Source organism: Urocampus carinirostris, chromosome 2 (assembly GCF_059441175.1).
Source record: "Urocampus carinirostris isolate Australia breed hairy pipefish chromosome 2, RoL_Ucar_1.0, whole genome shotgun sequence".
Classification (NCBI taxonomy): domain Eukaryota; kingdom Metazoa; phylum Chordata; class Actinopteri; order Syngnathiformes; family Syngnathidae; genus Urocampus; species Urocampus carinirostris.
In genome coordinates, this window is record NC_142350.1 from 67,394,805 (window position 1) to 67,538,983 (window position 144,179).

Consider the following 144,179-nt stretch of genomic DNA (forward strand, 5'->3'; position numbering starts at 1 on the left):
TTTTTTTAAACTCCGATCTAGTCTTTCTCAATTGCACTTTAATCTGAAACTTATTTATGAATATTGCTAATATAGTTGCGGTATTCTGTGTAATCTGTTTTGGTGTGAGCAATGTTGGGAATAATTGGATAAGATTATATACATAATGTATAATTAGTTTTTTCGGTAACAGGGTAATCTAACAAAGAAAAGATTCAGTCGATATTGTCACTGACGGTCAAAAGCGTTCTGTACGTTTTGTGCCCATTCACATACGTTTTGTGTGTTTTCTTACTTTTTTGTGCATCTTTAAGTATGTTTTGTCTGTTTTTGTATGTTTTTGTGCGTGTTTCCGTATGTTTTGTTTGTTTTTTCTTACGTTTTTGTGTGTTTCCCTCTGTTTTTGTGCGTGTTTACGTACGTTTTGTGTGTTTTCTTACATTCGTGTTCGTCTTTCCCTTCGTTTTGTGATTTTTCTTGCGTTTTTGTGTGTGTTTACTGTTTAGGTACGTTTTTGTGCATCTTTAAGTATGTTTTGTTTGTTTTCGTATGTTTTGTGTTTTTTCTTACGTTTTTGTGTGCGTTTCCCACTGTTTTTGTGCGTGTTTACATACGTTTTGTGTGTTTTCTTACATTCTTGTGCGTCTTTCCCTACGTTATGTGATTTTTTGTGCGTTTTTGTGTGTGTTTACGTACGTTTTGTGTGTGTTTAAGTATGTTTTGTTTGATTTCGTACGTTTTTGTGTGTGTTTCCCTGCTTTTTTTGTACGTTTTTACGTACGTTTTGTGTGTTTTCTTTCATTCTCGTGTGATTTTCCGTATGTTTTGTGTATTTTCTTACGTTTTTGTGTGTGTTTACGTACGTATTTGTGTGTGTTTCCCTGTGTTTTTGTGCGTGTTTCAATACGTCTTGTGTACTTTCCTATGTTTTGTGTGTGTTTACGTACGTTTTTGCGTGTTTTCTGACATTCTTGTGCGTGTTTTCATACGTTTTGTTCACATTGTATACGACAATTTTGGGGGGGAAAAAATGTAAATGTTTTGGTGTTTTTTTTTGTCAAACTCCGATCTAGTCTTTCTCAATTGGGCTCTAATCCGGAACTTCTCTGTCACTACAATTGATGTTTTTTTTTTTTTAAACTCCGATCTAGTCTTTCTCAATTGCACTTTAATCCGAAATGTATTTATAAATATTGTTAATATAGTTGCGGTATTCTATGTAATCTGTTTTGCTGTGAACAATGTTGGGAATAATTGAATAAGATTATATACATAATGTATAATTAGTTTTTTCGGTAACAGGGTAATCTAACAAAGAAAAGATTCAGTCGATATTGTTACTGACGATCAAAAGCGTTCTGTACGTTTTGTGCCCGTTCACATACGTTTTGTGTGTTTTCTTATGTTTTTGTGTGTGTTTACTGTTTAGGTACGTTTTTGTGCATCTCTAAGTATGTTTTCTTTGTTTTCGTATGTTTTTGTGCGTGTTTCCGTCTGTTTCTGTGCGTGTTTACGTACGTTTTGTGTGTTTTCTTACATTCTTGTTCGTCTTTCCCTTCGTTTTGTGATTTTTCTTGCGTTTTTGTGTGTGTTTACGTACGTTTTTGTGTGTGTTTACTGTTTAGGTACGTTTTTGTGCATCTTTAAGTATGTTTTGTTTGTTTTCGTACATTTGTGTGCGTGTTTCCCTGTGTTTTTGTGCATGTTTCTGTACGTTTTGTGTGTTTTTTTTCATTCTTGTGCGTGTTTCTGTATGTTTTATGTATTTTCTTACGTTTTTGTGTGTGTTTAAGTATGTTTTTCTTGTTTTCGTACATTTTTGTGCGTGTTTCCCTGCGTTTTTGTGCGTGTTTCCGGACGTTTTATGTATTTACTTATGTTTTTGTGTGTGTTTACAAAGGTTTTGTCTGTTTTCTTACATTCTTGTGCGTCTTTCCCTACGTTTTGTGATTTTTCCTGCGTTTCTGTGTCTGTTTACGTACGTTTTTGTGTGTGTTTAAGTATGTTTTGTTTGATTTTGTACGTTTTTGTGTGTGTTTCCCTGCTTTTTGTGCTTGTTTTCGTACATTTAGTGTTTATTCTTATGTTTTATGCGTGTGCTTCCCTGTGTTTTTGTGCGTGTTTACATACCTTATGTGTGTTTTTTTTCATTCTTGTGCGATTTTCCGTATGTTTTGTATATTTTCTTACGTTTTTGTGTGTGTTTCCGTATGTTTTTGTGTATGTTTAAGTATTTGTTGCTTGTTTTCGTATGTATTTGTGTGTGTTTCCCTGTGTTATTGTGCGTGTTTCGGTACGTTTTGTGTATTTTCCCATGTTTTTGTGTGTGTTTACGTACGTTTTTGTGTTTTCTGACATTCTTGTGCGTGTTTTCATACGTTTTGTTCACATTGTATACGACAATTTTGGGGGGAAAAATGGAAATGTTTTGGTGGTTCTAATCAGGAACTTCTCTGTCACTGTTGGAGACGTCATCGTCGATTGCTAATATTGTTGCGGTATTCCATGTCATCTGTTTTGCTGTGAACAATGTTGGTAATAATTGAATAAGATTATATACATAATGTATAATTAGTTTTTTCGGTAACAGGGTAATCTAACAAAGAAAAGATTCAGTCGATAGTGTTATTGACGGTCAAAAGCGTTATGTACGTTTTTGTGTGCGTTCACATACGTTTTGTGTGTTTCCTTACGTTTTTGTGTGTGTTTACTGTTTAGGTCCGTTTTTGTGCGTCTATAAGTATGTTTTGTTTGATTTTGTATGTTTTTGTGCGTGTTTCCGTATGTTTTGTGTTTTGTCTTAAGTTTTTGTGTGTGTTTCCCTGCGTTTTTGTGTGTTTTCTTACATTCTTGTGCGTCTTTCCCTACATTTTGTGATTTTTTTTTGCGTTTTTGTGTCTGTTTACATACGTTTTTGTGTGTGTTTGAGTATGTTTAGTTTTATTTTGTATGTTTTTGTGTGTGTTTCCCTGCTTTTGTGCGTGTTTTTGTACATTTCGTGTTTTTTCTTATGTTTTATGCGTGCGTTTCCCTGTGTTTTTGTGTGTGTTTACGTACGTTTTGTGTTTTTTTTTCATTCTTGTGCATGTTTTCGTATGTTTTGTGTGTTTTCTTAAAAAAAAATTAAAATAATATTGCTGAAATATTAGTTTGTATATTCATGCAGTTTTAATCACTTCAGATTTTTCAGTTTATATATTCTTGGTGGTTTGCTGTCCCGCCACAGTTGTAATGCCTTCTCAAGGTCAAATTGCGGCAACGGAATTTCCATAACTAATTTGTGGTTTTCATTGTCGTTGTGTCGATCCAATGTGCTTTTCTGAAAGTTCGTATTGCGAACTGATTTATGCAATCCAGTTTTTTTGTCACGCTGGGTGCACGCATCATGTAGCCTCCATTATCATCCTCCTCATAGCGTCACCAGGAATATAATTGAGTCCATTTTGGAAAAAAAGTCCTTTTCTTGCTTGGAGTATTCTTTTATTTATTATCTTTAGTCGAATCGTTGGCTTCAAAACACGTGTTTTCCTTGCCTTCGCCGTCTTCTGAAGAATTTCTCCGCCGTTTTCCCTTGCCGGAATTATTGCCGTTGTTACCACTTTCTGTATTATGTTTCGACTTATTACCGACACTGAAGAAATGACACATTTTTTGTTGATTTGCCCCTAATACCAACTGTTTTTTTGGAGGCATACTTTTCTTTCACTCGACAACCGCCAAAACAATGACGTCATCTCGAAGCAACGAGATCTCGTTTGCGAGACCAAAACAACAATGGCGGATCCGCCTGACAAAAAGTTTGGAGTGCGGTAAATCTTTGTTAAAAAAAAAAGTAATCGGGGAATAATGACAATTTTGGGTCAAAAAAGTTGCGTCCCGGGGACACACGTTGATTTGACACCATGCAAAAATGATGCGTCTAGGACGCAGGGCCGCGGGCAAACCAGAACACTGGTGTGGTGGCAGGATGTCGGACAAACTTAGCGCCAATCTAAGTAAAAGAAATACAAACGTCTCGACCTAACTCAGTTACTTTTTGGAACAAGTAGTGAGTAACTGTAACTAACTACTTTTTATAGTAACATTCTCAACACTAGCTGTGAGTAAATAAGTACAGCATTCTGTTTGTAAGCTTTATTATCGCTTAATAAGTGGAATTGGAACCGTTAATAAGGGGAGCAATTGGCTGAAGTTGACACATATGAGTCAACGTACTAATAAGGATGTTAGCCATGCGCTAAAAACATGCTAATGAACTGAAATACACTGTGGAGCACTCGAATACACATTAGCGGTTGCCTGCTAAGTCATTAACTGAAACACACATGCTAATGAAATTGTTTACTGGTAAACACGCTCATCTGAGTCATTAGCTAGCACACATGCTAATGTAGTTTTCACTTACTGTACTGGGAACACACCATTAGTTTATAAATAAGGTATACTGCCTAACTGGCTGATTTTTACCTGTTAGAGATTCAAATGACCTTTTAACTAATTTAAGGGACAATGTGCAATATTTTACTCCCAGATGTCGACGTATTTGTCAGGACCAGAACAGAAACAGGACCCACTTGCGTAACGTTTCTCACAAGTTTTATTAGAAGAAAGGGAGGGGGTTGCGCCTGCAATCCGGGGATTGATGGATGCGGGAAGCAGGTCGCTCTGAACGCGGAAGTGGGACTTCCGTGGCGAGCGATGGCGGTGTCGGGAACGGAAAAAAACAGGTGTGTAGCCGGGACAGGAGAGCAAAAAACGTGGTCGAGATCGGAAACAAGTCGAAAGCTAGGCGAGGAGAGTAGACGTGGTCGAGATCAAAACCGGATCGTTATTTGGGACGGGAGAACAGACGTGGTCGAGATCAAAACAGGTCGTAATTCGGGACGGGAGAGCAGACGTGGTCAAGATCAAAACAGGTCGTAGCGGGAGACCAACAAGAGCAAAAACACGGGATAGGCAACAAAGGGCTTGCCGTGTAAAAACAGATATTCACAGACGGACCGACAAAAAGGGACTGACAGGACAGTTTAAATACTGACAGGGAGCCAATCCGTCAACAAGCTGCAGCTGGCGCCACACGGGCGGAGCCAATTGCCCGCCATGGCAACCGTTACAGTATTGTGTAATACAACTGAAAACAAGTGCTACGACCACAAGGAAGTTTACAATCTATGGAGCTTTAAATCGTCCAAACTGCACCATTCTTATTCATATCTTTCTCCCCAGCCTTTTACAACGTTTTTGTTTTTCGGGGGTAGCTGTAGCAGCAAGTGTCAGGACCGGAACGGAGACAGGACCCACTTGCATTGGGTTTCTCACAAGTTTTATTGGAAGAAAGAGAAAGGGTTGCGGCCACGATCCGGGGATCACTGGACGAGGGAAGCAGGTCGCTCCGAACGTGGGATTGGATCTCCTGTGGCGAGCGATGGTGGTGTCAGGAACGGAAAAGGGTCAGTAGCCGCAACAGGCGAGCCAAAACGTGGTCGGGGTCGGAAGCGAGTCGTAAGCCAGGAAAGGAGAGTAGACGTGGTTGGGGACAAAAGAGGTCGAAAGCCAGGACAGGAGAGTCGACGTGGTCAAAAAAACGGAATTGGGTTCGAAAAAGGCTTGCCTAGTGTTAATTGAGGTTCGCAGACGGACTCACAACAGGGGACAGATAGGAGTGGGTTTAAATAGGGACAAGGAGCTAATCAGAGTCCTAGGAAGTTGGCGCCAAAGGAGCGGGCACAGGTGCATCACATCGGTAATCATGACAGCAGGAGGGGCAAGTCGACAGCATCATGCTAATGAACATTATCCTCGCGCAGTCAATGTACTATTAAGGATGTTAGCTGAAAACATGCTAATGAACTGAAATACACTGCTAAGACTCAAATACACATGAGGTGTTACCTGGCGTGTCGTTGACTGAAACACTTATGCTAATATACTTGTTTACCAGTAAATACACTCATGTTAGTCATTCGTTAGCACACGTGCTAATGTGGTTATCAATGATTGAAATGGTTCACACATGGACATCAGCTAATAGATTGCACACATGGAAATTAGCTTGTAAAGCAATTTGTAAATTTGCTAACACGCTAACACATTACCTTCATGGAAGTTTTTCAGCTATTGAAATGACAATTAGACCTGGAGCATACGTTAGAAACCAGAAATTTCACTTACAGTATTTGACAACTAACTGTCACGACCAGAACGGAGACAGGACCCAATTGCGTTGCGTTTCTCACAAGTTTTATTGGAAGAAAGAGAAAGGGCTGCGCCCGCGATCCGGTGTTCGCTGGACGCGGGGAGCAAGTCGCTCCGGTACTTGGGTTGTGCTCAGACTGAAAAAGCCTGTCAGGTCACATGCGGCCCGCGGCCTGTAGTTTTCCCACCGCTTTCCTACGTCAACTCAGGCCCGTTTGAGAGTTATTTACACCCTCGTGCAGCTCAAATACTAATATCATTTTTTTCTAAGGTGATCATCACCTAAAACTGGATAGATTGCCTGTGACGACAGACACGGCACTCGTGCAATTGCCGCGTGGCACGTGCACGCCGTTGCAAAGATCCCAGCAAAACACGACGCTCTTCTCTCCACACTTTTTAGCGCAGACAAAACAGACACTTCCCACACATGCACACGCAACACCAGCGCGTAAACATGTTCCAGTAAATAACCTGCCGTGACTCACCAAACACTCCCGCGCACAAACAAAAAACACAATCCTTTGTGAAAAAAAACACAAAAATACAGTTTTTCTCTCCAAAAAAGAAGTTATTTATGGTCCAGCCATGTAATATCTCAATTCATTACAGGATTTGGAGAACACATTTTTTGAATAAAATTACAAAATTTTGTACAGGCTTGGGGAGTAACGGAACACATGGAACGGCAAAAATGATGTTGGCAAGCTGTTTGGATTGATTTTCATTTTCTTTCTGTCGCATTTGATGTTTGTTTTCCCGGAGATCAAAGCCAGGAGAGAAAGCTTACCTCGTGTTGTGAGTCATAATTTTATTCATATTTAGTTTCTTTTGTCTTTTATTAGCATATTTGCTATTGGAGTCATCCAAAAGTCATTGAAAGTAATCAAGTTAAAGTAACCCTACCCAACCCTGGTCATGGGGAAGACGTTTTAAGTTGGGGGGGAGATTCCCAGACCAAGGGAATCACTTTGTATCCTGAAACGCCTTTGTAACGTGAGGCAATAGTTTCCTGTTCAGGTACTTTGTAACTTGAAACCTTCGTATGTTGAGCAGGGTTGGGTAGGGTTACTTTAACTGGATTACTTTCAATTACTTTTGGATTACTCCAATACCAAATATGCTAATAAAAGAAAAAAGAAACTAAATAGGAATAAAATGACTCCATTTTGTGCAGGCTTGGGGAGTAACGGAACATATGGAACGGCAAAAATGATGTCGGCAAGCTGTTTGGATTTATTTTAATTTTGTTTCTGTCGCATTTGATGTTCGTTTTGCCAGAGATCAAAGAGATCAAAGCCAGGAGAGAAAGCTCACCACGTGCTGTGAGTCATCATTTTATTCATATTTAGTTTCTTTTGTCTTTTATTAGCATATTTGCTATTGGAGTCATCCAAAAGTAATTGAAAGTAATCAAGTTAAAGTAACCCTACCCAACCCTGTTTATGTCACTACCAAAGTATAGACTTAATCTTTATCGTCATAGATAAGAATTTAAGAAACATTATTTACAACAAGATTTGACATGGCACTCCAGGATAGACATATAATAAAGACCTAAAAGACAAAAGAAAGTGTCAAGACCAGAACAGAGACAGGACCCACTTGCGTACGTTTTTCTCAGTTTTATTGGGAAGAAGGGAAAGGATTGCACACACGATCCGGAGGTCGCGGGGAGCAGGTCGCTCTGAACGCAGAAGTTGTGCCTCCGTGGCGCTCCCGTGGCGAGCGATGGCGGTATCGGGAGCGGAAAAAACAGGTCAGTAGCCGGGACAGGAGAGCCAAAAACGTGGTCGAGATTAGGAAATGGGTCGAAGCCAGGAAACAGACGGGAGCCTAAACAGGAGTGAGTCAAGGTCCAAAAGCTTGCCTAGCGTAAACTGAGGTTCACAGATGGACTTGTCAAAAAAAAAACACAAAAATACAGATTTTCTCTTCCAAAAAAGAAGTTATTTATGATCCTGCCAGCTAATATCTCAATTAATTACAGAGGGATGTCGGAAACCACATTTTTTCGACGGTTACCACTATGCATGTCAATACTGATATAGAGTATCGACTTAGTCTTTATTGCCATAGATAAGAATATAAGAAACAATTGTCAGGACCAGAACGGAAACAGGACCAACTCGCGTAACCTTACTCACAGTTCATTGGGAAGAAGGGAAAGGATTGTACACACGATCCATAGATCGCTAGTCGCGGGAAGCAGATTGCTCTGAACGCGGAAGTGGTATTTCCATGGCGAGCGATGGCAGTGTTGGTAACGGAAAAAAACGGGTCAGTAGCCGGGACAGGGGAGCAAAAACGTGATCGGGATCGGAAACAAGTCGAAAGCCAGGAGATTAGAGTAGACGTGGTCAAGATCAAAAACGGTTGTTATTCGGGACAGGAGAACAGACGTGGTCGAGATCAAAACAGGTCGTAATTTGGGGACGGGAGAGCAGACGTGGTCGAGATCAAACAGATCGTAGCGGGAGACGAATAGGAGCAAAAACACAGAATAGGTGAAAAAGGGCTTACCGACAAAAGGGGACTGACAGGACAGAGATTAAATACTGACAGGGAACCAATCTGTCAACAGGCTGCAGCTGGCGCCACACGGGCGGGGCCAATTGGGCGCCATGGCAACCATCACACACACGGGCGTGGCCAATTGGACGCCATGGACCCCGTGACAACATTATTCTCAGCAAGATTTGTCATGTCACTCCAGGATAGACTCATAATAAAGACCTAAAAGACAAAAGAAAGTGTCAAGACCAGAGCAGAGACAGAACCCACTTGCGTACGTTTTTCTCAGTTTTATTGGGAAGAAGGGAAAGGATTGCACACACGATCCGGTGATCGCTGCTCGCGGAGAGCAGGTCGCTCTGAACGCAGAAGTGGTACTTCCGTGGCGAGCGATGGCGGTATCGGGAACGGAAAAAACAGGTCGGTAGCCGGGACAGGAGAGCAAAAACGTGGTCGGAATCAGCAACGAGTCGAAAGCCAGGAGAAGAGAGTAGACGTAGTTAAGATCAAAAAACAGGTCAAAGCCGGGGAACAGACGGGAGCAAAAACAGGAGTGAGTCTGGGTCGAAAAAGCTTGCCGAGAGTAAACTGAGGTTCAGATTCAGATTCAGATTCAGATTCTGATCTACTTTATTGTCATTTTTGTACACGTGTATACAGAACGAAATGTCGATACATCTGACCCGCACAGTTTCCTTGAATGTACAGATATAAATATGTAGTATTGAGTTGGAGTATTGAAATGCTAAATAATATACTAAATAATTATAGCTATGCGTACTATACAGTAGTGCAAAGAGTGCAAGAGGAGCAGCTGAACAGATGTGCAAAATGTGCATTCAGGTACGAAGACGGACTGACAACAGGTGACAGGAAGAAGTGGGGTTTAAATAGTGACAGGGAGCCAATCAGAGTCCGAGGCAGTTGGCGCCAAAGCTAATCATGACGTAAAGACAAAAATATGAAAAAGCTTATAAATGAAGAACTTACATTTTGCAGTGACACATTTCAATTTTCTAACAACGGCTACATATTAAAAGCTTGCATTTTGTCTGGTACAAACAACTAAAAATCCATCAAGGTGTGAATAATTGAGTTGTTGACAGTGTGAGCATGGTGGCCAAAAAATAAACAGGCAGTTTATGCAAATGATGAGGCGCTTGCACAGTAGCTCCATGGATTACCCCATCTTGTGCAATCGACACTTTTCCCTAGCGCGAATGAGACACGTAAATACACAAGAGTATGCAAATTACGAGGAAGGACAATTAATATTGCTGACGAACTTGATACTTGTCATCTCTCATCAACTGTGAAACACACAAACTCACGTGCTTATGCACTAAGGTATTTTCAGAGTTTTGTTCCCCCGACAGACTGAGGGGATCATTTCTTCCTCATGCCATGAGGCTCTTTAACTCCACCCGGGGGAATAAAATCCCACATTAAACCCCACCCCCACATTTGCATATTACCCTATTTTTATTACATTGTGTATTTTCCGTAGCACTATTTAAATACTCTATATCAACACGTTACATTGGGTATTTTTGTACTATATATCTTTATTTTATTATTTTATTTTTCAACACAAGGATACTGCTGTAATTGGGAATTTCCCTATGGGGATGAATAAAGTATCTATCTATCTTTCTATGTATCTATCTTATACAAAAGTATAACGAAATTGGAGTGTCAATACCAGAACGGAGACAGGACCCACTTGCGATGCGTTTCCCACAAGTTTTATTCGAAGAAAGAGAAAGGGTTGTGCCCACGATCGACGGTGATTGGTGGACGCGGGAAGCAGATCTTCCATGCCGAGCGATGGCGGTGTTGGGAACGGAAAACAGGTCAGTAGCCGGGACAGAAGAGCAAAAAACGTGGTCAAGATCAAAAAATGGGTCGAAGCCGGGGAACAGATGGGAGCAAAAACAGATGGGAGTCAGGGTCAAAAAAAGGCTTGCCTAGTGTTAACTGAGGTTCGCAGACGGACTGACAACAGGGGACAGATAGGAGTGGGTTTAAAAAGGGGCAGGGAGCCAATCAGAGTCTGAGGCAGTTGGCGCCAAAGGAGCGGGCACAGGTGAATCATGACATGGAAGGCTTCTCCTTTCAGAGTAAGAAAGCGATTTAGAGAATGGCTGGCTAGCTGCATGCTAGAATCAGGGGTTCTTGGATTGAGCCAGGTGTTAATAAAAAAACTAGAGTCTCGGCTGTAGCTTTTTTCCACAAGTTAACTCAATTTTAGGTAATACCATATTATCAGGGTTGGGTTACTTTAACTTGATTACTTTCAATGACTTTTGGATGACTCCAATACCAAATATGCTAATAAAAGACAAAAGAAACTAAATAGGAATAAAATGACTCAATTTTGTGCAGGCTTGGGGAGTAACGGAATACACGGAACAGCAAAAATGATGTTGACAAGCTGTTTGGATTGATTTTCATTTTGTTTCTGTCGCATTTTATGTTAGTTTTGCCGGAGATCAAAGAGATCAAAGCCAGGAGAGAAAGCTTACCACGTGTTGTAAGTCATCATTTTATTCATATTTAGTTACTTTTGTCTTTTATTAGCATATTTGGTATTGGAGTCATCAAAAGTCATTGAAAGTAATGCAGTTAAAGTAACCCTACCCAACCCTGCATATTATATATGTGTAGCTATATATTTTTAATGCAACTCGACTTGAACGAGGAATAAGCTCATTTAAAACTAAAAAGTAGTTACATTCCTAAAGCCCTTTGAGGACAGCCATTACGCTAATGTAACCCTCAGTGAAGATGAGCTTGACACCCTTTAGCATGTCACGACTTCATTAAATGAACGGCGCTCATATTCCATTTTCTGATCATTCTTTTACGTTGATTCGTCTTTGTCACTTTATTTACGTTGCTTGTGTTCCGCCGCGTTAAGTGCTCTTCCTGTGTGCAGATTGAGTGAGTGGTCATTAGGAGTTTAAATGGGGCCCCTTGTCCGGGCGGCTTGCTGATTAGGCTGGGATGGGGCGGGGGGCTGCCGGGCACCTGCCACAATGGACCCCAGTCTCATCCATCAGCGCTGACCCCCCGGCCACCGCCGCAAAGACCCCACCCGCGCCTCTGTGGACACCATGCACACCCTCGGGCGGGGGGGGATCCTGGATGCTCCTTCAGCCACCTAAGAACTGACCAGTAAAAGCCCCCTTCCGATTCGAAGCACGCACTATCATCTTCAACGGTGTTTTTGACAGTAGCCCCCCCCCCCACTCTCTCAGTTGGTGCCAGGATTAGCAAAACCGGACTGTCCTTGTTTGGTGACCCCAACAAACGACCCAAATTGGGTTAAATGTTGCTTTTTTTTGTGTGTAGAAGCCAAACGGACAATGAAGTAAAAAATGTTTTTAAAGACTAGAACAGCTTTCTCCATCTTGCAAAAGATCACCCTATGCTGTCCCAGTCTGATGCTAAGATTATAATCCATGAGTTTCGTTACCTCCAATCTCAATAATGTATTAAATGAAATGAAATGATCTGCATTTCTATAGCGCTTTTCAAGTCAATGACTTCCCAAAGCGCTTTACAATGTGCTCCACATTTCCCAATAGCGGCCATGTAAGGCGCTAACCTGCTTATTGGGGGTATTAGGGGTTCAGTGTCTTACCCAAGGACACTTCGACATGTAACACGGACGAGCCGGGATTCGAACTGGGATCCCTTGATCCCAAGACGAGCGCTCTACCTCCTGAGCTACTGCCGCCCCGGTCTCCAATAAGTCTAGCAGCAAAATCCTGCAGATGGTATAAAACGCAGCAGCGAAGCTTTTAACTAAGACAAGAAAGTTTGATCACATTTTAGCTGACCCCCCCTTTCAGTTTAAGATCTGATTTTAAGGTTCTGTTAGTATCATACAAATCTATGCATGGTCTTGTCACCTCATATCGTTCAGGAACAGATGGCAGTGTCAGGGACGGAAAAACTGGTTAGTAGACGGGACAGAAGCGCAAAAACGTGGTCGGGATCAGAAACGGGTCGTAAGTCGGTACGGGAGAGTGGACGTCGTCGGGGACAAAAAGAGGTCGTGAGCTGGGACAGGAGAGCAGACGTGGTCAGGATCAAAACAGGTCGTAGCTGGAGACAGATGGGAGCAAAAACGGGACAGGTGGGAGTCAGGGTTGAAAAAGGCTTGCCTAGTATACACTGAGGTTCGCAGATGGACTGAGAGGGTTCAAATAGTGAACGGGAGCCAATCAAAACCCGCGGCACATCAGTACTCATGACAATATCTTTTAGATTTAATTCTACTTATGTTCCTGCTCAGAGCCATTGCTTGGAAACTGCTGGTCTACTAGAGATCCAAAGAGCCAAAAAGAAATCCAGAGGTTTGAGGCCTCGGTGCTGGTAAATGTTCTACCCTCTGAGATTTGATCTGCTACCTCAGTGGAAGTGTTTAAATCTAGGCTTAAAACACACTTATATTCAATAGTTTATAAAGGATGTTGACTTCAGGAAGCTGTCCATCGGACAGTCTGTTACTACCTCTATTTCATGTTGATGACGTCTGTGTATTATCTGTTGACATCCATTGCACCATGGTCATCACGGAAGTGGAATGACCTCATATGTGGCCCTTTCTCAAGGTTTCTTCATTTCCTCATGCTAAGGTTTTTGAAGATTATCTTGCTATCATGTAGCTTTTAGATCAGGGGATGGTGTAAAAGTAACCTGTAGTCCTTTGAGACTTCTTGTGATTAAGGGTTATACAAATGAACATGCCTTGACTTGACTATTAAAGGTCCAGGTGTAAACCAGTGGTGGGCATTTTACTGAAAAAAGTAATTTGTCACAGTTACTAGTTACTTCATTTAAAAAGTAAATCGTTTTTTTCTCCAAGCATGGTATATTGGAATTTTTTTTACAATTTAAAAAGACCAAAATCCAGCACTCTTTTACCGTGAATTCTGTGCACACGTTTGCCCCGTTGTGCCACATACATATAACCCGTTTAGAATAAAATAAAAGCTAAGGAGACTAAAAGTTGAATATTACCGCTTTTTCCACAGTTGAACTGCCACCAAAATCAATGGGAAATCGTCTTATTCTAACGGGGTGGAAAATTACTTCTGTGTCAAGGGACATTTGAACCAAATAGCAAGTATAAATATAAATCCAGAACATTTAATTGCATAATAAAATCAAGTTTAACTTGGGTTATAAAATTATCAAAGAAAAAAATACTTTATAATTGTATGGCCCACACGTCTTAAGAAAGTTGATTACATTGCACTACAGACACAATAATATTGATCAGGTGTGTCACGAAAATACAAAATAATATCTGAAATGCGTTTGATTTAGGGCTAAATGTTTGCAAACGCTTAAAGTGAATTATTGTTTTAAGTACTTTTTATAAGCATTTTAGTTAAGAGAAAAAAGAGAAAGATGCAGATGTGAAATGTTGCTCCAAACAGAAAGTCACCCATATAGTAGCTGTTTTTAATGAAATCTCTCATCTCATTAGCTGCACCGTTCATCCTCAGTAGGGTTGCGGGGGTGCTGGAGCCCATCCCAGCAATTGGACAGTGGGCAGGGGACACCCTGAACTGGTTGCCAGCCAATTGCAGGGCACACAGGGACAGACAACTCGCTCGCTCATTCACACCTAGGGGACAATTTGGACCGGCCAATCCACCTGAAATGCATGTACTTGGAATGTGGGAGGAAACCCACGCAAGCACGGGAGAACATACAAACTCCGCACAGTAAGTCCGGTAGCTGTATTTGAACCCACACAGGAGGTTCCCAAGACCTTAGAACTGTGCCGCGCACGCGCTAACCACTGCGCCGCAGTGTTGCCCTTATTAATGAAATCGAATTATATAATACCATCTTTTGTGCAGAATCTAGTTTCTGATACCGGAATAAAAATCATGCTTTCTTTTACAGTAATCCCTCGGCTATCGCGGTTAGTGGGATACCAAAACCACCCGCGAAAAGTGAAAATACGCGAAGTAGCGATGCATGAAAATATTGCTCCAAAAATTGTTTTTTTTTTTTTTACTTTTTTTGGTAAATTATTTTATTTTATTATTATCATTTTTCAGACCCGGTTAATGGGGGACCAAAACCACCCGCGAAAAGTGAAAATTCGCAAAGTAGCGACGCCCCTTCAAAAATGCTTTTTTTTTTTTATTATTATTATTTTATTTTATTATTTTTTTTTTTTAGACCCGCGAAGCTCTGAACCCGCGAACGTGGAACCGCAAAGTAGCGAGGTCCCAGTGTATTTCCTTTCTGTTTTATTGTACTACCTAAGAGTAGCCGTCAATCGCTTAACTCCTTATTGCTCATTGGCTGTTGAACCTGCCATATCCAATTAGCTCCAGGTGGGCGTTTCAATGAACACAGACTAGTTTCACTTGCTAATTTCATGTTTGCCAAATGTTGGTGAAAACGGTCTTCTAAAACCAAAATTATTTTTGGGGGTGTATCATTATGAAATGTGAGTATACATAATTCCTGCTTTATCTTTACTCTGCTCAAACGAAATGTTTATGCCGACATTATAGACGCTTGTCGCGATTAGCTAGTTAGCATGCTAACGCTAATTCGGTCATTCTTGTTGTCGTGGTTGAATTCGTATGTTAAATATTGAGGGTTTAAAATATGCTCTCCATTAAAGTAACGCTTTCAATATGCAGTGGACCATGGAATATTCATTTGGACCTATTTTTCCGAGTGGACTGAAGTTGCATTGAGCACCTGGAGCGGACATGTTTTGCCCAAAATGTCACCTCGACATCGGATGAAAAACTCGTGAGTACATTCCAACACAGTGCCATCTTTTGTCTTTAGTTTGAGACATCCTTTTAAAGTTTATATATAATTAATTTGGCATGTATCACAATAAATCCCCAATATAACCAGGTTGGTCAAACTTAACTAAAGGCTAGTGTTATCATGTCAAATAAATCACATTTATTTGTCTCATCTCTCATTAGCTGCACTGCTTATCCTCAGTAGGGTCGCGGGGGTGCTGGAGCCCATCCCAGCAATCATCGGGAGGTGGGCAGGGGACACCCTGAACTGGATGACAGCCAATCACAGGGCACACAGGGACAGACAACTCGCTCGCTCATTCACATCTAGGGACAATTTGGACCGGCCAATCCACCTGAAATGCATGTCTTTGGAATGTGGGAGGAAACCGGAGTGCCCGGAGGAAACCCACGCAAGCACGTGGAGAACATACAAACTCCGTACAGGAAGTTCGGTAGCTGGATTTGAACCCACACAGGAGGTTCCCAAGACCTTAGAACTGTGTCGCACACGTGCTAACCACTGCGCCGCCGTGCTGCCTGCTGCTGTTATCATGTCAAGTAAATCACATTTATTTGTATAGTCAAGTCATTTTAAGCCAAGTCATTTTTATTTGTATAGCCCTTAATCGCAGAGAGTCTCAAAGGGCTGCACAGGTTATTACAGAGACTATTTTTCAGACTACTATTACACCATCCCCTGATCTGAAAGCAACACGAGGGCAAGGAAAAACTCAAAAACCTCAACATGAGGAAAATGAAGAAACCATGAGAAGGGACCGCACATGTGGCATCCCCCTTTCAGGATTACCAGACAGCAAAGGATGTTGCAATCACAAATAATACAGAGATATTGTCCACGAAAAGTATAGGTTATTCATATGCTATAGAGTAGAAGTGTGTTTTAAGCTTAGATTGAAACATTTCCACTGAGGTTGCAGATCGGATCTCAGGGGGGAGAGCATTCCACAGCACCGGGGCCCGGATGGAGAACGCTCTCGAACCAGCGGAACACTTCTTGTCTCCTCGGATCCCCAAAAGACCGCCGCTCTCAGAACGAAGGCTTCAGACCGGAACATAGGGGGAAATCAGAGAACATAGGGAGAAATCAGATCTGAAAGATATGAGGGAGCAAGTCCATGTATGATTTTGTATAATACTAAGAGAACCTTGAAATCACATCTTAGGCTAACAGGGAGCCAATGCAGGTTAGCCCAAATCGGCGTGATGTGATCAGACTTTTTTGTCCTAGTTAAAAGCCTCGCTGCAGCATTTTGTATCAGCTGAAGACTCTTGATTTTGGACTTGGGGAGACCGGAGAGTAGTGCATTACAGTCATCGAGACGGGAGGTAACAAACGCGTGAATTATGATCTCCGCATCCGACTGAGACAGTATAGGACGAATTTTAGCAATGTTGCGAAGATGGAAGAAAGCGGTTCTAGTAATTTTCTTCACATGTGTTTGAAAGGACAGATCGGGGTCAAATATGACACCTACATTTTTAACTGAGTCACTCTGTGTGATTTGACATTTGTCAATGTTCACAGCAGTTTTGGAGAATAAGTCACGGCATTTAGATGGACCAATAACTAACATTGCGGTCTTTTCAGAGTAAAGACGCAAGAAATTGAGTTACATCCACTCTTTTATCTCAGTGAGACAGGCCTCCAAATTTCCACAATTTCAAAGATTCTCCAAGAACTGCTTGGGTGCCCTGATCTCATACCTACATGACGGTAAGTGGCAAAAAATCAACAACATGAAAATAAAAATATAAACCCTTATGAAGGGACCACACATGAGAGGTAATCCCTCCTCCAGGACAACCAGGCTACAATGGATGTTGAGTGGGCACCAGTAGAAAAAAATATAATCAACCATAAACATAGGCATTCATTTATAATTAAGCAAAAGTAGAAGACAACATTGACAGTTTCCAAAACGATCCAAGTGATGCATGCATCAGGTCCAGATTCAATATTATGTGTATCTGCCTGTCTTCTCAAATACTGTAAAATGCATCCCTCGGGCGTATCTTGGAGTGCAGGATGAAAAAAAACAAGCATGGAAGCTGTTTTATAATTCTTATGTAATTTTCTTGTTTTAATAGTAAACAATTAAAGTGTGATAGTCCCAGACAATGTAATGACTCAAAATTGGACCATCTGAGTCTGATTTTCCAATTCCTTCACAAAAAAAAACCCCAACCAAAATGAAGAACTTACCAAGCGATTACCCTTCCTTTCGGTACTTTGCTTCTTTTGTGGTTCAAGCAACGGTCCTCACCCTGGTCTCAACCCTACAGGTTCAGATCCACTATGACCTAGCGACCTGTAGGGCAAGCTGCCCCTTGGCGCCGCTTAGCAAGAGAAGAACAATAAAGAACCAAAACGCTTAGCATGACCGTCTCCTTGGGGACCTTTTACATCAAAAATGTTTTTAGAAAAGTCAGTTCTAGGAGGAGGACAATCTCATCTACTGTACACATTTTTCACGTAATAAGTAAAAGTTATTAGGTTTGCCCATGGAACTATCTTGCTTGCTTATTAGTTGGCTGCCTTGCTAGTTTTTGCATTCGTCTATTTTTTTAGCTGGTTCAAAATAAAATGGGGAGGATTTATATTGTTTTTTGAATATGGTTTCTGAAGGAGGACCAACATCACACAAACACTTTTAATGTTTTATGATGCTGTGAATAAATATTTAATTTGAACTAGGCCTGGGCGATAAAACGACAACGATAATTATCGTCCTGCTATGATAAATAATAAAAATGTTTGCTATGTCGATAATTTCAAGTATAATTACCACCCAACCACCAGAGCAAACGAGGGTGATAATGCAGTGAAATGTAAGTTCCAGACCAAAATTTAGGGGCTGTGGACCAGCCAATCATTTTGCAGATATAGCCGAAGAGCGGCCCACACATAGTCAAAGTGAAAGGACCACAAGATGGTCGAAATGATTAAGGGATAAAGAGACTAAGGATAACACTCAGCAGACCAACTCATCCATCAATCTTCTGCGTCGCTTATCGTCACTACGGTGCTGGAGCCCGAACCAGGCACCTTCAGTCACTGGGTATGGGACACCCTGAACCGGTTGCCAGCCAGTTGCAGGGCACACAGAGACGGACAATCCATACATCCAACAGAGCTTGTACAGTGCTATTTGTCAAAATTCTTCGACGATGTGTCTGGGGCACTTGTAATGTAGATCAGGGGTAGCCAGAACGATTGGTAGGGGGGAGGTTTGGTCATTTTCCTCAGCCAAAACCCAATTTGGAGAAATGTTTTCGATGGATAAAGGAATGCGGGCGGCCTCAGGATCAATTTAACGTGCAAAAGATTGATGGGAACCGGAACAAAGTCTTTGTTCTACAGTTAAGGTTTTAGTTGTGTTACATTGAAGTTTATGCTGCTGTTGGGTCACTTAGTTGCCAGTGAGAGAATATGGTACCGTGAGCTTCTGGCCATAGACTTTGTCTGATGTGACGTCGGTCACTTAGTAGTTGAAAATTGGCGTCTGCAGTGGATCCCAGTATTTAATGTTTAAAATGTATAAATTATATCAAATTTGTTTAAAATTGATAACTTTATGGTATGTGTTTGCACTAATTAGATAAATATCCACGTTAACCGATGCGGTCTACATTTACTGGCATGAAGTTTGTAACACTAGGACAGCAACTTTTAGGATGATAATTTCAGATTCAGATTCAGATTTACTTTATTGTCATTCGTGTACACGTGCATACAGAAAGAAATGTCGATACATCTGACCCGCAGAGTTTCTTTGAACGTCAGCCGGGATAGATAAGATTAACCATGTCTTCGTCAGAATTTTAGGGCAGCAGTTCATCATCTCGCGGTTCGATGCCACTTCCAGTTGTTAAATGGTCCAGTTTATTGTCCAGAGAGCGAACGTTGGAGAGGAAAATGGATGGGAGAGGCGTTTTGCAGGGTTTAGCCTTTAGCCTAGCTGTTAGCCCGGCCCGACAACCTTGCTTCCTCATCCGGCGGTCACGCCGCTGTCCTGCCACTCTGCTTCGCTGCTTTGTAGGCCGCTGGGTCTTGTTGACATAGCAGTCCGTGGCTAATAAACACTCCCGAGTGGTCGTAGCACCGAGCGCTTGATGTCTGGATGATCGCATATCCAGCAAAAAAAACTGCGATCGTATCTTAATCTGCAGTTCGAGCCGACTTTGTGCGCCGTCAAAACTGAGTCGAAGACTGGGTCTTATGGCCGACGTGTAAAAAAACTGTTGCGAGCCGATGCAGCCGAACAGGGGCGCCGCCATATATTTGTCATATGAATTGCAATTTTTTTTCCCCACTATCAAGCATCATGTCTCGTTCCAAACATGTCGTTGGCATCAAGTCGTGCGTTCCAGACAAAACACTCATGCGGGAAAAATCAATAGAAATCTAATCAGACCCCCTAAATCCTCACAACCCCAAGCTGTCAGCCACAAGCCAGATTAATAAATGCATTAATAACAATACGTACAAATTAAACACTCAATGACACAGTCGGGACAAAAGACAGTGGGGGGCCCTGTTTGGACTCGGGAGGAGCAACCTCAATAACTAGCAGAGTGGTCAGACCTTTGAATATATATTTATATATGTGTGTGTATGTGTGTCTGTAGAACAAAGAGTTCACAAAGGCATAGAATAACGCGCATGCATTGGCTAACTGTAACCCAGTGACCTGCTAGCCTTGAAAAGTGAAATGGATTTACTACTCTTTCACCTTTCTACCCTCGGATTGCTTCATTGTAGCCGCTTCGTCTTTATCGCAGCGCTTTGTGCGACTGCGCGTGTAGCCCATTACACAACAAGGTTAGCGGAGACTCTCCTTTCCCCAAGGCCGACTTGCGCTTATTTTTAGTGACACATACACCCACGTGAACAAGCGTGTACAACCACCCGCTTTGCAACAAAACTGTAGATAACGCTCAACAACATAGGAAAGAGCGCGTGAACGTGCATGAACTGAAGGGGGACGACTTGCGATGAAAAAGACATTCAACTTGTGCGTCCATTAATATACACTCACAAAGAACACACTTGCAACGGTTTATCTCCCAAGTAAAAAGCAGCTGATCAAAAAACATTATGACTTTGCCATTATTTTTCTCCAAATCAGGATTAGAAGAAAGAAAAAAAGTTCGCCAAAAGAAAATAATTGCAAACTGAGCGTGAGTCGGCCATTTTGGTTTGGAACCGTTTTGAGCAAATTTAAGGGCTTGTATTTTTATAAACTCAGACTTAGTATACGCATTTTTTTTCCATTTGGTTTTCTCTTTCTTGATCTTTCTGAATTTTATACTCTTGGGTGACTTATAAGTCGTGGTTCATTGTGCTAAAAAAAAAGTCTCTAACTGAACGGGGAGTTGGCCATTTTAAGTAGTTTCATCCAAATTTCAGGGTTTATAAGTCCCACTTCCAGCAATATGTTTTTCGTGATATCATTTAGGTTTTATTGTGTGTTTATTTTTCCCCATAGGTTGGATTATTTGTTGTCTTGGTCCAACTTATATGTACAGTGTATGTATGTATGTATGTGTATATACAGGGAGTGCAGAATTATTAGGCAAATGAGTATTTTGACCACATCATCCTCTTTATGCATGTTGTCTTACTCCAAGCTGTATAGGCTCGAAAGCCTACTACCAATTAAGCATATCAGGTGATGTGCATCTCTGTAATGAGAAGGGGTGTGGTCTAATGACATCAACACCCTATATCAGGTGTGCATAATTATTAGGCAACTTCCTTTCCTTTGGCAAAATGGGTCAGAGGAGGGACTTGACAGGCTCTGAAAAGTCAAAAATAGTGAGATATCTTGCAGAGGGATGCAGCACTCTTAAAATTGCCAAGCTTCTGAAGCGTGATCATCGAACAATCAAGCGTTACATTCAAAATAGTCAACAGGGTCGCAAGAAGCGTGTAGAAAAACCAAGGCGCAAAATAACTGCCCGTGAACTGAGAAAAGTCAAGCGTACAGCTGCCAAGATGCCACTTGCCACCAGTTTTGCCATATTTCAGAGCTGCAACATCACTGGAGTGCCCAAAAGCACAAGGTGTGCAATACTCAGAGACATGGCCAAGGTAAGAAAGGCTGAAAAACGACCACCACTGAACAAGACACACAAGCTGAAACGTCAAGACTGGGCCAAGAAAAATCTCAAGACGGATTTTTCTAAGGTTTTATGGACTGATGAAATGAGAGTGAGTCTTGATGGGCCAGATGGATGGGCCCGTGGCTGGATCGGTAAAGGGCAGAGAGCTCCAGTCCGCCTCAGACGCCAGCAAGGTGGAGGTGGGGTACTGGTATGGGCTGGTATCATCAAAGATGAGCTTGTGGGGCCTTTTCGGGTTGAGGATGGACTCAAGCTCAACTCCCAGTCCTACTGCCAGTTTCTGGAAGACACCTTCTTCAAGCAGTGGTACAGGAAGAAGTCCGCATCCTTCAAGAAAAACATGATTTTCATGCAGGACAACGCTCCATCACACGCATCCAAGTACTCCACAGCGTGGCTGGCAAGAAAGGGTCTAAAAGAAGAAAAACTAATGACATGGCCTCCTTGTTCACCTGATCTGAACCCCATAGAGAACCTGTGGTCCCTCATCAAATGTGAGATTTACAAGGAGTGAAAACAGTACACCTCTCTGAACAGTGTCTGGGAGGCTGTGGTTGCTGCTGCACGCAATGTTGATCGTGAACAGATCAAAGCACTGACAGAATCCATGGATGGCAGGCTTTTGAGTGTCCTTGCAAAGAAAGGTGGCTATATTGGTCACTGATTTGTTTTTGTTTTGTTTTTGAATGTCAGAAATGTATATTTGTGAATGTTGAGCTGTTATATTGGTTTCCCTGATGAAAATAAATAATTGAAATGGGTATACATTTGTTTTTTGTTAAGTTGCCTAATAATTATGCACAGTAATAGTCACCTGCACACACAGATATCCTCCTAAAATAGCTAAAACTAAAAAATCCCCACTCCAACTTCCAAAATATTCAGCTTTGATATTAATGAGACTTTTGGGTTCATTAAGAACATGGTTGTTGTTCAATAATAAAATTAATCCTCAAAAATACAACTTGCCTAATAATTCTGCACTCCCTGTATATATATATATATATATATATATATATATATATATATATATATATATATATATATATATATATAATATGACCATTCAAAAACTATCCGAGACTAATGAACAGCAAACATATACAAGTAGTCCAAAACATCCGAGTTAACATTCAAACAAGTATCAAACCTGATGCGGCCATGGCAATGACCCGACAACCTCTGCTTTCAGAACCAGTCAATACAAGTAGCCTAAATAATGAGGTGCAGACGTGGACACTGATGATCAGGCACAGTTGGGCGCTATCCAGCCTCTCCCCCTTGGCTGGTGCCCTCTTGGGGGTAAATGGGGTGCCAGATCCTGACACCAGGTATTGTAAAACCAAATGCAACCAAATCATGTTTGCCTTTAGTAGCCAATTGAGATTTGAGAAAGAAAAACTACAATTGATGAAAAATTGCAAATAAATTATAATTCTTACCATTACATATTTATTTTGTGAATGTCCTAAAGGAGCTGTACGGAATCAGGAACATTTTTGCTCGCGGCCGCCCTCTCTGGCTTGTCTCTTCTTTGCGGCCTCTGTCGAGTGGGTTCATGACGCTCATGAAAAAGCACGTGCATATTAACAGGCTCCAGACTGATGGAAAATTAAAACAAAAACAGGAATGTTGTACGTGTATTCAAGAGCACAAAAATTATGAGTAATTTGTATTGCAACAAATGCAACGTGTAGAACGGATTGCCCAACTAAACGTTCCATGATCTGGTAGATTAGATAAAAGCTAAAATAAATTTGGGATAATTGTAGATCTGTTCAGGTAGCTAGCAGGATTGATACCAAGTTACAATTCCAGTTGGAATTAAGCACCGGCATTTAATGGGCATCTCCTCTCGAAAATATAAAATACTTCCAATTTTTTATTATTTTTATTTTATAAAATCACATTATTTTTTTCGTCATTTTATCCCTGTGCCGTTGATGCGTGCACCAATAGTAATAATGCACGTGTAACTAGTGCTAGCATATGTCTTGTTTTCGGTAGTTCACGTTCACGTATCCCTTAACCAGCAGGGTCGTAGGGGCATCACTTCCTGTGGTGTGTCTTCAGCAAGTACAGCCTGGTGGTGCCCATTCCTCTCCAGGCTGTAGTGCTTATAACAATTAACTATCAGCTTGGTGTGGTACTTTATGTTCTAGTGCGTAATGTTTTAAAATACCTTGCCTCTCATTAAATGGACTGAAAATTTTGAATCATCATTATACACTAACGAGTAGAAACCTCCTCCTCCCTAATGCGTTTCGCACAAATCAGTTTTGCTCAAAGTAAGATAATAGCAGGGAGTCGTGGTGAAAAGCATAAGGGCTCTTTGAACTCAGTTGGGCATTGTTATAGAAAAAAAGTATCTAAATTTCAACAATTTAAGGATACCTCAAACAATGCCCCCAATTCTAAAATATTATTTCATAAGGGGGTGTTTTTTTAAAATTTAGATGGTCCCCGAATTGCCTTTGATCTGAGACCCAACAAAAATAAGAAATTACTGAATCTGGTAAATTTTGCCCGTCTTTGACCAAAATAATCCTCCAACAGGAGGCAGGAGGTTAACACTAAGTATTTTTTTGTGTTTATTGTTTAAAAAAAAAATATATATTTGCTACTGTAGGGTTTCTTAAGGACTGCCACCCCTGTTGTCACCTGTACAACCACTTCTTCACTCGTGAACCAAACTAGCTTAGACATCCGCACTTATCCAAACCTGATTTTTTTTTTTTCACCGTCCGGATTCAGACCGGTTGGTTAAGTCCACTTCTGAGTATGACAATGCATTTGTGATGATACAAAAAACAAAAGCAAAATTCCTTTAATAAAACTCAATGTCAACAAACATTTTTAGTGATGTCATCAAATGTATTGTGTTTATTCATATCGTCCTTCACGTGTGCCTTGGTTGGGCAGGGATGGGCAGCAGTCACAAGTGCGGTGGCTAAGATGCTGGTAACACACACAAACTGTGTGTACATTTACTGGTTAAAAATAAAATAGAAATTGTCTTTATTGTCATTGATATCTTTGTATGCAACGAGATTAGACATGGCACTCCCGGTTAAAACGTGCAGACATTAAATCCATAACATCATCAGCCTTTTACCATCTCAAAAACATTGCCAGAATCAAAGGTTTACTTTCTAAACAGACTTAGAGAAACTTATCCATGCATTCATCTCTAGCAGGTTAGACTACTGTAACGGCCTTCTGACTGGACTTTCTAAACGAGCTGTAAGACAGCTGCAAAACATCCAGAACGCTGCTGCTCGGGTCCTGACTAGAACCAGGAAGTACGACCATATTAGTCCTGTGCTCAAGTCTTTGCACTGGCTTCCTGTCGCTCAGAGAATAGACTTTAAAACAGCTCTGCTGGTGTATAAGTCTCTTCATGGTCTAGCACCAAAGTACATCTGTGATATGTTGGTCCCATATGAACCATCTCGGACCCTGAGAACCTCAGGGACAGGCCTTCTGCTGGTGCTCAGAGCCGGGACTAAACGGGATGAAGCTGCGTTTCAGTTTTATGCAGCTGAACTCAATAGCAATAGTCTTCCTGATGACGTCAGACAGGCGTCTACTCTGACAATGTTTAAGTCCAGGCTGAAAACAGCTCTGTTCAACTGTGCATACAACCGAAAGGGTTCTATCTGCACTCTTCACTTTTACCTTATTTTAATTCATTGATTTTATTATGTTTTATCTGTGGTTTTAATGCATTTTAAAAACCACATTTTAAATTTTCAATGTCTTTTATTGTGTGTTATTAACCTGTCTGCCATTCCTGTAAAGCACTTTGAATTGCCTTTTGTATGAATTGTGCTATACAAATAAACTTGCCTTGCCTTAAAGGAGAAAAAAAGATAAGGCTATCAGGATACGTAGGCAAAACAATATAATAATAATTACAATGTAGTGCTTAAAAAAACTCGCCTAAGTTATGGAAATAATGCAATGAAAAGGAATTGTTCAGCGTGCTTTGGCGCGTGCCGGCTGCAACAGGAAGAACATTGGCTTCTGTTCGATTCTTTTGGCGGCCTGCCAAGTAACACACACACACATGCATGCACACTCACGCGACCATTCACAGTTTAGCGCTGTGCAGGGATAAGGACTTCCCTCAATCCGTCTGGGTGGTTTTCGCATGTGCATGGTCAGAGAGAGTGGGCAGTGAGGAGGTAAAGTTTAAGTAGTCTACAATCCGACAGGAGAGAGTAAACACTGATAAATGCCAGATGTGTGTTTGTGTGTGTATTTGTTTCCTTCTTAGGCTCGTTTTCAAGTTTTTTACTGCCGTTGACATGTACGCAATAATCTGATTGGAAACAGAATATTGGATTTCTGAAGAAATCCGAATGAGTCGTTTACATGTCTGGCGACAAATGAATACACCGTAAACATGGCATTTGCGAGTATTCCGATCACAAAGTCAAAGCTTGAGCGGTGTCATTACGCAAATGGACGTATTTTCCGCATTTAACTTTCAGCATAAATAAAGGAAGAGTTCATTCATGTCACTCACCAAAATTGGCAAAGTACCGTGCTTGTTTCTTCTGCTTTCCAAAGGAGCTCCATTCTGTGTCTCGTGTGTTTACAAGATGTGCTAGTACGGGTTATCCAAACTCTTTCATTGAATTTATTTATTGAGACTGAGATCTTTAGAGGATTCCTGCTCTCTATACAGTATATAGATAGCTACACCTGTGGCATTTTCGCCATAAAATGGAAATCTACTGGAAAAACAAAAACATGAGGATTTTTTTTAACAAGCAAACAGTTTGCATGTATCATTGGTCTCTGTACTACAAGTCCAAGAATGTATTGGGGCATAAAATTATCCCACATGAGGGAAAACTGTACTTGCGCACAAGTATAACTCAAATTTGTATACATGCACAAACAATGTATCCATTATCTGCACCGCTTATCCTCAGTAGGTTCGCGGGGGTGCAAGGGTCCATCCCAGTCATCTCCAGGCAGTGGGCAGGAGATGGCATCCTGAACTGGTTGCCAGCCAGTCGCAGGGCACACAGAGACGGACCTCTCACTCGCTTAGTCACAATTTGGACTGCCCAATTAACTTGACATGAATGTTAATTTTGGAATGTGAAAGGAAACTGGAGTGCCCGGAGGAAACCCACGCAAGCACGAGAGGAACATTCAAACTATGTACAGAAAAGACTGGTACCTGGATTCAAACCCATGACTCTGCTGCAGACGCAATAACTTCTTAGCTGCTATACACGCATGAGTACATGTAAAATAGACTCACCAATGCAATCAAGATACTCATGGTCTGACTACGACCCTATTCGGATTATTCTGCGCCTTTGCATGGCTTTACGTTTCGAAATACTGGCAATATTGGGTTTCTAATTGGATTGTTTCCTGTAAATTTACCCACGGTGGGGACCAGTAGTCTTTCTTAAGACATGTTTGTGTCTTGATGTGACACCTTATTTTTAGGGTTAAGACTTGTTCTTAGTTGAATTTTAATACGGATTGTGATTTTGGTTGTAATTAGGCAATCAATTCCAACTTTTAAAGTGGACGCAGCGGCTCGCAGCTCTTCAGCTAATTTTCTATTTATTACTGTTCTGTTGTCATTTTTGCTTTCCTTTCTGGACACATGCGTGGCCAATAATACCTATAATCGGGGGGAACTTATACAATTGGGTCTGCGTCTAAATTTCGACTTTGGGCACTTTTTATACCACCTTTGATATTCCACAAGAGATACAAAGCGATGCAGGATCTCCGTGGGTGGCCAACCCACTTACGAAGCGACTGAGACGGCGTAGGGATCGTAAACAAAAGCGGGGCTGTCGATCGGGCAAGTGTGCTAAGCTAAGGGAGCTACATCGGCGAAACGGCAGAGAAGGACACGAAGATGATGGCATTGTGCCTAATTCCACCAATATTTCTTCATCGATCTTGCCTGTCAACCGACGTCTAAGACCCTCTTCCCCCTGAGATCCGATCTGCAACCTCAGTTGAAATGTTTAAATCTAAGCTTAAAACACACTTCTACTCCATAGCATATGAATAACCTGTATTTTTGTTGACAATATCTGTGTATTACTTGTTATTGCAACATCCGTTGCAGCCTGGTCATCCTGGAAGGGGGATTATCACACGTGCACTCCCTTCTCAAGGTTTCTTCATTTTCCTCATGTTAAGGTTTTGAGTTTTTCCTTGCCCTCATGTAGGTTTTAGATCAGGGGATGGTGTAATAATAGTCTGTGGTTTGTATTCTATTTATGATTAAGGGATATACAAATAAAAATGACTTGACTTTACTGGAATGTCTCTCTTAGAATCGAAAAACAAAACTGCACACACACACACACTCTCCCCGGCACTAAAACACTTCCGATCCCCCCCCCCGAAACTTTTCCATCACATCCATCGTCCCACACAAACTTCCACCACTTTGATGAGGTGTATGTAAGTGTGTGTGTGCGGGGGGGGACCCTGATCTGTTTTGCGTAAAGATCAGACGAGGGGGCTCGTGGGCAAAACGGAAGTGGGAGCCACACAGCTTGAAGAAGGGAGGTTGAAAGAGGGAAAAGGAAGACCATCAAATGTAAAAAATGGCTTCGGATGAAGACACTATGTGAAAGTTGCTTATTGCTCAATTCGGGGTGTTTTGATGCTTTTATCCAAAGGCGTTTGATATCATTGATATGAACATGAAGTAAACAAAAAATTTGCAATAACTCACTGGTTGATTGTCTGGCGGTGACCGACGCTGGGGGCCCGTCGCCATGGCAACCGGCCTGGTGACACATCCGCCGTCTGGCCTGTGGTTTCCTCTCAAGTGGTCAACATGGATGCCCCCCCACTCGCAGTCCAAACACTTGCAGACACACGCACACAATCTAGTTCTTGAAGTCAATCCCACGTACAGAAATACACAAACGTATTCTCTCGCACACATTCCCACACGCACTTTCCCTGTGAAGAAAAGAACCCGAGACACAATGGCTGTCTCTAAAACACACGAAGGCCTTGTACCTGTCACACTTGCATGCACGGTTGCACATACAGTTGTACACATCTTCTTTTCTTTCTCTTTCTCTTTTCCTTTTTCAGTTGACTGGATTAGGACACTTGGAAATGTCAAGCTCAGTCACTTTCTTTTGCTCTCCCTCCTTTTTTTCTCTTCCTCACCTTCTTTCTGGCTGTTTTTCCCACCGGCAGGCTGACGAGAAGTGTCGGTATCAAGCTAAGTCAATTATATTTTCTTTTATTTGTTTCCTTTTTTTTGTATTACTGTGTTTTTTTTTTCTCCCTCTTTCTCTGTTCCTCTAACTTTTTTTCTGTTTCTTTCTGTCCCTCTCTCATTTTTTATATCTGTCTCTTTCTCTCTGTATCTGTCTCTCTTTCTCACTTTTTTTTCTTCCTGTTTTTTATTTTTCTCTTCCTCATCCCCTCTTTCTCCTGGTTCTCTTTCTTTTGTTGTCTTTTTCTCATTCTCTTCTTATCATTCTCAGGCACCTTGCATGGCTGACTCCCTATGGGTGTGTGCATGTATGTGTGAATGGTTAAGTGTGAAGCACATTGTAAAGCGATTTGGGAGGTCTTCATTGACTTGAAAAGCGCTATATAAATGCAGACCATTTACCATTTTACTTGTTCTTTCTTTAAACCCCTGCCGTTAATACCACTTTTCTTTTTCGCCTTCTTAATTTTCGGTTGTCTCTCACTTTCTTTCTCTGGTTCACTTTCTCTTCCTACTCTTTTTCCCCAGTTTTCTTCCCCTCTCTCTCGCTCTCTCTTTTTCTCCCTCTCTTTTCCCCCCTCTAATTCTCTCCTCATTCTCCACTTTCTTACCTTTCTACCTATCATTTCTCTCTCTCCCCATTTCCTTCTTATTTTCCCATTGTTTTGTTTACCCTTCTCATTCTCCATTTTCTCATTCTCCAGCTTTCTCACTCTCTCTTGCCTTTCCTTCAGTCTTCTCTCTTACTCTTCTCTTATAGTCTTCTCTCTTTCCCTCTGATTTCATTATCTTCCCTCTCTGTCCCTTTTTTTAAACTGTTTTCTGCCTCTCTTTCCTTTTCTGTATTTGTCTTTCTCTTCCTTTATTCTGACACTGTATCTCTTTTACTCCTCTATCTCTCTCACTCCATGACAGGCTGAAGTGGTAGTATTGAGCACACATAAACACTAACATACACACACACTGTAAGAGATAATCGATTTAAACTCAGACAGGATGAACACACGCAGCTCAAGATCAACCTGAATCTTTTTCATTCACTCTCCTCACTTGAACACACATGCACAAGCGCAAACGGAATCGCATGCAGACAGCTGCTCGCAACATGCCAAGGCAATCCGTGCAGCACTTCCTCTGCACGTTTTATTCATTTAGGCTTCACTCATGCCGACAGAGCACTTTCACTTCACACGCGCTTGCACACCCAGAGACGCTTGCACACTTGTGCAGGAAAACGCGCGCTAAAGGACACACACCCTTACGAGCCTGCACACTTGGGATCGGTTGACACTTTGTAAATATTTACAGGAAGTGGACGGGTCCACGGTGCGGCCTGTCGTCATGGGAGACGGATCGTCTCTGGACCCCACCCCGAAAACACACATTAAGACCCCCGGACACGGGCACGCGCCCACCTCCGGTCTTTTCGATGCAACACCAGGTTAGATGGATCAATCATGAACACACACGCTCATACATATTGGACAAGGTGCTGATGTTGTGGCCCTCTGGATGACCCTTCACCTCACCCCTGAGATGCTCCGGCCAATCCCGGGGTCATCAAAGCGAATACACACTCGCACCCACAAATTTGAAAGCAAATATATACACAATGATACACTAAACATACAACGGTACATTGTTAAATGTACACTTTTACATGTGCACACACTCAAACACACACTCACATTAACTTGTACATACTCTTCCCTTACTGCTTCATCATGTTGACCTCACTTCAACCTCCAGTGTCAGCTCTCACCTCAGGCTATACCTCCTTCTTCCCCTTCCTCCTCCTCCCTCTCTTTATCTACTCTTTTATTAGTATATGACTTCGTTTTCCTATGTATTTGTTTTGATTTCCATCTGATTCAAGACAAAATGCTCTTCATGTCAATGTGCACACTGGCAGTTGAGAACGAGGCACACAAAAGCAAGTGTTTGAACGCATTTTATTGTGTTGCAGATTCATGAGTACTAATACCAGACCTCATATCAAGGTACCGGTATCGTTAACCCTCTTTTATGATCTGTAACAAATTACTAGAAAATATGATTTTTTTTTCATTAAGCTTTCATTCAAAAAGCAAAAAATGAGTCATTTATTTAAAATTATGTGTAACTTTTTTTGTGAAAATATATATTGTCCGCAAGTATTTATATTTAAATATGAGAAATGTTATCAATTATCTATTTTCAGTGATTACATGGGTCTAAGATTAAGCAATTTTGGATCAACTTTCTCCGACTTTCTTTGTGTTTTGGCTCAAACAACCCAATTCTGTTTTGGTACCAATCCATATGATATGATTTTGTGGAGGTTTGAAAGAAAAAAAATTCAAGATTTTCTTAAAGTTGCCCAATTATTTTAACATAATTCAGGTTTTTGTAATGAGACAACAATTGTAAGGGTTTTAGACAAAAATCATTTTTTTTAATAGAATAAAAAAGAGGGCTCTCAAAAAATACATCAAAACGTCTAAGTGTAAAAATCTATTTATAAAAAAACAAAAAAACATTGTGTTGTTTTTCAGTTGTTCCAAAAGACGATCAGTTTTTTTTGGTTCAAAACAAACTGTTATTTTTTTAAACCTTTCAAAACAAAATTATAATTTTTTGTGGAACTAAAAACAAGTTTATGTAATTTTATAATTTTCTAAATTTTTTGCAAGGTTTCTGTAATGTGAAGTAACCCAATGGATTGCTTCTGCTTTTTACCTCCATTCATTGTCTGCTCCGCTTATCTTCGCTAGGGTCCCGGGGGTGCTGGAGCCCATCCCAGCTATCACTAACCCTAAACTGGTTGCTGTTTTGTACAGAACAATTTCATATTGAAACCAACTGTTTCTAAAGTGGGGCGGCACGGGCGATAAGTGATTAGCGCGTCCGAGGCACAGTTCTGAGGTCATGGGATCAAATCCAGCTACAAGCCTTTCCGTGCAGCGTTTGCATGTTCTCCCCATGCTTGCGTGGGTTTCCTCTTAAGACAAATTGTCCCTTGGTGTGAATGAGCGAGCAAGTGAGTTGTTTGTCTCCGTGTGCCCTGCGACTGTCTGGCAACCGATTCAGGGTGTCCCCTGCCCACTGGGATGAGCTCCCGCTACACTACTGAGGATAAGCGGTGCAGAAAATGGATGGATGGATGTTTCTAGAGTGAGTTAAGTACACTAATTGTACAATTTTAAGAAAGGTTGTATCAACTATTGCTCAGATGTCAAATATCTAGTTAAAAGCATTTGAGAAATGTATAACCGCTTACAAATTCTTTGAATTTTCAATGGTATGACTTTGGTGCCAGGGTTTTTTTGACTTTGTCGTTTCCAAAAAATGCAAACGAGGCAGAAGAGCGCCACCTTACATTATAAAACCTGAAGCCAACTAAAAAAATAGCTTTCAATAATTGTCTTTCTAATGTTGCTTTGATACCAAAGGTTAAAACTTCAAAGGCTCGGCCCTCCGCCCAGCACCGGCCCGGCAGTCCGACCTGTTTGATGGCGTCGCCGAGGAGCCTGATGTCATTTTTTTACAAGCGTGTCACTGCATTCTTTGGCGCTGTCGAACGGGTGTAACGCACCTTTAATTAAAGGGCACAAGAGGCCTTTCGATGTGCTCTTATGAGTCGGCTGCCGGGGCGTCAGAATGTTCGCTTCTCCAGACAAAAACACAAATACAGAGACCCTTCGCTACTTCGCGTTTCGGTTGTTGCTGGTACACCTCTTAGCGAATTTTTGAAGTAATTGTTTTTGTCTTTTTGGTCATTAATATCGTTGTATCGTGCACTGTGTTCAGATGGGACAGATTTGTAAGGTGCGTGTGACTGTGGGTGTGTGCGGCAGTGATAAGCTGGTGTATGGTATCATGTCAAACGGCGGGCGGGCGTTCCCTTCGTATATGAGGATAGTCAGAAGTTCGCAATGAAATGGTGATCACCAGCGGGTGCTGCGTGGATTATTATTGGGTTGCAGAAGCGCCTCTTATGGCGTCGGGGAGGAGGGGAGCGCAGTGCTGCTAGTCCGGCCTACTCCTAACGGCTAGGCTAACTACTCTCCGAAGCCACCCCTGTGGACCCTATATCTTGCCAACGCCATTTCCATTAGCAATGAAATAGATGGGTTTATGCTGCTGAATCAGCCAATTGTGGCACGCCTAAAATGAACTGTTTATACAAATATGTCAGGAAAATAAATCCCTAATAATAAATCATATTTAAAAGAATAAATTGACTATAATAATCACAAATATGTAATCAATTTATAACATTTACGTGTGTAACTACACATAAGAGATATAATAAAATGTCTATATAGAATAACATTATTAATAAGTTAAACGATCATCTTTCAAATTAATTGTTTTTATATTCTGGCAGAATAAACATCTACTTTTTAAAAATTGTTATGGTGAAATATATTTTAATAAATTGTCAAAATTGCAGAATAAGATGCACATTGACAAAATTGAAATTAACTCAGGGAAAGTATATATAAAACTAAAATCACATTTTCAAGTTATTTTTTGTTCTACTGTGCAAACATTTTAAATATTTGCATTTGTCATTCGCCTAAAAATGTATACATATTTAAATAACATATAAATGATCGCCTTTATTGAACAGTCGTATAGGGATTTTTCCAATTAAAAATATTTTATTCTGCTCGCAATATGAAGACTTCACAATTCTATTTATTATTGTTAAATGTTCTAAAAAAAAATTGCTTTGAATTATTATTGTATTAAAGTTTTTGGGGTCATTCAAAACAAATAGTAAAACATGAAACATTACAGCAAAAAAGTTTGTGTAAATCTGAAATGCAAATTATTTATAAACGTATATAAAAAAAAATCTGGATCTTCACATAGATTCTGTGTCAATGAAAAACAACAATTTCATTTGCATATAACCTATCTTCGCGCTCACCTCAGGATAATCTAGATATTTGGAGTTTTCTTCCTGAACTCATCAATCATGGTTAAGCTGTGGCAAGATGAAGGGGTGAAAGGGTGACCTGCCTCCAAAACACTGTTTTATGCTGATATCCTATAGATTTTTTGATTCTATCCATTGCTTTTACATCACTTTTAATTTTTATCTAAAATATTTATTTCTGGCATGTTTTATTTGACTCCCGTAGTGTTATAATTTTGTTGCAATTCAACATTTGAAGGCCTCATAATAAACACCATCCTCGTTCCCCAACAAGCCAAGTCAGCACATGGAACTCCCCCCCATATGGCGTCGAAGTCAATGCGTAACCACATTTGAGCTTATCAAACACTTCCGTCAACAGCGGTAGCTCACACACACAAACTACTTCCCCTCTCGCTTCCTCTTCCTCCTGGCTTGTCATCAGCAGCATCAGAGAACTCCCCCACATCCCCTGGCACTCCCCCCAATACCCACAGTCACATCCCCGCATTTCCACAACGGCAGTCAATCTCTTATCTGAACTCTAACCTGCGATGGGCTCGGATAGCAACCGGGGGTTGCAAATCTAGCAAATCACTTAGCGGGAAACAAACGCCTCGGGCGACTACTTGCAGGATTAGCACATGCAACTCTTTCCTTTCAACAAGCTGAAGCACGCATTTAAAAAGTGACATTTAATGCCGAAATGCGGACGATTTGGTAAGAAAAAAAAGACAATCTCAACAACCCATGGAACCCAACAGGAACTCGGCCTCATTATCAGTATTAGTTAATACATTCACGAATTCTGTGGTGACCCTTTGGTTGGATAGAAATGGTTCAATTGAAGACGTACCCTTAATTAAAACCTAACTTCATACTTTGTACCACAGTGGTCACTAACACCTAATAAGCACAAGGACCGATTCGGAAAAGAGCTTACCAGTGACGGGTCATTGCGATTTTCTAAGAAATATGATGAAATATTATTGACGTGTTCAGTCTTTGAATCCCTGATCAATTCAAGTCTATAATTTGTGTTTGTAAATTGTATAATCTGTATATGTAATATATATAATAATATACAATCATATATATAATCATTCTGTGCTAAAATTAAGATTGGGCCGAAATAATCAGCCCGAGCCCAACCAATTAACTTAATTTTAGGTACCAAGCCCAAGGCAAACCCTAATTTTCATACTGTATTTGTGCGGACTCGGGAGCAGGAGGGGTGACTGTTAGCCGACTATGTTATCACCAGGCTGTAATTATTAAAAGTTAAGTCAACTACTAAAAAAAAAATATTCGTTAGTAAGGAATGAAATTGACTACAGAATTTGCAATGACCCGTCACTATTTTCAGAACCTGTCCGCAAGCTGTCCTGAGAGCCTACCTGGGTACCCGCGGGTGGTTACACTGGTGACTCCTGCTTTAGGGGTTCACTGAGCCTATTTTAACCCTACTTCTAACAATCACAACATGGTAAAAACATAATAACAATCACAGTATGGTAATAACATAGGTTATTTCAGAAATCCATATCAAGCTGGTAGCAAATCTCACGAATCAATAACAAAAAAGTAACTTATCAAGTCAAGTTATGTTTATTTGTATAGCCACAAAACCACAGAGTCTCAGAGGGCTGCACAGATCAAAGACTATTGCAAACTACAGACTATTATGACACCGTCCCCTGATCTAAAACCTACACGAGGGCAAATAATGCAGAGATATTGTCAACATGAAATATAGGTTATTCAGATGCTATAGAATAGAAGTGTGTTTCAAGCTTAAATGTTGGTGGTGTATTTAAAACAGATGGACAAGTATCTATTTTTGATAAGAAAAGGTTATTTGGGTGAAGCATTGTGTCAAACTTTTGAAATAGAAATTTTACTTCTTAAAAAGCAACAATAATATTGAATACACGTCTTCCAATCTGCAGACAATTGGGCAAAAAATAATCTTGAGACCCAATCATGAAACTAAAAAGGAAGTCATCCATTTTGTCCTTGCACAGCAGCTTCTTTTTATGGTAGTCACATTGGTGTTCTTAATAATAACAAAACAAAAAAAGGAAATCCTAAGATACATAATGCTGAAGAATACATTTCATACAATATATACAATAAATAGTAATATACGATGCATGAAAAATCTGCTTGGAATTAGATACTGTTGGAAGTTTTGGAAGCAACATTGCCATAAAGAAAATACCAGGGACCATTTTTATACGTCCACATGAAATTTAGGGAACTTGTCCATTAGTAATCCACGTTTCACAGATCCTTCAACTGCCTGGGTTGTCCGGTTACCACTTCCTGTGGTGTGTAGAACCGGGCAGCCCCAATATCTCTCAAGGTCGTTTTTTTGGGTAAGGGTTTGCTCGCCCACAGATAGCACTGATTTTCATGGTTACCTGTGGCAGGGCAAGCCCCCTAAACTGACTGAAATACAGTACTTTCTTTATCTGGTTGCCGATGTTGCTGCTAGCTCCATCGTCAAAAACGACTGCAGAACAACAGGACGTGCCGACTGGCCAACTGACTGCATTTTTATTTCATAAAGCAAGCTCAAAATCCCTCATCCTGGAAAAACTCGTAAAAGTTTTGGTAGACTAGATCATATTTTGGGAGCGTTGCCTTTATGTGCTATGAGAGTTTTCACGATGCACAGAAAAAAAATGGAGGACCCTTGCTTGAAACTGAGCAGAAAGTTGGCAACTTTGGTTCTAAACAGCCAATTCCGGCACTGCCATGTTTAAGAATTTTATTTTGTATAGTAACTAAATTATAAGGTGTGTTAAAATGTGAGTCTTTTTTCCTAGGTCATTGTATGTATTTGTCAATAAGTGTTGAGCAATCCGGGTTAAAGGCTGTGACGGGGTGTGTGTTCATACCAGGTTAATTACAGGCTCAGTGCATGGTCAAGACAAATTACAGAAGATCACACACATACACGTTAGGGCCACAAGAAATGTGTCTCCAAAGTCCACCTTTAAGAGATAAGTGCAGCAAACGCACACAGGAAAGATCCCACAAAAATTTTGCTGGTTAATATTTAGTTGGTCATGTGATCTCAAACAAGATTGATGGGTTTCAACCTAGGTGAAAATAGTGTTGACACACGCGCATACACGTACAAAGACACACTGTTAATAACTCGCTTTGAGACACAAGCAGTCAATCACTGACGCGACAAACACACTTTATGATGTTGGGACAAGGTGAGATCTGTTTGCGTACGCACCAACACTTATGCATGCACACACACTTTCTGAAACAGAAAGTATGAAGGCCAAGGGCTTGTGGCGTGCTACACCTTCATAAAATATGTCAGCAGGTCACTCACAAACACGCCGACAAATACAAGCATACACATGTAACTCAACTACACAACAAGTGAATCTGTGACTATGTTTACATACAGGGAATAGTCTGATTATGGTCAGAGATCTGATTTTTTTGAGGTATTCAAATACATTTTTTATACGCCTAGAAAAAAATAAAATAAAACCCTGTATCCGATTACAAGCGAGAAGACAGAGAGGTTTCGTTAAGTAAATAGTTTTGGCATTTTAATTAGACTGAGAGCTGGACGGAATTCATAGCCTATCAGAAAGTAAGGCCGGTGGCTGCTGTATAGGCCAGCCATCTTTGTATCATGTCTGCTATTGGTTGTTAGTGTGTGTAAAAGGGGAAGTGTGAAGCACATTTGTAAAGCGCTTTGGGAGGTCTTCATTGACCTTAAAAGTGCTATATAAATGCAAAAAAATGCAGAATGTGATCCACACGCGTGTACAGTGGTACCTCTACTTCTGAACTCATTTCATTCTGGGAGTAGCTTTGTAACCTGAAACATTTGCAAGTACAGTGGAACTTCGGTTTTCGAACGCCTCTCAGTTCGGACAAATCGGTGTTCGACCAAAAATTTCGAGAAATTCTTGCTTCGCTGTTCGGTCAAAAATATCGGAATTCGAACGCCGGTACGCTAGGGTGCGATGCTGAGCGGCGTACGGGTGTTTTAGCCCCTAATTATGCCTCCGAAGAAGGTCTGTGCAAGCAGGACAGGTGAAAAAAGACAAGTTGTTCGTACAACTATTGCCTTTAAGAAAGACATAATAGCTAAATATGAAAGAGGTGTACGAATTTCCGATCTTGCTAGTGAATACAGCATGGCTAAATCTACTATCAGTACGATAGTAAAGAATAAGGAGGCTGTGAAATCGAGTGATGCGGCTAAGGAAGTTAGCGCTATAAGCCAGCAACTGCCGCAAGTTTTGGAAGAGGTTGAAAAACTTTTGATGATTTTTCTCTCCCCACCGTCCACCACAAAGGTAAGAAATCCTATGCATAATCCTTTATTTTTTAATTTTTACACGTTCATGTTAGCTTAATCTTTCGTACGAAAGATTACGCTAACGCGAACGTACGATTAGCCTGGGTTAGCTTACGTTAAAAATTCATGGTAAACATTTAGGGTGTTGGAACGGATTAAAACGATTTACATTATTTTTAATGGGAAAAATGATTTCGGTGATTGAACAAATCGGTTTTCGAACAGGGTTCTGGAACGGATTATGGTCGAGAACAGAGGTTCCACCGTATCGTGATTTGTGTCAAAAATGGTTCGATGATGTGTCTGGGACACTTGTAACGTTGATCAACGATTGGTAGGGGTGAGGTACGTTCCCATTACCTCAGCCAAAAAACTAGTTTGGAGAAGTGTTTGAAATGATCAAAGGCATGTGGGCGTCCTCACGATAAACAATGTGCAGAAAATTCATGGAAACTGGCAAGTTATTTGTTACAGTAATTGTTTTATTTTTATTAAACTTAAGTTTACACTGCTTTTGCTTCGGCTAGTCGTCACTGAAGGAATATCCTACCACTAGCCTCTTGATATCACGTTAATTTGGTATATTACCATGAAATAGAAACCTGGACACGCCTTAAACAAATCCGGGATGGGTTTGTTCTGTCATATCTTATGAGCTTGTAAAGTTATCTGCAAAGACAGCCCAAAATAAAACTTTCCTTCTGTTATAACATTAGATTTGCTAAGAAATAAGAGCGAGGTGACATATTTAAACTCAATAAGGTCTGTTAGAAGGGAAAAGAATAAAGTGTACATACCCTGGTTTACATTTGCAGTAAGAGTCAAAGCTAACACATTGAATCTATTTCTATGTGGAGTTTGGTAGGTACGGAGCTTATGACTTCCTCATATATGGCCTACATTTTTCTTCCACTCTTAACAGGTTAGCGTCTTTGGACACCTTGATGCTATAAATATACAGTGGAACTCCGATTTTATGACCGAACAGCGAAGCAAGAATTTCTCGAAATTTTTGGTCGAACACCGATTTGTCCGAACTGAGAGGCGTTCGAAAACCATGGTTCCACTGTAACTCTATATAATAATTGGGACCCTTTTCTACTGACCTTTGGGATTGTCATAAATTATTTGGCTATAGTATCAGGAATGGTGACCAAAAAGTCGCTCCCTGTTGTTGGTTCAGCCGCCATATTTGCTCTGGTTGTGATTCTTGGATACCGTAACTATGGTGGGCGCGGCTTGGCGATCTCTGTCGAATCTATGAATTAGGAACTTATCGACTCACAGCCGCAATCTTCTGGCTCGTGTCATCAATGCAGCCTCTATCAGCTCATTCATGATGCGTGTGTAAGTACGAGCATTTGTTAGATGCGCTCGAATAAATAATTTTTTTCATTTTTTTCGGGGTTTGGGTTGGCGTTTCAACTGTACCGGAAGTAGGCCTTTTCTTACTATCATCATTTTTATGCTACAGTAACAAAAAGAACAGCACAGTGAAGAGCATTACGTCTCTGTAGTCCGTTTCCAACAAGATTATTCACTGCATGTAAACACACCCAGTGTGTGTCTTTGTTATTGTTTGGTCACTGTGTGTGGGTTGTGTTTTTGTCCGAGGGGCAAACAGCTGATGGGCCAAATTGATTTCTAATTGCCGAACACACAGATTGCGCGGGAACACCACCCACCCACTAGTGCAGGTAAAACACACACACACACGTGCACGCACATAATGGAAATAACAGGAGACACGAAGTCTGGCTCGGTATTTAAAGCCGACGTGTTTGTCTTTCTGTTTCACTCGTCTTTATTGCTCTGCTTGTTTATCTGCAAAAGGAGTGGACCACCATGGGCATTCCCTTTTTCGTTTAGTTGCAGGTACTATTGTAAGGTTGTTGTTTTTTTCCACCATACGGACTTTTTGAGCACTACTTGATGTCACACTAAGGAGCCCATAAAACATGTTTACTGGTTGACATCTACAACTTCAGAAATGTTTTCTAAAAAGGAACGGTAGGATCACTTTTTTGTTGTGATGTCAAACGTAGGAAATTGATTTAGAGACAAAAACACAAATCCTGGTAACATACATACCCATAACGGGGTTCCAGCGGCTCCTCAAAGTCTTAAAAGGCATTGTTCTTACAATGAGGCCTTAATTGACATTAAAATGTCTTAAATCCAATTTTCGAAAGTCTTCATAATATAAACACATTAATAAGGTTCATATGGCCATTCACCCATCCATTATCTGCACCGCTTATCCTCAGTAGGGTCGCGAGGGTAGTGGGAAGGGGACACCCTGAACTGGTTGCCAGCCAGTCGTAGGGCACACGGGGACAGACAATTCGCTCACTCATTCACACCCAGGGACAATTTGAACCGGCCAATTAACCTGACATGCATATTTTTAGAATGTGGGAGGAAATCGGAGTGCCCGGAGGAAACCCACGCAAGCATGGGGAGAACATGCAAACTCCACACAGGAGGTTCGATCTCCTGACCTCAGAACAGTGCCGCCCACGCACTAACCACTGCGCGCCGTGCTGCCCAGGTTCATATGTGTTTGGACAAAAAAAAAAAAAAAATCAGTAACAATTGTCTTTTTTTAATATTTCACCAATTTACTTTTTTCACAACATCTTGTGACCACAATAACTAAACTATCGAAACGGTGATGCGGTTTCAGTCGGGCTACTGAGAGCAAACACTTGTCTTATGTCTACCCATGATGCACATAGACATTTCGGACAGGGACGTTTCCTTTGGACCGTAGGAAAGTGTCAATTTAATGCCACGGCTAAAATCTATGCCAGGAAATGTGCACAAGGCATGATCTTATTGTGTGCAAAAAATATTGGTCTTTTATTTGATTACAAATGGCATAAAAAAAAAAATAAGTCTTGCCCTAAGATGTAGGAACCCTGACAGACTAGGCAGGACTACAGCTGGCTAATCTAGATATAAAAAATGAAATAGAATAATTGATGGATTTGTGTTCCGAGTGAGAGTGACAAAAGAGGTGTGAGCTTTTTATTGACACCTCTCACACACATGGAGAATGCAGAGAAGGGTGTGTGTGCGTGCTTGCCTATATGTGTTTGCGCATATATATATATATAAACACTGCACATGAACATGTGTGTTTTTGTTGCCGCTCGTGTCCCGGCCCTGACCTTGCGGTACCGTGTTGTACATATGAATGCTTTCATGCTTCTTTGTATCTCTGTGTGTGTGGTTCAGTGCGTGCGTTTGAAATCCAAGGCGTTTGAGCTATCCCAAGCGGCCGGTCATCAGCGAGTTCACCTGTTGCGCGGCATGAAGCCCAAAGCAAGCAGGGTGGCAGCTGAAGGGGTCAAAGTGCATCCCACAATGTGCCTGTGTGTGTGCCGGTGTTTGCGCACGAGGGTGTTTGTGTCATCTATTGTTATTTTTTCCTCCTCTTTTGAGACTTAAAACCTGGATTGGGTAACTAACCTTTTTATAGGTGCTTCACACACCCACTCAGGCATGCTCACATGAGAGTGCACACATGCGTTGTTGTGGTACATAGCAGTGAAAGCTGCTGCTGTCCATCCTTAACAAGCCCTTCCCCCTTTCTCTTGATCAGCCACAGTGTAGATCGCCTTTCATACTCACACATGCCAGCAAGCAGAGGTCAGATCGTGCCTAAAAAACCCAGCCCAACGCGACCCAGGCCGCGAGTATATAAGCCCGAAACTGCCAGAACCTGATCGATTCACTTGATTTGAGGGAAGGAGTCTAAAGTAAACCCGAAGCTTTTTTATTAATTTTTGTAATGCTTTTTTTGAACAAACATATATAAATTACCATTCAAAAATCTATGTGCACTCAAACTCTACAAGAATACATTATAACTCGAAGCTTTACTTCAGCAGCGTGCAAACTGGGTCCAAAGCTGAGGTACGCAGCTTTGGGTTTACTTTGAGCGAGTCCCTCAAATGTGAAATGAAATGAAATGATCTGCATTTCTATAGCGCTTTTCAAGTCAATGACTTCCCAAAGCGCTTTACAATGTGCTCCACATTTCCCAATAGCGGCCTTGCAGCCATGTAAGGCGCTAACCTGCTTATTGGGGGTATTAGGGGTTCAGTGTCTTACCCAAGGACACTTCAACATGTAACACGGACGAGCCGGGATTCGAACTGGGATCACTTGATCCCAAGACGAGCGCTCTACCTCCTGAGCTACTGCCGCCCCCTTTATTGCTTATTATAATACATCCACACAAATGATTTGATTTGATTTTGTACTAGAAATAGACCATAGGTGTCTTGTGGGTCTAAATAAAGTTATTGTCATAAGATGAAATGTAATGCATTTTTGTAAATCATCTATATCCCTTGTGGTCTAGAGGTTAGGATTTGGTCCTTTCATGGCCGTGGCCCAGGGAGTGTGCACTTCGAAGTGCAGCGCAAAAATGTACACATAGGCGCCAAAGTGCAGCAAAATGAAACTGAACGAAATGGCACCGAAAAGAAAATCATATACTGCAGATTACAAGATACAAATAGTGATATATGTATGTAGAGGTGGATAGAGGAAGCGTCGCATCATTTACTGTGACACGGAGAATTCAAATATCTTTGGATTTCGTGATTTCGAGTTAAACTAATATTTTGGTAAGCATGTTCTTTATGATAAACGTATCTGAATAATACAACTTTCGTGCAGAAGTGCGCATTTTGGTGCCGAACTGCAGCACTGAAGTGTGTTACTCAAGTACTGTTACTTCAGAAAAATATTGCTAAAGTAAAAGTAAAACGCAGTCATCTTAATCATAACACGAGTAAAAGTAAGTGCATGCTGTGCAGGGAGTAAAAAAAAAACGGCGAGAGAAGCCTGGCTCAGCCTGAGTCAATGATTTATATTTTAAACAATACCTCTTCTTCCAAGATAGCATGCACACATGCGTGTTTATCAATCAATCAAACTCAATAAGACGGTCAATCATCCAAAATCAAAGTCAGTCAAAATAATCAATCTATACCTGTCTTTCAGTCCATCCACACACTCATTTAGCCGTCCATCCATCCACGCGTCCTTCTATTCTTCCATTCGTCTTTGCATCTTCACAACAATCTATCCGTTAGTCTGTATGTTTATACATGTGTCCGTCCATCCATCCCCACATCCTTTCACTTGACCATCTTTCTGTCTATCCACATGTCCGTCCCTCCAGCCACACTTCTGTCCATCAAAACATCCATCCATCTAGGCATCACTGCAGCCCTGCATCCTGGTGTCTATCAGTCCGTCCATCCACGCAACGTTCGGTATAACGAGTCTCTCCTTCCATCTATTTGTCCAACCACAAGCTCATTCTTCCATTCAAGTGTCTTTACATCCTCATGTCCATCATCCAGCAGTTCGCATGTCATTCTATCCAAGTGTCCATCCATCCTTTCATCTATCCTTGCTGCAATCCATCTATTACTGCATCTTCGTGTTTATCGGTCTGTCCAATTTCTGTTGATTGACGCGTCTATCTGCCTGTCCATCCACATGCCCAATTCTGAGCACATTATTGTCTGTCCATCCAACCAAGCGTCAATCCATCTATGTAATGGGCGGCAGTGGCTCAGGAGGTAGAGCGCTCGTCTTGGGATCAAGAGATCGCAGTTCGAATCCCGGCTCTTCCGTGTTACATGTTGAAGTGTCCTTGGGTGAGACACTAAACCCCTAATGCCCCCAATAAGCAGGTTAGCGCCGTACATGGCTGCATGGCCGCTATTGGGAAATGTGAAGCGCTTTGGGAAGTCTTGACTTGAAAAGCGCTATATAAATGCAGATCATTTCATTTCATTTCATCCATCCATTCATCAGTCTATCCTACCAGGCATCAGTTCTTCCCTTGGTTCCAATTGTCCGTCCATCCATTCATGCATCCCATCGATAAGTCCATTTCATAGTTTTATTATAATTTTTTCCTTAATTTATCTTATCTTTGGTCTTCCTAACTACACAAATGGCAAATTCCGGCCGGTGTATGTGTGGGGAGAGGGGGTGCTGTATGAGGGGGGGTGTTCAACCCCTGCCTGGGCCTCTATTCTTGTCCTCTGGAAGGGTTCAAAGGTGAGAGCATTTACAAGCCACAACTGAATACACAAGTCAAGGTGAGGCAAACTGGTGTGAGGGTAAAAAGACCTGCATGGGTGGCTGTGTGAGACTTTGTGTCATTTTTCAATTTCATAATTCATATCCTAAATGTTATACATCAGTTTGTAGGATGATGATCATGTTAATTTAACGAAGGTTGTCCGAGTACCGTTTGAGCAAGCTGTGAAAGCACACCCCCTCACACGCACTCGTGCATACTTTTGTAACAGGCTCATCCTCGCCACGCTCCAGATCGATTCCCTGGACAGCTGCTGTTCAAACAGGTGTTTGAGTGTGTCTGTTTGTGTGTGATGTCAATTTTGTCAACATATAAGAGTGTGCGTGTGCTTGTAGCATTCTTGTCTATTTGTGAGTCCCATATGAGATCTGACCCAACCCATAAGACAACTGAATAAATTGTACACGTATGCTTTTTTTTGTCGGCGAAAATCGGTGCTTTTGCATGGATATGTGTCTGTGCTTCTCAGTTTACATTTGAGAATATTAATTCTATTAAAATTGTAAAACATTTCAATAGGGATGGCAGCACTATTCATTTCATTTATAAAAATGATTATTATGAGCTAATCCCAAGTTAATTTGAGCTTTTTCAATGTCAAGTCATGTTTCTTTGTATAGCCATTAATCACAAAGAGTCTCAAAGGGCTGCACAGACCACAAAATATTGCAAACCACAGACTATTATGACACCATCCCCTGATCTCAAACCTACATGAGGGCAAGGAAAAACTCAACCTCAATTCTAGTCAAGTCACGTTTATTTGTATGGCCCTTAATCACAAAGTGTCTTAAAGGGCTGCAAAGACCACAGATTATTTCAAACCACAGGCTATTATGACACCATCCCCTGATCTCAAACCTACATGAGGGCAAGGAAAAACTCAACCTCAATTCTAGTCAAGTCACGTTCATTTGTATGGCCCTTAATCACAAAGTGTCTTAAAGGGCTGCACAGACCACAAATTATTGCAAACCACAGACTATTATGACACCATCCCCTGATCTCAAACCTACATGAGGGCAAGGAAAAACTCAAAAACCTCAACGTGAGGAAAATGAAGAAACCTTGAGAAGGGACCGCACATGAGGTCATCCCCCTTCCAGGATGACCTGGCCAAAATGGATCATGCAATTATAAATAATACACATATATTGTCAATGTAATATATAGGTTATTCATATCCTATAGAGTAGAAGTGTGTTTTAAGCCGAGGTTTAAACATTTCCACTGAGGTTGCAGATCCAATATCAGGGGGAAGAGCATTCCACAGCACCGGGGCCCGAATGGAGAACGCTTCCGAACCTGCAGATCTCTTCTTGGCTCTTGGGATCACAAGTAGACCAGCATTTTCAGCGCGAAGGCTCCGGACCGGGACATAGGGGGAAATTAAATCTGAAAGATATGAAGGAGCAAGTCCATGCATATTATACAATTTATCGAAGGGGCAAAATATACTAATTTGCTTTAATTTTGAGCGTTTTGAAACCAATTTGATGACATTGTTTATTTTTAAACAAATATCAAATTAAATATAAAATGTACAAGTCGACAAGTATATTAAGAAAAATTGGACTGGTCTTTTTTTCCCCGTGTGTCGGATTCCAGAATCAATCAATTAGGCCTTGGCGATATGTCAAATTGTTAGCACAATAAAACATTTAGCGGGCGATCTTGATAATTATTGTGATATTTATCACATCTATTTTTTTTTTCTTTTCACCTTTTAAATCTAATTTTTACCCGTGGGTGCAAGTCGACCAAATCGAATGCTGCTTTGACCTATCTTTAATGTCAGAACAAAAACACATGTTGACATTTTCAAAAATATGAGGAACATTAATTAAGTGAATACCTTCTCAGAAGGGGGAAATGGCTGCAGGCAACGCTTTGCTCGCTGGCTTACTCTTGGTAAAAAGTTTCCATGGGGCTTGTGTTTGTTAAACGTCCACTAGCACTCCTTTTGGGCTGAATTGTTTTTTTATTCAGTGTATTCTCGCAGGAGATACCTTTTTAAATGGTAGGAGAGGTATGTGCATATCGCTGCTTTGTTTTTTTAACAGACTCTAAGTAGCCAAAATCTCCAAACAAATGAAGATGAGGGGCTCTCATCTGTCGACTTTCAACATGTTTTGAGTGGGTATGCTGGGAGTCCTTCGTTTATCTCTCATTTTGACCGTGTTGTGGACCTTTTTCTTTTTCACTGTGAGAGCTGCCCTCCCGTTATTCCTGCAAAATGATTGGCTTGTTCTCGTCAACGTCTTCATCTCTTGAATGTTATTCGGGAACTTGTGGCATTAGCGCCCCCATTTTCTCCGGTTGTCGGGTGGTAATTACAGTTATAATTTATCAACTTTTATCGAACTTTTTTATTATTTATCATGGCAAAAATTTTTTGACGATAATTATTGTTATTATTTTAGTTTAGGTCAGGAGCTTTGGGGCCACAGTGTCTGGCTGGTTAAAAACCTTTTTTTTCATTTCACTTAAACTAATATACAGTAACATGTAAAATTCAATTATGATCACATTTTAATTAAAATATTTTTCTAAATGCTTTTTATTTCAAAGGTTATTTATATCAATAAGATGTTTGTTTTACAGCTGTTTCTATCAATTAAATGTTCCTTTTTTTAAATTGAATTATGGCACTCCAGGGTGTCCATAATAACATACTCTCACTGTAATACACCGGAGCCTCCACAGACTCTGCTGCTAGGCCGCAAGTAACACTGGATGAGCGAAAGAGGAGTAGGGAGGGGTAAAGAGTGGTGCTAGGAATCAAAGGGACTGAACCATTTTAGGCAGTGGAGTATTTTGAACACTGCATTGTTCACGTTTTGTTTTTTTTGAAGCTTTTTTTCTAGCGTTTTCAATTATATTGACGCTTATCCTCTTCTTCAAGGATAAAAATAGTTTTCTAAATGCTATAATTTTGGGGATTGGTTGGGTTGAATTAGGGCTTGTTACCTCCACGGTAGAGGAACGCTGATTAGGAAACAAAAGGCCCATTTCACAATGTTAAAACACAAGACCAGGCACCAGCGCACCCTTCCAAGCCCCCGGGCCCAAAAGGAAGTTTTTGGGCGGACAGTCGATGTTATCTTAAACGCCTCATCGTGGGAAAAAGCAAAAACTCGAGTCCGTCTGGGACGACAACACAGGAAGGATGGCGTCAGTGGCCGTTTCCATGGCAACCACGCCCACCCGTGAACTTTTCAACCTTTTGGGGTTCGCCCGGACAGGCCCGGTCCGCCGCGGCCCACCCGCTTCTCCCGCGGGCGCCGCATGTGGTCCGGCCCGAGAAAGTGGAGGACGTAAAAGCGCACTTCAAACGCGCGCCGGCTTTCAGCGAATGACAAAACATTTCCTCGCCGGCAAAAAGCCGCTGATGGATGGAGCGTCCCGGAGGTTTATACGGACGCTGATTTTGGACTGTTTGGACTGCGGCCTCTTGTTAACGTCCTCCCTGTTACAAACACTCTGACATGTGATTTATCGAAAAGAGCCATCGGAGGAAACGCTGCGGGATAAATCACATGCAACCTTCAGAGTGTAAGTCCTTCCAAAACGAAGAAAGTGTGGCTGAGTGATGTAGATTTTTTTTTTCCTCCCTTTTTTCTTGTTCTCTTAAACGTGTCATCCATCCAGGCGCGGCATGAATAGCTCGGCGGTCTAAAATATCAAGATGCGTCTAGAAAAGGAAATTACCGTAAATTCCGGACTATAGAGCGCACCTGATTATAAGCCGCACCCACCTCATTTTAGGAGGATAACCGCTTTTGTACTTATAAGCCGCACCTGTATATAAGCCGCATGCGCCCACATTAAAACATGTAACACAATCACGAAATTAACCCATACACGACTTTGAGTCCCGCAATTGTAACTGAATATGAAGTACATAGTCCAAGAACAACAGCGGGCAAATTGATTGTAAAATGATACCGGTACTTAAGATATGACGCAGACCTGCAGAGTCCGGGTCCCGTTGAAAATAATCCAAGGAAACAAAATGTATATTTCCAGAGGTAAGGGTGGGCAAAATATATATCCACTATTGTCCGCTGCGTCCACAAACACGTCTCACCTTTACTCCACTTCCCGTCAGCCCCTGTTGTATTCACCCCTTCTTTTTGAATCGCCCGTGGAAAACATATCAGAATAAGTCCCTAAGTTCCCCAGTTTGGGAAAGGGACTTTGTCATATAGACGTCGTCCTACGCTCCTTTATTCAAAAGCATGCTAGCAACACACTCGCATAAATTCCACTGGTCTAAATCTTACCTTTTGTACTCTAGCGCCGCTGGCGGCTGTTAGAAAAAGTAAATAAATTGGCCGCATCACTGAACAAGCCGCAGGGTTGAACATTTGGGAAAAAAGTAGCGGCTTATAGTCCGGAATTTACGGTAACCAAAGAATAGCCAACTAGCTAGCAAGGTAACTACTATTCCTACCATGACAACCAATACATACCGTATTAATTTATGTTTAAGGCGCACCCCTTATTTTTCATCGGTATAACATTTTGTTTTCTCTGCTTAAACTAAACATTGTGAGTGAAAATGTTGTGGAATACGCGCAGCAATGATAGAAATCATTTGTTGACAAGATAAACTACAAACACAAGTTCAACATACAAGTTCAGGGTGTCCCCTGCCCACTGCCAGGAGATGGCTGGGATGGGCTCGAGCCCCCCCGCGACCCTAATAAGGATAAGCGGTACAGCTAATGAGATGAGATGAGAGAAATTACAATGTATTTTTTTTATGTCCTTCAAAGTCTCAGTTATTATCAGATACACCCAAAAGTCTTTTATCTCGTCGGTCTTTTTTGTGGATATGTACATTTTTCAGGATGTCTTTCTGTTTATTCCATTCTCCAACATTTGTCTCCGGAAACAGTGAATAAAAAGAGTGGGATCATAAGATAAAATCAAATGCCTTCTTTTATGTCGTCTATATCAGTGTTTTTCAACCTTTTTTGAGCGAGGGCATGTTTTTTACATTGGAAATTTTTTGCGGCACACCACTAACCAAAAATGTTATAAAATGACACTGAACAGTCTGTCTAATTACAATAGAATTTATAATGCCCCCAATTTTTACAGCACAGACACGTGTTAATGACAGAAAATGATTTCTAAATGTTTTATAAAATTTTTAATCTCAAAAAGTGAAATTGGATCATTTCTCACAACACATTTGACGATTAGTGTGTGACTAGTGTGTCGCGGCACAGTGGTTGAAAATGACTGGTCTATATAACTAGTGGGCTAGTGGTTAGTGTTTGGCGGTCTGACCTCCGTGACCCGGGTTCGATTCTTGTTGCATCTAATGTCATGCGATTGTGATCAGCAATATTTTTGTACACATACGGTAATTTACTCCTGTAAAACTTGTGAATAACGCTCACACAAACATAAAGTTCTTCTTTGGGTTATGAAAAAAGGACGTTATACATGAATAAATATGGTAATTAACTCTAAGAATTATTTTTTCTATTGCGTTTTATTGTCCTAACTGCAATTAACAATCTAAATGTAAAATTCAATGAAAAGGTTTTAAGTAGCAAATTAGGAGTTGGCCTGAAAAGATTTTAGACCATTGGGCAGCTGTATGCTAAAGCCGAAAGTGCGGTACTTATCAATGGTACAATTGGAGACTGGTTTCAAACCACAGTGGTAGACAAGGCTGCGTTCTCTTTCGAACTTTATTCAACATCTTACTCAAGAGGATCATGACCAAAGCATCAAACTAACATGAATGTACGGTCAGCTTTGGTGGACACGTCATCACTAATACCCAATTTGCTGATGACATTGCCGTACTGGTAGGAGAAGAACAAGAACTCAGAGATCTAGTAAATCGCCTGGATAAAACATCCATCCAGTATGGGATGGAAATCAGCATAGAAAATACAAAATTATTGACCAATAACCTCAAAGTATCACTACAAACATCACCATCAACCACCAAGAGTTTGAATCAGTCACCAAATTTAAATGTCTTGGAGCTGTCATCAGAATAAGGGTCAGAACCAGAAATCATGGCCAGGAGAGCTTAACCCACAGCCGCACTTGCCAGACCTAAACCCATCTGGAGGGACAAGAGTATAGATATGTACTCCTGAACAGAGCTGTATTAGAAAATCTGGGCCATGTAGTTTTGATGCAACAGGAAGCTACCTAGCCCATGTGACAATTTAATGGCATGCAACACCATCAGAGAGGGCATTGGACCCTTCTGTTGTCAACTGTGCGCAGATGAAAACTGCAGTGGTATTGTTGCGTCACAAGATCATCAGGACTGTCCAAGATACTTCTCCAAAGGGCCAGGAGGAAAGGAAGACCGAAATAATAGAACTGCGTCTGCAACATAAAGGAATGGAGCCACTTAGCCATGGACCAAAAGCAGGCCAGAAACCATCAACAGTGGAGAAAGCTGTCCAGAGTTGCGTCCTCAGTGGTGCCCGGCGACCCCTGTGGTTAAGGGATCCGTGAAATTTGAACTATATTGAACTCGAGTTGGTACAGCTATTGTGGGAAATACAATTAGCAGCAAAATTGCTTAGAATCATGTCAGGCTCATGGATTGTAAATATTTACTTGGAGTGCTAAAAAAATGTATTTATTTTATAATTAATGTACAGTGGAACCTCGGTTCTCGACCATAATCCGTTCCAGAACCCTGTTCGAAAACCGATTTGTTCGATCACCGAAATCGTTTTTCCCATTAAAAATAATGTAAATCATTTTAATCCGTTCCAACACCCTGAATGTTTACCTTAAATGTTGAACGTAAACATAAAGCTAACCCAGGCTAATTGTACGTCCGCGTTATCGTAATCTTCCGTACGAAAGATTACGCTGACACGAACGTGTAAAGATAAAAAAATCAGGTCGTTTACATGTCATTTAGCACCCGGGTCTCCACAACAAGTGGTGAGCGGTTCATTGGAAAGAGGGCTCCGTTCCAACACCCTGAAAGTTGGGCTCCGTTCCAACACCCTGAATGGTTACCTTGAATGTTCAACGTAAACATTCAGATTCAGATTCAGATCTACTTTATTGTAAAAATGAAAAAAAAGGATAAAGAAAAGAACTATGAATATGATTTCTTACCTTTGTGGTGGTCAGCAGAAGGCGCAGGTGGACAGTGGGGTATTCCCTAGCAAGATCAGATACTCTCACACCTCCTACACCCGTATGCCACTAAGCATCGCACCCTAGCGTACTCACTCACCGGCGTTCGAACTCCGATTTTTTTGACCGAACAGCGAAGCAAGAATTTCTCGAAATTTTTGGTCGAACTCCAATTTGTTCGAAAACTGAGGTTCCACTGTATTATAAGGCACCTTATGATAAACACTAAGTGCAGCCCTAGTGGATTATTACTGATTTTTTTCATCGGAATTCTCAATATTTTGAGATCTTCTTTTGTTTGGAGTATTTGAAAAATGAATATCTAGGAATATTTTCAATCTGAATTTTTTTTTAGAAAACGTGATTTGGCCTGACAACTCCCAAACCCTGGCTCCGGTTGCTTCCTAGTAAGTTGAGTGTGAGACCCTGTAAGATAATCTTTCTTTGAGGTTTTTCTAGAATCTTTGCTTACGTGACAGCGTGTGAAAAGGTTAACAGAAGCAGGTCTGCTGGGACCCCCGTTAGCTGCTTAACTAGGTGGGGGAAGCGGCGTTTAGGTGATGATGCTTTGTGCACGCAGGTGTTTGTTTGTGTGTGCGGCTTTGCGATCTAGAGCTAGTGGTTGACCTTGTAGGCTGTCAAGTATTAGCAGGTTAATATCATTCGTAAGGTTGAGAAGAGCGACCTCAGTCACCCTGCAAACTGTCCAATGAACCGGATGACCCTGCTGGACCCTCGCCCCTAGCTTGCCAGATTACAGGAGTGGGCGGACCCCAGGAGAACTTTGAACCTTTAGGAAATTGTTTCTTGTGCTGGCCAATATGTTCGAGGCATCTTTAGAGTTGGTTTTACTGAAAAATGCTGGCGAAATATACGTTTGTCTCATAGTCTAGGTACCAGCGAAAATTTGTGCGCTGTAAAAAAACAAAAACTATTTGTGTGTGCAGGATGTGTATTTGTATGTGACATATAGGTGACAAAATAGCTGAACCATTTCTGGTGAAAATTTACACATATGTACTTTAAAACCTCCGCAAGTGTCTTTAACTTGGTTTCGCGTCGAGGCACCCCGAATGAATACTAACACAATCGATAAACATCTGCTTGCGCGTGGTCTATAACGTCCACTGGCGGCCATATTGGCTGAACACTCCAAGCAGCGTTGCCGGATGATTTTGCTTGTCTTTATAAACCATTTCTTATAGTTAAATTGATGCCTAGAATTAAGAAAATAACTGTATTACAGGTGCAGCACATTTTTCTCAATCTAAGATTTATTTTCTACTCAAACGAAAAAATTGGACCGATTTTCTACACCGTATAAGTTCCCCTACTTCATTTATTAGAATTAAAAAAAAAAAATGTTTTAAGAATGGGGATGGTGTAATTGTAACCTGTGCAGTCCTTTGAGACACTATGTGATAAAGTGCTTGACAAATACAGGTGAGTTGATTTTAATAGTAACATAAATTATAAAGAGGGCAGCACGGCGGTGCAGTGGTTAGCGCTTGTGCGGCACAGTTCATGTCATGGGAACCTGTTGTGGGTTCAAATCCAGCTCCAGACTTCCTGTGCGGAGTTTGTATGTTCTCCCCGTGCTTGCGTGGGTTTCCTCCGGGCACTCCGGTTTCCTCCCACATTCCAAAAACATGCATTTCAGGTGAATTGGCCGGTCCAAATTGTCCCTAGGTGTGAATGAGCGAGTGAGTTGTCTGTCCCCGTGTGCCCTGCGATTGGCTGGCAACCAGTTCAGGGTGTCCCCTGCCCACTGCCCGGAGATGGCTGGGATGGGCTCCAGCCCCCCCGCGACCCCAATGAGGAAAAGCGGTACGGCTAATGAGATGAGATGAGATGAGATAAATTATAAAGCTTCAGCAAAATGAGAACTATAAAAATCTTTACAAATCCTTTCCACATCTACTGTTACCAGATAATTTCCGAGTTTAAAATAGGATATACTGCCTACTCTATTTTTTCTTGAAATATTAGTTAAGAAAATTATAAAGAAAAACTTGAGATATCAATAATTTTCATGTTTTAAAATTATTTTATTTTAAATTATCTCTATCTGTCTCTATCTCTCTATCTATCTCATATCCCTCAAGAGAGGTGAATTAAGAACCACTATATCTCCCCTTTCCATTCTTTTCCATGAGAAACTTGAAATAATTACAAATGTTTTCGTGTTTCATTTTCAGATCATTTTCCCCATCTTAAGTAGGACAATTCTTACAATATTTTTGAAAATGTTCTTCGAAAATGAAAAATAATTGAAAGGATCAGGATTATCAAAAGCAGAAGTAAATGGAAGGAGACCAAGAGGAAGGCCGCGATTGACGTGGGTGGATGGTGTTATGAGTGCATGTAGTGGAAGCTAGAGCTCTTGTTGGTGATAGGAATGAGTGGAGATGTGTTGTAAAAGGATAGTGGGATGTTTGGACGCGTTCTAAGGGATGGGCAGTACACCTGTATGATGCGGCAGGGGTAAACCAGCGAAATCTGTCGGGCCCTGCTGTTGAACATAAGAGTGTGTTGTGACATGGCCGCTTTCCCGTGTCCCGTTTCATCTCGAGGGACGAAAGCATGACCAACTTAGGTGCCGAGGTGCTTAACTTGCTTGAGCGGTTAGGCATTTGGAACGGCCATGTTCTATTTTTTTTGTGTTTTTTGCTACTTTTTCCTTTCTTCTTTCTTTGTTTTTGTAAATGTGTTTGTCTTGCTGTCGGTCACCCCTGTTGAGGGATATGACCAAGATAGATAGATAGATGGATAGATAGAAAGGATTATCAGATAGCAGAAAATATTATTTTAGGAACTATTTTGCTTGTTTTGTATTTTGATTTAGATAAAGAAACCTGATTCCTTTCACATCTCAATGTTTGCATTATTTGCCAATTGAAAATCATAACAGCGATGTGTTTGATTAATTTGAGAGAGTTCTTGTGGAGTGGCTTTCAATTTTGTGGGCTATGCTTCAGAAAATCTACAGAAATCTACTGAAAAAACATAAACAGGAGAGCTCATTTTTAAATATAAATGCATGAATCTTAGAAGGTTACCGGGTGATACTCTAGTTTACTAAATAAAGACGAGTATTGGGAGATTTGGTTGGAGGTGGGGGGTTTGTGAAAGCTCAAAGGGGATCAGGGGATGAACTTCGTGAACCCACTGTGACCTAGGCCCGTCCTCCCAAAGTAAAGGAAAAGACCAGTGACTCTTTATAGATGTTATTTATTTTTAGCTTCATATTTATAAAAAGCAGTGAGATATCGCCGAGTCGTCATTTCGGTATCGGGTTTTGTGGCACGCGTGGCTTTCTAGTGCTGATGGAGTCGCTTCCTGTCACTAAAGGTCCTCGCAAAAGCAACACGCCGTGTCTTAGTGTACTTGTGTGTACGTGTGCGAGTCCGGCAAGTTTAATCAGAGAAGGCCTTGTCCGGATAAATTTGTGGCCCCCGGCCTCCTAATTCATCCTGGGCCCTGCTGCCGGCCTTGGGCCACTAATGAAACCTGCCAAGGTTAACCAGAGCCACACACATATCCACACAAACACACATAAGCACTCTTTCCCTGTTGCTAAATTATAAAGCCCAGTTACCCAACATCATGCTCACTCTTTGATGGATTGCTGCACATGTGTGTGTTGCTCAAGGACAAGAATTTAGTATTGGGAATCTGACCATTGGCATCGTGTTAAAATGCCCTGTTACTAACCTCCAAGTTACAATATCCTCATTTTTACCAACGTTTTGTGCTGTTAGTATTTTCCCTAAGCATTCTGTGTGCTAGAAATGACATCTTGTTTAAAAAAAAAAAAAGAAGGAAGGAATTTTCCTCATCCATCGTTTCATTACCTGCACCCCTTATCCTCAGTAGGGTCGCGGGGGTGTTGGAGCCCATCCCAGCTGTCCTCGGGCAATTGGCAGGGGACACCCTGAACTGGTTATTTTTTTTCTCACTTGAAACTGTGTTTTAAAAAAAATATATACTGTTATTATTCATTCATTCATTCATTATCTGCACCGCTTATCCTCAGTAGGGTCGCGGGGGTGCTGGAGCCCATCCCAGCCGTCTTTGGGCAGTGGGCAGGGGACACCCTGAACTGGTTGCCAGCCAGTCGCAGGGCGCACAGAACAGACAACTCACTCGCTCATTCACACCTAGGGACAATTTGGACCGGCCAATTAACCTGACATGCATGTTTTTGGGATGTGGGATGAAACCGGAGTGCCCGGAGGAAACCCACGCAAGCATGGGGAGAACATGCAAACTCCACACAGGAAGGTTCGATCTCATGACCTCAGAACTGTGCCGCACACGCGCGAAAACTGCACCGCCGTGCTGCCCATACTGGTATTATTTTTATAAATTGATAAAATAAACATTTTGGCTGCTCGCCCTTTGTTGTACAATTGTTGCACCTACCTGCGACACAACGCCTAGGCATGCTCCACAAAAGCTACCAAAACTTAACTATCTATCACTAACCTATTCGACAAATGAACACATAAACCAATATTCCAACTGACTTGTTAGGGTGCTGGTGTTCTTCACATGATGTCATAGCTAGGGAAGTCAAAAATGAGTCAGACGGTCTTTAAAATGCATTAGCTCGGAAAATAATTCGAATATACAGCTGAAATATATATAAATATTATGCAAAAGGATGCACTTTTTCTCCAATTTTTCTCGTTTTATAATTTCAATATTCATTAAAATGTCAGCAAAAGAACTTTCAGTTTCCTTAGCTAAATATTCTCTCAGTTGGGATGCTTGTATGCTAGTTTATTGTCAACGGGACACGAAATTAATCCTTATCCACCTGCAAAATAGTCCAAAAAGCTATAAGAAGAGCTTAAAATTCTCCTCAGAAATTTATTTTCGTTTTTTTTATATACTCTTTTTCAAAAGTAAAAGAGCAAGACAGCATAACAGAATGGAAGAAAATTAAGATCTATGTGTAAGCTAGAAATTACATTCATCTCATCTCATTAGCTGTACCGCTTATACTTATTAGGGTCGCGGGGGGGCTGGAGCCCAGCCCAGCCATCTCCGGGCAGTGGGCAGGGGACACCCTGAACTGGTTGCCGGGCACACGGGGACAGACAACTCACTCGCTCAGTCACACCTAGGAGCAATTTGGACCGGCCAATTCACCTGAAATGCATGTCTTTGGAATGGGGGAGGAAACCGGAGTGCCCGGAGGAAACCCACGCAAGCACGGGGAGAACATACAAACTCCGCACAGTAAGGCCGGTAGCTGGATTTGAACCCTGCAGGAAGTTCCCACGACCACAGAACTGTGCCGCACACGCGCTAACCACTGCGCCGCCGTGCTGCCAGAAATTACATTTTGTGTGTTAAAATATATAAATTATAGAAATATTATATATATATATATATATATATATATATATATATACATATAATGTTTTAGTTTAAACAGTTGGATAATGTAACACACAAAATAAATATATAGGGTTGCCATGGCGCCCAATTGGCCCCGCCCGTGTGGCGCCAGCTGTGGCTCATTGACAGATTGGCTTTTTGTCTATTTTAGCTCAGTGCTCTCACTCTTCGTTTGTTAGTCCGTCAACGAACCTCTGCCCCGCAAGACGTGGGTTTTGATTCGGTCCTGTTTCCTGTTGGCATTTCCTGTCCGGTATTGTTCCTTTTTATTTTTGTCCTGATTAATATCGCTTTCCAGTTTACGTTTTCCGTCCAGTTTGTCCTGTTTTATTTCGATATCCTGTTTCATTATCAATCCTGTCTGTCCCGTCCTGTCCGGTATCGACCCCATCTATCCGATATCTACTCGGGCAATTGGTATCTCTGGCTTCCTATCATTTCACGCCAGACTGCTGCCTAAACGTGCATGATTCCCCATTTCCCGTAAAATAAAAGGCTTGTGTGAGAAACATCACGCGTTTGGGTCCTGATCCTGTTCCGGTTCTTGACAAGGGTTCCTGGCTCCCCCTGAAGATAATTTAACTCATTTAAGTATATATTTTTCTTACTTTAAACAGTTTTTTAATGATTAAAGAGAAACACAAACACAATAGAAACACTAATATAAGTTTTATTATTTACTATATATGTTGCTGTACCGAGCTAGCTAAACAACTTGAAATGTAAACTATTGAGTTGCTGAAGCTAAACGTTCACTCAGTTCATATTTTTTTTTTCTTTCTCAAAAAAACATCTGTGGGATATTAGAATGAATTGAAATTCTCCTCAAATGTTTTTTTTTTTTAATTTGTTTTGAATTAGCATGCCTTTTTTTCTAAAGAAGGGACCAACAAATCGTAGAAATGGTCAAGATCTATGTAACAACTCGAGAAAAAACACATTCCTTGCTCCCCCAGGAGATCATTTCACATTTTATTCTAAAATTTAAGAAAAACAGACCCAAAAATAATCACAAGTATTTGCTTTTTTCGTACAAATTGTCCAATAAAGAGGACCAATAAATGATTCTGAAACATTAATTCCGTATTTTTTTTTTCTTTTTTTTTTTTTCAATTAGCAGGATTTAAAAAAATCTGCACTTCAGTACTCTTTTTTTTTTTCCAAAGGATAGTGGAAAGGAAGAGAGAAAGTCAAGATCTATGCGAGACCTCGAAATGAAGGCATCAAGGACCGGTCAGATTTCCCAAAGGGGTCTTGAAGGCAACACACACACACAGTTCTCAAAGTAGACTTGATTAGCAACTGCCACTAATCAGTTTGAATGTTTTTCGGTGTGATTTAACGCTGGTCTCGGCTGAGTTTGGGGCATGATTAGAAACCTAATCAAGACCCAAATCGCACACACTGACACACGGGTTCATCTGTGCATGCTAGCACTCATCGTCAAGTTTTTTGTGTAATTTCTGCAGTTGGGACGTTACGTTATACATTTTACACATACCATAAGGAAAAAACAACAGCCCTTGGTAAATCCGAAATGTCTAACATTTACCACTGTTTAGTAAATACGAGTTTTTGAGAAAAATACTCGTTTCCAAAAAAACTTCAGAGAAAAATAGCTTTTTTTTTTCGGTGCATTTTTTTTTTTTTTTTGCAATTTGATACCCCCAATATCTTAAAAATGCTTTCCATAAACACAATAGCACTTTGCTTGCATTTTATTGCAAGGCCACTGAACTGATGCGTGAACGATGCATGAACTTTTCAGCTAGCCAGTTGTTTGATCACACGATTTCGGTCACCGTGGCGATTGCGTTCTCGGGCAGCCGCATTCCTGCAGACATGCACGAAACGTCATCCCTTTTTGAGCTGACGTTGATGATGGGACTTCATCATGTTTTCTGAAAGGAAGAGGCTCTGCTGAAGAGTTAACTGCCTATTAATTCATATCGGTAGCCTAGATGGTAGGGCGCCCGCTCTGAGACTGGGAGGTCGCTGGTTCAAGCCTCGGCCGAGTCATACCTAAGACTTACAACATTGGTACCCATTGCCTCCCTGCTTGGCGCTCGGCATTAAGAATGACTCCCAACACAGCAGTTGGGTCCAAAAACCCGGCGCCGATTGAAGGCGACGAGTCACGTCGATAGCTTCGCGTGACAAAATGATTTCCGGTAGACATCATGTTGATGGTTGATACTGGCTGAATAATAATAAATACAAATACAAATAAATACAAAATACATATCTTGCGACTCTTACCACACTGTCAGATACAGCTAGCAACATTAGAAAGTTGGGCTTCCTCAATGTGTGGATAAAGATTTGATCATAACCACTCCTGCCATCTAATGGTGATTTTAGCATACTGAAATCATTCCCAGAGGCTTCATACTTAAGAGATGAACAGCGCCAAACCCCTTATAATGTGTTTTTTAGAATAAACAAGAAAAACATGTTCATGTTATGGCATTCAGAGACGATGCTTTTGAAATTGTTGTCATATATTATGACATTGGATGAGTTAAAAGACCTGTACAAAGTGTGTAAGCCATCTCCTGGCTTACAGATATGATTGCAACTTTAGTCAGCTTCTTCATGATGCGCATGCAACTACATACATGTGTTTCATAGACGCGGTCGAATAAACCCCTTTTCCATCTTTCCTGGGGTTTTGGGTTGTTCTTTGGGCTATATTTGAAAAAGGACTCTTCTTACTTTGAGAGAAAAAAAAGGTCTGGATGAGCATGAAGTTACTTTTCACCCCGCCTCCCTGCCCCCATTCCTCTACCAAATGTGTTCCACAGCCTGAACAGCTTTGCCAAAAGTAAGATAAAAGCAGACGTGCGCTTTAGGAAAAAAAGGAATATACAGGCTCCTTGAACTCAGGTGGGCATTGGTAACACATTGAATTGAATTGAATTCATAATAGAGATTTTTAAGGGCATCTCAAACGACACACCCTAAGAATCTCGCGTTACACTCCAAGAGAGAAAGAGACAAAGAAAAACAAACAATGGATGGATATTAGACAGTGACGGGAATGAGACCTTTGAATTGGCATTGCAGGAGTTTAATACCCCGAATTGAGCCAACCTGCATTGGCTCCCAGTTAGGCTAAGATGTGATTTTAAGGTTGTTGTTATCATGCATGGGCTTGCTCCCTCATATCTTTCAGATTTCATTACCCCCTACGTTCCGGTCCGGAGTCTTCGCTCTGAAAATGCTGGTCTACTCGTGATCCCAAGAGCCAGGAAGAAATCCGCAGGTTTGAGAGTGTTCTCCATTCAGGCTGTGTAATGCTCTTCCTACTGAGATATGATCTGCACCCAAAATGGAACTGTTTAAATCTAGGTTTAAAAAACATTTAAATTCTCTAGCTTATGAAAAACCTATATTTTATGTTGACAATATCTGTATTGTCGGTTATTGCAACATCCATTGCAGCCTGATCATCCTGGAAGGGGGATTACCTCATGTGCGGTCCCTTCTCAAGGTTTCCTCATTTTCCTCATGTTGAGGTTTTTAAGTTTTTCCTTGCCCTCATGTCGGTTTTAGATCAGGGAATGGTGTCAATAGTCTGTGGTTTGCAATAGTCAGTGGTCTGTGCAGCCCTTTGAGACTCCTGATTAAGGGCGTCACAAAAAAACATGACATGACTTGATTATAATAATAATAATAATAATTTCCTTGTATTGTCATTCTGTGTAACAATGTACACAGAACGAAATGTCGATTGCACCTGACCCGTTGTAGCGAGCCGATGCAGCCGCAGCCAACAGAGGGCGCCGCCGACCACTTTTTAAGTCTTAGGAATGACTCGGCCGGGACGCGAACCACCGACCTCCCAGTCTCAAAGCGGGCGCCTTACCATTATGTGTTGTGATGAGGGGACTTCTGTGTTTTGGTGTCCCATGGTTTCTCGTGGCCAAAACTACTCACGGCGTACTGCGTACCTTAGTCTACCTTTTATAAACATACTTTTATTTTTATTTTTTATAAGTCCGTGCGAGAGAAGACCGACCCAAAGGTAATGATTGATATTTTAGGCCCGACCTGAGCCGAAATTCGGGTAGAACAAAAACTTGGACTTGAGATCTTACCTCTGACACACAATCACACACGCATGCATGCATAAACACACAACTACCGTAAACGTGTCGGTCCACACTCTATATTTTTGCTTGTTTACATGCCAGCGGACGTGTTTTTACGTTGTCTCGCTCTCGAGACACGGCGCTGACTATTAGCTGATTTTGCGGCAAGGCCATTATTAGCGGGCCGGAGACAGGCTTTTCCTGCCGGCGATGTCAACCCGCCGGAGCCACCGCGCCACGCCCCCCTTTCCCTTTGATGTCTGTTACTGACGGGAAACCCCCCCCGCCCCTCTACCCGGTCATCTACTCCAACCTGTTGTTTGAGTCAGCTTTCAGGTAGACAACACTGAGATCACGTGTACCTGAGTCATTGAAACAAATGCCTCACGAGTGACAGTAGAAATTGCGTTGCTTTGAAGAACAGGAAAGTCTGTCCGTTTTTGGAGGTGTCGTTTTCAGGGTTGGCAGGAAAGCGGTTTAAAGGAACGCGTTCCTGAAATGCAATTGCTTTATTTTTTTACAGTAACTCGTTATAACATTTTGTTACGCAACTGTCTTTACAACATGGTGAATGGATCCCAAGAGCCAAGAAGAGTTCCGCCGGTTCGAGAGTTGAGGTTTTTGAGTTTCTCCTTGCCCTCATGTTGGTTTCAGATCAGGGGATGGTGTCATAATAGTCTGTGCAATAACCTGTGCAGCCCTTTGAGACTCTTTGTGATGAAGAGCTATACAAATAAAAATGACTTGACTTGACCGCGCTAATTTCTAAAGGCAGGCCACCAATTTCAATGTTTTTTGCTCTTTGACGGTTTCTCTTCCTGGAGATTTATGAGTATAAGAGCAGGTTACAATTTTCAGGGATGTGGGTGCATTCGTGTGTTTGTGTGTGTGTTTTTGAGAGTGTACCCCCCATTGACTGCCTGGAGCCCACCTTGAGGGTTGGGGGCAATCCACAATGGATGCTACAGATTTAGAAGAGCAGTAAAGAGCGTAAAAACAGCAGGTTTTTTTTATTGTTTTGCCAAGCTCCTCCCTTTAATGAAAGCTTTCCAATTGTGAGATGGTAGAAAATGTGGTCTGATACATTTATTGGCTTTTAAAGGGACAGTGTCCATTGTTTGGCCTTTCTTAGTAGTAAAAGAATATTGACTCAAAGAATAATCAAAAATACATTAAATAGGAATGCTAATGTTTCTAATGGTCATTATCGAATCCTACACACTCTATATCACAGGTGTCAAACTGGCGGCCCGCGGGCCAGATCAGGCCCGCTAAGGGATTGAATCCGGCCCGCGAGACAACACTCAGAGAAGTGCAAGACAAAAACAAACTGCAGGTTGAAATATGTCAACTTGATGTTGCCAAAGAAAGGTGCCTCTCACAAAGACACTGTACTTGTATTTATTTCTCTCTCTCTCTCTCTCTCTCTCTCTCTCTCTCTTTCCACTCCTTTTCTCCCACTCTCTGTCTCTTTCAGTCTGTGTCTCTCTTTTTCTCTTCCTTTCTTGCTCTTTGTCTCTTTCTCTCTCTGTGTCTTTTAACCTCTTTTGCTCTAACTTCCTTTTTTCCTTTTCTCTTTCTCTCTTCCTACCCTTTGCACTTTCTTTTCTCTTTTCTCTCCTTCTGTCTTTCTATTTCTCTTTAGATTTCTTTCTTCCTCTCCCTTTCTTTCCCCCATTTTCATGACTTCTCTTTTTATCTCTTTTGTTTCTCAGGCTCTCCCCTTCTCTCTCTTTCTTTATCCCCCCTCTTTCTCTTATTTCTATATCTCTCTTTTTCTTTCTCTACTAGTCCGGCCCCCAACAGAATGTTTGTTCTATCGTGTGGCCCCCGAGTTCAAATGAGTTTGACACCCCTGCTCTATATGAAGGCGGCGGGTTGTAAAATGTCATGTTTGCTTGGCAGTCCAGTTGAATTCTAATATCGTTAATCTACTGTTCCTATTACTTTCCTAAATTTGACATCTCTTTGAAGTGTTTATTGTGGCTGAAAGTGTGGTAGCTTGATTTATTTTCTTGAACATTTCGATCCAGGATAAGTCTTTTCTTATTCAGCATGAAAATGTTGCTTAAAGCGTAATTTCCGTTTGAACTTTCAATGCACTTCACCTCCTTCCCCTGTTTCTGCTTTCTTTCTTTTCTTTCCTTCTTTTGTTTATTTCTTGTTCTCATTCTTTCACTCTTGCTCTTTTTTCTCTCTTCTCTTTTCTCTCTTCCTTCATCGTTCTATTTCTTCCTTCTTCCCTCCCTTCCTTGTATCTTTCTTTCTCTCTTGCTCTTTTTGTCCCTTTTTTCCTCTTTCCTTTTTCCCCTCTTTATTCCTTCTTTATTCCTTCTTTTCTTCCTTCTTTCCGTATTTCTCTTCTTTTGATCTTTCTTGCTACCTTTCTCTCTTCCTTCCTTCTTTCGTTCTCTCCCCCTTTTGTCCTTTCTTTCATTCTCTCTTCCCCTGGTCCTGTCTTTCTCTCTTCCTTTCGTCCTTTCTTTTTCCTCTTCCTTTCCCCCCCTCTTTATTCCTTCTTTATATCTTCCTCTCTTACTTCTTTCTGTTTTTCTCTCTTGATCTTTCTTGCTACCTTTCTTTCTTCTCTCTTCCTTCCTTCTTTCTTACTCTCCCTCCTTTGTCCTTTCTTTCATTCTCTCTTCCTATGGTCCTGTCTTTCTCTCTTCCTTTCGTCCTTTCTTTTTCCTCTTCTTTTTCCCCTCTTTATTCCTTCCCTACATCTTCCTCTCTTACTTCTTTCTGTTTTTCTCTCTTTTGATCTTTCTCGCTACCTTTCTTTCTTCTCTCTTCCTTCTTTCTTTCTTTCTCTCACTCCTTTGTCCTTTCTTTCATTCTTTCTTCCTATGGTCCTGTCTTTCTCTCTTACTTTCGTCCTTTCTTTTTCCTCTTCCTTTTTCCCCCTCTTTATTCCTTCTTTATATCTTCCTCTCTTACTTTTTTCCGTTTTTCTCTCTTTTGATCTTTCTCGCTACCTTTCTTTCTTCTCTCTTCCTTCCTTCTTTCTTTCTCTCCCTCCTTTGTCCTTTCTTTCATTCTTTCTTCCTATGGTCCTGTCTTTCTCTCTTCCTTTCGTCCTTTCTTTTTCCTCTTCCTTTTTTCCCCTCTTTATTCCTTCCCTATATCTTCCTCTCTTACTTCTTTCTGTTTTTCTCTCTTTTGATCTTTCTCGCTACCTTTCTTTCTTCTCTCTTCCTTCCTTCTTTCTTTCTCTCCCTCCTTTGTCCTTTCTTTCATTCTCTCTTCCTATGGTCCTGTCTTTCTCTCTTCCTTTCGTCCTTTCTTTTTCCTCTTCCTTTTTTCCCCTCTTTATTCCTTCTTTATATCTTCCTCTCTTACTTCTTTCTGTTTTTCTCTCTTTTGATCTTTCTCGCTACCTTTCTTTCTTCTCTCTTCCTTCCTTCTTTCTTTATCTCCCCTTTTGTCCTTTCTTTCATTCTCTCTTCCCCTGGTCCTGTCTTTCTCTCTTCCTTTTTTCCTTTCTTTTTCCTCTCTTCCTTCAGTCCTGTATTTCTTTAGTTCTCTCTTGCTCTTTTTCCTCTCTTTCTTCCATCATGCAGCCCTTTGAGACACCTTGTGATTGAGGGCTATATAAATAAACATGACTCGACTTGACATGTGAAAAACTATTGACGGAGGAATCGTAGCTTTCTGAATCAGTGAATCAATATGAATGTGTCAATATGGTTGTGTTATGAAGCATTTGCCACGAATCACTGTGGTGGGTCTCGACACCACTTCACCAATGCTTTATGTACCATTGAAGCAATTGTGTTGAAATGGATCAGTGCTCCATGACATTTGACACAATAAAGTGTAAAAACAAAAACATATTGAATGTCCACCTAACCAAAATGATAAATGTTATAAACAAAACACTGCCTAGTTTGACGCAGTTTCAACTCCAGGCTTGGCATGAATTAATCCTCCCCAGATGCATTAGATAGATACTTTATTCATCTCCGAAGGGAAATTCACACTTCCAGCAGTATCCTTTTGGTGAAAAATAAAATAATAAAATAAAATAAAAATAGAATACAGAAATACCCAATATAACATGTTGATATAGAGTATTTAAATAGTGCTACATAAAATACACTAATAAAAATAGGGTAATATGCAAATGTGGGGGTGGGGTTTAATGTGGGCTTGTACTCCCCCGGGTGGAGTTAAAGAGCCTCATAGCATTAGATGAAAAACTGAAATCATTTAGTGCAATGGGAACTCATGATGGTAGGTGTATCGAATGTAAGCCATACTGGAATGGGGGATTTGGGTGTTTCACACACTTTTATTCAAAATCATCTAAGCAAAGCAGCCCAGACCATCACAATGCCAACACCCTGCTTACTGTTGCATCATCTTCCTTTTGTCAGGATCAGGAAGAGAGGCCAAAACATTTTCACGGCACCGTAGGTCGAAATCTTTTCTGACGCTATTGTATTAGCATGTTAGCAAATTCTCCACAGCCCCGTGATTGGTCAAGGTGCACCCCGATTCAACTTTACTCCCTCGGGAGCAGTGTTCCCTCTAAGCGCACAAGAAAATCTAACCAGCGCACAAAAATGAGGGCTCAAAATTATTTATTAAGAAACGACTTAAATCAAAGTTACAGTGCATGAAGGTAAAAATACACGGGTTCCCCTGACGTTGTGTCCTAAATGCGGTATTTTAAAGTCGAGTCGAAGTCGAACGAAGTTGAGTAAAGTTAATAGAGTATGTCGAGAACCGGCTTCTTCGGTTCGGCTCACTCAAAGGAACCGGCTCTTTCGGGTCCTCAACGGCTCTTCAGGTTGTTGTTGCTTCTTTAATCCCAACATGACCAAAGATTAAGTAAAATTATGCACAAAATGACTTAAAGGAAGGGGGGAATAGAACAAAAAAGAAAAAAATACCAAAATGAAAAAGGAGTGAAAAGCTGAGAAAATAAGAAACAAAAGGAAGAGGAAAAAAAGCAGGAAACATTTAGAAAAAAGCCAGAAAAAAAGAAAAAGAAATATAGGAAAAAAGTAGATAGAGAACAAAAAGTAACAGCTGGGAAAAAATAAACACAATGAGATTTTTTCAAAAGGAATTTAAAAAAAAGTAGAAAAAAACACTGAAAAAAGAAGAAAAAGTGTGTGTTGCATTCAAATAATTTCCAATGATATCAAGTCAATCTTGTTGCCAACATTGTACTTCCACTAAAAAATGTGATTAAGTACAGTTCTGTATCTTAATAAATAAGCCCCCAAAAATGTTAATATTATGCGACAAAATATATCAGGAAATAAAAAGAAATGGATATCTTGTGAAAGAATTGTAAAAACAAATGACGTTTGTAGGCAATCGTAGATGAGTCAATTCATTGAAAAGAGAAAAATCATTTCGCATTGCCGGAAACTCCGCAAAATGTAAGTTGATGTCAAGTTTTGGACATGTTTGATCATGACTTAGTTGCCACACTTGGGATTGCCGTTGCTCACTGTTGTTTCAAGCGTTGCTCACCGACTTTGTGTGAACGCTCAGACCAGTGAAAAATTAGAGAGAACATTGCCCGGGAGCGTCACGTTCGCCCCAAAGAAAATGTTGGAATGCGAGACGAGCTGGCAGACGGCCGCGGCCGAAGGCTCGACGCCTCCTGCCGATTTTTCTGCCTGGCAGCGGGGAGAATTTACACGCCTCCTCGGGGGTCCTTCAGGGTCCTCCTCCCTTTCCATATTGGCGCCGTGCCTCTGGCCGGCCGTAAAGCAGCAGTGGCTCGGAGGACTTTCGGAGCGAGAGAGAGCGCAACATACGTTGCATCGCCCCTACCGGCTCGCGACATATGTTTTAGTGTCCGTCTGAGCACGACACAACGCATTGCGCACACAAACGAATGGGAGTTTGAGCGTGCGCGCACGTCGGCCTCCTGCCAACAACTCCTCGGGTCAAACAAATCCCTTTCAAATCTGGCCTGCAGCCGCCTCGCAGGGGGTTAGGTGGGGTAGCAGTGAGCACGCCACTCACTGTGTGTGTTAGTGCATTCCTTAATAGTCATTTCAACCCACTGTAAGATTCATTTCGTTCTTTTTTTGCATCGTTTTAAACCCCTCGCCCCAATTATTCTTACAGGTAATTTAATAACGCCTTAACGTTGCTGTAAAATTTGCCTAAAATCCTAATCTACCTCAAGTCAATTGAATGCTGTTTTTAAACAGTTGTTTTTTTTAATATTGTTTTTTTTTAAACTGTATGGATGCTTTTGGTCTTTTTTGAAAGGTAACACTGAATTTCTGTCCCAAATAATATCAGTGTTCATTTTACCTCTGAAAAGGGATGGGTCCCGGGGACCTGCATGCCCAAAAATCCATGGATCCCGACAGAGATCTATGGCTCCCCAAAATTTAGTGTTATCCAGGTTGAAATTGTAAATCGGTGACAAATAATAAAAAGCTATATATTCATTCAGTTTTAATCATCAAATTATTAATTCATTTTCTGCATTAAATTATTGTTAGTAATATAATGATTAAAGGGATCTTCCTTTTTTTCTTAACTTCTTTATACAACATCATCATTCGTAATATAATGCATCAAAGCAAGTGAGCCGTTTGACAGCCGGCTCTCTTGAATGAGTTGAGCCGAAAAAGCCGGTTCTCTAAAAAGAGACGGACTTTTTACTATATAACTCGAGAACGGCGTGCGGACGAAAACTCGAAACGCGAGACCAAAACAACATCTGCCGGATCTGCCTGACAAAAAGTTTGGAGTGCGGTAAATCTTTGTTTAAAAAAAAAAATTTAATCGGGTAATAAGGACAATTTTGTGTCAAAAAAGATTTGAGACTATGCGTCCCCAGCAAAAATGATGCGTCTAAGACGCAGGGACACGGGCAAACGAGAACACCGCAATATGTCCCAGATAATAATCACTGCAAGTGCTACTAAGATTGAGTAATCTGAGTTGGAAAACAATGAAAGAAGTGTTTTATTCTCAGATGTTCATATTGTAATTTTATGCCTGCAGATAATTGTAGCATGGACCTCTTAGCAGGAAAACAGGTGAGACAAAGGCTAGAAGCCTTACCTGTATGCCCCACAAATCCGAAAATCGAAACATTGTATTTTACACATTTATCTAATAGGTACAGGCGTATCAAAAAGTAGTCATTTGGAGACAACCGGTTTACAGTACTGAAACCTTTGCAAATGTGTATCTTAATTCCAACAATTTTTAGACATTTTGAGAGGGTTGTAGATGTTTTACCTCTTTTTCCAAAAGCCAATCAATGATTGTGCACACTTGCGCATAATAATGGTGTAGAAAAATGAATCACTAGTGGCGTTACGCACGTTTATTTTGGGGTCTAATTTGAATACACGGTGTATATCTACGTATTGTTCTTTGTAGATAAAATTGGCTGACATTTGAATCGGTCTAATCGGTGGCTAAAGATTTTTGAAGCCGAAGTAGGTCATGTTTTTTTTTTTCCCCAGTACGGGTCCTCATAGGTTGTCACAGGCTAAGGACCATAGAACAAAGCTCGCAATTGGCCAAGAGTGGCGTCTATCAAAATGTCAGAGGCTAACAGCCATATAGGAAATAATGTGACGAGTCTGTTTATTTTCAAAGGAGAATTATGGAGCGAAACAAACCAATCGCAACAAGGATTCGCAAACGATGCAGGAATGCATTTAGGTTGCTTTGTTTTTTACATGTCGGTATGATCGTGTGCTTTGGATTAAAGATTTTAAATGGTTAGATTTGCTGTACACTTCTGAATGTTCATATTCGCGGGGAATCCTATAAACAGCTGACTACAAGAGCATGTTATTGATGAGCTATGCCAGCTTTATAGTTCACAATCACTCTGAAACAAGATACCTTAGATGTTTCTCTGATGAGTACATTTTGAAATGTTCATCATATTTTGAATCCCAAGAGTTGAAGCTTTCCAGTGATTTGTGGCATGACATATTTCAGTGACCGGGACATCGGGAAGACACGACTAACGTGTACAGAGACAGTTCTTTCCCCAGGGCCATCACCACCCTAAACAAGTGGGACAAACTGTGAAAATATATACCTTGCGATTTATCTGGGAATTGTTGTTGCTGCTCAATGTGACAGTACTACTTTTTATTGTTCTATTGTTACGATGCACTCTTTTTAATCATTGCACTATTATTACGACTTCAGCCAATGTAAGCACTACGTCAATAATGTTTTACTATCCTGACAGTCTTCTATTTTCTTAAATTCTTGATTTCATGTTTTTCCTGAAGTGCCATGTCTGTTTCAAAAGACAATTTAATATGATCCCCCAAAGATTACAGTGAACACTCTTAATAATGTGGTTCACTTTTTATGGTCTCACTACCTATTTGTCAGGACCAGAACGGAGACAGGAACCACTTGGGTTGCGTTTCTCTCAAGTTTTATTGGAAGAAAGATAAAGGGTTGCGCCCACGATCCGGTGATTCGCTGGATGCGGGAAGCCGGTTGCTCTGAACGCGGAAGTGGATCTTCCGTGGCGAGGGATGGCGGTGTCGGGAACGGAAGAACGGATCAGTAGCAGGGACAGGAGAGCAAAAACGTGGTCGGGGTCGGAAGCGAGTCTTAAGCCAGGAAAGGAGAGTAGACGTGGTTGGGGACAAAAAGAGGTCGAAAGCCGGGACGGGAGATTAGACGTGAGGATCAAAAACGGGTCGAAGCCGAGGGACAGACGGGAGCAAAAAAACAGGTTGGAGTCAGGGTCGTAAAAAAGGCTTGCTTAGTGTTAACTGAGGTTCGCAGACGGACTGACAAAAGGGGACAGATAGGAGTGGGTTTGAATAGGGACACGGAGCCAATCGGGTCCGAGGCAGTTGGTGATTCACATCGGTAATCATGACACTATTAGTTATCTGTAAAAAAAACAAACCAAAAAAATATCCTTTTATACGGTACTGTTATTTGTTAGACAAATGCTCGGCCTGTAAAAAGTTTTTTTTGTGCATAATAGAGTATTTAATTGTTTAAAAAAAAAGGTTTCTACTTCATGGATTTCGCCCATCACATATTATTTTTGTAACGTAATCCTCTGCGATGAACCAGGATCCACTGTAACAAAAAACAAAAAAAGGGAAAAAAAAATTAACATTGGGCCTCAGATTCCTATTGAGTAAGAGTCCAAATTCGCTACAGTCTAATTTCAGTTTTTGTTCTCATTTGCGATATGTTGGAAACATAAAATGCAGTTAATCATTTGCAGTAGCGGATCAATGAAGTGGCTAACAAAGCAGATGGAATAACAAAAGCGATCCTTAGCGTCTGGCAATTTCCTTTATTGATTAGCTAGTAAAACTGGTGGCTAAATGGTGAGTAACATTTGTTAGTTTTTCGTAATGAGCAGATGTTATAAATTTGGTCAAGTGTTTTTAGCTAACAACTCTGTGTATAGAATTGGTTTATAAGGAATACTATTAAAAGTATATTGTTAGATACATTGTGCTATTGTGCTATCAAAGCTATTATAATGTAATTCAATTAAGCATCAAAAGTAGCTCAGCCTCGGTAGTTTTTCATACCAACATTTCTTGAGAGAAACTTAAATGCCAAAAGTCAAGTCATTTTTATTTGTATAGCCCTTAATCACAAAGAGTCTCAAAGGGCTTCACAGGTCATTACACAGACTATTTTTTCAGACTATTATTACACCATTCCCTGATCTGGAACCAACATGAGGGCAAGGAAAAACTCAAAAACCTCAACCTTGAGAAGGGGCCGCTCAAGTGGCATCCCCCTTTCAGGATTACCAGACAGCAAAGGATGTTGCAATCACAAATAATACAGAGATATTCTCCACGAAAAGTATAGGTTATTCATATGCTATAGAGTATAAGTGTGTTATAAGCTTATATTTAAACATTTCACTGAGGTTGCAGATCGGATCTTAGGGGGAAGAACATTCCACAGCATCGGGGCCCGAATGGAGAACGCTTTCGAACATCCTGATTTCTTCTTGGCTCTTGGGATCACGAGTAGACCAGCATTTTCAGAGCGAAGGCTCGGGACTGGAACATAAGGGGAAATCTGAAAGATATGAGGGAGCAAGCCCATGCATGATTTTGTATACTACCAACGGAACTTTGAACTTACATCTTAAGCTAACAGGGAGCCAATGCAGGTTAGCCAAAATCGGCGTGATGTGATTGGACTTTTTTGTCCCAGTTAAAAGCCTCCCTGCAGCATTTTGTACCAGCTGAAGACTGATTTTGGACTTCGGGAGACCGGAGAGTAGTGCATTACAGTCATCGAGACGGGAGGTAACAAAACCCGTGAATTATAATCTCCGCATCCGACTGAGACAGTATAGAACGAATTTTAGCAATGTTGCGAAGATGGAAGAAAGCGGTTCTAGTCATTTTCTTCACGCGTGTTTGAAAGGACAGATCGGGGTCAAATATGACACCTAAATTTTTAACGGAGTCACTCTGTGTGATGTGACATTTGTCAATGTTCACAGCAGTTTTTGAGAATAAGTCAAGGCATGTAGATGGACCAATGACTAACATTTCTGTCTTTTCAGAGTTAAGGCGCAAGAAATTGAGTGACATCCATACTTTTATCTCAGTGAGGCAGGCCTCCAAATTTCCACAATTTAGTGTGGCAGAGTGTCATCTGCGTAGCAGTGGAAAACCAATTTTACCCCTCACTTAGCATTGTTTTTTCCCCCCATGCAGCTTAATTACATTGGTCAAGAGTTATCTAAAGCAAAATATAAGCATATATGCAAACAAGTTGAAAACACCCATAAACCGTTTTCAATCATTTGTTGTTTTAAGGTGGCTGTTGTCATTGCTACAAAAAAGATTAGCGACGTATCCGGTTGTCTGCTCATGTTAAACGTGGCAGGGTCGCACCCGACGGATTTTGGGCTGCGGTCGATTTTGTCTCGTTTGTCCTTTCGCGCCGTGTGAGAGGCTTAATGGTGGCCAACAAACAAGGCGTGTAAGTCTTGTTTTGCTCTCTGCGTTTGTAATCCTAGTCTAGCGGGCTCCTCCGCGCGCAGACTGGATTAATTAGCTTGATCGGCCCCTGTTTCTGAAATGCAGACCCCCAAAGCGTAATCTGCTGAGACGCTGACTGTCTGTCTGTGTTCTAGCAATATCCATTGCAAAACCAGACTATTAATATTAAGACAACACAAGCCATTTAGCTGTAATTGACTAGCCAAACTTTCTTGTAGCCGTAAACATGAAGATATTTGAAAGAAACAAAATGTTGTGCATGAAGCCCAAGAAATAAATTGATAAAGTTCACTTGTTCGCGCTTCAGTTATTGCTGGTTCACTCCATCACACATTTTATCATTGAATTTAAGTGTTTTTATTGTCATTGATATCAATGTACCGTGCATTGTGTTTCTAATGGAAAGCAGACAGCGCTGAACAGATTAGAGAGGGTGCTCTCCATTGAGTGGGTGTGCAGTGATAGGCTGCTATATGCTGTCAAACAGCCAGTTTGGAAGGATAGCTCCACCTAGTTTTTAGCAGCTCGTTACATTGTAAAGTTTTCATCAATAATATCTGACTCTAAGGAAAGTCAAAACAACGCAAACAAATGCTGACCACCAGTAGGTGCTCCGTGGATTGTTATTTCATCTGGGAATCGACGGAGGCGGCGTCAGAAGCCAAGTAATAGCCAGACTGCAGGTCCGACCTACTGCTTGGGTAGTCTAACACCTGATGCTACATGCAACTAGCCAACCGCTTGTTTCCGCTTCAAAGCCTATTTTCATTTTGTATAATGACAATAAATAAGACCGTTCTCTCAACTTTAAATATGTTTTGTGTGTTGTTATTTGTTGTTCTGTAGTTGTTATTTTGTTACAGTCATATAACTTCAGTAATTAAGTCATCTCGAGGTCAAGTTTTTATGAAAGTGCGACGCCTCTTCACGGAATGTTCATTTTTCGCGGGTGGGTCTGTTCCCCAATAACCCCGAACCAAGGAATTTCTGTAGTCCACACATGCCATACTTGATTTGAATGAAATACATCAATAGCTCATTAATCAAGTCTCATTGAAGGTCTTTAAAACATGAAAGGCGGTCGATAAATGACAATGCCGATGTTGCTAATGATGCTAATAACGTTGACTTTGAGGCGATAGGCTTGAAAGGAATTTTGAGCAAATGCTAACAGCGGCCTGTAGGCTTCCATTGTCTTCTTGCTCATTGATGTTAATGCTAGCTGTTTGTCTACAGTGGCTATGTAAACAAATCTCTTGAGTGGAGTAGATTGACCAGTCTGTGTGTTTGTGAGTCATATTCCTATTACCGTAAATTCCGAACTATAAGCCGCTACTTTTTCCCCTAACTTTCAACCCTGCGGCTAATTCAGTGATGCGGCCAATTTATGTCATTTTTCTCATGGCCGCCAGCGGCACTGGAGTGTTGCTACCATTAACTGTCCTGTCACAGCCACCGTTTGGGATGAAAGCTATATTATTATTACAGCTTTCAAAACTCTCTCGGCATACCGTCTTTCTTTGTAAATATGTGTAATTTATGTATAATATGTATTTGCAACGGTATATTTTTGTAATGTATTTATCTGTATTTATTTTAGACACTTATTCTGATGTGTTTTGCACGGGTGAACGAAAAATGAGGGGTGGAACAAACGCGGGGTGCCGAGTTTAAGTGGGGACCGCTAAAGGTGAGGGACAGACAAGGAAAGAAGAGGGGGTAAAAAGTTGGTTAAAGAAAAAGGAGTTGCGTGAGTAAATGTGTTCATCTGATATATTTTTCCCACCCTTACCTCTGGAAATATACACTTTTTTCCTTGGATTTCCTTCAACGGGACCCGGACTCTGCAGGTTTGCATCAAAGTATTGGTATCATTTTCCGTTGATTTTGCCGGCTGTGATTTTTGGACTGTGGACTTTAATGAAGGACATTTAGTTTCAATCGCGGGACTTGAAGTCAGGTTTGGGTTAATTTTGTGTTTGTGTTACTTGTTTAAATGAGGGCGCATGCGGCTTATATACAGGTGCGGCTTGTGTATGTACAAAATCGGTTTTCCTCTTAAAATGTGGTGGGTGCGGCTTATAATCGGGTGCGCTCTATGGTCCGGAATTTACGGTACTTATTTTTTGTAGTATGTAGTACCGGGTGGAAACAAATGTTGGCCTGGAGAGGGATGAGCGCCACCAAGCTGTACTTGCCCAAGATACACCAAAGGAAATGCTGCCCCTACAACCCTAGTGTTTAAAGGATCCAACCATGTAGTATCATGTATTGTTTATAGTTTAGAAGTCATTTCAAATAAGGAGAGGATACATCAATGCATTTTGAAGGAGAGAAATGTCCAAAAAACCCTTAAAATTCCTAATCTCTAAAGGTTATCTCTGAGTCCTATCCCTCTATTAAATCTCCTAGGTTTTGAAAAGCAAATCCGCCCTAAACTTTGTGGATATCAAAGACCAGAAATATTTTGGCCCACGCTGACATTGATGTAAACCGGGCATAATAGTAAAATTAACTACAACGTTGAGGAATAATAGTCAAAATAAACTCCCAACCTTGGCATTACTATGCAATCTCATTTGCATGTTTTTAATATTAAAAAGACAAACTTAACAGTCTATCACAGGGGTCAGCAAGCTTTTTGGTGTGGAGTGCCACTTTCAAATTTCCTTGTAAATCGGTGTGCCACACCAAGTTTAATGACTCTTGTCAGACTCGTCCTTGAATTCATGTTCATGTTTCGGACGAAAAACAAAAACCAGAAGGAATTTTTACTTATCAATGGCAAAAGAGTCGAGCAGGTGAAACATTTCAAACTTCTCTGGACTTTTATTTCAGAAGATCTAAGCTGGGCACTGAACTCGGAGAAAATTCTAACGAAGGCACGCCAAAGAACTTTCTTCCTAAGGAAGTTGAACTCCTACGATGTTCGTCAGGAAGTCCTAGTCAATTTTTATCGTGCGATTATTGAAAGTGTTTTAGCAAATTCTATTATTGTTTGGTTCGGTCGAATCACAAAGAAAGATCTGTCGAAGTTCAATTCTGTAATCCGCACGGCGGAAAAGATTGTGGGCACCGGTCTGCCATCCCTGGAATTTATATACAATGATAGAGTTTTGAAACGTACCTCAAATATTCTTAAGGGGCCGGTCACACAGATATTTACGGCTGAATCACGGCCAGAAATTTCTGCCTTTGAGGCGGTTGCTATTGGACGCATTGAGTTCGCCATTCAGACGAGATACAGCGGTGCTTAACACGAGGTCGGAAATTCGCGCGCGGGTGGCGGCGCGAAAAAGATTTGTGCTGCTCAATTCTTCAGAGCGCGGGTACACAGCCTTTTCACGAGCGTATTGAGGCTGAACCAAATTCTGGCCGTGAGGCAGATGCTGTTGGGCGCTGTTGGACGTTCTGAGACCGCCATATAGACGAGATAGAGCAGTGCTTTACTCGCGGTCGGAAATTTTCACGTGGTTAGCCGCGTTCAAAACTTTTGAGCTGCTCAAAAGTTTGAGCACGTGTTAAACCGCGTGCCGCACACGTGGTCAACACGAAGTAATGACATGGGTAGGACGGGAAATTTCAGCGGGTCATCGTGGGTGGAGCATGGTAATAGCATGTTCTGCGCCTGTATCGCGGTGTTATTACGTGAAATTAGCGTGTTACGCGTGTGACAGTCAAACGCCTTTCTCCGCGTATATACAGCGCGATTTGCCGATCACACGTCATTTGTGCTCGTGACGTCAAGGGGGTGAACATGGATCCCCGTCAGCGTAGTTTCTCTTCATTTCGAATAAATCTTTCGGTGCATTCGCAGCAAGCCTTTAATTCTGGGACCATAGCTTGGCCTTTTGGTTGAGAGTAAGAGTCCCGGCTCCTAAGCTCTGTAGTGTATTATGAACTGATCGATAATGGATAATGAATAAAGAAGATAGAACAATCACCCCTAACCCCCCCCCCCCCGTCAGCGTAGTGATCTCGTCTGAATCCATTTTTATTTCTAGGCATTTCTTTTCAAGATAATAAAATAAAAATGATGCCATAGCTTGAAATCTGGATCTTCACGGGACTGTGTCTTGTGCGGTTATGATTGCTACAGTCCGGTGCCGAGATTTGCATCCCCTCGCTAATACAACCACCTTTACCTCGTTTTATCTCACTTTTATGGAATGTAATGGCGAACATATAACTAAAACCACATCGTCTTGCATTTGTTGGAAATGTAATACAACTTAATCCACTCCGTCTTTGTTTTTGTTGTGAACGCAAAAAAAAAAAAACGCAAAATTTTAGCCGTGATTCAGCCGCAAACGGCTGTGTGACCGGCCCCTAAGGATGAGAGTCATCCTGGTAATGATCATTTTCATCTGTTACGGAGCGGTAGACGCCTGAAGTCATTCAAGGGTACTAAAAGGTTTACAAACAGTTTTTACCCGAGTGCTGTCCGAATTTTTAATAATTGTAAATTGTAATTTCTGTTTTTCGTTTTATATTCGGAACGTTGAATGTTGTTAAATTTTAAAATTCTCACTGAGCCGAGACGACGAGACGATTTCGATGATTTTTTTATGTGAAGATTATTGGTTGAAACAAACGTAATGACGTTTAACACTTGCTGTGCAAGGTACAGCGCTCTCGAGGCATAATGCACAAAACAGCACGCTCATTTTTGGCACAAAGCCTCATTCATCTGTCCACGCTGGCTGGAAAGAACGAGATGTTTTCGCTCGAGCAGCCGTCATAGTTTGTTGATTTATCGCACGCGTGTGTTTCGTTGGCTGGGTTAAAACACCGATCTTTCCTCTGCGAGGCGCGGCGCAGACACGCACACACGAACTAGAGGAGGAAGGGCGCTAACATAGAGCCTCTAAATAACACGGCGCACAACTGAGATTGTCTAAATTTCAGACAGGCTCTGAAACGATATTATGAGTCATTGTGAATTTCTTGAACGTTTGATTTCTAACTGGCATGATGTTTAGTGGTAGCCTGAGCCTATCTTAACCTATTAATTATAACCTGGTAATAACATAGTAATCACATGTTATTTTAGAATGCCTGTCAAACTGGTAGCCCTTTTTGATAATCAGTAACAAAAAGTAGCTTTCAGTTTCATAATGGTTGGCAACCCCTGTTAAAGACCAGTGTTTTTCAACCTTTTTTGAGCCAGGGCTCGTTTTTTTTATATTGGAAAAATTTTGCAGCAAACCACTAACCAAAAATGTGATAAAATGACACTGAACAGTATGTTTGATTATAATGTAATTTATAATACCCCCAATTTTTACAGCACAGACACTTGACAATGACATCATATTTGCAGAAAATGATTCATAAATGTTTTATAAAATTTTAAAAGGGACATGGGATCCTGCCGGGGCACAGTGGTTGAAAATCAATCTAGGCTATGCTGACACTGTAAGGAAAATTCCTGAATAATCATACCGTGTTTTCGTTACTGAGTCACTTTCTAGACGACTAAATTTGATCCGGTACTTCTTCATTCTTTGTCTTTTCTTAGCCCTTGTCTTTATAGTTTGTGTTGTTTTTCTTGGTTCCTGTTTCCGTCCTCTGTTTTATTAGCACTTGTCTCTTTCCTTTCCAAGTTTTTTTCTTTTTCGTGTATAGTCCTCTTGCTTTTAGTTACTGATTGGCTTTTGAGATAGTTGTGGAAGAAGAAAGAGTACCGTATTTTCCGCACTATAAGGTGCACCGTGTTATATGGCACACCTTCAATGAATGATATATTTTAAAACTTTTTCCATACATTAGGCGCACCGTATTATAAGGCGCTACAGTAGAGGCTGTAATTACGTTGTGCAACCATTAGATGGTGCCGCGCTAAAGGGAATGTCAACAAAACAGTCAGATAGGTCAGTCAAACTTTATTAATAGATAACAAACAAGCTTTCCACAACTCCATTCTCTCCAAAAATGAATAAACAGCCGTTTTATTATTTTCTCTGAGGTAAAGCATTTTCGTGACACATCTTTAACATCTTTGAACAACAGCAAGGCATAACATTTTACTTTTCCTCCATTTAGTCAACACGCAAAAAAACGTCTGATACTGATATGGTAAATGAAACGTTAGTGGAATCGCAATATAGTGACACTCGTAATGTGCAAAAACAATAACAAGTGCAAAACAATAACAATAAAGCAATAAAATAACTGTAAAATGTAAAACGTAAACACACAAAAGAAAAACATAAAGCTCGCTCTATCAGCTCCTCATCTACGAATCCCTCGAATTCTTCTTCTGCAGTGTTCGAATTGACCATCTCTGTGAATGGGCCATCCAACACGTCCGGCTCCGTCTCATCAAGGTCGTCATTAATCGAGTCAGTGTCGCTGTTGTTGTCTGGCAGTTCGGGGACAATTGTTGTTCAAGTGTGTCCTCTAACTGTGGCCATCTCGCTTTATTGCCACGGAAACTTTGCTTAGTCTTCTTTACTTGGCGCAGCTCATCCTCATGCTTCTTCCACTTCCTCACCATCGATTCATTAATGTTAAACTCTCTTGCTGCTGCTCTATTTCCGTGTTCTACTGCGAGACTGATCGCCTTGAGTTTAAACTCTGCGTTGTAAGCGTGTCTCTTAATAGGAGCCATTTCAGGGTCTTTCTACAAACGCACAAATAAAAGAGAATCGTTGTTTAATATTTCCCAGTATGCACAGCGCACTTCTTCTACGCAAAAAATGGAGTCGGTGGCTGCTTACCGTAAGTTGCGAGACCTGTCGCCGCTCAATGTTGATCCATATATAAGGCGCACCGGATTATAAGGCGCATAGTCAGCTTTTTTAAAAAAAAACAGATTTTAGGTGCGCCTTATAGTGCGGAAAATACGGTACATAGATTTTAGTGTTTTTTTTTTTTTTTTTTTTTTTTTTTTTTTTTGGGGGGGGGGTTGTCTGTTCTTATCTAAACCTAGAAGGCATATCAAGTATGTTTGGGTTTGTATCTGTTGATATGCAAGGTAGGGGAATATGCTGGATGCTTGTCTTTTATATACAGTAGGAAATAGCGCACACACACAATCACACGAAAAGGTGCTTTCACAAAAGATGAGATAAGATCCGAATTGCTGGCAGGGATGTCGCACAAATACACAGGCGCTCTAAAGAGGCCTTTACTTCCATGCCAGTTTAATTAAGCAGGAACAATGGCGGCGCAACACCTGAGGCCAAATATATGACAAACCTTTACTCTCTCTCTCAAACTCGCAAACACTCACACACGGGAGGCTGCGAGTTCAAAGCGTGGCCTCGGGCTGCTGATGGAGGGGAAAAAAAAGAAAAAAAGATGGGGTGAGTGAGCAAAAAGAGTGAATGAATGAAAAGAAGCCAACGGACCTGCAGGGGTCAGAACAGGTGAGCTTTAATGGGGCCTTTCCCTTTCACACACACGCACTCCTGCATAAATGCTTTCACACACACACAAATACCTGTGTGTAGAATCTGATTGTCAGTACGTCTTAAGGCATATATGTTTACTCTTCAACAAAAATACTGTACAGTGGAACAAATCGGAGTCCGACCAAAAATTTTGAGAAATTCTTGCTTTGCTATTCGGTCAAAAAATCGGAGTTCGAGCGTTCATGTTAGCGTAAACTTTCGTACGGAAGATTACGATAACGCGGCGGCAGTAGCTCAGGAGGTAGAGCGATCGTTTTAGGATTAAGGGATCCCAGTTCGAATCCCGGCTTGTCCGTGTTACATGTCGAAGTGTCCTTGGGTAAGACACTGAACCCCCAATACCCCCAATAAGCAGTTTAGCGCCTTACATGGCTGCACAGATCACGGCCGCTATTGGGAAATGTGAAGCACAATGTAAAACGCTTTGGGAAGTCATTGACTTGAAAAGCGCTATAGAAATGCAGATCATTTCATCATTTCATTTCATTTCATTTCATAACGCGAACGTACGATTAGCCTGGGTTAGCTTTAGGTTTACGTTTCACATTCAAGGTAAACATTCAGGGTGTTGGAACGGAGCCCAACATTCAGGGTGTTGGAACGGAGGCCCCTTTCCAATGAACCGCTCACCCCTTGTTGTGGAGATCCGGATGCTAAATGACTTGTAAACGACCTGATTTTTTTATTTTTTCACGTTCATGTTAGCGTAATCCTTCGTACGGAAGATTACGATAACGGGGACGTACGATTAGCCTGGGTTAGCTTTATGTTTACGTTAAACGTTCACAGTAAACATTCAGGGTGTTGGAACGGATTAAAACGATTTACATTATTTTTAATGGGGAAAAATGATTTCGGTGATCGAACAAATCGGTTTTCGAACAGGGTTCTGGAACGGATTATGGTCGAGAACAGAGGTTCCACTGTATTTGGGACCTTCGTTTATATGTGATATTCTAATTTACAAGAACATACTGTGTATCTATTCGGCCAGTGTTGGGAATAACGCCCTAAAATATAACGACACTATAAACGGTGTCTGAAACTCATGAGGAAAAAGTTGGCGGACACCAGGGCAGAAACTCTGAAAAGTTGCCTGCCCAGACATAAAGTTGCCTGCCCATTTTTCACAACTTGAAACGCAATTAAACAATTAATTGCAAAAGTATTAAGGATTTATAATCAGAATATATAACAGAACAACACTTTAAAATGAAGTTTATTATAAATCTACTTATAACATTCAATGCATGTTAATGACATCGCCGTTTTCCATCTGCCATCAGTATGTACCTGGATTGACTCGTCTTCATTTAATGCAATTTTTGTGTTGCGTCGTTTGCTACAAGCCACGTGAACTCCTCTTTCCACGATGCTCCTACAGTGTTCTGGTTTGCCCGCGTCGCTGCGTCCTAGACACATTATTTTTGCTGGGGACGCATCGTGTCAAATCAACGTGCGTCCCTGGGACGCAACTTTTTTGACACGAAATTGTCATTATCATTTTTTTGCAAAGATTTACCGCACTCCAAACTTTTCGTCAGGCAAATCCGCCATTGTTGTTTTGGTCTCGCGGTTTTCATCTGCACGCCGATCTCCAGTTCGAGTTGTGTAGTGAAAGTCCGTCTCTTTTTAGAGAACCGGCTTTTTCGGCTCGACTCATCAAAGAGAGCCGACTCTCCAATGGCTCACTTGCTTTGATGCATTATATTACGAATGATGATGTTGTATAAAGAAGTTAAGAAAAAAAGGAAGTATAAAAGGAGAAAATGAAAAAAGACAGGTTTGGGGTGATCCCTTTTAATCAGTATATTACCAACAATAATTTAATGCAGAAAATGAATTCATAATTTGAAAAAGAAAATGTATTATTCTACTTCATTATATTTGCATGTATTTTTTCTTTCTACAGTGAACGTCCAAGCGACTTCATTTTTTAACTTCTTTTTAATAATAAACCTCATTCATGTCGAGCAACTCAGTGTCTCACAACAAAATGTTCATTAACAATATATAGGATGTAAGGAAACACATGTACAATATAACATGTTAAACTACATAAATATGTTTGAAAAAAAAAAAGATTTTTTGTGTTTTGCAAGGGAAAATACGACAGTTTGTAAGGGCATGGAGCACACAAAATTTTGGGGAGCCATAGATCTCTGTTGGGAACCATAGATTTTTGAGCATGCGAGTCCCCGGGACCCATCACTTTTCACAGCTCACATGAACACTGCTCTTAATGTACGTTTACGTTTTGTAGCGTTATTCATTTTCTTAGCTTCTTTTGAATATTTCTTCTGGGGCTGAGGTTTTGGCTCGATTCCTAACCACTTATCCATTTTTCTTGTGTTCTCTGTGTGTCTTCTTTGGAAAATGATATGCAAATGCACGACCTTATAACGCTTGGGAAAGTCCGGAAGCACGAAGTTATTCGATGCAGGCTTCTGATTGGCTGCCGAGTATGCAAATTGCCTAACGAACCCAAATTTCCAAACCGAGTGAAGATTTTGAAATAGTAATAAAGCAAACATTTGATTTGAGAAAAAAAAAAAGCCTGAAAGATTATTTTTTTCCTCGAAGAAGTTGTCGGCCACCCGGGCGGAGACTTTTTGTAAAAGATGCACGCCCCGGGTGTCGGGGCAGACGTTATTTTAGACACTGCTACAAATAACGACACTATAAATAACACAGTTGCGTAATCGCATTATTTTTTTCATTAACGGGTAATCTCATCAGCTGCACCGCTTATCCTCAGTAGGGTTGCGGGGATGCTGGAGCCCATCCCAGCAATCATCGGGCAGTGGGCAGGGGACACCCTGGACTGGTTGCCAGCCAATCGCAGGGCACACGGGGACAGACAACTCACTCGCTCAGTCACACCTAGGGACAATTTGGACCGGCCAATTCACCTGAAATGCATGTTTTTGGAATGTGGGAGGAAACCGGAGTGCCCGGAGGAAACCCACGCAAGCACGGGGAGAACATACAAACTCCGCACAGTAAGGCCGGGAGCTGGGTAATCTAACTATTAATATTTTTCAGACGTTACAACGCCATCATGCTACTGACGGTCAAAAGGAGTGCGATACGTGCATTTTTGTGTGTTTTTACGTATGTTTTTGTACTGTTTTCGTGGGTGTGTGTGTACGTACGATTTTGTGCTTGTGTTTACGTTCATCTTATGTGTTAACATACGTATTTTTGCGTGGGTTTACATACATCTTATGTGTTTACGTACATTTTATGTGTTAACGTACGTTTCACGTGTTTACGTACGCTTCATGTGTTTACGTACGTTTAATGTGTTTATGTATGTTTTTGTGTTTATGTACATTGTGTGGGTGTTTATGTACGTTTTTGTGCGTGTTTATGCGCATGTTGTTATTTGCAGTGTTGGAAATAACGTCTGCCCTTGGTAAGAGGAGAGGTTATTTATGATAAGAAATGAAAGTCTGTCTTTTGACGGATTTAACTAAACAAGCCTGTATAAACATTTACTTTTGATATTTCTGTGCCCAGACTTCATTTTATTATACATTTTTGTGAACATGTTTATTAAAAAGAAAAAGTTGGAGAGAGGCTCCGACCAACCTTTAGGGTAATGATTGGCATTTTAGGCCCGACCTCGGCCCAAATTTTGGTCGTTACCTGACCTGGGTCTAAAACAGGGGTGTCAAACTTATTTTAACTCGGGGGCCACACGATAGAACAAACATTCTGTCGGGGGCCGGACTAGTAGATTAAAGAGAAAGGAAGAAAAAAAAGAAAGAAAGAAAAAAGAAAGAAAGAAAGAGAGAGGGAGGGACAGAGAACAAGAAAGAGAGAGAGAAATAAATACAAGTACAGTGTCTTTGTGAGAGGCACCTGGTTTTGGCAACATCAAGTGGACATATTTCAACCTGCAGCTTGTTTTTCTCTTGCGCTTTTCTGAGTGTTGCCTCGCGGGCCGGATTCAATCTCTTAGTGGGCCTGATCTGGCCCGTGGGCCGCCTGTTTGACACCTGTGGTCTAAAATCTTACCTCTGGTACGCAGTGAGTGTGGCTTATTAGAACAAAGTTCCCCAGTATTTTATAGAGTGGGGAGTGGAGACTCGTTCTACAAAATGTCACGGTCTGGTTTAAGCCAGGCCTCTCAAAACCCTCTGCAGCTAAATTATTTAAACATTCAAGCATTATTTTTCAATAAAATTGTCTCTGTGATGCCATTTCGGCAAGGTCAAATCAAGAAGTTGAGGTAAAGGGGCACTTACATGCACACTCACAAACCTCATTGTGCGACAACAAAGCAAAGCAGGCGGAAAAAAAAGCCTGTTTACCTGGAGCACGTCTCCGTAAAGAATGAATGCGGGATCAACACCATATTTTTCTTTCTGGCCTCCCCCAGTCCTGTTTTACAGCCCCTTCCCTCACCCTCATTTAGCACTCCTCACCCTCTCTCCCGCCCCAACGGCCTCATTGTCGGCAGGACAAAGGCCAGGAGGCGGCGAGCGAGGAAGGTAAAAGAGTCACGGGGGTGAAGACTCACCTGATAAGGACCTGAATGAGCCCATTGATGGAGTCTGACATGCCTCCAAACTTTTTCTTCACACATGCCAGTTTTTTTTTTTAGACACAACTACCGTTTTCTATGGATCAAATCTTGACTTTGAATCTAGTCACATATATTTGCACAGCCCCTTAATCACATCACGTCTCAAAGAACTGAACAGGCCTAAATTACACCAACCCAGATATGAAACCTGCATGAAAAACCTTAGCATGAGGAAAAGTCAAGTCCCATTTCTTTGTATAGCCATTAATCACAAAAATGTCTCCAAGTCAAGTCATTTTTATTTGTATAGCCCTTAATCACAAAGAGTCTCAAAGGGCTTCACAGGTTATTACACAGACTATTTTTTCAGACTATTATGACACCATCCCCTGATCTGGAACCAACATGAGGGCAAGGAAAAACTTAAAAACCTCAACATGAGGAAAATGAAGATACCTTGAGAAGAGAACGCACATGTGGCATCCCCCTTTCAGGATTACCAGACAGCAAAGGATGTTGCAATCACAAATGATACAGAGATATTGTCCAAGAAAAGTATAGGTTATTGAATGACACTGTCGCCTCATCTTAAACCAACATGGAAAAACTCAAAACCTCAGCGTGAGGAAAAAAGAAACCTTGAGAAGGGGCCTCACAAGTGGTAGTCCCCCTTCCAGGATGACCAGGGTGGAATCGATATAGCATTGAGTTACAGTACACAAACATAGTAAACATCAATAAAAGAGAACACCAAGTAACAAAGACATAGCTTCCTATCTCAGCAGATCATGACATGGTTCAGGTCCAGGTGCTGGTACGCTGACTCGTCCCGATTCGTCCTTCTCCCTTATTTCGCCACCAACCAGGCAGCCAGAAGGCACAGGAAAAGAAAAGTATGAGGTCGGCATCAACCATAAGCTATAGAATAGAAGTGTGATAGAAGTCTAGATTGAAACACTTCCACTGAGGTTGCAGATCTATTCTCAGGGGGCAGAGCATTTCACAGCACCAGGGTCCGTAATGGAGATTTCTTCTTGGTTCTTGGAGTCACAAGTAAACTAGCATTTTCCCAAGTAGAGGCTCCGTGCAGGAACATAGGGGAACTAAACCAAGAAAGATAAAAAGGGGGCAAGTCCGTGCAAGCATTTAATTAGCACGTTAGTGACAGAACCTTAGTCAAATTTTAAACGAGCCAGTGCAATTAGCTAGAATTGGGGTAATATGATCAAACTTTTTTATCCACCGCATTTGAACCAGCTCCAGTAGTCAGATAATTACCAATTCATTTTTAAAAATGTACTAATAAAGCTAGTTAAAATTAAATGGCAAATAGAGAAAGTGCAATGTAATCAATTTCCTCTAAAGGTGTAGGCCCTGAAACTATAAAATTATATAATTTTTTTTCTTTGATAATAAGATAAACTACACTAAACTGAGATTCATTATTCAATGTTATGAATTTATATTCTTTTCTTGCAATTTATTTTGAATTCTACATGTCCGAGTAGTAACTGTCGAAAGCCTCCCCCCCAGCTAATTTCGTAAAAGCCATTTACAGGAAGTGACATCATATGATTTTGTTCAACTGTGGCAAACCATGTAAGCTTCAACCTCCACTCTCCTTACTTATTTTATTTGAAACCTTTGATTCTTCTAAAAGTTCCACCCTGTTTTGACAAATTACGGTAAATATTGAGTAAAAGAAAACATATTAGAGATTTAGTTATTATAATTGTTAATCTGTTGAAAGTTTGTTAGCTAAAAATTGATCAGCTAAAGAGCTTCAGCCAGATTAGCTAAAAAAAAAATAAATCCATCCGGTCAGGTTCCACCCTGGTAGGTCTAAGAATTTGATTAGAGACCTTACAGGGGAAAATTAGGTCTGGAGTGATAATACGTTTCTATATTATTAATATTATAATAATAACATTACCTTTATATAGTATGTATGTATGTATGTCTCCTTCCAAGAGGAAGGCCGCGATTGACGTGGATGGATGGTGTTAGGAATGCACTGCAGGAAAGAGGTCTAAATATAGTGGAAGCTAGAGCTCTTGTTGGTGATAGGAATGAGTGGAGAGGTGTTGTGAAAGGATAGTGGTATGTTTGGACGCATTCTATGATGCAGCGGGGGTAAACCAGCAAAAGCTGTCGGGCCCTGCTGTTGATCAGAAGAGTGTGTTGTGTCACCTTGACCAGAGTGACATGGCCGCTTTCTTGTGTCCCGTTTCATCCGGAGGGACGAAAGCATGACCGACTTGGGTACCGAGGTGCTTAACTTGTTTGGGTGTTTGGGCATTTGAGTCGGCCATGGTCCCCGAAAATTTTGAGTGTGTTTTTTGCTACTTTTTCCCTTTTTTATTTTCTTTGTTTTTTGTATGTGTTTGTCTTGCTGTCGATCACCCCTCTTAAGGGATATGACCAGGATATGTACAGTATGTAATTATGAACAAAACACTAAAAAGAAAATGAATAGCTTTGTTGGTAAACTGTTAAAAAATGGCAGGGTGGAAAACATGTAGAGACACAATTTATGCTATAATTATGATTGTATCCATCTCTGAGCTTGGCCACTACATATTTCTTAGTGTTAAGCATATTATTGTTTTAATGAAATATCAACCTGAAACATTGGATATTTTTTCCAAAAAATCTTATACCAAAATGTTGTTGCTAAAAAAGAATCACCCAGGTAGTAAAGTAGAAGAGCGTGGATATGCGAATTGGCGGGGAAGTGCAGGGGAGGGATTTGCGACGAGCAGGAGGAAGATTTTACAGGTTAGGAATTTATACGGCGGCGTTGTACGTTCTGCCGAATTATCCCGAATTAACAGTTTGTTTACTTTAGCTGCGAGGCCGCCGAGTCAGGCGGGTGATTTCGGGCCGTCAGGTGACCCTCTGCTTTGTCATGGAAAAAGACCATGGTGGTGGGGGTCTCCGGGGGGGAGCTGGATGGGACCTGGAGGGGGCGGCCCCAAATGACCGTCAGGAATGTCACCTGAAACAATGACGCCATTCTCTGCCACAGCAGCGTCCATCATCATTAGAGGTCAGCCGCCAGATCGAAGAGGGAAGGGAGTTAGGGGCGGTGGTCTACGGTCAGGGGCCGCCGACTTTGACTCGTCACCTCGGAGCTGGGAGGAAGTACAGTGACAGCACGTTTGTGCGGGACGGGTTTATTGTTGAGGATCGGAAATTTTGACTGAGGTGACCCCACCTTTCTATGATATTTAGAGATTACAGTGGAACCTGGGTTCTCGGCCATATTCCGTTCCAGAACCCTGTTCGAAAACCAATTTGTTCCATCACCGAAATCATTTTTCCCATTAAAAATAATGTAAATCGTTTTAATCCGTTCCAACACCCTGAATGTTTACCTTGAATGTTAAACATAAAGCTACCGCAGGCTAATCGTACGTTCGCGTTATCGTAATCATCCGTACGAAAGATTACGCTAACATGAACGTGTAAAAATAAAAAAATCAGGTCGTTTACAAGTCATTTAGCACCCGGGTCTCCACAACAAGTGGTGAGCGGTTCATTGGAAAGGGGGCTCTGTTCCAACACCCTGAATGTTGGGCTCCGTTCCAACAACCTGAATGTTTACCTTGAATGTTTAACGTAAACATAAAGCTAACCCAGGCTAATCGTACGTTCGCGTTACGAAAGGTTACGCTAACATGAACGTGTAAAAATAAAAAAAAAGGATAAAGAAAAGAATTATGAATAGGATTTCCTACCTTTGTGGTGGTCAGCAGAAGGCGCAGGTGGACGGTGGGGAGAGGGATGGAGGAGGAAGGAAAATTATTGTTTTGAAGAATGTTCTTTTCTCTTAAAATACTGATCTAATGACACTTGCTTCTGCCTTCTTTTTAGCACTTTGTAGCGACTTTGCTGCTTGCACTGACTTTCTTCGGACGCATAATTAGGAGCTAAAACCCTTGGTACACCTATATTAAAAGCGAAAGCAAAACGAAGCACGTTCGCACGCGATAACAGTTAGTCACGAAAAGAGCGATCTACACCCGTACGCCGCTCAGCATGGCACTCTAGCGTACGCACTCACGCATTACCGGCGTTCGAACTCCGTTTTTTTGACCGAACAGCGAAGCAAGAATTTCTCGAAATTTTTGGTCGGACTCCGATTTGTTCGAACTGAGAGGCGTTCGAAAACCTGTTGTGGTAAATACACTTGCATTTGTAGAATAGATTTGCATACATGTAGAAATTTAGAAAGACTTGCTTACAGTTGTGGGAAAAGGTCGGGTAGACATCCTTGAAGATACGCTTGGCGACATTAAGTTTCCTTGAAGATAGCATGCAAGGGACGGGACGCTCTGAACTTGATACGTGATACAGGACCGCCTTTTGGGGTGTAATCGAAGCTTAATCGTCGCTACCAGCTTTAAAAACACTGTCATGTTCCCAGCTCTCCGAGATCTTCATTGACGCATCAATAAAGTTGTATCTCCCTCCACGAGGCTGGCTCCTGTCCATTTTCCTTATCCACATATGAGAAGACTTTTCTCTCGATTATCGAACCTCCAATTTCTCCAACAAACCGAGGTTCCACTGTACTCGTTTTTCAAGGTTAACGGGGAAACATAACCAGCCGCGAAAAGTAAAAAAATCTGCCAAGTGGCGTTACACCTTCATAAAAGCCCCCAAGGGGACAAACTTACCTGGGGGTGACGTCACTCGTGACTATAAAAATGAGACTGTAACAAAATAAATGACACACAACAAACCATTTCAGTTAAATAATTGGTTTTATTGTCTTATAAATGTACAACAAAATTGGAGGGATTTGGATTTATATTTCCCTTTACATTTTATTTCCCACTTTCTTACTGCTGGCAACCTTCGCTTGGAAAATGCTGGTCTACTCGTGATCCCAAGAGCCAAGAAGAAAACCGCAGGTTCATGAATGTTCTCCATTCGGGCCCTGTGCTGTGGATTGCTCTGCCCTCTGAGATTCAGATATACTTTATTGTCATTCTTGTACACGTGTATACAGAACGAAATGTCTATAGATCTGACCCGCACAGTTTCCTTTAATGTACAGATATAAATAAAATGTTGTATTGTGTTGGAGTATTGAAGTACTAATAATATACTAAATAATTATAGCTATGTATAGTATTATACAGTAGTGCAAAGAGTGCAAGAGGAGCAGCTCACCAGATGTGCAAAATGGGCACTCAGATTCAATCTGCAACCTCATGGAAACTGTTTAAATATAGTCTTAAAACACACTTTTGTTCAATAGCTTATGAGTGATGTACCTCTAGTTCATGGTAGGTGATGTCTGTGTATTGCCTGTACAGCCCTTTGAGACTTCTTGTGATTAAGGGCTATAACAAATAGATATAACTTGGCCTGACTTCTCCTTTCAGTATAAGAGAGCAATTCAGAGAGTGCCTGGCTAGCTGCGCGCTAGCATCGGGTGCCCTCGAATTGAGCCAGATCTCTAATTTAAAAAAAGTGTTCCCAAATGTAGCAGTTCCTCTCAAATCTTAGCTTCAGGTCATTTGTTTCAAGGCTAATTGACCTGGCGTTGACAAAATACAGGGTCCGCAGCAATAGCTTAGAGTTTTTAGCCATACCGTTAGCAGTAGTCCAGACTTTTTGCTATTGCTTTCCTTTCTGACGCCGCCTCAGTCGATCCCTAGATGCAATAACAATCCACTGAGCACCCGCTTTCATTTTTAGCGCATTTCTGACTTTCCATCGTCTGATTAAATTGATAAATTTATTTTCGATGTATCAAGCTGCTAAAAGCTAGCCCGCTCGTTTTTTGATTGACAGCATACACCAGCCTATCACAATCGCGCACACAGGCAGCCACACCCACCCAAACGGTGCGGGTACTATTTTACCAAGCTGATAGTTGAGGATGTTTATTTCTCAAACTAAAGACTCTAGTGTACTTGTCCTCTTGCTTGTGCCTCCATCTTTTCTTTTCACTCTGGTTAGAACCTGTTTGTGTTCTTCTCTAAAGCGAGTAGTACACGCTGTTGAAGGAGATTTTCCGTTCCTTGGCAATTACTCGCACGGAATAGGCTTCATTCCACCTGCAAAACGCTCCTACAAATGTTCCAAGAGACTTTTGTGGCAAGCGCCCTCTTCTATGCGGCAGCGTGTTGGGGAGGCAGCGCCAAGAAGAAAGATGCTTCTCGTCTCGATAAACTGGTGAGGAAAGCGAGCTCTGTTGTGGGCACAGAGCTGGACAGTCTGACAACAGTAGCTGAGAGACGGGCACTGGAAAAGCTGCGGTCGATCATGGACAATTCATCACATCCACTATACAGCATTATTTCCAGACAGAAAAGCAGCTCCAGCGACAGACTGCTGTCAGTCTTGTTCCACGGACAGACTGAGGAGATATTTTCTTCCTCATGCCATGAGGCTCTTTAACTCCACCCGGGGGAGTAAAGGCCCACATTAAGCCACACCCCCACATTGCTATTACCGTATTTTTATTATTACCGTATTTTTATTTTATTGCAGTGTGTATTCTGTGTAGCACTATCTAGATACTCTATATAACACGTTACATTGGGTATTAACACGTCACATTGGGTATTTGTATATTGTATTATTTTTCCTTTATTATTGTTTTGTTAGCGCAGGGATGCTGCTGGAAGTGTGAATTTCTCCGCGGGGATGATTAAAGTAACCATCTAGACATCTATCTAGACATCTATCTATCTAGACATCTCTCTGTCGAGACATCTCTCTGTCGAGACATGTATGTCTCTATCTATCTAGACATGTATGTCTCTATCTCACCATCTATCTATCTCTCTATCTAGACATCTCTCTATCTAGACATCTCTCTATCTCTCTAGCTAGACATGTATGTCTCTATCTAGACATGTATGTCTCTATCTCACTATCGATCTCTCTCTCTATCTATCTATCTATCTCACCATCTGTCTATCTCACCATCTATCTATCTATCTATCTATCTCACCATCTATCTCTCTATCTCACCATCTATCTCTCTATCTCACCATCTATCTCTCTATCTCACCATCTATCTCTCTATCCATCTATCTCTCTATCTCACCATCTATCCATCTATCTCACCACCTATCTATCTATCTATCTATCTCACCATCTATCTATCTAGACATCTCTCTCTCTCTCTCTCTCTCTCTCTCTCTCTCTCTCTCGACATCTATCTATCCAAACCATCCATCCATCTATCTAGACATCTATCTATCCAAACCATCCATCCATCTATCTAGACATCTATCTATCTAGACATCTAGACATCTCAGTTCCTAGAACAAGAATAGATTGTTGAATTTCATGCAGCATTGAAACAGCCCCAAACACACACACAAGCAAGTTTACCACTGAAGGGCTAAAACAATCAAAACTAAATAATCGTCCTGAAGTGGCCAAGTCAAACACCGGATCTAAGTCCAATTGAGATACTGTGGTGTCACCTTAAAAAAGCAGTCCGTGCAAGAAAACCCTCTTGTATGGCAGATTAGAAACGACTTAGCAAAGAAGAGTGGGTCATTAAAATTGGTTTGATGATCCAAGCAAACGCACGGAAATCAGGAAGGGGCAAATACTCTGTGTATTGCCTGATGGCGTTGTCAAGGTTTCTTCGTTTTATTAGGTTTTTGAGTTTTTCCTTGATCTCTTGTAGGTTTCAGGTAGGAGGATGTCGTAACAGTGGTCTGTGCAGCCCTTTTAAGACTTCTTGTGATCAAGGGCAATACACCTAAACATGATTTGACTCGCAGCACGGCGGAGCAGTGGTTGGCTCGTGTGCGGCACAGTTCTGAGGTCATGGGTTCAAATCCAGCTACCAACCTTCCTGTGCGGAGTTTGCATGTTCCCCCCGTGCTTGCGTGGGTTTCTTCCGGGCACTCCAGTTTTCTCCCAGATTCCAAAAACACGCATGTCAGGTTTATTGGCCGGTCCAAATTGTCCCTAGGTGTGAATGAGTTGTCTGTCCCTGTGTGTCCTGCGACTGGCTGGCAACCAGTTCAGGGTGTCCCCTGCCCACTGCCCGAAGATGGCTGGGGTGGGCTCTAGCACCCCCGCGACCCTACTGAGGATAAGCGGTGCAGAAAATGGATGGATGGATGACTTGACTCATCGGTTCAAGAAATTGTCCGTGTCAACACGCATTCCCGCAAAGCGCAGTGGGTCAGTGTGACTCTGGCCTGGCCAGGTAGCACACATTCCAGACCGGGGCAGGCAGCAAAGGAGTCGGTCCTGCTGGGCCACGTAGACACAACCCCGCTGAGGCTCCCCTCACTCACAATCAGCAGGGAGGACACGGCGCTAATCCCTGTTAGCATAACAATGCTAAAGCGGCACACCTCGGCCTTCGGCACACACGCTCTAAACCTGTAATTGCCCGAGGAATAAAAGCAGCCCCCCACTTCACACACATTCCAAACTTCTGCACATTAACACTCCACTCACCATTGTCAAATGTCCCAAAGCTCATGTAAATTTCTTAGTGATGGGCTTTTATGAATACTCTTATTCTTATTACAGTGTTCTGGTTTGCCCGCGTCCCTGCAACCTAGACGCATCATTTTTGCTGGGGACGCATCGTGTCAAATCAACGTGCAACGTTTTTGACACAACGTGCAACTTTTTTGACACAAAATTGTCATTATTATCCGATTACTTTTTTTTTTTTTTTTTAACAAAGATTTACCGCACTCCAAACTTTTCGTCAGGCAGATCAGCCATTGTTGTTTTGGTCACGCGGTTCGAGTTTTTGTCTGCACGCCGATCTCTGCTTCGAGATGACGTCGTTGTTGTGGTTATTGTCGAGGGAAGGTGAAAATCAACACAAAATTGGTAATTTCTTCAGCGTGAGTAATAAGTCGAAACATAATGCAGAAACTGATAACAAAGGCAATAATTGCGGCACGAAAAAACGGCGGAGAAATTCTTCGGAGGATCGCGGAGGCTAGGAAAACACGTGTGTTAATGCGAACGATTCGACGAAAGAAAATAAAAATAATACTAGCAATAAAAGGACTTTTCTGCCAAAATGGACTCGATTATATTCCTGGTGACGCTATGAGGAGGATGACAATAGATTGGACCTTGAGAAGATATTACAACTGTGGTGGGACAGCAAACCACGAAGAATATATGAACTGAAAAATCTGAAGTGATAACTGCTTTGTATTACCATTTAACTGATTAAAACTGCATGAATATATAGATTAATATTTCAGTAAGATTATTTTGTATAATGTACAATATTGTGAACTGAAAAATCTGGAGTGATAACTGCTTTGTATTACCAATTAACTGTGATGATTAAAACTGAATAAAAATATAGATTAATATAATTATTTCACCAATATTATTTTGTATAATATACAACATTGTTGTGAACTGTAAAATCTTGAAGTGATAACTGATTTGTATCACCAACAAACTGTGATGATTAAAACTGAATGAATGTATAGATTTATATTATATATCTGTCGCCGATTTACAATTTCAACCTGGATGAGACTCAATTTCGGGGACCATAGATCTCTGTTGGGACACATAGATTTTTGAGCATGCTCGTCCCCGGGACCCATCACTTTTCACAGCTCAAATGAACACTGCAAATTCGGAAACGGGTCGGCAACGGAGATCAAGTAGAAAAACAGGAGGCAGGCAAAGAGTCGGAGGTACGGGCTTTCTGAGCAGATGGCAACAGGTAGCATAGTACAATCAGACAGCTTGTTTCCGGAAGCTGAGGATTTAAATGGACAGGGTACGCCAATCAGCTGTCCTGGCTGTTGGCGCCAAATCCTGAGCACAGGTGTTCCCGATCCGGGTGATTGTGACAAATATTTTATTCCTGCAGTCCAAATTATTATAATTGGATGATTTAATACAATTTTTCACTTTACAACTGCTATTTAAGATTAACAAAAATATGCCAGAAAACATCCAAAAATCATTCACTCGGAAAGAGGGAAGTTATAACTTACGGGGCTGTAGTAAATTCAAAATCCCAAAGGTGAGAACCTCCAGGAAAAGATAGATAGATAGATAGATAGATAGATACTTTATTCATCCCCGAAGGGAAATTCACATAAAATGATGACTCACAATACGTGGTAAGCTGTCTCTCCTGGCTTTGATCTCTTTGATCTCCGGCAAAACGAACATAAAATGCGACAGAAACAAAATGAAAATCAATCCAAACAGCTTTTTGCCGTTCCATGTGTTCCGTTACTCCCCAAGCCTGCACAAAATGTAGTCATTTTATTCCTATTTAGTGTCTTTTGTGAGCATATTTGGTATTGGAGTCATCCAAAAGTAATTGAAAGTAATCCAGTTAAAGTAACCCTACCCAACCCTGCGTGCACACATGTCAGGACAGTGTATTTTGTGCTGGCGCGTGTTTGCACTTTTAAAAGCTTTCTAATAAGACGCCAGCAGACGGGACGCTTTCATCTCAACTTGTCCCGTCACACCCTCCAAAGCCGTAAGTGTGCGCATGAGATTATTTATGGCACAGAGTGGAGCACTTACATATCTTCTGAGTCAGACTTCAGGCTCCAGAGGAGGGGGGCATGTCATTATTTACCTGGGTGAGGGCATCAATTACTTCACTTCATCTTACCACTAAGTACACAATTAGCTCCGCCATGGGGAACTTTTCACGTAAAGCAGGGAAACGTGCCAAAAATCAGAGCGATTGTAAGTGGAACGTCACTGTGAAAGTCGAGGGAATGATGCCATTTAAATAAATCGCTAGGTTTCAAACATTTGCATTTTGGCTCAATAACCAAAATTAATATTGACTATGCGATTGGCTGTTAGTTGTAGAAATCGACTAAAATACAGTAGACCTCTGGGATACGACTTGTATCTGTTCTGAGTTCTATCCTATCTATATATTTAGACATCTAGACTATCTGGACATCTATCCATCTATCTGGACATCTAGACTATCTATCTGGACATCTAGACTATCTATCTGGACATCTAGACTATCTATCTGGACTATCTATCTATCTATCTGGACTATCTATCTAGACTATATCTGGACTATCTATCTATCTATCTGGACTATCTATCTAGACTATATCTGGACTATCTATCTAGATTATCTATCTAGATTATCTAACTAGATTATCTATCTAGATTATCTATCTGGACTATCTATCTGGACTATCTATCTGGACTATTTATCCATCTAGACATCTAGAAATCTATCCTTCTGGACAACTATCTCGACACCTATCTATCTCGACATCTATCCAGACATCTATCTATCCAGACATCTATCTATCTAGACACCTATCTAGACACCTATCCATCTCTATCTATTTAGACACCTATCTATCTCTATCTAGACACCCATTTAGACACTTATCTAGACATCTATCTATCTATACATCTATCTAGACACCTATCTATCTCTATCTATCTAGACATCTATCTGTCTATCTAGACATCTATCTATCAAAATTGATGATTAGCAGGGGATAAAAACCTGTGCTAATGTGTTACAAACCCTTTGTTCCCAGGATATAAAACGTAAAAACAACTAAATAGTGTATTGTGAGCACTACTTATGTGCAATATGTGTGTATAGCATTCAGTATAATCTAAACTGCTTTACAAATCCTGTTTTCTGTGCGTGTGTGTTTGTATGTGATGCCTACCAAACCACTGAACAGTTTTTTTCGTGGAAAATTACATAGCTGGCTTTAACTAGGTTTGGTGTCAAGGTACTCCCAAAAAATACCAACAAATTCTGCTTTTATGGGGTCTCTAACGCCCCTGGCGGAAGTACCGGGTACTGCAGATCCTGCCGACAACCACTCAAAGCAGCCCAACCCAATCTTCTATCCGGCCGGCACTGCCAGGCCATTTTGCTTATTTCATTATAGATAAAAATGATTTTTTTTTTTTCGCTTTAGTGTGATGTAAATAGAGGTGGTCAACTAGAGTAGCAGGTAAATGACGAAGGGGAAGCAGATGGCAATGGCGCATTAAAAAAAAAGCTGCTTTAAAAACCTCCCCTTCCAAGATTTCCTTGCTTTAATTGCGTTTTCATTTCTAACATTTGTCTCGTCAGTAGATTGGTTACGACTATAGGAGGGTTAGCTATTCATGTCCCATCATATTTCACGATAATCACAAGCTTTCTTTCGATGGGTAGCTTGTTTTTGCTTGCCCCTTCAGAATTACTAAAAGCCTAGGGATCATGAAGCCTATAAATAAAGTACAAGAAATAGTTTCGTATCACCGGCTCGCAAAGTCAAGACAAAACTCACTCTGAATGAGGAGAAAGGCATTGTGGGAGGTAATTCAACCAACAGCATATGTTTTTGATAAGGCTTTGACGCACACTAACAGCAGACCAGCATTTTAAAGGCATGTTAAAGACTTAAATACGCATGAACACCGCAAGGTTTGATTCTTATAGGTTTTAGGCAACACAAAGTAATTTATTGTCTATACCGCAAACTGAATATGTTATATGGCCGCGCTGCCATATTGCAGGGGTCTACTATCATGTTAGACTGGTAAATCATGTTCATTCTGTCCACCTGTCACTTGTCTCTTATTGGAATCTAAAGAAGATGCAAACAGTCCATGTGGGTGTTTGTTTACTGACAGTAATCAGATTACTTTAATCTGATTACCAGTGTAAGCAGTGAATGAGCTCCTCCCAAAAGTTGGCACATGGGCTGGGTGACTTACGGAAGGGCAGAAATGTTCATTATATAATTGTTTTGTATCGTCAGGTGTTATTTTTAAATCTAGGTTTGGGGTTCGTATGGGTGATTGAAATCCTTGAAAATCATATGAATTTTAATGTTGAGTTTTCAAGGTCAGGAAAATGCTTGAATTTTGGGTAAAGTGCCTTAAAATGCTTGAAATTTTTGCAATTGCCATGTTTCTTGTCAGTCTGAGTCTATAGACCACACAATAAATAAAAAAGTGCGTTAAAATGACACAGACACGCTTGCTCTGGTGGCTCGTCACCACCCCCTGCTGGTCGCACCCAAGAGGACAGCTCTATTTAGAAAACAGGCTATTTTTGCTCAGATCACTGAGAAGAGCCAGGGATCCCTTAATAACACATGAAGCAAAATCAAAATAGTCAGTTTTAGAAAAAAAAAAAAAAAGATTTTCACACACTGAAACGATATAAAGTCGAACATCAAAAGAAATCCCTGAAAATTCAAAAGAATAAAATACAAATTGAAAATATTAACGTTTCCGTTAGAGGTTAGATCTTGGTTCGGGCTTAAAATGTCAAGCATGAGGTTAGGCTGGTCGGGCTTTTCTCTCTCTTGTCATTCTTTGTTTTTTTGTTTTTTTCGCGGTTGCCATTGCGCCCAATGCCCCGCCTGTGTGGCGCCAGCTGAGGCTTGTTGACATATTGGCTTTCTGTCTTTTTAAGCCCAGTGCTCTCACTCTTCCTTTGTCAGTCTGTCAACAAACCTCTGCCCCGCAAGACGTGGGTTTTGACTCGGCCCTGTTTCCTGTTGGTATTTCCTGTCCGGTTTTGTTCCCGTTTATTTTGTTATGTTTAATATCGGTGTCCAGTTTCGTTCCTGTCCATTTATGTCCAGTTTATTATTCTCTCCAGTTTTCATTCCCATCTTGTTTGTCCTGTTTAATTTTAATATCCTGTTTCAATATCAATCCTGTCTGTTCCGTATCGACCCCATCTGTCCAATATCTGGTCGGACAATTGGTATCAATCTCGTTGGTCTCTGGCTTCCCGTCTTTCCAAGCCAGACCGCTGCCTAACTTGCATGCTCCCCATCCATCCATCCATCCATCCATTATCTGTACCGCTTATCCTCAGTAGGGTCGCGGGAGTCCTGGAGCCCATCCCAGCCATCTCCGGGCAGTGGGCAGGGGACACCCTGAACTAGTTGCCAGCCGGTCGCAGGGCACGCAGGGACAGACAACTCACTCGCTCATTCCCACCTAGGGACAATTTGGACCGGCCAATTCACCTGACACGCATGTTTTTGGAATGTGGGAGGAAATCGGAGTGCCCGGAGGAAACCCACGCAAGCACGGGGAGAACATACAAACTCCGCACAGGAAGAATTTGCAGAATTAAATTTTCTTTCCGGTGCTATTTTGTTCAGCTTCACTTTCGCTCGCCGCATGTCCCCGAAATATAAACTTCGGTTCATTTAGGGAATTCCACCTGATTTGAGGGAGTAAAGCTTCCTGGTTTATTTTGGCGGCAAACTAAAGCTTCGGTTTTATTTCATGCTAGTTTATCAAAAATGCAAAAACAAAATAACTACATACAAATCTATTGAACCAGCTCAAGCTTTTTCAAACCTGACTCCCACCTGCTTTTGCTCCCGTCTTTTTCCCGGCTTCGACTCGTTTTTTTTATCCTGACCACGTCTACTCTCCACTCCTGGCTTTCGTCCCGCTTCTGATCCCGACCACGTTTATTGCTCTCCTGCCCGTTTTTTTTTCCTTCCCGACACCGCCATCGCTCGCCACGGAAGTCCCAGTTCCGCGTTCAGAACGACCTGGTTCCCGCGTCCAGCGATCAGTGGATCATGGGTGCAACCCTTTCCTTTCCTCTAATAAAACTGAGAGAAACATAACGCAAGTGGGTCTTATCTCTGTTCTGGTCCCGAAATAGTTTCTATCCCTTGTTATACGGCAATTTCATTTTGCTATCTCCACCTTAGAACAGGTCAGTATGGTATCCCTGGGTATATTCTATTATTTAAGAGTCTTATGGTATGGCAAGCAGTTCAGGGAGTCCCCTGCCCACTCCCTGAAGACAGCTGGGATGGGCTCCAGCACCCCCGCGACCCTATTGAGGATAAGCGGTGCAGAACACTGCATCACTGGTTAAGAGGGCACAGCAGCGCCTGTACTTCCTGTGGAGGATGAGGAGAGCCCACCTGCCCCCACCCTCCCTCATCACATTCTACAGGGGCACCATAGAGAGTATCCTGACCAGCTGTATCTCTGTGTGGTGTGGAGGCTGCAGCGCTACCGACTGGGGTAGTGTGAGGAGGGTAACGAGGACAGCAGAGAAAATAATCGGGACTACACTTCCCTCCATTCAGGACATTGGCCAGAAGCGCTGCCTATCCCATGCTAAGAACATTATCGGGGACCCCTCTCACCCCCATCATGGACTGTTCACTCTGCTAGCCTCTGGGAAGAGGTACTGCAGTGTGCGGTGCAGGACCACCAGGTTCCGCAGTAGTCTAGTCCCCCTGGCCATTAGACTGTTAAATGGTCAATCTAACATATAGTTAACCTAAATCTTAACGGCTGCTAATCTGACTTTTTGCACTACTGGCAGTTCTTTATAGCTTGCCACTCCTTGCACATTTGCTCTCTGCACTATTGTACTTACAGCGTTATTGTTACAGTGTTACTGTTACTGTTTACCTGACTTGTTAACCTGAATGCCCATTTTGCACATCTGTTTAGCTACTCCTCTTGCACTATCGGCACTATGGTAAAATACTATACGTAGCCATAATACAATACAACTTTTACTTATATCTGTACATTCGAGGAAACTGTGCGGGTCAGATGTATCGACATTTCGTTCTGTATACACGTGTACTAGAATGACAATAAAATAGATCTGAATCTGAATCTGAATAATAAGCAATTTGTAACAATCGCCATTATTTCGTTTTTATATTCGTAGCCAACAGGATTGAAATATGCAAGGGGACAACTAGAGAGCAGGGCTCTGGATGGATTGATCTGAGTGCATGGCCGTCCATTTTTCTGACTTTCGTCCTTCCGCACTTTGGGACTGACGAGCCGCCGGCTAACTTTCCCCTTGAGATAAACACGAACTATTCACCTGCTCGGAAGCATCAGGCCTGTCGAGGCCAAACCTGCAGTAAATCCACAACGGGGACGTAAAAACATGGAGGGCATGCGTGCCTTTCCAGTGTTCGGTGTGCCGAATGCTCTGAGACTGCAGCTATAGCTTTATGACTATCGACAGGGCTGTCGCGAATATGACGTATTCGTCTCCTCCAGAATATGTTTCACATTCGCTACAACCGCTTTTTTTCCCCCAATATGTACCTTTTTTTACTATGTACCAGTCTGTTTTCAAAGCCTAAGAACTTCAACTGGATCTAATCCAGAGGTGTCAAACTCATTTTAACTGAGATCCACAAATGCTATCAAAAAAATCTCACGGGGGCCGGAATAGTAAGTTTAAGAGAAAGAGAAAGGGAGAAAAAGAGAGAAAGAGAGAGCGATAAACAGATGGGGAGAACAAGGGAGACAGAGTAACAGTGAGAAAAAAAGAGAGAGCAGAATAGAGATAGGAATGGAGAAGAAGGGGGAAATGAATATAGAGAGAAAAAGAAAGTAAAAAAGAAAGATAAAAAGAATAAGGGAAGTGAAATGACAGAGAGAAAGAGTCAGCAGGAGAAAAAGAGACAAAGTGAGGTGAAAGAGAGAGAAGGGTCAAAAAAGGAAAGGAAGAAAAATAGAAAGAGAGAGAATTAAAGTGTAAATTAGAGAGAGAGAATAAAAAGAGAGCAAGACAGAGAAAAAGAAAGGTTGAGAGTGAAAGAGAAATAGGGAAAAGAGAAAAAGAGAGAGCAGAATAGAGATAGGAATGGAGAAGAAGGGGGAAATGAATAGAGAGAGAAAACAAAAGTGAAAAAAGAGAAAGATAAAAAGAATAAGAGAAGTGAAACGACAGAAAGAGTCAGAAGGAGAAAAAGAGACAAAGTGAGGTGAAAGAGAGAGAAGGGTCAAAAAAGGAAAGGAAGAAAAATAGAAAGAGAGAGAATTAAAGTGAAATTAGAGAGAGAGAATAAAAAGAGAGCAAGACAGAGAAAAAGAAAGGTTGAGAGTGAAAGAGAAATAGGGAAAAGAGAAAAAGAGACAGCAGAATAGAGATAGGAATGGAGAAGAAGGGGGAAATGAATAGAGAGAGAAAACGAAAGTGAAAAAAGAGAAAGATAAAAAGAATAAGAGAAGTGAAACGACAGAAAGAGTCAGAAGGAGAAAAAGAGACACAGCGAGGTGAAAAAGAGAGCGATTATTATTCATCCCTGCAGGGAAATTCACACTTTTAGCAGCATCCCTGCACTGAAAACAAAACAACAATAGAGACAGAGGTCAAAAAAGGGAAAGAGGGTGAGAAAAAAGAGAAAAATAGAAAGCAAATTAAAGTGTACATTAAAGAAAGAAAATAAAAAAGAGCAAGACAGTGAAAAAGAAAGAGTTAGAGAATGAGAGAGAAATAGAGAAAAAGAGAGAAAGATGGAGTGAACAGGAGAAAGAAAAAGAGGGAGAAATAAATAAAAAAGAATTGAATCAGAGAGAAATGGAGAAATACTACCACAATTGTTTTTGCAATTTAACTGGCTTAGGTGACATTCGGTGGAAATATTTGAAACTACAGCTCATTTTCCTCTTGCGCTTCTCTCACTGTTGTCTTGTATACACCGACTATCACGAAACGGCAAATCGAGTCTAACGAGTTCAAGTTGTGTAGTGAAAGGAAGTCCGTCTCTTTTCAGAGAACCGGCTTTTTCGGCTCAACTCATTCAAGAGAGCCGGCTCTCCAACGGCTCACTTGCTTTGATCCATTATATTACGAATGTCTTTGTATAAAAAAGTTAAGAAAAAAAGGAAGTATAAAAGGAGAAAATGAAAAAAAAAACAGGGTTGTGGTGATCCATTTAATCAGTATATTACAAACAATAATTTGATGCAGAAAATGAATTCATAATTTTATGATTAAAACTGAATGAATATATCGATTTATATGATATATTTGTCGCCGATATACAATTTCGAACTAGATAACACAAAATTTTGGGGAGCCATAGATCTCTGTTGGGACCCATAGATTTTTGAGCATGCCAGTCCCCGGGACCCATCACTTTTAACAGGTAAAATGAACACTGATGGTGATTATTTTTTTGGAGGGTACAAATTTATTTGATACTGTTGTCAACATTACTGCCGGGCCACATATTTTCATTTTTATGACAGAAGCCGCGGGCCAGTAGAAATTTGATCACGGGCCGTAACTGGCCCCCGGGCTGGACTTTGGACACGCCTGCACTAAGTGTCGTTTTTCTTACGCGTCCATCAACCGTCCGGGCGGACCGAGAGCGGCTTTGATTGACAACTCGTAGTAATTGGTCTCTTCCGTCTGAAGCTTCTACTTTTGTTTCCGTCATGTGAGCCGTCGACATTTTGTTGTCTGACAAACTGGAAAAACAAATACTGCAACAGTTGCTGCAGGACAAACACGGTTACTGTCCTGCCATCACAAGTCACATGATGCGCTCATGACTGGGGAAGTCCAGTCAAGACCTCCGCCAAGGAAAAATAGTCCCTGTTTTAGGCCCAGGCCCTGGCTTTCGTTGTTTTATCCATTCGCAAGCTTGTATCTACTTGTTTCACACCTTCGATGCAAAGTAACGTGTGTGTACTACGCTTATCTAGACATCTATCTAGACATCTATCTATCTAGACATCTATCTACCTATTTCTATCTAGACATCTATCAACCTATATCTATCTATCTCTATCTAGACATCTATCTCTTTATCTAGACATCTATATATATCTCTATCTAGACATCTATCTTTAGACATCTAGACATCTATCTGTCTAGACATCTATCTACCTATCTCTATCCAGACATCTATCTATCTCTATCTAGACATCTATCTATCTATCTCTCTAGACATCTATCTATCTAACTAGACATCCACTTGTTTCACACCTTCTATGCAAAGTAACGTGTGTGTACTGCACCTATCTAGACATCTGTCTATCTAGACATCTATCTACATTTCTCTATCTAAACATCTATACATCTAGACATCTATCTACATTCCTCTATCTAGACATCTACCTATCTCTAGCTAGACATCTATCTATCTATCTAGACATCCACTTGTTTTACACCTTCCATGCAAAGTAACGTGTGTGTACTGCGCCTATCTAGACACCTATCTATCAAGATATCTAGACATCTATCTACCTATCTCTATCTAGACATCTATCTATCTATCTATCTATCTATCTATCTATCTATCTATATCTAGACATCTATCTATCTATCTATCTAGACATCCACTTGTTTCACACCTTCTATGCAAAGTAACGTGTGTGTACTGCGCCTATCTAGATATCTATCTATCTATCTAGACATCTAAACATCTATCTACATTTCTCTATCTAGACATCTATCTACCTATCTCTATCTAAACATCTATCTATCTATCTAGACATCTATCTACCTATCTCTATTTTGACATATATCTACCTATCTCTATCTAGACATCTATCTATCTTTATCTAGACATCTATCTATCTATCTATCTATCTAGACATCCACTTTTTTCAAACCTTCTATGCAAAGTAACGTGTGTGTACTGCGCCTATCTAGACATCTATCTTTAGACATCTAGACATCTATCTATTTAGACATCTATCTACCCATCTAGACATCTATCTATCTATCTATCTAGACATCCACTTGTTTCACACCTTCCATGCAAAGTAACGTGTGTGTACTGCGCCTATCTAAACATCTATCTACATTTCTCTATCTAGACATCTATCTACCTATCTCTATCTAGACATCTATCCATCTAGACATCTAGACACCCATCTACATTTCTCTATCTAGACATCTATCTATCTATCTAGACATCCACTTGTTTCACACCTTCCATGCAAAGTAACGTGTGTGTACTGCGCCTATCTAAACATCTATCTACATTTCTCTATCTAGACATCTATCTACCTATCTCTATCTAGACATCTATCCATCTAGACATCCATCTACATTTCTCTATCTAGACATCTATCTATCTATCTATCTATCTAGACATCCACTTGTTTCACACCTTCCATGCAAAGTAACGTGTGTGTACTGCGCCTATCTAAACATCTATCTACATTTCTCTATCTAGACATCTATCTACCTATCTCTATCTAGACATCTATCCATCTAGACATCTAGACACCCATCTACATTTCTCTATCTAGACATCTATCTATCTATCTAGACATCCACTTGTTTCACACCTTCCATGCAAAGTAACGTGTGTGTACTGCGCCTATCTAAACATCTATCTACATTTCTCTATCTAGACATCTATCTACCTATCTCTATCTAGACATCTATCCATCTAGACATCCATCTACATTTCTCTATCTAGACATCTATCTATCTATCTATCTATCTAGACATCCACTTGTTTCACACCTTCCATGCAAAGTAACGTGTGTGTACTGCGCCTATCTAAACATCTATCTACATTTCTCTATCTAGACATCTATCTACCTATCTCTATCTAGACATCTATCCATCTAGACATCCATCTACATTTCTCTATCTAGACATCTATCTATCTATCTATCTAGACATCCACTTGTTTCACACCTTCCATGCAAAGTAACGCGTGTGTACTGCGCCTATCTAAACATCTATCTACATTTCTCTATCTAGACATCTATCCATCTAGACATCTAGACATCCATCTACATTTCTCTATCTAGACATCTATCTATCTAGACATCCACTTTTTTCACACCTTCCATGCAAAGTAACGTGTGTGTACTGCGCCTATCTAGACACCTATCTATCTATCTATCTAGACATCCACTTGTTTCACACCTTCTACGCATAGCTTGAAATACTTGAAAATCCTTAAATTTTATTGTTGTGTTTTCAAGGTTTGAAAAGTGCTTGAATTGAAAGAGAGAAATAGAGAAGTTGAAGTTGGGAGTGGGGACTAGGGGCTCATATATGAAACGTCATCCCCAAAGTTGATCCTTCTCCACACCTTTAACCAAAGCCCAAACTATTTTATGTCTTCCTCTTCGTCGTCCCACTCGGAGATGTCAACTATTTTTACATCCGTCTTCAATTACACTTCAACCTGAGCATATGCTAATCGCCTGCTGATGAAGCCAGTCCCAAATATTTGTGTACTGGCTCCAAGCTAAGTAAACTTTGCTTCATAAACAGAAATTCAAGTTTTATTTTAAGGGGAGACTGGTGGGCGGTGTATTTGGAACGCCCCCTTGAAGTCACCCTAAATATTTGGATGACGCCGCGGCTCTCTTTCTACTTTCGCTCTGTGCCGGCATCCGAAAAGGCCTCAAAGGGCCGACGTGTAAATCTCCGACGGCCGCTCTGGTGTCCTTATGGCCGACAACTGCGCCTGGGATCACTCGCCCTGCATTCTTTGCATCGTGGAGATGTTAAAGGCGTACGCCGCTGCTTCAACAAGCGCACACTCACAATCGTTGTGTCTGAAACAAGTAGTTAGTTACTCGTTATCGTCTTTTCCATACTATAAATCGCTCCGGAGTACAGTTCTCAACCATGATCCGTTCCAGGACCCTACTCAAAAAACGATTTGTTCGATCACCGAAACCATTTTTCCCTTTAAAAATAATGTAAATCGTTTTAATCCGTTCCAACACCCTGAATGTTTACCTTGAATGTCTAACGCAAAGCTAACCCGGGCTAATCGTACGTTCACGTTATCGTAATCTTCCGTACGAAAGATGACGCTAACATGAACGTGTAAAAATAAAAAAAAAAGGATAAAGAAAAGAATTATGAATAGGATTTCGCACCTTTGTGGTGGTCAGCAGAAGGCGCAGGTGGACGGTGGGGAGAGGAAAATCATATAGAGCACTCACTCCCTTAGCCACATTACTAGATTTCACAGCCTCCTTATTCTTTAGTATCGTGCTGATCGTAGATTTAGCCATGCTGTATTCCCTAGCAAGATCAGACACTTACACACCTCCTTCATATTTTGCTATTATTTTTTTCTTAAATGCAATAGTTGTACGCACTACTTTTCTTTTTTTACCTGTAGCAACTTTGCTGCTTGCACTGACTTTCTTCGGAGGCATAATAAGGGGCTAAAACACCCTACGCCGCTCAGCATGGCACCTTAGCATACGCACTCACGCATTACCGGCGTCCGAATTCCGATTTTTCGACCGAACAGCGTAGCAAGAATTTTTCGAAATTTTTGGTCGGACTCCGATTTGTTCGATCGGAGAGGCGTTCGAAAACGGAGGTTCCACTGTATTAGTTGCACCGGCCAATAAGTGCATAATCAAGAAGGAAAAACCCGATATAAGTCGCACTGTAGTCTGTCACCTTTTTGGGAGAACCATACACAGGGTAGGATATCAAGATCATACTATTATTTTATTTCTGCGGTCCAAATGATTAAAATTAGATGATTTAGTAAAATTTTTGTGCTGTCTAAAGTCAACAAAAACATAGTGCCAGAAAACATCCATAAATTATTCATTCGGAAAGAGCAGGGGTGTCAAACTCATTTTACGTCGGGGGCCACACGATACAACAAACATTCTTTCGGGGGCCGGACTAGAATATTAGAGAGAAAGAAAAAGAGAGGAAGAAATAAGACAAAGTAAAGGAGAGAAAAAGAGAGAGAGTGGGACAATGAAAGAGAGAAAGGCAGAAAGAGAGAGAGAGAAGAGAGAGGGAGAGAGAATGTGAGAAAAAAAAAGATATAAAGACAAATAGTGAGAGAGGGGGGAAGAAAGAGAGAGAGAGAGAGAGAAGATAAAGGGAGAGAGAATGTGAGAAAAAAAGATATAAAGTCAAATAATGAGAGAGGGGGGAAGAAAGAGAGAGAAAGAATGATATCCAAAGAAAAATAGAAAGAGAGAAAGAGGGAAGGAGAGAAAAGAGGAGAGAAAGAGAGAATGGTAGAAAGAGAGAAGGGGAAAGCAGGAGAGAGTGAAAGTGAAAAGGAAAAATGGAAAAGAGAGCAAAAGAAGGTAAAAAGACACAGAGAGAGAAAGAGACAAAGAGAAACAAAGAAAGAGACACAGAAAGTGAAAGAGAGAGAGAGACACAGAGAGTGAGAGAAAAAGGGAGGAAAAGAGAGATAGAGAGAGAGAGAGCGCGAGAGAGAGAGAGAAAAACAAATAAATTCAAGTACCGGTACACCGTCTTTGTGAGAGGCACCTGGCTTTGACAACATCAAGTGGACATATTTAAACCTGCAGCTCGTTTTACTCTTGCGCTTCTCTGAGCGTTGTCTCGCAGGCCAGATTCAATCCCTTAGCGGGCCTGATCTGGGCCCCGGGCCGCATGTTTGACGCCCCTGGGAAAGAGGGAAATTATAAATTAAGTGGCTGTCGTGAATTCATAATCCCAAAGGTGAGAACCACCAGGAAAAGTATGTGTGTGTCTGTGTGCGGAGTCAAACTTAGGAACAATTTACAATACGAGATCAAACAATGTCCAACTATTCACTTGTTCAGGGTTAAATACAAAGGAACGTTCCTGGAGTAATACATTGATGAGGAGGGTGGGGTATGAGTGGTGCGAGGGATTGGGAATAGTTAATAGTTGTGTTATTGTTGCTATTCTCATATCATAACTGTTATTATTAATATCATTACAATTGTTGTTATTATAATTGATGTATTTAATAGGGAAGATGAAGGGGTAGGAAATATAAGCATCTTATTTTGTTATTGTTGTTGTTGAGTTATTGTTTTTCTTCTGTTTTTATTTTGATGTTCGAATAAAGCTTTCATTCTTTCATTCATTCAATGTATATGGAAAAAACCCAACACCAAGAACATACATCTCATTCAAAATAAAAGAGAGTATAATGAAGTTCATACTGTCATGATTACCGATGTGAAGCACCTGTGCCCGCTCCTTTGGCGCCAACTGCCTCGGACTCTGATTGGCTCCCTGGCATTATTGGAACCCACATCTATCTGTCACCTGTTGTCAGTCCGTCTGCGAACCTCAGTTTATGCTAGGCAAACTTTACAACCCTGACTCACTCCTGTTGTTGCTGCCGTCTGTTCCCCGGCTTCGACCTGTTTTTTGATCTTGACCACGTCTACGCTCCTCTCCTGGCTTTCGACTCTTTGCTGATCCCGACCACGTTTATTGCTCTACTGTCCCTGCTACTGACCCGTTTTTACCTTTCCCGACACCGCCATCGCTCGTCACGAAAGTGCCACTTCCGCATTCAGAGCGACCTGCTTCCCCTATCTATCTATATAGACATCTAGACATCTATCTATCTAGACATCTATTTAGACATCTATCCATCTATTTATCTAGGACTCTATCTAGACATCTATCTATCTAGACTTCTATCTAGACATCTATCTATCTAGACATCTATATATCTAGACATCTCTCCATCTATCTAGACATCTATCTAGACATCTATCTAGACATCTAGACATCTATCTAGACATCTAAACATCTATCTAGACATCTAAACATCTATATAGACATCTAGACATCTATCCATCTATCTATCTAGACATCTATCCATCTATCTATCTAGACATCTATCCATCTATCTATCTAGACATCTATCTCGACATCAATCCATCTAGACATCTATCTTGACATCAATCCATCTATCTATCTAGACATCTATCCATCTATCTATCTAGACATCTATCCATCTATCTATCTAGACATCTATCCATCTATCTATCTAGACATCTATCTCGACATCAATCCATCTAGACATCTATCTTGACATCAATCCATCTATCTATCTAGACATCTATCCATCTATCTATCTAGACATCTATCCATCTATCTATCTAGACATCTATCCATCTATCTATCTAGACATCTATCTCGACATCAATCCATCTATCTATCTCGACATCAATCCATCTATCTATCTAGACATCAATCCATCTATCTATCTAGACATCTATCCATCTAGAAAGCTATCTATCTAGACATCTATCTAGACATCTATCTAGACATCTATCTAGACATCTATCTAGACATCTATCTAGACATCTATCTAGACATCTATCTAGACATCTATCTAGACCTCTATCTAGACATCTATCTAGACATCTATCTAGACATCTAACCATCTCTATCTAGACATCTATCTAGCTATCTATCTATCTCTATCTACACATCTAACCTGGTAACGATGACTGTATGACGTTCCAGGAACGCGTCACCCCTGTCGCTGCCCACAAAACACACTGAAGCCTCATCTCTATTGCTATTCCACCTGGACTCATCCGCTCAGGGACCTGAAACCTACACCGCCGTGTTAAAATAACCACGTGTGTGTTTATCATGTGCCTCAAACGTAATCCCACACACGGTCCGAAGCTGCAGCCTGAATAAGCACGGCGCAGCAGGCCAAGCGTTCGCAAAGTCAGCAGGTCAAATACAGGAACACGAGCGCCAAGCAACCCGAATCCGGTAGTATTGTCCTGCCGGGCTGACAAGATGCCAGCAGCTGAAGAAGAGACGGATAATAGAGGAAGGAGTGAAAGGGGAGATGTTGGGTCGAGGCCAGTTTAGTCAATGGAGCGAATGTGTTTAGGTTCATCAAAGTAAATATTTGTATGTCGTGGAAATTCTGTCAGGACCAAAACAGAGACAGGACCACGTTGCGTACGTTTCTCTCAATTTTATTGGAAAGAATGGAAAGGATTGCACACACCATCCGGTGATCGCTGGTCGCGGGAAGCAGGCTGCTCTGAACGCGGAGGTGGCAAGCGATGGCGGTGTCGGGGGCGAAAAAAAACGGGTCAGTAGCCGGGACAGGAGAGCAAAATACGTGGTCGGGATTGGCAACGAGATGAAAGCCAGGAGAGGGGAGTAGACGTGGTTCAGATCAAAAAACGGGTCGAAGCCGGCAAACAGACGGGAGTGAGTCAGGGTCGAAAAAAAAGCTTGCCTAGTATACACTGGGGTTCGCAGACTGACAACAGGTGACAGAAAGGAGTGGGTTTAAATAGGGACAGGGAGCCAAAACGAGCAGGGATAGGTGCTTCACATCAGTAATCATGACAATAAGTGTCCAATAAGTGTTCAAAGAGCATTTATGCTGCATTTTCAATTGTGCCTATCTGCTTTTACGGATCAGTAACCGGGACAGGAGAGCAAAATATGTGGTTGGGATCAGCAACGAGTCGAAAGCCAGGAGAGGAGAGTAATAACACGGGTCAAAGCCGGGAAACAGACGGGAGCAAAAACAGGAGTGTGACAGGGTCGAAAAAAAAGCTTGCCTAGAGTAAACTGAGGTTCAGAGACGGACTGACAACAGTTGACAGAAAGGAGTGGGTTTAATTAGGGACAGGGAGCCAATCAGAGTCTGAGGCAGTTGGTGCCAAAACGAGCAGGGATAGGTGCTTCACATCAGTAATCATGACAATAAGTGTTCAAAGAGCATTTATGCTGCATTTTCAATTGTGCCTATCTGCTTTTACGGATCAGTAACCGGGACAGGAGAGCAAAATATGTGGTTGGGATCAGCAACGAGTCGAAAGCCAGGAGAGGAGAGTAATAACACGGGTCAAAGCCGGGAAACAGACGGGAGCAAAAACAGGAGTGAGACAGGGTCGAAAAAAAAGCTTGCCTAGAGTAAACTGAGGTTCAGAGACGGACTGACAACAGTTGACAGAAAGGAGTGGGTTTAATTAGGGACAGGGAGCCAATCAGAGTCTGAGGCAGTTGGTGCCAAAACGAGCAGGGATAGGTGCTTCACATCAGTAATCATGACAATAAGTGTCCAATAAGTGTTCAAAGAGCACTTATCCTGCATTTTCAATTGCGCCTATCTGCTTTTACGGATCAGTAGACAGGAGAGCAAAATACGTGGTCGGGATCAGCAACGAGTCGAAAGCCAGGAGAGGAGAGTAGAGGTGGTCAAGATAAAAAAAAAACGTGTCAAAGCCAGGAAACAGACGGGAGCAAGAACAGGAGTGAGACCGGGTCGAAAATGCTTGCCTAGGGTAAACTGAGGTTCGCAAACGGACTAACAACGGGTGACAGATAGACGAGGGTTAAAATAGTGACAGGGAGCCAATCGGAGTCCGAGGCAGTTGTCGCCAAAGGAGCGGGCATAGGTGAAGCATATCGGTAATCATGAGAAATTCGCTTCAATGCCATACTGATTTTTAGCAAACGACAAAATCCCCACTGCTGGAATAAACCCAAAAACTTTTTGTGCTTATACATGTTTATTTTCAGAGTTCTCGTGGTTCCTTGAAAAGTCTTAAAAGATATTGCATTCATTATTCTAGAAATAAGGCCTTCTATGGCATTAAAATGTCTTGAATCCAATTTCGAAGGTTTTAAATTTGTCAACACAAACTCAAAGTATCCATCTATCCATTATCTGCACCGCTTATCCTCAGTAGGGTCGCGGGGGTGCTGGAGCCCATCCCTGTCATGGTTGCCATGGCGCCCAATTGGCCGCGCCCGTGTGTGTCACGGTTACCATGGTGCCCAATTGGCCCTGCCCGTGTGGTTCCAGCTGCGGCTTGTAGAGAGATTGGCTTTCTGTGTGTTTTAAGCTCAGGAATTTCTGCCCCACAAGACATGGGTTCTGATTCGGTCCTATATTCCTGCCAGTATTTCATGTCCGGTATCGTTCCCGCTTATTTTTGTCCTGTTTAATATCGGGTTCCAGTTTTGACTCTGTCTGTTTTTGTCCTGTTTGTTATTTTCTCCTGTTTTTGTTCCCGTCTAGTTTCTCCTGTTTATTTTGTTATCCTGATTCGTTATCTATCTTGTCTATCCCGTCCTGTCTGGTATCGACCCCATCTGTCCGGTATCAATTCGGGCAATTGGAATCGATCTTGTCAGTTTCCGGCTTCCTGTCTTTCCACATCGGACCGGCTGCCTAACGTGCATGACTCCCCATTTCCCGTAAAACCCAATTGTGTGAGAACGTCACGCGATTGGGTCCTGTTCTGGTTCTTGACAATCCCAGCTATCTTCGGGCAATGGGCAGGGGACACCCCTCAACTGCTTGCCAGCCAGTTGCAGGGCAAACTCAAATCAATATTTATCAAATGTCTACCACCTGGGAGTACCAAGTACATTTTTACAAACACGTGTTTTTATGATGCTACACTCAAAAATGGTCATGAGTATAGCAATTATGTTTTAAATGAAAAGGTTTACACCTGATCAGAAAGTCACTTTTCGTACCTTCTGGTAAAAATGCTTCTTGAATAAGACTGAAAGGTTCTCTGGAATTAGTAATGATCCGACAGTTTTGACCGAGGATCCCTAAAGTACTGTAAACATCTTTTTTTTTTTTTTTTTTTTTTTTTCTTGGTTGACTTGGTATTAAGGGCAGCACGGCGGCGCAGTGGTTAGCGCTTGTGCGGCACAGTTCATGTCATGGGAACCTGTCGTGGGTTCAAATCCAGCTCCAGACTTCCTGTGCGGAGTTTGTATGTTCTCCCCGTGCCTGCGTGGGTTTCCTCCGGGAACTCCGGTTTCCTCCCACGTTCCAAAAACATGCATTTTCAGGTTAATTGGCCGGTCCAAATTGTCCCTAGGTGTGAATGAGCGAGTGAGTTGTCTGTCCCTGTGTGCCCTGCGATTGGCTGGCAACCAGTTCAGGGTGTCCCCTGCCCACTGCCCGGAGATGGCTGGAATGGGCTCCAGCCCCCCCGCGACCCTAATGAGGATAAGCGGTACGGCTAATGAGATGAGATGAGACTTGGTATTAAATTTGATTTCACCCAGTGGCAGAGTTTTTTTAATAATATTTGGTCGTGTAGGGATGAAAGAAGCAAAAACCACCCGAAGAGCCGTTTAGGACCCGAAAGAGCCGGTTCCTTTTAGTGAGCCGAGCCGAAGAAGCCGGTTCTCGAAAAACTCTACCGACTTTACTCAACTTTGTTCTACTTCGACCTTGACTTCCAAATACCGCATTTAGAACACGGTGTCAGGGGAACCCTGGTATTTTTACTTTCATGCACATGCAGTTTAGGTATGTGGCTTCCTTCTATATTTTCCAGCGGACCCAAAACTGTGACGCGAGCAATGGTCCCTGTAATTTTCCTTACGGGTCTGAGCGTTCACACAAAGTCTGTGAGCAACGCTTGAAACAACAGTGAGCAACAGCAATCCCAAGTGTGGCAACTAAGTCATTATTATATTTTTAGTGGAAGTACAATGTTGGCAACAAGATTGACTTGGTATCATTGGAAATCATTTGAATGCAACACAAACTATTACTTCTTTTTCCCTTTTTTTTTCTATTTCTTTTAAATTCCTTTAAAAAAATTCATTGTGTTTATTTTTTCCTAGCTGCTACTCTTTTCTTTTTGCTCTCTCTCTTTACTTTTTTTCCTTTGTTTCTTTCTTTTCTTTTCTTCTGGCTTTTTTTCTGAAATTTTCCTTCATTTTTCTCTTCTTTTTGTTTCTTTCTCCTCACCTTTTCACTACTTTTTCATTTTGGTATTTTTCTACCCCCCCTTCCTTTAAGTCATTTTGTGCATAATTTTACATTATATTTGGTCATATAGGGATGGAAGAAGCAAAAACAACCTGAAGAGCCGTTTGGGACCCGAAAGAGCCGGTTCCTTTTAGTGAGCCAAGCTGAAGAAGCCGGTTCTCGAAAAACTCTACTAACTCTACTCAACTTCGTTCTACTTTTAGAACACAACGTCAGGGGAACCCGTGTATTTTTTACCTTCATGCACTGTCACTTTGACTTAATTGGCTTCTTAATTATCAATTTGGAGCCCTGATTTTTGTAAGCTGGCTCGATTTTCTTGTGCGCGGAAAAGCTCTGGGTAGTGCGCAATTGGTTTGCACTGAATTTGCCTGATTTTGCATCGGTAGAAATAAAGATATATATATAAAACACACATACAGGGATTTCTACTCGTGCACACCCACGTGCACTCACCCTTGTCATCTTTTCTGTCTTTTACCAGGATGATGGAGCCGATACTCTTATTTTCTCTCTGGGTCACAGATAAAAGGCAACAGGTAACCTAAGGAACTAAACACACACAAACGCACACCGGTCCCCTTTGTCAAGATACTACCTTGTATCTTATGTGAAATCACTGAGTGAAGACTGAGACAGGTTACACTTTGAAGTCACTCCGGCGCGCATGAATTTCAAAGTTAGGGTGGAAGACTGAAAAGCGGAATAAAACGATGTTTTGAGTATTTTGTGTGCGTCCGTCTGCAGATGAAAAGAATAGAATATACCTTTATTCTCATTGTTACAAAATGGGTTAAGGTATTGTGACAACAAAATTGGGCATGACACTCCAGGTTCACACATTCACAGTGAGGTCAAAAAAGCCAAGAAGATAAAGGAACAGAGAAGATAAGGTTATAAAACAAGAAGGATAAGGTTATAGTTATAATTTACACAATATTTACACAAGAATAGTTGGCATGTAGGATCTTACGTACAGTTTGGTATCGTAATACAGTTTGGTATCGTAAGGGTTTGTGCAATTATGCAAAATAGTCATCATAGTGCAAAGAAAATAGTCAACATATGCATTTGGTGCAAAAAATGAAGAGTGTACGTCAAAGTTTGGGGCGCAAAAGGAGAAGCGTGCATGAGTGTTTTTGCTGTCGCCAGTGCATTAGGGTGGCTGAAAGACGTTGCTATGGAAACCTGAGGAGTTACGAAAAGCCCCCAAAAAATCAACTCTCTCCGATGATGCAAACAGAGAACTCGAATAATGTTGAATGTTATGCTATTTTAGCATGCTAGGTACTTATAACATGATTATGTCAAAATGATCTACATACAGCGGCACGGTGGATGAGTGGTTAGCGTGTCCGTGAAATCTAGTTACCGGGCTTCCTGTGCGGAGTTTGCATGTTCTCCTCATGCCTGCATGGGTTTCCTCATGGATATCAGGTGAATTGGCCGGTCCAAATTGTCCCTAGGTGTGACTGAGCAAGCGAATTGTCTGTCCCTGTGTGCCCTCCGATTGGCTGGCAACCAGTGAAGGCAGGGGTATCAAGCAGGCAGCCCGAGGGCCAGATCAGGCCCGCTAAGGGATTGAATTCGGCCCGCCAGACGAAGCTCAGAGAAGCGCAAGAGAAAAGCGGGCTTGAAATATGTCAACTTGATGTTGTCAAAGCCAGGTGCCTCTCACAAAGACGCTGTATTTGTATTTTTCTCTATCTCTCTGTCTCTCTATCTCTGTGTCTGTCTCTGTCTCTGGCTCTCTCTCTGTCTCTGTCTCTGTCTCTCTCTCTGTCTCTATGTCTCTCTGTCTCTATGTCTGTCTCTCTGTCTTTGTCTCTCTGTCTTTGTCTCTCTGTCTCCTTTTCTCTCTCTGTCTCTCTCTCTCTCTCTCTCTCTCTCTCTCTCTGTCTCTCTCTTTCTGTCTCTGTCTCTATGCCTGTCTCTATGTCTCTCTGTCTCGGTCTCTCTGTCTCCTTTTCTCTCTCTCTCTCTCTCTGTCTGTCTCTCTCTCTGTCTCTCTCTGTGCCGTGCCGATAAATCTTGCCTCTGATTGGCCAGCGCTGTTAAAACCAAACCGTGACAATTATTGTTGGCCAAGCACTCCATCACTTAAATGACAAACTAGTGGCAATAGCTTAGAAGTGAGGGGACGCAGGTTTGAATCCCAGCCCTTTCGAGTTAAATGTCGAAATGTCCAAGACACTGAATCCCTAATGCCCCCAATAAGCAGGTAGTTGCCTTGCATGGCTGACGCTGCTATCGGTGTGGGTGAATGAGTAAGTGTGAAGCAGATTGTAAAGCGCTTTGGTAGGTCTGTTTATCAATGACTTGAAAAATGCTGTGTAAACGCATTCCATTTCCAAAAAAAGCATAGTTGTCATGATTACTGATGCGAGGCACCTGAGCCTTCTCCTTTGGCGCCGACTGCCTTGGATGCTGATTGGCTACCGGTCACTTTTTATCCCCCCCGTCCTTCTGTGACCGGTTGTCAGTCCGTCTGCGAACCTCAGCTTACGCTAGGCAAGCTTTTTGAAACTTTCTCCTGTTCTGATTCCCGTCTGCTCCAACCCCTTTTCTGATCTCGACTACGATTTTGCTCCCCCGACCTGGCTACTGATCTGTTTTTTTCCCCGCTCTCGACACCGCCATCGCTCAATATGGAAATACCCCTTCTGCGTCTGAGCAACTTGCTCCCCGCAACCAGTGATCAATGGATGGTGTGTACTATCCTTTCCCTTCTTCCCAATAAAACTAAGAGAAACTCTACGGGAGTGGGTCCTGTCTCCGTTCTGGTCCTGACATTAGTGTCTTTCAATCCTAATATTGATCAGATTTCGGTTAATCGTGCAGTCCTAACTAGTACTCTCAACTGGCATAATATTTCTTGTTTTCTTTTACTGCAATTAACGTCCTGAATCACCCTTCTTTTGAATATAAAGTGCACTGATAGTGTTCATTTTACCTCTGAAAAGTGATGAGTTCCGGGGAGTCGCATGCTCAAAAATCTATGGGTCCCAGCAGAGATCTATGGCTCCCCAAAATTTAGTGTTATCCAGGTTTAAACTGTAAATCGGTGACAAATATATAATAAAAATCTATATATAATTATTCAGTTTTAATCATCAAATTATGAATTTATTTTCTGCATCAAATTATTGTTGGTAATATACTGATTAAATGGATAACCACAAACCTGTCTTTTTTTCATTTTCTCCTTTTATACTTCCTTTTTTTCTTAACTTCTTTATACAACATCATCATTCGTAAAAGATAGATAGATAGATAGATACTTTATTCATCCCCGAAGGGAAATTCACATTTCCAGCAGCATCCCTGAGCTGAGAACAATACAATAATAAAGCAAAAAGAATACAATATACAAATACCCAGTTTGACGTGCAAATGCCCACTGTAGCGTGTTATATAGAATAACTAAATAGTGCTACACAGAATACATATTGCAATAAGATTCGGTAATATGCAATGTAGGTGGTGTGGTTTACTGTGAGCTTTTACTCTGCCGGGTAGAGTTAAAGAGCCTCATGGCATGAGGAAGAAAAGATCTCTTCAGTCTGTCCGTAGTACAAGACAGTGACAGCAGTCTGTCGCTGAAGCTGCTCTTCTGTCTGGAGATAATGCTGTGTAGTGGATGCGATGGATTGTCCATGATTGACCGCAGTGCCCGTCTCTCAGCTATTGTTGTTAGGCTGTCCGTCTCTTTGCCCACAACAGAGCTCGCTTTCCTAGCCAGTTTATTGAGACGAGAGGCATCCTTCTGCTAATATAAGGCATCAAAGCAAGTGAGCCGTTTGAGAACCGGCTCTTTTGAATGAGTTGAGCCGAAAAAGCCGGTTCTCTAAAAAGAGACTGACTTTTCACCACACAACTCGAGATCGGCGTGCAGACGAAAACTCGAACCGCGAGACCAAAACAACAATGGCGGATCTGCCTGACCAAAAGTTTGGAGTGCGGTAAATCTTTGTTTAAAAAAAAATGTTATCAGGTAATAATGACAATTTTATGTCAAAAAGTTGCGTCCCGTTGATTTGACGCTATGCGTCCACAGCAAAAATCATGCGTCTAGGGCGCAGGGACTCGGGCAAACCAGAACACTGCTGATAAACAGAAGTGAAAGACCCATAAAAATCAAGTCTTTTCAAGCAAAACTCTGGTGACATCACTTCAAAATGAGTCAGCTTTTCCGCTTTTATACCGCTGATCTCATTGTTTGCAACGATAGTTGAGTTTTCACGATATGCCTCCATTACACCTCATCTATTTTCACACAAACATCGTAAACGTTAACGCGTCTAGGTATTTTTGTCGAGGCCACGTTCGAAAAGCCAAAGATTCCAAGAATCTCCTTTGAAGCGGTTTCCCTTTTTCATCTTGGAGTCCGCCGCTATTCATAACTTTCTTTGATAGGCTTGACCGTTTTGCTCCCATTATCCCGCTTCCTTCTCCCACTCCTCGTCTTCCTGTCGCCACTCTGACGTTGAGCGTGTGCAAGCTGATGCATTTATTGGCGCCCCGAAATGTCACGCTTTGTTTGTCACGCCGAGTCAGCATTTTTCTTGCACAACACAAAAACACATGGTCTTTGTGTATTGCTCCACAAGTTTGGATTGTGTATCCTACACAATACACGCTGTAATAGAGGTCGACCGATTATCGTGCGAACTAATATTTGAGAATTCGACGGATATCGGTATCGGAATTTCCATTCATTCGACTGGCCAAAATAAAGGCATTTAAATAGAATAGAATATACAGTGGAACCTCGGTTTTCGAACGCCTCTCAGTTCGAACAAATCGGTTCTCGACCAAAAATTTCGAGAAAGTCTTGCTTCGCTTTTCGTTCAAAAAATCAGAGTTCGAACGCCGGTACGCTAGAGTGCGATGCTGAGCGGCGTACGGGTGTAGATCGTGTAGATTGCCCCCACCCCTCGTGAAGAACTGTTATGACTTGTGCGCGCACTTCTTTTCGCTTTCGCTTTTAATATCGGTGAACGGAGTGTTTTAGCCCCTAATTATGCCTCCGAAGAAGGTCGGTGCAAGCAGCAAAGTTGCTACAGGTGAAAAAAGAAGAGTAGTGGCTTTTTGCGTTGTAGAAAAGCGTGTTTGCGATTGGGTAGAGACTGATTTATTAGCTCTTATCATAACATTAGTTGGTTGATAAAGCGTGTGTGTTTGTGATTGAGAGAGCATTAAAAACACACATGTTCAACTCTTACCATAACATTGGTGAGTCAATATGGCTTTCAAACAGGAGTGTACACACACTTTTCAATTTGTGAGCTTTGTTGAAATTTGGATTTTTATGTTTTGAGTTAATTTAAGTTATGTAAGTTGGATTGACCTTTTTTGTTTCTTGTAACACAAATCAGGGAGCTATTTAAGATTTTATGTATCTTTATACAAGCTAATTTATTTCCTGCACCTTTGGTTTTTGGTTTAGGTGCAAGATTAGTTAGTTGTGTTGAATTTCTAATTTACTGTAAATGTCATGATAACTCATTACACTCTGTGCCCGCTTGTTTAGCGCCAGCTGCTGCTGGTTTCCTGATTGGTTCCCCGTCCTATTTGAGTTCAGTGCTGTCACTCGCCCTTTGTCAGTCTGTCAGCGAACCTTTGTTTACACAAGGCAAGCTTTTTGACTCCGTCGGTTCCGTTTTGTCATCCGTTTTCCACTCGTCCGTTCCTGATTTTCCCGTTTGTCTCCAGTTACGACCCGTTTTTTGACCCCGACCACTTACTGATCTCCCGTCCCGGCTAACGACTTGTTTTTCCCGTCCAACCACGCTACGATTGGTTTATTCCTGGACGCTGGCTATTTCAGCTGAAAATGAAAATCTCCATTCTGATCCCTGCATATCTCAATCAACTTGTGAGTAACGTTACGCACCTGGGTCTTCCTTCTGTTCCGGTCTTGACGGTAAAAGGTTTCAGAAAGTTTTATTTGAATTTATAACAATTTTTTCTTTTTGCATTACAGTGGGACCTCGCTACTTTGCGGTTCCACGTCTGCGGGTTCAGAGCTTCGCGGATCTAAAAAAGAATAATAATAAAATGAAAGAAAAATAAATAAAAAATAATAATATATTTTTTAATTTTTTTTTTTTTTAGCATTTTTGAAGGGCAGGCGCTACTTCGCGGATTTTCACTTTTTGTGGGTGGTTTTGGTCCCCATTAACCGGGTCTAAAAAATAATAATACAATAAAATATTTTTAAAAAAAATATATATATTTATATAAAATATGTGTATATATATATCATCTCATCTCATTAGCTGCACCGCTTATCCTCAGTAGGGTCGCGGGGGTGCTGGAGCCCATCCCAGCAATCATCGGGCAGTGGGCAGGGGACACCCTGAACTGGTTGCCAGCCAATCGCATAGCACACAGGGACAAACAACTCACTCGTTCAGTCACACCTAGGGACAATTTGAACCGGCCAATTCACCTGACATGCATGTTTTTGGAATGTGGGAGGAAAGCGGAGTGCCCGGAGGAAACCCACGCAAGCACGGGGAGAACATGCAAACTCTGCACAGGAAGGTTGGTAGCTGGATTTGAACCCACGCAGGAAGTTCCCATGACCTCAGAACTGTGCCGCACACGCGCTAACCACTGCGCCGCCGTGCTGCCTATATATATAATATAATATATATATAATATATAATATAGATATATATATTTTTTTTTCTTAAGCATTTTTGAAGGGGCGTCGCTACTTTGCGGATTTTCACTTTTCACGGGTGGTTTCGGTCCCCGTTAACCGCGATAACCGAGGGATTACTGTATTATAAATTTCCTACATCAATTTTTAAGCTTTTACAGGAAATGAACGGTGTCGGTGTCGAAAAACCCATATCATGACTCTGTATATATCTTTAAATATATGTGTGTGTGCGATTTGGGGGATCGTTTGATGTGGCAAACGTATCCGGTAAGATGCGTGGGAGTACAAAAGAGAGGGCGAGCGGTCTTCGGAAGTCAAGAACTCCTTTTTTTCTTTCATTCTAGCCGCTTTCTTTCATTTCCCACGTGTCGATCAAACTTTACGAGGGAAAAAATAGGTGTCGGAATTAGCGAGTTGCTCTTAAAGTCAGCATAGCGCCTCCTTGAGACAGACAGACCGTGCGCTTTGGACTTCCTTCCTGTCCGTCTGACTGAATTGGCAAAAATTCACTTTCAACACACTTTCACTTCATCTTCCTGCCGTCGGCGAACACAACCGCAAAAAAAATAAGCCGCGATCATCATATTCTGATTTCTTTGGACCACAGGTGGCCCGCGGGCCAGATGAGGCCCGCTAAGGGATTGAATCTGGCCCGCGAGACAACACTCAGAGAAACGCAAGAGAAAAACAAGCTGCAGGGTGAAATATGTGAACTTGATGTTACCAAAGCCAGGTGCCTCGAACAAAGACACTGTACTTGTATTTCTTTTTCTCTCTCACTCTCTTTCTTTTCCACCCCTTTCCTCTTACTCTCTGTCTCTTTCACTCTCCCTGTCTCTCTTTTTCTCGTCCTTTGTTCCTCTTTGTCTCTCTCTGTGTCTTTTTAACTTCTTTTGCTCTAACTTCCTTTTTTCCTTTTCTCTCTTTTCTCTTTCTCTTTTCCTACCCTTTCTTTTCTCTTTTCTCTCATTCCGTTTTTCTATTTCTCTTTGGATTTCTTTCTTCCTCTCTTTCTTTTCCCCCTCTCTTACAACTTTTTATCTCTTTTGTTTCTCATGCTCATGCTCTCTCCCTCTTTCTCTTTTTCTTTCTTTGTCCCGCCCTTTCTCCTTTTCCCTCCCTCTTTCTCTTATTTCTTTATCTCTCTTTTTCTTTCTCTTTAATCTACTAGTCCGGCCCCTGACAGAATGTTTGTTCTATCGTGTGGCCCTCGAGTTAAAATGAGTTTAACACCCCAGCTTTAGACTAACACTGAAATCCTTCTGATTATGAATAATATACAATTCTTAGTGTTCAAAGTACTCTTTTTGAAAAATATATCTTCTGCGGCTTGAAGATGAATAAAACGAGTGATCCATCCATCCATTATCTGCACCGCTTATCCTCAGTAGGGTCGCGGGTGTGCTGGAGCCCATCCCAGCTAAAAGCCTTCCGACCATTTTCTCAACCGCATCAAGCTTTCTTATTCCACTTTAGTTTTAAAAGAAACGTCTCGCCTCTTCTTTACACTTTACACCAACCATATTGAATGGATGCATAAGATCCATCCATCCATTATCTGCATCACTTATCCTCAGTAGGGTTGCGGGGATGCTGGAGCCCATCCTAACTATCTTTGGGGAGTGGACAGGGGACACCCTGAACTGGTTGCCAGCCAGTCGCAGGGCACACAGAGACAGCCAACTCACTTGCTCATTCACACCAAGGGACCATCTGAACCTGACATGCATGTTTTTGGAATGCGGACGGAAACCAGAGTGCCCGGAGGAATCCACGCAAGCACGGGGAGAACATGCAAACTCTACACAGGAGGTTCGATCTCATGACCACTGAACTGAGTCAAAAAGGCCAAAAATTAGCTAGCACTGGCACTTCCTTTTTGAGAGAAACATCTGCCAGTGAAATAATTAACAGCTGCTGGCATTAGTTTGTACGGCGCTTTCCTATGAAGCATTAAAGCCCCCTGAAGGTCATGCCCAAGAGGACAGGTGCATAACACTCCTAGACATTGCACAATGAAATGTGTATTAGTGCAAGAACTAGAAATCAATTATGGAAATTAGACAAATTAAGGTATCATTACCCAGTGGGAAATTGTCATGGGAAGAAATTCCTACAACTGAAAGTGTTATCTACCTTCATTTAGTAGTATATATCTTTAGATCTCTAGACATCTATATATCTAGACATCTATCTAGACATCAAGACATCTATCTAGACATCTATCTAGACATCAAGACATCTATCTAGACATCTATCTATCTAGACATCAAGACATCTATCTAGACATCTATCTACCTCTATCTAGACATCAAGACATCTATCTATCTAGACATATACATCTATCTATCTAGTCATCTATCTATCTAGACATATATCTATCTATCTCGACATTTATGTATCTACCTAGACATCTATCTAGACATCTATCCAGACAGATGTCTTGATAGATAGAGATATGTCTATCTAGACATCAAGACATCTATCTATCTCTATCTATCTATCTAAAAATCAAGACATCTATCTATCTAGACATATATCTATCTATCTCGACATTTATCTATCTACCTAGACATCTATCTAGACAACTAGACATCTATCCAGACAGATGTCTAGATAGATAGATAGATGTCTATCTAGACATCTATCTATCTAGACATCTATCTAGACATCAAGACATCTATCTAGACATCTATCTATCTCTGTCTATCTATCTAGACATCTATCTATCTCTATCTAGACATCTAGAGGCTTAGAACTGTGCCGCACACGCGCTAGCCACTGCGCCGCCGTGCTGTCTATAGCAAATGAATACCCTATATTTTATGTTGACAATATCTGCATTGTCTGTTATTGCAACATCCGTTGTAGCCTGGTCATCCTGAAAGGGGGATTACCACATGTGCGGTCCCTTCTCAAGGTTTCTTCATTTTCCTCATGCTAAGGTTTTTGAGATTTTCCTTGCCCTCATGTCGGTTTTAGATCAGGGGATGGTGTCACAATAGTCTGGAGTTTGCAATCTTCTGTGGTCTGTGCAGCCCTTTGTGACTCTTTGTGATTAAGGGCGTCATAATTAAACATGACTTGACTTGAGGATTTTGAGTTTTTCCTTGCCCTCATGTAGGTTTTAGATCAGGGGATGGTGTCATAATAGTCTGGAGTTTGTAATACTCTGTGGTCTGTGCAGCCCTTTGAGACTCTTTGTGATTAAGGGCCAAACAAATAAACATGACTTGACTCGACTCATCCTGAGGTTTTTGAGTTTTTCCTTGCCCTCATGTAGGTTTTAGATCAGGGGATGGTGTCATAATAGTCTGGAGTTTGTAATACTCAGTGGTCTGTGCAGCCTGTTGTGACTCTTTGTGATTAAGGGCGTCATAATTAAACATGACTTGACTTAAGGATTTTAAGTTTTTCCTTGCCCTCATGTAGGTTTTAGATCAGGGGATGGTGTCATAATAGTCTGGAGTTTGTAATACTCAGTGGTCTGAGCAGCCCTTTGAGACTCTTTGTGATTAAACATGACTTGGCTTAAGGTTTTTGAGTTTTTCCTTGCCCTCATGTAGGTTTTAGGTCAGGGGATGGTGTCATAATAGTCTGTGGTTTGCAATAATCTGTGGACTGTGCAGTCCTTCGAGACTCCTTGTGATTAAGGGCGTCACAAAAGTCAAAAGGTTCCTAGAACACCAAATCACAATATACACTCGAGCTCTTCATATTGACGGAACTTCAAAGACTCGCGTTCCAATGTCCCAAATTGGGAAACTTCATTAGAATGAAGCACAATCAGCGGAAAAATACCTCGAAAGGATTCAAACTGAAATTGAAGAAAGTGAAGACGGTGAGAAACGAGAAGCCGGTGGGGAGAGGTGACAAAATTCCGACGAAACAATTAACAAGAAGTTTAAAGGAGTTGATGAGGAAGTGATTGACAAACACTGCGAAAAGTGAAAAGTGTTGAAAGAGAGTGTGCGAGTCTGTCAAATGTTGCGACACTTAAATGCGTCCCAAGAAACAAGGAAATACGAATGTCTTTATTTTTTTGTGCAATTATTTTAGAGTTCGAAAGCCCACCAAAGAACCAATCATTTCCTTTAATAAAAAAAGGGAACTGATCGAATACTGACTAAAATTGCTTCATAAATATTTCTATAGCTGGTGTAGGGAGCCGCGACACTTAAATGTGTATTTTACTTCGAACATTCTACTTGCTTGTCACGGTTGCCATGGCACCCAATTGGCCCCGCCCGTGTGGCGCCAGCTGCAGCTTGTTGACTGATTGGCTCCCTGTCACTATTTAATCCTACTCCCTTCTGTCACCTGTTGTCAGTCCGCCTGCGGACTTCAGTTTACTCTCTGCAAGTTGTTCGACCCTGACTCACTCCTGTTTTGCTCCCGTCTGTTCCCCGGCCGTTTTTATCTGGGCCACGTCTACTCCCCTCTCCTGGCTTTCGACTCGTTGCTGATCCTGACAACGTTTTTTGCTCTCCTGTCCCTGCTACTGACCTATTTTTCCGTTCCAGACACCGGCATCGCTCGCCACAGAAGTCCCACTTCCGCGTTCAGAGCGACCTGCTTCCAGCGATCACTGGATCGTGGGTGCAATTCTTTCCTTTCTTCCCAATAAACTGAGAGAAACGTTACGCAAGTGTGTCCTGTCTCCGTTCTGGTCTTGACATTGCTGATGGCATTTTCTTGCTGAAATCATCAATGCTTCTACTTTTCTTGTGCATGCAAGTATGTGAAATTCTTAGATACACTCGAATAAACTCTTCCTTTTTCATCTTTTTGGGGGTTTCGGTTTGAAAAAGTCCTTTTCTTACTTTCAACATTTTCATCCTACCACTAAAGAAAACCACGACAGCACACATGATATCACTCAGGGAATAGGAATAGAAAGGAATAGAAGCAGCAGACGAGGGTCTTGTTTCCTTACGTTCTCATTGTCAAACGTCAATTACTGTCCCCAAGCCAATCGCAGATTGTGAAACTTGTGATGTTGCCCTACGCCTGCTAGCAGGCCTTCAGATGCTAACTCTGAATCATATTGGATAAACCAATAGCTTTTTTAAACACAGATTTTTTTGTCTTATGGCCCTGAGTAGTCCTTGTAAATGCCGTTGGGCGCAACACTGACCCTGGAAACAAGCAACGGCTGAAATGTGATTGGTTTAATAATCATGGAGGGGTGCAGCATTTGAAAACTTAGGCAACAATAGTGACTTGAAGCCAGGAGATGTCAGCAGAGTAACACAAGATTGGCTTGCAAGTACATGGAATCTTAATCCCCAATAAACTTTTTTCAATCTTTTGGGGATTTGTTCCGCCCTGAACATGCCTGATAAAAGCAGATAGGCGCAATTGAAAATGCAGCATAAGTGCTCTTTGAACACGAAGGTAATGTTCAACTTTTAACTTTTATCGGACACTTATTGTCATGATTACCAATGTGATGCACCTGTGCCCACCCACTTGGCGCCAACTGCCTCGGACTCTGATTGGCTCTCTGTCCCTATTTAAACCCACTCCTTTCTGTCACCTGTTGTCAGTCCATCTCTGAACCTAAGTTTACTCTAGGCAAGCTTTTCGACCCTGACTCACTCCTGTTTTTGCTCCCGTCTGTTTCCCATCTCCGACCCGTTTTTTTGATCCCGACCACATCTACTCTCCTGTCCTGGCTGCCGATCCCAACCACGTTTTTTGCTCTCCTGTCCTGTCCCGGCTACTGACACCACCATCGCTCGCCATGGAAGTGCCATTTTCGCGCTCAGAGCGACCTGCTTCCTGCGATCATCGGATCGTGTGTGCAATCCTTTCCTTTCTTCCCAATAACATTGAAAGAAACATAACACAAGTGGGTCCCGTCCCCGTTCTGGTCCTGACACTTATTAATATAGAAGCACCAATTAGGAAGCAGTGCAACCAGAGGGAACACAATGACAGGAAGCGGAGAGACTATTTGAAAATATATAAGTATTCATGGACAACATACAGTAATATCGGATGATTCAGGTATTTTACAGGCCAGCAGAGAAGGTTTTGCAGGCCCGTACGGCCCACCACTGCTTAAAAGTTAGCAAACATCAACCTGTGAAAAGTCAAAAAGCTAATTGGTGAGTATCACGTTTATTTTTTCATTTTTTAAGATTAAGGTACGTCCGAATGAACTCCGACTCCGTCGAGGAAGTGAGCAGTCGGCCGTCTTTCGCGTGCGAAGAAGGAGGAAGTCTTCTTCTGGGGGTGACGTTATTTGTCCCACGGGAGAACTGAAATAACCTCCACCTTTTATTTTTGACGTTTTCTCCCTTGGCCCAAAAAGCAGAAGCTTGCGGTCGAAGATCTCGGTGAGTCACCGTGGCTCGTCGTCCGACTCGTTGTCGGGGACGTGCTAACGTGCTAACATGCTAATATCGGATTGCCATGCGGGAGGGAAAAAAACATTAGAAGACACTTGCATGCTTGTAATATGCGAAACACTGTTTTGCATTAAAGCAGTGCTTCTCAATTATTTTCTGTCACGCGCCCCCTCAGAAGAAGAAATCCTCCCTCCCTTAAACGGGTTACATAATATCGGATGGGCAGCAGTGGTTAGCGCGTGTGCGGCACAGTCCTGAGGTCATGGGAAACTCCTGCGTGGGTTCAAATCCAGCTACCGGCCTTCCTGTGCGGAGTTTGTATGTTCTCCCCGTGCTTGAGTGGGTTTCCTCCGGGCACTCCGGTTTCCTCCCACATTCCAAAGACATGCATTTCAGGTGGATTGGCCGGTCCAAATTGTCCATAGGTCCGAATGAGCGAGCGAGTTGTCTGTCCCCGTGTGCCCTGCGATTGGCTAACAACCAGTTCAGGGTGTCCCCTGCCCACTGCCCGATGATTGCTGGGATGGGCTCCAGCGCCCCCGCAACCCTACTGAGGATAAGCGGTGCAGATAATGAGATAATGAGACATAATATCAGTGGGGACAACACAACGATTGTCCATGCCGAATGGACGCAATTTTGCAGGAAAACAAATGACAGCGTCTTATCAGTGGGAACTGTAATGTCTTTAAGTGATAGCTTTAATTGTTTGGCCACATGCTGTCCACTGCCAACATTTTTAACATGGCAAATACATCGCTCTTTGCTCCTGCGTTTCATCAAAATTTCTTGTCTTTGCGGGGTAGACTTTTGTTTGTTTCTTTACCCGGTCTCTTTTCGCCTGTGTCTGCATCCGTGTAAAATATTTTTTCTTTAGGTCCATGGAGGGTCCGCTACACTTGGTGTCTACACTTCATACTCAATAGTTGAACGCTGTGATTCATGCACTTTGTGGAGGCAAAATTGTCAGGACCATAACGGAGACAGGACCCACTTGCGTGGATTTCTCTTAGTTTTATTGGGAAGAAGGGAAAGGATTGTACACAGGATCCGGAGATTGCTGGTCGCGGGGAGCAGGTTGCACGGACGCAGAAGTGGTATTTCCGTGGCAAGCGATGGTGGTGTCGGGAACGGAAAAAACGGGTCAGAATCCGGGACAGGGGAGCAAAAATCATGGTCGAGATCAGAAAATGGTTCGAAGCCGGAAAAAAGACGGGAGCCAGAACAGGAGAGTCAGGGTTGAAAACCTTGCCTAGCGCAAGCTGAGGTTCTCCGATGGACTGACAACAGGCTAGTGACAGGGAACCAATCAGTGTCCGAGGCAGTTGGCGCCAGAGGAGCGGGCACAAGTGCCTCGCATCAGTAATCATGACAAAAATGTAAATAAAACATGCTGCCACTGAGAACGCCACTGCCCCCAGTGTAGTGGAGGTGCAATTGCACTTTATTCTGGAAAAGTAAAAGACGAAAAGTTTTCTGAACTGAAACTCTTTCACCACAAGGAGGGCTCGCCACACTTTTCGGGAGTCACTGCATTAAAGCGTCATTGTGTATTACCTAGCCTCTCCTTGATGTAAAAACATCAACATTGATTTGAATGATAAGTAAAAATACATGAACTATCGCAAAAACACATTTTTTTCTTAATACTTGTAGGTTGAGAATTGTGTTTGTGTTTTAAATAACAGGGCTCTGTCAAGATTACTGATGTGACTCAGTTGTGCCTGCTCATTTGGCTCAAACTGCCGCGGGTTCTGATTGGCTCCCTGTCACTATTTGAACCCAGTCCCGTCAGTCCCCTGTTGTCAGTCCGTCTGCGAACCTCAGTGTATACTAGGCAAGCCTTTTTCAACCCTGACTCCCACCTGTCCCGTTTTTGCTCCCATCTGTCTCCAACTACCACCTGTTTTGATCCCGACCACGTCTGTTCTCCCGTCCTGGCTTACGACCTCTTTTTGTCCCCGACTACATCTACTCTCCTGTTCTGGCTTACGACTCGTTTCCGACCCCGACCACGTTTTTGCTCTCCAGTCCCGGATACCGACCAGTTTTTCCGTCCCTGACATCGCCATCGCGCCCTACGGAATATCCACTTCCGTATTTGGATCACAATTCGAGTGCGAGAGCGACATGCCATACTGCGCCCAGCGAACACCGGATCGTGGGCGCAGCCCTTCCTGTTTCGTTCAATAAAACGCAATTGGGTCCTGTTTCCGTTCTGGTTCTGACAGGCTGACCTGGAGGGAGCTGAAATAAAATTTAGTCGCTATGGGTAACCCCAAAAACCTTATAAAAAACAATCATAAAAATAGTGCGTTTTGGTCACTACGAGTCTCCGTAGTTTGTAACCTTCCTTGTGCTTTGATGATTGATGATGATTCAGCAAACGACGTTAGCTTTTGGCTAATTCGGCATAAAACCTATCGGGAAATGTCAGCGTGTGAATTTTTCTCTTTGTTTATTTGTTTTCGAGTTATTGTGAAATCATCGAGGCCGATTAGCGACGTACGTTGCGGTAGCCTGACTCACTCTTGTCCTTTTAAGAAGTTAGCTTGCGTACGCAGAGCATGATGAAATAGGACTTTCCCAAGTTTGAACTCAAGCTAGCTAGCGCTACAGTCAACAGGTGGCTAAGCTAGTTAGCACCCATCATGGGAATCTTAGAATTTAAAGTCAGGGGTCTTAAACTTGCGACCTGGGGGCGAATTGCAGCACCCAGGATAATAGTTTGAGGCATTCGCCTTGATGTGAAAGTTGAGTGTGTTATTTGACCACTAGATGTCACCGTATTCTATCTGACCACGGAAAACGAGTGCTAAAAGCACAAATGGTAAATGGTCTGCATTTATATAGCGCTTTACGAGTCAATGAAGACCTCCCAAAGTGCTTTACAATGTGCTTCACACTTACTCATTCACACACACACTCACACACCAATAGGGAGTCAGCCTCCAACGTTTTGAGGATAATCAAGATGGTATTGTGCTTCACACTTTCACCCATTCACACACACACTCACACACCAATAGGTCAGCCATGTAAGGCTGTTTATTGAGGGCATTAAGAAGACAAAGTACAGAGAATCAATGTGACCAATACCCACATTATTTTAAAAATAGAATGAAAGAGAAAATAAAATTGAAATAAAAAAATAAAGGAGAAAAAGTAGAAGAAGAAAAGAAATAAGGCATAAGAGTAAAACTCGAGAAAAAAAGATGAAAAAAAAATACAAGAAAACGAAAGAAGGGACTTTTGGATAGCAAGAGACAAAACTAAAACTCAAGAATAAAGGAAAAAACTAAAAAAAGAAAGGAAAGGGGAAAAAAAGAACATTGTTTTGTTTTTGTGCCTTTCTCTAATTCCTTTCTTTTCTTTCTTTTTCTCCATTTCTTTTTTGACTTTCCTTTACCCTACTTTTATTTTTATTTCCCTTTTCCTTTTTTGCCTCTTTTTTCATTTCTGTTCGTTTGTAGTCTTCTTTGGACTCATTTAAGTTGCACCACACATAACAGCGACACCTAGTGGACACATATAAAACACTGCCCTATAAGAACTGCGGAATGTTTTTATCAGCGCTGTTTTCGGCCCAACTTCACCCGGACCCTAGCTTCAGTGGCCCCCAACTCAACTGAGTCGGAGACCCCCGTTTTAAGTGTTATTTTGTCCATTGAGTCTTAAGTAAAGAACATTTTATGAAGTGGAATCCAGGAAGTTTCTTCATGCCGAGTCCCAGTAATATTCGTAGCCCCCCTACCCGGCTCCCCGCCACCCCCGCTTACACTCACAAAGCACCTCCCGCACTTCCCACTCTGTTGCGGTGGGCACATTTGAGACTCTCGCCACTTTGAAGGCCGCCATTGATGTCGAATGGTTGCCAGACAACAACTGGACAAGTAGACCCGGGATGGAGGACACCCAGCCTTGGAGCTTTTCTCCGAACGGCTGTGTGTTTGCGCGTAGTACTGTACACGTCAGACAGGAAGTGAGATTTTCTGTTGAATCCTTTGTAAACATTGTGTCATATCCGGTGGGCGGGGCTTAGCCTGGTCAGAAGAGAGAGGAAAAGGAAGCTGTTGTTTCTGCTAGCTGTCATTATGTTGTGTGTTTGCGTACCATAATTGGAGAAAAAAACGTCCAAGATGGTAAACTTTCCAGAATCCGAGCCGACACCCCTTCAAAAGAAGAGTTGTTGTAAATGCATTAAAGCGAAAAGATTAGACCGAGGCACTCACCTTATATCGGGTTGGGTGCTAGGGTTTAGGCTTCAAATAACGGTTTTAAACGTATTTTATGTTTCCAAAACAGGATTAGGTTTTAGGGTTAGAAAATGAGATTTAGGCTCCTTATTTGGGTGTTTGACTGAGTTTAGGGTTTTCAAATACGGTTTGGGCTAGGGTTACAGTTTGAGTTAGGTTTAGTTTTGAGTTAAGTCATATTTTTTCGTATAGCCCTTTATCACAAGGAGTCTCAAAGGGCTGCACAGATCACAGATTATTGAAAACCACAGACTATTATGACAGCATCCCCTGATCTAAAACCTACATGAGGGCAAGGAAAAACTCATTAACTTAGGCATGAAGTTACTTCTCTAAGATGCCTGGTCAACGAAATTTAAGATGCTGATCTGCTACTGGTTTGTGTCACAACATCATGAAAATGCCCAAATGCAATACAGTACTTTTGTGTACTTTATTTACAATTTCCAAGACGCTAAAGGAAGAAGCAAAAACATGATAACGATGAAAACAAAGCTTTATTTCGTCGTACTTACTCGATAAAACGTTATTTTCATGTTTTCAATCTGGGGCGCAGAAAGGACAATGTTGTACAAAACAATGCCAGCTGCAGTTAATCATTAGCGAAGAAGAAATGCAATAGCAAAGTTAGCCACACATTTTTTTTAAACACACTTCTTGAGAAACATGGTAACAATTTCTAGGATTTACAAAAGAATTGTCCAAAAATGCAAGCGCTATAATACTTAAAAACACAACTTTAAAATGTTGAGTTCCATGTTAGGGTTCTAAACTGAACGTAGGGTTCTGTAATGGGTTTAGAGCTGAAGTTACGGTTTAAACAGGGATAAGGCGGGGTTTTACAGCTAGGGTTAGGTGTAGAGCTATGTTGAGGAACGAGGCTTTGGGCTTCAAGTTAGGGTTTTAAACCGATTTTAAGGTTTCCAAAAAAAGTTAAGGGTAGAATTAGGGTTAGAAACTAAGGTTTAGGCTCCTTATTTGGGTGTTTAACTGAGTTTAGGGTTCTCAAATATGGTCGGGGCTAGGGTTACAGCTTGAGTTGGGCTTAGTTTCGAGTTCCATATTAGAGTTCAAAACTGAACAAAGGGTTCTGTAATGGGTTTAGAGCTGAAGTTACGGTTTAAAACGGGGATAAGGCGGGGTTTACAGTAAGGGTTAGGTGTAGGGCTATGTTTAGGAGCTAGGGTTTGGGCTTCAAGTTAGGGTTTTAAACCGATTATAGGGTTTCCAAAAAGGTTGAAGGAAGAATTAGGGTTAGAAACTAAGGTTTAGGTTCCTTATTTGGGTGTTTAACTGAGTTTAGGGTTCTCAAATATGGTTGGGGCTAGGGTTACAGCTTGAGTTGGGTTTAGTTTTGAGTTCCATATGAGGGTTCTAAACTGAACGTAGGGTTCTGTAATGGTTTGGAGCTGAAGTTAGGGTTTTAAACAGGGATAAGTAGGGTTTACAGCTAGGGTTAGGTGTAGAGCTATGTTGAGGAACGAGGGTTTGGGCTTTAAGTAAGGGTGTTAAACCGATATTAGGGTTTCCAAAAAAGGTTGAGGGTAGAATTAGGCTTAGAAACTAAGGTTTAGGCTCCTTATTTGGGTGTTTCACTGAGTTTAGGGTTCTCAAATATGGTTGGGGCTAGGGTTACAGCTTGAGTTGGGTTTTGTTTCGAGTTCCATGTTAGGGTTATAAACTGAACGCAAGGTTTAGAGCTGAAGTTAGGGTTTTAAACAGGGATAGGGCGGGGTTTACAGCTCGGGTTAGGTGTAGAGCTATGTTGAGGAACGGTTTGGGCTTCAAGTTAGAGTTTTTTACCGAGTTTAGGGTTCCCAAATAAGATTGAGGGTAGAATTAGGGTTTGAAACTAAGGCTTATGTTCTCGTTCATTTCTTATCTTAATGCTACTGGAAAGAAATTGAATATTGGCTTTGAAAGTCCTTAAAAAGTGCTTGAATTTGCCCATAAAAACGGCGTCCGACTCCTGTATGATGCGTAGCCAGTTTGTACCTCACAGTAGGCAGGAAGGCATAAAAGTGGCCCCCTTCAAAACACCCCCACCCAAGAAGCCCCCATCCCGACCCCCCATAACACATTTCTCACCACCTTACCCCACCCATCTCCCCACAGCAGTGGATAAAGAGGGGGGGGGGGTTCTCCAGGACCACCCAGAGAGAGAAACCCAAAAATTGGAGGCTTCAGATGTCAGATGAAAAAGTGTGTTGATATGGACTTGACAAAAGTGAATCGTCGGGTCGCAAGTGTCACATTTTGAAGGGTTGGCGATTAGCACGTCAACGGCGAATACAAACTTCTCTTTGGGTGGAGTACAAAAACGGTCAATAGGTGGTGCTAGAGCTCCTGACACCTGCCCGATCCAAATTCTGGTCCCCATGTAACGTGAAAACAGAGGAATCTCTGTATTCATAAATTGAATGGAGAAGCGAAATAATGATAACAATGGTAACGAAGCTTGTGATCATCAAGAAATATGAAGAAGGCACACGACTCGATACCCTTCAAAGTTGCTCAGCCATAACCGATCGTTGTTTAAAACTATCATTAAAGAAAAACAATACAATTTAGCAAGTATACATTGCAAGTGGAAGATTTAAAATCTGTTTAATTTTCAATACGCCGCCGCCATCACCGCCCCGCCTCTGCATCCACCCACTACTCCACTCAACCAGCTCAAGGTATCCCATCGAAGGTGAAAAATACTTCATTTTTCCTTTAAATGTATACTTATTGTAAAGTAAGTGTGTCCTATAAATGTATATTCCACTTACTATATAGTCTTATGTTATTTTATCTGGGTTTGGAAGCTTTTTAGCATTTTTTACTGCAATTATATCCTGAGCATACAATGATAATAATTCAATGTCCATAGGCACAAAATGACTTTTTGTTCTCTCTCATTGAATTTTCTATAAAAGTGGAAGATTTAAAATCTGTTTAATTTTCAATACGCTGCCGCCATCATCGCCCCACCTGTGCATCCACCCGCTACTCCACTCAACCCGCTCAAGGTATCCCATCAAAGGTGAAAGATATTTCAATTTTCCTTTAAATGTATACTTATTATAAAGTAAGTGTGTCCTATTAATGTATATTCCACTTACTATATAGTATTTTGTATTTTAGGTTTTACTGCAATTAGTCTTTGGGATTACCACCTTAGAATGGATTATTTAATATATCCTGGGCATTCTGTGATAATAATTCAATCTCCATAGGCACAAAATGACTCTTTGTTCGCTTTCGTTGTATTTTCTATAAAAGTGTAAGATTTAAAATCTTTTTAATTTTCAATACACTGCCGCCATCACTGCCTTGCCTGTGCATCCACCCGCTACTCCACTCAACCAGCTCAAGGTATCCCATCTAAGGTAAAAAATATTTCATTTTTTCCTTTGAATGTATACTTATTGTAAAGTAAGTGTGTCCAATTAATGTATATTCCACTTACTATATAGCAGGGGTGTCAAACAGGCGGCCCGCGGGCCAGATCAGGCCCGCTAAGCGATTGAATCCGGCCCGCGAGACAAGGTTCAGAGAAGCGCAAGAGAAAAAGAGGTGCAGGTTGAGATATATCCACTTGATGTTGCCAAAGCCAGGTGCCTCTCACAAATGCTGTACTTGTATTTCTTTCTCTCTCTCTCACTCTCTCCCATCCTCCCTTATTCTCTCACTTTCTATCTCTCTCTCTCTTCCTCCCTTTCTCTCTCACTTTTTATCTCTCTCTCTATTTCACTCTCTCTGTCTTTCTTTTTCTCATTTTTGTTCCTTTTTGTCTGTATCTCTCTATTTCACGCTCTCTGTCTCTCTTTTTCTCTTTTTTGTTCCTTTTTGTCTGTATCTCTCTATTTCACTCTCTCTGTCTCTCTTTTTCTCTTTTTTGTTCCTTTTTGTCTGTATCTCTCTGTGCCTTTTTACCTTATTTTGCTCTCTCATCCTCTTTTCATTTTCTCTCTCATTTCTCTCTCTCTCGTGCTTTCCCCTTCACTATTTCTCTCCTCTTTTATCTTCTCTCTTTCTATTATTCTTTGGATTCCATTGTTTCTATTTCTTGCCCCCTCTCTCACTATTTCTCTTTTTATCTCTTTTGCTCCCTCTCGCTCTTTTATCCCCCTCTCTCTCTCTCTCTCTCTCTCTCTCTTTTTTTGTCCCACCCTCTCTAATTTTCTCTCCCTCTCTTTCTTTTTTTTTTCTTTTTTTCTTTCTCTCTAATCTGCTAGTCCGGCCCCTGAGAGAATGTTTGTTCTATTTTGTGGCCCCCGAGTTAAAATGAGTTTGACACCCCTGCTATATAGTCTTTTGTATTTTAGGTTTTACTGCAATTAGTCTTTGGGATTACTACCTTAGAATGGATTATTTAATATATCCTGGGTATACTTTGATAACAATTCGATCTCCATAGTCACAAAATAACTTTGTTCTCTTTCGTTATATTTTCTATAAAAGTGGAAGATCTAAAATTTGTTTAATTTTCAATACACCGCTGCTATCAATGCCTAGCCTGTGCATCCACCCGCTACTCCACTCAACCAGCTCAAGGTATCCCATAGAAGGTGAAAAATATTCCATTTTTCTTTTAAATATAAGGTAAAAAAAATGTCTACGCCGCTGAACTACAGCCTGTTTTTTTCTCTCTGCAGACTCGGTGACGCGAGGGACCGGGGCTAACCCGGGGAGGCTCCGATAAAACCAAAGGGAGCTGGAAAGAATTAGCACGGCCCAAATTATAGCCCAAAAGCAGAACCAAACGATGGTTTCATGACAGAGACGGAGACAAAAGACCCTCACACCAGTCAAGTAAACCACACAAACCCACACTAGAAACAAGTGTCACTATTTATTATTTTGATCCTAATGGAACACAAAAACATCAATGGCGCTCTTTACATGGTACATCAAATATCTTCTACTGCAAGTGGCACAAAACGTTTGTAGTTTTTAGTAGAGGTCCACCGATTATCGAGCGGGCCGGTGCTTGAGCACCCCCGAAAACGGGCTGGTGCAAGTGGAAGATTTCAAATCTGTTGAATTTTCAATACGCCGCCCTGTCTCTGCATCCACCCGCTACTCCACTCAACCAGCTCAAGCATCCCACCAACGATCAAACCTCAAATATGATCGGACCATCATGCAGGGTTCGTATGAGTGCTTGAAATCCTTGAAAATGCTTGGAGTTTAACGTTGTGTTTTCAAGGTCAGGAAAATGCTTAGAATTTGGTTGAAGTGCTTGAAAATGCTTGAAATTGTTGCCATTTCCATGTTTCTTGGCAGTCTGACTATAGACCATGCAGTAAAGAAAGAATTTTTCTTTTTAAGTGCGTGAAAATGTCAGGACCAGAACAGAGACAGGACCCACAAGTTCAATTAGAAGAAAGGGAAAGGGTTGCGCCCACGATCTGGTGATCGCTGGGCGCGGGAAACGGGTCGCTCTGAATGCAGAAGTGGGACTTCCGTGGCAAGCGATGGCGGTGTCGGGAACAGAAAAAACGGGTCAGTAGCCGGGACAGGAGAGCAAAAAACGTGGTCGGGATTGGAAACGAGTCGAAAGCTAGGAGAGGAGAGAAGACGTGGTCAGGATCAATAAACGGGTCGAAGCCGGGAAACAGACAGGAGCAAAAACAGGTGGGAGTCAGGGTCGAAAAAGCTTGCCTAGAGAACACGGAGGTTCGCAGACGGACTGACAACAGGTGCATGAAAGAAGTGGGTTTAAATAGTGACAGGAAACCAATCAGAGTCCGAAGCAGTTCACATCGTAATCATGACAGAAAATGACGCCAACACACTGCTCTGGCGGTTTGTCATTATGGCATTGTCGTGTGAATCATCACCGACAGCTTTATTTAGAAAACCGTCTTTTTGGCTCGACTCACTTTTGGCTCTTTCGGCATTTTTTTTATTTTCCTAATGATATATTATTAATAATAAAACATTATGTACCAAATTATTTCGCACTTCATATGTTTTGCAATGAAAGCCTAAAAAACACATGAATGAGAAATGAAAATATTCACAGATCTACAAAAAAAATGTAAAACACAAAACAAGCAATTTTTTTACACACAAACAGATTAAAAGTCAAACAACAACACGGTATGCCTGAAATTGCAAAACAATAACATAAAAATTAGCTGCGGCTCGTTGACTGATTGGCTTCCCTCCTATTTAAGCTCAGTGCTCTCACTCACCCTTTGTTAGTCTGTCAACGAACCTCTGCACCCGCAAGACGTGTGTTTTGACTCTGTCCGGTTTCCTGCTTGTTTATCCTGTACGGTATCGTTCCTGTCCATCTCGTCCTGTTTGATATCGATCTCCAGTGTCTGGTATCGTTCCCGTCTATCTCATCCTGCTTCTTATCGGACTCAAGTCTCCAGTGTCTGGTATCGATCCCGTCTGTCCCGCCCTGTCTGTTACCCTGCAACAATCTCCGGTATCGAGTATCGTCCCCGTCTATCTCGTCCTGTTGGATATCCGTCTCCAGTCTCCTGAATCTGATATCAATCCTGTCTGTCCCGTCCTGTCCCGTATCGACCCCATTTGTCTGGTATCTGCTCGTGTAACTGGTATCGATTTCGTCAGCTTCTGGCCTTACCTCTTCTGCCCAGTGATCGCCGAATCACTGGCATTTGTGTTAACATACATGACTGCCCCATTTCCCGTTAAATAAAGCTTGTGTGAGAAACGTTACGCATCTGGGTCCGCCTCCTGTTCTGGTTCTGACATTCACAATTATATTTTAACCAGTTTAGACACGGATCCTCTGAAAATATGCAAAAAATACTAATTGAAATATTATAATGTGAAAAAATGAAAAAAAAAAATCAGCAGTCCCTACAAGGAAAAGATAGAAGGCGCTCTGCTTCGGAGCAATTAATATCATTAAGATGAGTCCAATAATTTTTATGCTTTTTATACATAAAGTACTTTCTTTCTTGTTTTGTCTTCCATATTGAACTCCATTGTTACCCAACACACCTAGAGCCTTTTCCGTGTTTGTAAACAAGCGTGACGTACTGAAGCTGCGCGTGCATTGTTAAGGCAGAATGGCAGAATTCACGTCAGTTTATAGCAGCCCATTGACACAAAGGGGTACATACACTGATTTTGCCATCATTCGACAGAAATCAACTAGAAAGAGTGCAGACAGGAGGCATTGAGTAGACTTCTCCAAATAATTTTGAAGCGATTCAGTGAAATGAGGTCACGGTCCGATTTCCGACTGGCGAGGGCGCCGTTTGTGTGAAATTTTGAGTCAGAGCCTCAAACGGACTCAAGGACATGCAGAAGTAACTGTCTGGAGTTACTTGGGGGACTTTCCAATGCCCACACTTGTCCCCTAGTATGGACGACAGGCAGCTGAGCCAGATATTTGAGTTTTTTTGGAGACAAACTCCCCCACCTGTGAGCTTCAGATATAGTAGTCAACCATGGGGGTGCTACACCACCAAAAATGAACTTTGGTAAAGAATGTATGACATGAAAGCGACATTACATTTACTGTTAATGATTTTAGAAAACACTACTTCTATGTAAACTTCTAGACTTCTATATAAATATGTACAACTATGTATATATATATATATATATAGATATATATATATATAAAGCCGAGTAGCGTTTGTATGTGGCTTATAAGCCCTGAAACGGCTGGACAGATTTTTGCGAAAATGTACACAGTGGCACTTTAGGTCACTGCTAGTGTCTTTAGCAGGGTTGGGTGGGGTTACTTTAACTGGATAACGTTCAATTACTTTTGGATTACTCAATTACCAAATATGCTAATAAAAGACAAAAGAAACTAAATATGAATAAAATGACTGAATTTTGTGCAGGCTTGGGGAGTAACGGAACACATGGAACGGCAAAAATGATGTTGGCAAGCTTTTGGATTGATTTTCATTTTGTTTCTGTCGCATTTTATGTTAGTTTTGCAGGAGATCAAAGAGATCAAAGCCAGGAGAGAAAGCTTACCACGTGTTGTGAGTCATAATTTTATTTATATTTAGTTTCTTTTGTATTTTATTAGCATATTTGGTAATGGAGTAATCCAAAAGTCATTGAAAGTAATCCAGTTAAAGTAACCCTACCCAACCCTGCATTTGATGTTCGTTTTGCCGGAGATCAAAGAGATCAAGGCCAGGAGAGAAAGCTTACCACGTGTTGTGAGTCATCATTTTATTCCTATTTAGTTTCTTTTGTCTTTTATTCGCATATTTGGTATTGGAGTAATCCAAAAGTCATTGAAAGTAATCAAGTTAAAGTAACACTACCCAACCCTGGTCTTTAGCTAGGTTTGGTCGAGGCAGCCCCAATAAATACCAACAAAGTCCATATATATCTGCTTTCGTTTACAAGAGTCTCACCCCCTAGTGGCTCCCTGGTGCAGTGCAATGCCGGGTCCTTATGCCTGTTCATTAAATAAGTCTTTAATAAACCCCCTTGGAAGGATAACGACAGAAATAACACCTTATCTCGAGGTTTTCACATAAACGGACAATATTTTGCATTCATTGGAATTACCTGAATAGGAGTTTAGATTAACCAATTGAAGATTTAAAATTGACGAGGCACAATCCAATACTCCCATTCTTGTTTTTTTTTTTAAAACCATCATAACTATTGTCCCGTCTAGAACAAAGGGTAGTCCCAATCGCGTCACGTTTCTCACAAGTTTTTGTGGATCTTCCGTAGCGGGAAGATGGCGGTGTCAAGGACGGAAAAACAAGTCGATAGCCGGGACAGGAGAGCAAAAACGTGGTCGGGCTCAGAAACGGGTTTTAAGCCTGGAAGGGAGAGCAGACGTGGTCGGGGATCAAAAAACAGGTCGAAGCCAGAGACAGATGGAAAGATAATGAACGGACATGTGGAAAAACGGGACAGGCAAGATCAGGGTCGAAAAGTCTTGCCTTGTATCAACAGAGGTTCGCAGACGGACTGACAAAAGGAGAGTGACAGGACCAGGACAGGGAGCCTATCAAATAGCCTGCAGCGGCTGGCGCCAAATGAGCGGGCACAGGTGAAATTATTGAGTAATCATGACAATTTTCCATGTTTTTTTAGATCCACTCAAAACCCATTTTCCCGCCAATATTTCGGTTTTGAAAGGGTTATTAAAATAATGTAAGCATATTCCTCAAATATGGCCAAAATACCGCATTTGGAACACAGCGTCAGGGGAACCCGTGTATTTTTACCTTCATGCACTGTAACTTTGACTTACCGTATTTTCCGCACTATAATGCGCAGCGGGTTATAGGGCGCACCCCGAAAAAATAGTTTTTGGTCCTATTTTTGACATACATAAGACGCACCGGATTATAGGGCGCTACAATGGGAACGTGGACAAAACAGTTAGATAGTTCAGTCCAACTTCTTACCCTCTTAACATTCCCAAAGCTTGCAAAGAAGCAAATACGTGTCCCAGACACATGCGGATGCGGTGTCCGTACGTTATCACTTAAATGCGTCATTTCAAATATCATTCGGAAGGTTAAAGTCTTGGGATTCAAGAAATGCCAACCATTCCTTAGTTTCTATTTTCGCTCGCAACTTTACTAAGCATATGACAAAAAACACTTGTAATTGAGTTTAATTTAAAAATAGACACTCCATTCCATCCATTATCTGCACCGCTTATCACAGAAATATCGAGTTCAGTCTGAAACAAGATACAGGGATAATATATAGCCAGGTAGCTCACCGAAGTCGTTGTGTTCATACTAATGTGCAGCCAATGTCCTCTTATATCCGTGAGTGTAGTAAATCCAGGAGAATAAAATATTTACAAATACAGTATAGTAAAAAATGCTTTCTGTATGCCGTCAACAACGTGCTATACACATTCATCTTTTTCGGCCAATTGCAGGCTTTGTTTTGCTGCTTCAGCCTATGCCAGCCAGTAAATGATAAAAAGGATCCGCCCCTTGACCTCCGAATAACTTTAGCCAATAGTGATCGATTCAACTGTTGATTGACACATCTTTTTTGGCCAATTGCAGGCTTTGTTTTGCCGTTTAAGCCAATGCCAGCCGGTAAATGATAAAAAGGATCCGCCCCTTGACCTCCGAATAACTTTAGCCAATAGTGATCGATTCAAATGATGATTGACACATTGGTTAGCCAATGAAACGCCGGTAAATAAATCCCAGCATACACCGCGTACTACTTGGCGTTCGGGGGAAAATCGAGTCGGCGGCTGCAAGTTAGTTGCAAGACTTTGCGAATTAATTTTGATCCATAGATAAGGCGCACTGTATTATAAGGCGCATGATCAGCTTTTGAAAAAAAGAAAGGCTTTTAGGTGCGCCTTATAGTGCGGAAAATACGGTAATTAGCTTCTTAATTAGCAATTTCGAGCCCTGATTTTTGTGAGTTGGCTAGATTTTCTTGTGCGGGGAAAAGCTCTGGGCAGCTTAGAGGGAACATTTTGACGCGAGCATGAACGTCTCCAATCCGAGTGACAGCGGTCGGCGTGTCGCCTCCTCAAGGAGCCAGAAAAGGCATTCAAATATTACGAGCAGGCGTGTGTCACGCCGACACGGCCACGTCTTGTTCGCGTTAAGACGAGGAGGCCGGGAACGTTTGTCTCGTGCCAACGAAAGCGCCGAGAGTGAAAACAGGCCCCGGCCACCGCCATTGTTCTCCAAATGAAAGACGACGGCTCTGAGGTTTTCTTCCGGATGCCGCTCTTGTCCCGCGATTTGCTCTTTGATCGTTCCGTTCCAGTCCGACTGTTTTCGCCGCGCTCGACTTTTGAGGTCCGCCGCAAGTGGAGTAGAGACACGCCACTCCGGTCATGTATGATACTCGTTTGCCTTTGATATGCTTGATGTACTTAAGATGTCCCGCCGCACCGGTTTAGAGCGCCCTCTTGTGGTTTAAGTGTGGAAATAACATGCGAAATGATATACTCAGTTATAAAGTCATATCATGTTTATTTGTTTGGCCCTTAATCACAAAGAGCCTGTCTCAAAGGGATGCACAGACTATTGCAAACCACAGACTATTATGACACCATCCCTCGATCTAAAACCCACATGAGGGTAAGGAAAAACTAAACTCAATTCTAGTCAAGTCGCGTATATTTGTATGGCCCTTAATCACAAAGTGTCTCAAAGGGCTGTACAGACCACAGATTATTGCAAACCACAGACTATTATGACACCATCCCCTGACCTAAAACCTACATGAGGGCAAGGAAAAACTCAAAAACCTCAATTCTAGTCAAGTCACGTTTATTTGTATGGCCCTTAATCACAAAGTGTCTCAAAGGGCTGCACAGACCACAGATTATTGCAAACTACAGACTATTATGACACCATCCCCTGATCTAAAACCTACATGAGGGCAAGGAAAAACTCCAAAACCTCAAGTCAAGTCACGTTTATTTGTATGGCCCTTAATCACAAAGTGTCTCAAAGGGCTGCACAGACCACAGATTATTGCAAACTACAGACTATTATGACACCATCCCCTGATCTAAAACCTACATAAGGGCAAGGAAAAACTCCAAAACCTCAAGTCAAGTCACGTTTATTTGTATGGCCCTTAATCACAAAGTGTCTCAAAGGGCTGCACAGACCACAGATTATTGCAAACTACAGACTATTATGACACCATCCCCTGATCTAAAACCTACATGAGGGCAAGGAAAAACTCCAAAACCTCAAGTCAAGTCACGTTTATTTGTATGGCCCTTAATCACAAAGTGTCTCAAAGGGCTGCACAGATCAAAGATTGTTGTAAATCACAGACTAGTATGACGCCATCCCCTGATCTAAAACCTACATGAGGGCAAGGAAAAACTCCAAAACCTCAAGTCAAGTCATGTTTATTTGTTTGGCCCTTAATCACAAAGTGTCTCAAAGGGCTGCACAGACCACAGATTATTGCAAACTACAGACTATTATGACACCATCCCCTGATCTAAAACCTACATGAGGGCAAGGAAAAACTCCAAAACCTCAAGTCAAGTCACGTTTATTTGTATGGCCCTTAATCACAAAGTGTCTCAAAGGGCTGCACAGACCACAGATTATTGCAAACTACAGACTATTATTACACCATCCCGATCTAAAACCTACATGAGGGCAAGGAAAAACTCAAAAACCTCAAGTAAGTCCCATCGGATATGCACGTACGTGTATGTTAGTATACCGTGTTCCCTTTTTTATTTCTATTATAATTGTTAAAATACAATTTAAGTGTTTTTTGTTGTTCTTGATTATTAATTTTTGGCTGGTGCGACCTAAAGCAGGGGTGTCAAACTCATTTGAACTCGGGGGCCACACGATAGAGAAAACATTCTGTCGGGGGCCAAACTAGTAGATTAAAGAAAAAAAAAGAGATAAAGAAATAAGAGAAAGAGGGAGGGAAAAGGAGAGAGGGCAGGACAAAGAAAGAAAAAGAGAGAGAGGAAAAGCGCGTGAGTAACAAAAGAGATAAAAAGTCGTGAGAGAGGGGGAAAAGAAAGGGAGAGGAAGAAAGAAATCCAAAGAGAAATAGAAAGACAGAGAGAAAAGGAAAAAAGGAAGTTAGAGCAAAATAAGTTAAAAAGACTCAAGAAAAAACAAAGAGCAACAAAGGAAGAGAAAAAGAGACACAGAGAGTGAAAGAGACAGAGAGTGGGAGAAAAGGGGTGGAAAAGAAAGAGAGAGAAATAAATACAAGTACAGTGTCTTTGTTCGAGGCACCTGGCTTTGGCAACATCAAGTTGACATATTTCAACCTGCAGCTTGTTTTTCTCTTGCGCTTCTCTGTGTGTTGTCTCACGGGCCGGATTCAATCCCTTAGCGGGCCTGATCCGGCCCGCGGGCCGCCTGCTTGACACCTGTGCCCTAAAGAGACATATAATCCGGTATCCATGCGGTGACACATTTTAACACTAGCTAACTTTAACTTATGCGAAATGAAATAGTTTCTTCAAACCGGTTCTGTTCTTCGACCGACACGATTCACAAATAAGTCATTTACGTCATTTCTCTTTGTACACGTCATTTTTCGACGGGAGTGAAAAATGAGCTCGATTTAGAAAAACCTGCGCTAGCGAGTTTTCTTGTTGTTTCGTGCCAGTATTGTTATATAACAATCCCTCGCCTGTCGAGCTAGAACAAACCGGAACGTTCTGAAATTTCTTATAATAGATTTATTTTGGGCGGCGGCCATTGTTTTTATGACAATAGACTCGACGAGATAATTGTCACTTCAGAGTCATATTAAATTCTAATTCGGGAATACTGTCGTTGTCACGAACGGGCGCGGCAGCTTTCGATTTAAAGGAAGCCGAATTAAATGTGATTAGCGGCTAGTGACGCTAACGCTGCTAACGCGGCTAACGCGGCTAACGCGGCTAACGCGGCTAACGCGGCTAACGGGCTTTAATGGCGGAGGCAAGGTTGTGGGTGGCTCCAGAGGCGCTAACGCGGCTAACGGGCTTTAATGGCGGAGGCAAGGTTGTGGGTGGCTCCAGAGGGCTCGGGGTTACCATTTGGAAGGCCCCTTCTCAAGTTTTTTTTTTGTTTTACTCAAGCTGAGGTTTTTGAGTTTTTCCTTTCCCGCATGTTTGTTACAGATCAGAGGATCAGTTGGCAGCCGACTTGAGGCAACAGGGAATACAGATGTTCCTATTATCACGGTTGTTATGCCTCCCAATCGGCCCTGCCCGTGGGCGCCAGCTGCAGCTTGTTGACGGATTGGCACCCTGTCAGTATTTAAATTCTGTCCTGTCAGTCCCATTTGTCGGTCCGTCTGTGAATCTCCGTTTTTACACGGCAAGCCCCTTTTCGCCTGTCCTGCGTTTTTGCTCCTGTT

The 144,179-nt window shown here is 41.5% G+C and overlaps 1 long non-coding RNA gene across 3 annotated transcripts; it reads left to right on the forward strand.

The window, feature by feature from the left end:
• Positions 1-15,071: 15,071 nt before the first annotated feature.
• Positions 15,072-113,668, forward strand: LOC148373078 (uncharacterized). 3 transcript variants are annotated; one of them, XR_015849669.1, is made up of 4 exons: positions 15,072-15,172; positions 15,372-15,486; positions 17,101-17,226; positions 113,570-113,668. It is a non-coding gene; the product is annotated as an uncharacterized LOC148373078 (long non-coding RNA). The 3 variants fall into 3 exon arrangements; XR_015849667.1 differs by lacking the exon at positions 113,570-113,668 and adding an exon at positions 22,831-22,970; XR_015849668.1 differs by lacking the exon at positions 113,570-113,668 and adding an exon at positions 17,796-18,072.
• The last annotated feature ends 30,511 nt before the right edge of the window (positions 113,669-144,179 follow it).